This window comes from Piliocolobus tephrosceles, chromosome 8, assembly GCF_002776525.5.
Source record: "Piliocolobus tephrosceles isolate RC106 chromosome 8, ASM277652v3, whole genome shotgun sequence".
NCBI lineage: Eukaryota > Metazoa > Chordata > Mammalia > Primates > Cercopithecidae > Piliocolobus > Piliocolobus tephrosceles.
The window spans coordinates 101054253-101165372 of NC_045441.1; the positions used below are offsets into that span (position 1 = coordinate 101054253).

At 38.5% G+C, this 111120-nt stretch overlaps 1 protein-coding gene across 3 annotated transcripts; it reads right to left on the reverse strand.

The window, feature by feature from the left end:
• Positions 1–54322: 54322 nt before the first annotated feature.
• On the reverse strand, positions 54323–106616 carry PNPLA8 (patatin like phospholipase domain containing 8). 3 transcript variants are annotated; one of them, XM_023183043.3, is made up of 10 exons: positions 106349–106616; positions 94433–95569; positions 94141–94290; positions 85686–85837; positions 80861–80955; positions 79886–80057; positions 74684–74741; positions 71095–71289; positions 61889–62084; positions 54323–55358 (listed from the first exon to the last, which is right to left on the reverse strand). In XM_023183043.3, the coding sequence occupies exons 2-10, from the start codon at positions 95486–95488 to the stop codon at positions 55084–55086; spliced, it is 2349 nt and encodes a 782-aa protein (XP_023038811.2). In that variant the 5' UTR covers positions 95489–95569; positions 106349–106616; the 3' UTR covers positions 54323–55083. The 3 variants fall into 3 exon arrangements, with proteins under 3 accessions (XP_023038811.2, XP_023038813.2, XP_023038812.2); XM_023183045.2 differs by having other exon boundaries at positions 94433–95444; positions 106349–106483; XM_023183044.3 differs by having other exon boundaries at positions 54539–55358; positions 71281–71289.
• Between the last annotated feature and the right edge of the window lie 4504 nt (positions 106617–111120).

Here is a 111120-nt window from a genome sequence, read left to right on the forward strand (position 1 = left end):
AAAAAAAATTTATTTGACCATCAGTGTATATAAGCTTTTGAATATGACACAAGTAGCAAGTCTAATAACATCATGCCATGCAAATATTCTGGGGAAAAAATCTGCTCAAAATTTGAAAAATCAAGTTTTTCAGGAGTGACTCTTCCCTACCCATAACTTCCAAAAATATCCCCTAGTCCTTCTGATATTGAGAGGCACTAATAGGATATGTGTATACATAACTAGTTTCACACACACAAAAAAATCACCGAATGTCTGCTCTGGTTAGGGCTTATCATATGTATTTTCTTTCATCGCTGTGTGATTCATCGCTTCATCTTTTCTTTAAGTAAAAGGAGTGCCGTCATCCACATAACTGTTCTTAGAAGATAACGTTAGTCATTGTATTCCTACAATATGCTTCTCATCTGGCAGTTAATTTCCCCAGAGGGTACTACAGACGTTTTATTTTCAGATAATCTCCAATTAGCTGCTTCTCTTTATTACCCTGACCAGCTCACTTTCTTAATTTTCTCCTATACATCCTCCTCGTCTTAACATATTTCTTACATCGCAGGGAAGAATACAATTTATATTGCTTTTCATTTACCTCACTTCTTTCCTGTTTACCTACTTGCTACAGATTTTGCATTTTAATACCCAAAATCCAACATAAAATAAAGCTGCATATTTCATTAACTGTTACTCTTCCCATCTGAGCTACTTTAAATTCAGTCCTTTTCTTTATGAGTTTGGCAGGATATTTTGAGGTATATATTACATGGTACTCACAAACAGGCATGCTTAAGCCATACAAGAGTGGGAGCTCACCTAGGTGCTCTCATTTCAAAGGCACTTCTTGTCTCTCAGAAAGTTACATGTCTCCACTTTCATGTCCACACCCAAAATTCCTTTATCCAAGTTAAAAACTTTTAATGTCAAAACTAGAGATATAGTTTAAAGTAGAACAGGTAAATAAATAACTTAAATTTTCACTAATGGATTAAAGTTGGATTCTTTCTTGAGACCAGGTTTTGATGTCGGGGTGAGGGTGTCCAGTAGGCATTAAGGCTCTCCAGGTACACCTCAGAGAAGCGAAATGAGTGTATGTACAAAGGAGAAACTGAGACCACTGAATACACTTCACTTGGTTTTCCACTGTTCGTACCACACAGTCATCTTGTAGTTACTCAGTAGCAAACCAAGATTTTGCAAATTTAAGTACTTACAAATATTTTAGTTCCATCATTTGTGTGTGTGTGTTTATTTTTAATTTTCAAGTATTTGAATCTACAAAAGAATATCCTTTCCGAACATCTGTACCCAGTTAAGGAATCTGGGAAAGAGAACAGAAGTGGACTGAAATGTGTTGGTCTTATCTTTGGCCTCTATGAATATCTTGATCATCATGAAAAATACCTCTTTAGTAGATATTACTATAGAGATTCTGCTTTCCAGACACACATAAATCCTTGTAGACACCTGATGTCTGATGAGTGTCTCTTTTATGCATTTCGACTTCTGAGAAGATCTCTATCCCTAAACAGTGAGCAATACTTTGCTAAAAATAAACAGTCTGTGTGTTCTGAATAAATGGAACGGTCTTACCAATACATGAACTGCTGATCTTTAAAGTAAATAAATAAAGTAAATAAATAGGCAATTCTTTTTCTTCACATTCTTCACATTTCTTCTAGCCACAAATTTTAAGGAAATCCTGGAGTCCTTTATAAGAGAGGGAGTTTCTCAGCTAGATGGGAAGATATGATAACAATTTCCCCATTCACAAAACATTTCCTATCTCCAATAGTACCCACTGCCCAATTACTCATTTTATACTTATTCTGTGTGAATTTACATTGTGACTTGGCATTTTTAGGCATCCGTGGTTCCTACTGGTTTCCTTTGGTCCCCATTGGTTTCTTTTCTTAGGTTTTACTGAATCTCCCAAAAGCCAAAGTAGAAACCCAACTAATGCATGGGTAACCTAGATGTGTCATGCCCTTAGTTTTACACTCTTTCCATTGCATGACACTGTCTTGGAGCTCCTTAAGGAAGCATCTTTCAAAATCTTGTGTGTGTGAGAGAGAAAAGAGTCACGGAAGGAAATGTAGAATGGGAAGAAACTATTCATGACATACATCTTTTTAACATAGTAAGAGCACATGCTCTAAGAGCACATGGTAGAAAAATAAAGACTGCTTGATAACTAAAGGTTAATAAAAACCACAACTGTCGGAAAGCAAAGACATAACTTCATTCCCCTACATACGCCAAAATAGCCTACACAGAAAAGCAACTCTACATAGCCAGTTATGAAGGATTAATTATATGCCTCTACTGTGAGCTCAACATTATGGTAGGTGCTTAGGGAAAAAAGACTGTTAAGTGTATCTATGCATATATGTGTGTGTATAACATATGTGTAAAACAACATAAAAGAACAATAATCTTATGTTAGATGGAGTGGAATAGGCTGAAAACATTAGGAGAGAAATTAGTGTGAGCCAGATGTTAGTATATTTTAGCTAATTTACAAAAACTCATCTTTGACTAGTCATGCTAAAGTATTGTCTATAATATCACATGCCATTTTCAATGTTTACATGTCTCATGATCATATATTCGAATGTTTATAATTATTCAATAATATAGAACACTGCAAGACTAAGTGACCCCCAATGAGAAATGTAATTCAAATCTGTAAGCCTACTGAAGATGGACTGAAATAAAGAATGTGAAAGTATTTTGTAGAAGGAAAAGCATTACTCATGAAGTAGGTATTAGAATCATTATTACTATTGTCATGTTAGTCATAAGATTATTTGAAGAAAAAAACCCCACAAAGTTAAAATACAAAATGATGTCAATTCGTTTGTTTATGAAATAAAAGAGGCAGGTATTTTTTCCCTTATATTCCAGATAGGGAACTGAAGCTATTCAATCTACAACTTAAGAAAAATCAGGCCGGGCGCGGTGGCTCAAGCCTGTAATCCCAGCACTTTGGGAGGCCGAGACGGGCGGATCACGAGGTCAGGAGATCGAGACCATCCTGGCTAACACGGTGAAACCCCGTCTCTACTAAAAATACAAAAACTAGCCGGGCGAGGTGGCGGGCGCCTGTAGTCCCAGCTACTCGGGAGGCTGAGGCAGGAGAATGGCGTAAACCCAGGAGGCGGAGCTTGCAGTGAGCTGAGATCCGGTCACTGCACTCCAGTCCGGGCGACAGAGCGAGACTCCGCCTCAAAAAAAAAAAAAAAAAAAAAAAGAAAAAGAAAAATCAATTGGGTAGTAACCACTGACAGAGTAAATCATTTTGCTCTTCAATCATCTTGCATTTCTGACCAAACTGCACAGTTTATTTTGAGAACTCTGTGGTTTTAGTTCAGGATTTTAGGAGTCTAGAGAGATTTCTGACCTGCCCTGTGGAGATTAACGACATACTTAATTCTGCTTGTCTAGCAGCAGGCAAAAGATCTGACCAGTAAAATGGCAGCAACCTTTTCCATTAAAAGGAAGGTATGTTTATGGCATGCCACATACAGTGGAACAGTAGTCAAAATAGTCAAAACAGGAAATGGGGATTCCAACCTCCTCCACAGCAAAATACATTTCATTGATAATACCTCCTCCAAGAGCCACTTCACGAGTTCTTAGGTCAGAGTATGTTCCTCCCTTCTGTCTCTCTTTTCTAAGCTGCAATACCAGTTACACAGCCTTCAAGCTCTATGTTCCACTCTACAATGTTTCAAATAAATCCCATGATGACTTAATGTTCTAAGCTTAAAATGCCATGTTATAGTAGCTAACATTTATTTAGTGCTATATGCCAGGCAGTGCAGTAAACACTTTACAGGCATTGTCTCATTTCATCAACTGCTTTGGGAGGTGGGACTATTATTACCCCTATTTTCACACATTAAAAAATCAATGCCAAAGAAACTAAAAATCTTGCTTAAGGTCATCCAGCTTAGTCACTTACTGAATACTCACTCACTGTATCCCTTTGGCCCGAGCACTTTTGCGTACATGAAATCTTTCAAACGAACTGAGAAGCAGAGTATATAATATAAAATACATCACCCAGCTTTGACAAGTACACTTAAAGTAAAAGATACAGGTCATCCTTTACATAAAGATACATTTTAAAGTATAATGGGGTTTCTCAATTCAAAAGAAAAGGAAAATAGGAAGCTGAGGATTGAAGTGAATCTATACCCCCATAAAGAAAGTCTTACTAAGCACAGTGTCAGACATTGAGAAGGTGCTTAGTAAAAGTTCACTGAACATGTAACAGTATTTTCCTATCTAAATATGTAAAAGAGGCCAGAGAAGATCATCTGAATAAAAACATGACTCTCCGATGAGCACCAATTCAGCCATGTTCTGTAGTGAAAGAGTTACCCTTTCCCACCTGCCCTGACTCCCACCTTCCCTGGCTGCAGTAGGGTGGTCCTCTCATTTCAGCCCCCCCATCTTAGCCTCCAGCAGCCAAGAGAAGGGGCCACTGCACAGGCTGAGTGCAGGGGAAAGCATCCTGCCTCCTGCCCAGTGGAACCTAGGCAGGATGTGAAACAGAGTTAAAGACAGTGGTTACCTCTGGAGAGAAGGGAGAGGGATGCAGTTCAGGATGGGACTTAAGAGCTATTGGTGACTTTCTGGGTAAAGAGGACGGTGATGCTCATTATGTCCCTCTTTATCATTTTGCATATATGGAATAATGAAATATATACATAATACAAATATCAGAGATAGCTGAGGGGAGAAAGGATAGTGAGTCGGGAAAGGAAGTAAATGAAAGCATAAGAAAGATGAAAAGTAAGAAGGAAGGGAAAGTGAAGGAGAAACAAGTGGATTGGGTAGGAAGGGAGGACTGAGGCAAGAACACAGCCTTCAGCAAGGATCTCTTAAAAAAAGTGGGGGTGGGGGTGGAAATCACCTGATTCAGCGAGGAAAGGACGAGACACACATAAATGAGAAAATCGTGAGTGAGTGACGGGATAAAAATAAAAGGTAATTTCAAATATGACTATGTGCTTTGAGCTTGCATTAAAAGAGAACTTCAGCAGTGGGAACAGAAGAGGTTTGACTGATGAGGGAAGTTCCAAAATACAAAACCAAGAAGCACCTCAGTCATTGCATAAGTCTATATTCCAGATAACAGAGATTTACATTAATACTGTAAGCACTGAACTTTATTTTTGGTGGCAATCGTGCTATATTACACTTCATGACCTTATGAAACAGAATCTGACCTGTTCTCTACCACTCAGTGTCATCACCAAGAACCTGAGTGATACACTCAGGGGCTATTGCTTGCTGCGGGAGAGCTAAGGCCTCTACCTCCCAGGCTAGAAACACCTAGCTACAGAGAAGCCACATAATTGACATATACTGACATCAGAGAGTTGAAATCCTTTTTCTGGAAGTTGATCTTAAAGTTTGGCCCCACTGAACATAGGGACAAATCCCACATCTAAAGCTGTTAATACCACTGTCATCCCCTCTTCTCCATGTGCTTCTCCCTCTCTTCTAAAAGGAAAGCACATATTCCAAATGTGCCCCAGGGCAGTTGTTCTGATGATCAATCACACTCACCTCTTTGAGCCCAGTGACCTTGGATTATGCACTCACCTGAAAGAAAAGAAACATTATCCTTCACAGCCAGAAATCTTAGGGCCCCAATGTAGCCCAGTGCTGACTGACCAATTAGGGCTTATCAGGTTTCCTACCAGGAGTGGGGCATCAAAGAGAGCTGGTGAGAAGGAATTGAGCTAGAAACTGCCCCCTCAACCCCACGTGGTCTTCCTGGTGAAATAACTGAGAAGGTAGCCATTCTGTTTAGTAAGAAAGATGAGGTGCTGGAAAAACTGCCTGTGCGGTGGCTTCCTGGAAGCCCCGGAGAGAGGGAAGTCGATCAGAGATATGGCTGGTGTCTCAAACTGACAATTACAGTGCATCAACTAATCATCTGAATAAAGGGATGTGTTGCCCACCAGGCAAGAAAGCAAAGATGTGTGGAAGCGGAAAGGGGCCCTTTACACAGCATGTTAAAACACATCATTTTCAGACTTCATAGTTTTTGTCAGTGGGGTTTACACTATTGTTCTTGGTTTTTAAAACTGAATGTAGGTGAGTCCTATCTACACCTAGAGTGCAATGCTTCTCAAAGGTGCCCGTGTGAATAGTCATTTCAGTGAAATTGAATAATTTATTCCATCATGAAAATATCAGAGGGGAAAGAATGTACTGGAAACTGACCTGTCTTTAAAGCATGTATAATTATTAAATCCAAAATCTGCATGTTATTTTTGAGCAGCAATATGACTATAGCTGTATGAGTCCAATGTATAATAGAGTATAAATATACACTACATAAGTGTATTCGTTTTGTTTCATCTGCAGCCTCTCAAGCGGGATTCCACTTACTTCTGAGAGAATTAAGCTCTGGAGAAAATTATTTGCATGATTATTTTCTCAATTCTCTCAAGGATGGTACATAGCTAGTGCATAGATAAGAAGTTAATTCATTACATTCAATTAATGCCTTAGGACATTAGAGTTCAGTAAAGTCTACCCCTAACCCCTCGATTTCATGGAAATTTTTTGCAAGCATGTGCACATGAGCAATTTTCTGGCGTGAGACATCATAGCTTTCATCAGATTTTTTAAAAGATTATGACCCAAAAGGTTAAGAACCACTTTGCTAGAATATTAGCAAGATTATAAGAAAATAAGATGGTAATGGAAGAGAATAACTCAGAAGTGGAACATTAAAAAATAAAGCTTTATTTTCCCAACTTTTATTTCACAGATATTTCCAAATTCATTTTGATTATTTTCTCCCAATATACATGGAGATTGAGACCCCTGTACAATACTAAATCCCAAAGATTTATCTCCTATGACTCTGCAAAGTGGGAATCTGGCCCCAGAAGAGGTGATACATGTGCAGTGTTTTAAATCAGTGGGTTTTATTTGTGGTTATTTTGGAGGGCTTTCAGGTTCAAAATCATAGTGTGTCCATTTTCCTCACAATCTATTATGAGTCTGTCAAGATACAGAAATATATCCCAACAACTTTGCTGCCTCAAATAATTGTCCCTGACTTTATAGTTCTTACACATATTTAAAACATATTCTCATCCACCTAATAGATCCAAATTCAAGGTTATAAAGTAAATTACAAAATAGCAACCACCCAAACACAAAAAACTATCACACTGACCTGTCTGGCTCTGGAGACAATATTGGCAAACCATGTGTTGTTATTATTATCATGACAGATTAACTGTTGACACTGTACATTGTCTAGGTGCATCATGAACAGAAATGGCTGGAGAGTACATGGTTCACACATCAGACAGAAGTCCAATTACTAAGGAAAGCCTCAGAGACTTCCCCTCAAGATGGCTCTGCATTCTCTAACTGCCACTATTGCTCCTGGCTTTCTTTCGAGTCTAGAGCAACTGGCCTAAACTGCTGTTTTATTGATGAGAAAGGATTTTTTTAATGTATATCATACAAAGATGACACTAATGCATTAATCATTTTAAAAAAGGGTTTCAGATTTTTAAGAGAGTACAGTGAATGACTCCAGGCATGCCTGAAGCAGGACTGATTATGTCTGTGTGACTAAGAAAATAGCTACATCTCTGTCATCAGAACTAGACATGAAGCAGAATGTGATTACATGTCTAATTTTATGTTCATTTATGAGCTACAGCTATACAACTCTTTCACATATTATAGTCTCTTATAAATATATATATACCCCTCTCCCCCAAAACTCTAGATACTACATGGGGACAATAAAACATACCTTCTTCATTACTGTGCTCTAGGCACAAGGCTTAAACAGAGTGAGCACTTGATACTTCCCCTGTATTTTAATTGTCCAAAATAACTGGTTAACCAAATGCCTTCATATAAGTTCATAAAGCATCCAAATGCATAATGCCCATAGGGAAATCCATTTTACTCTGACCAGATGAAGTCTGCACCATTTTTCTTTCTCTGAGCAGAAGCCTCATTCAGGGTAAGGCTGAAGCCCACCCCCCTTATAAAACAGGAAGGTCTAAGATGGTGGTGAAAAGCCAGCTACATTGATCAGAGGAGGCCCTGACTGCTTTTCCTCATCAGCAGATTAAGACTACCTGTCATTTGGCCTGAACAGAGGGCATACAAGCACATTTTATTAAGCAAGCAAAACATGTAATTATCACCACAATCCAAAATAAATATTTTGGTATTATTCATTGTTTTTCAAAAAACCAGACTTCAAAAACCATAAATATTGATGGAAGTGGGTCGGCAACAATGTGTAAAACACTGGGATGTTCAGATGATACACGTCTCGTGTTTACAGCTGGCAATTTACTATTCCTTGAACAATGCTTTCATCATCTTAGTTATTTAATCAAAGTCTGTTACTGCTCCCTATTGTGCAGTGGGGTACCAACTTCTGACTAAGGAAGTTTATTACAATTTGATCCACTTTACTCATCCAATCAACTTCTCCATATTCTGGCACCAAAGCTCTGCTCTACTCAAGCCAGTATTCCTTACTGTTTCACAAGCATGCCTTTCCTCTAGAATGCTCACTCTCTAGGCTCCTCACTCCAAATCCTAGGGCACCTGAAAGCCCATCTCCATTCCTTTTTCTTCTAGGAAGGCTTCTTCACCCTTGCCACCTCCAGGGATTACCCCCTTCCCTGAAGACCCAGGGAATGCATAGTCTCTTCTCCAAAACCTAGGGCTTAATTAATGAACAATACAGGCAGATCGAATTGTTTCCAGTGTGCTAGTCCTCGCTCCTCAACTACATGAGTTCCTAGAAAGCAAACACTCCCTGTGCCTCCAACAAGGCTGCTGTAATTGAATAAATAATGGATAAATTGCCTCACCCATGTTTAAACTGACAAAAAAAAAAATGTATTCCTGAGTTTAGTGGTTCTCAAACTTGAGCTTGCATCAGAATTACCTGGAGGGCTTGCTTAAAACAAATTGCTGGGTGCCACCTCCAGAGTTTCTGATTCAGTAGGTCTGGGATGGGGCCTAAGAATTTGCAAGTCTACAAAGTTTCCAGATGATGCAGATGATGCTGGTTTGGGGACCACATTTGAGAACTAGTAGTATGACTTACTCACTTGAGCAGAAGATTCAGTGGCAGGAAAAATAATACAGCATAAAACACTGGGAAAAGCACAGGACAGGAAGACAGAAGAACTAACTTCTTGGCTTGTCCTCTTACTAGCCACTACCTGGCCTTGGCAAGTCATGGTTTTAGTTTACTTTCTCATGTGTAAAGTTAGAATAATATTGTCTATCACACTGCCTAAGACTGTTGCCAGAATCCAGTGGGATCAAATGAGATTAATAAGGAACAAATATATATGAAAGCAACTTGTAAAGCAAGTTACTTTATAAATGTGCCTGGCACATTACAGGTGTTTCATAAATATGTATTGAATTTAGTTATTGTTCGGCCCAATATTTCAACTTTAAGTCAAGTTTCTTGAGATGTAGATTTGTTCTTCAGTACAATTCCAATCGTTGCAGAGGTACTTTTATGAAGATTACCAACGACAAGTACCACCAATTTTACCTTTAAGAAAAAGAATTTATTTACGATTTTACCATGTTTACTTCACTAAAAATAGCTAAACTCTACCATATTCTCTGCTTATATATAAGTACTTCAAAAAAGAGATCAGAACCTTGAAATCCTTTGCTCAAAAGCAAGAGATGACCATTAATACAAAAATCTTGCCAATTCTTTGTCTAGAATTTATTGACTGGCAAATGAAAGTGATTGTTTTAAAAGTAAACAGCAAATCCAAGAAACCCTACCAAATACAGTTATTTCAATCTTGCTCTCGATTCATTGTCCTTAACTATTTTACTGCCATATCTTATTTTATTTGAGTGATTAATCATCAATCAAATTTCAAGGCTCCCCTGTGGCCTCATAACCTGCCAATTAGGAAAATGAAATGTCTCCTTTGCCAGAGCTAAGATCCATGACCTTCTAAAGTATGTATAATAAAAAGGGGTCATGGGTCATTAATGACAAATGGGCTTTGTGATGGATGACTAAAACCAGAGAAAGGATAAGATAAAGTAAAAGGAGAAATGTTTTAGAACTTCACAGAAAGAGAAAGGATACAAAAATCTAGAACTATCTTCACTGACATTAGTCACAATACCATGCTATCTATTATATTATATTATACATATAAAAACCATTCATAGTTTTTCTACACACTGTTGAGAAAAGAAAAAGTGGCCTTTAGGTATATTTTTGCCTAAAAAGAAGAAAAAAACCAGCTAGCATGGTGAAAAAAATTAATTGATTAAACAGCCTGTATCAGTTGTGCCTAAATCTATTAGTGAAAGTATACAGATGTTGGCATTTTTGCCCTCTTTTTTCCTCCATGATACATATTTTAACATTCTAATGAAGAGGAAAAGCATGTAGACCAACCCACTGCCCCAAGGAGTAGAGAGCGAGGGCTTTGCACAAGTGACCTTTCAGCTTGCGAGAAGACTATATGTTCCTGTGAATAAACCCACAGAGGCTGCAAATCAAACGATGCTGAGATCCTTGGACAAAAGGAAGGCATACGAGGAGAAAGGGCAAGAGAAATTGACAGGCCTAACAGAGCAGGGTCCCTTCTGTGGGCAAATCTGTAACATACCAAAAATAAAAGCTTTTACAGAAATTGTCCTTGGTATCAATGTAAGTAGCTTTATGAAGTTCAATAAGTATGTTTAATAAAAGATGGTGCTCCATTTCTTTCAGATTTTGAAATTTTTCATACTCTCTTTTTCTCCCATCTTACTTCGTTTGCACCTATTTTCAGTTCCTGTTTGGTTGGCAGAAGAGTGGAGACATTTATTGATTGGACGGCAAAATCCACAATACTCAGTAAAGACAAAAAAAAATGTTTGGAATTCTGACATGCCATTGTGACCTAAAATTTTCTTTTCTTTTTTTCTTTTTTTTTAAAAGGCTTCCAAGGATTGTCAAGGGTCCCATTTGTCCAGACCATAAAGAGGAAACTCAGTAACCCCAGACAAGCTCTGCTTTGTTCAGAGGGCATGGTGAAATATACTTTATGTTCTATGTATATCCTTAATTAACAACATTTAATTTTTAAAAATTTAAATTGCAAAACAAAACCAACAGTCAATGTGAAGGAATCTCCTCTTTAAACTAGATTAACTGAGTGTTTCTTTTTTTTTCTTTTTTTTGAGACAGAGTCTCACTCTATCACCCAGGCTGAAGTGCAGTGGCACAATCTTGGCTCACTGCAACCTCTGCCTCCTGAGTTCAAGTGATTCTCCTGACTCGGCCTCCTGAGTAGCTGGGATTACAGATGCCCACTACCACGCCCCACTAATTTTTGTTTTTTTAGTAGAGACAGGGTTTCACAATATTGGCCAGTCTGGTCTCAAATTCCTGACCTCAGGTAATCTACCCACCTTGGCCACCCAAACTGTTGAGATTACAGGCATGAGCCATTGTGCCCAGCCTGGATGTTTCTTTTAAAAATACACACTTTCCACACAAAACAAAGACTGGAGTTCATTTTTACTTCGCCAATTGCAAACTATTACATTGCAAACAATCCAAGATAATTGTTTCAGGGTGCCCATGGTGTTTCCTCACATAGGTAAGTTCCCCCAATGACTTGTATGGTGACTTTTTCGTTATTCATTCAACATATACTTACTAGGATCCTAAGGTGTACTGGGTACTATTTTATGTGTTGGGATGCAAAATCTCTGGCCTGTGCAGCTTAAATTTCTACTGGGGAGAGACAAGCTATATAAGAAAAGTATGCAGTATTTAAAAAGTGGTAAGTAGAACAGAAAATGAAAACACTACGGCAAGCTAAAGCGAATGAGGAGTAAGGGGTGAGGAGGTGAAATTTAAATAGGGTCAGCAGCTTAGATCTCATTAAAAGGTGACATCAGAGAAAAAACGTGAAAGAGGTCACAGAGAAATGGACAAATAGACCTAGGGGAAGAAGGGGACAGTCAGTGCAAAGGCTGATGGTGGAAGCAGTGCCTGGCGTGGTCGAGGCTGAGCGCAGGGGCCACAGAGCTGAGTTGCGGGGGATGCACAAGGAGAGATGAGGCCAGAGAGGCAGCAGGGGTCACATTCTATAGTATGTTATGGGTTTGGTTTGTTTTCTTTTTCGGTAAGAATCTTGCTTTTTCTAAGAGGAGTGGGTTGGTATTAAAGTTATTTACAGCGTCATGATCTTACTTTCATTTCTAAAGGATCATCTGTTTGCTATGTTGAGAAGATGTAGCACCAAGGATAAAAGTAGAGAGAACAGGCGGTTTTCACAATATCCAGGCATGAGACTATAGTGGCTTGATCCAGGATAGAACCAGTGGTGATGGAGGGAAGGAGTCCAATTCCAGATATATTTAGAAGGTAGAACAAACAGGGATCTCCCGATAGATTAGATTTGGGGTATGGAAAAAATGAAGGAGTCAGGCATAACTTCAAAAATTTTGACCCATGCAAGTGAAAGGACAGGGCTGCCAGAAACTGAAATGAAGCAAGTCTGGGCTGGGGAGAAGAGCAGGAAATCAGTTTGGAAAACACTAAATACAAAATACCTCTTTTAATATATCTAGTGGCTGGAGCCAAGTAAATACAGATAATCTCTCAATCATCCAAAATAGTTAGCTATGTACACATGCACACCTCTTTGCCTTTGAATATTCTGATTTCTCTGCCTAAGATGCCCTTTTACCCCCATCAGTCCGGCAAACTTCTAATTATTTTCCAAGAGCCGGGTCAAAAACCACTTCTTCTGTGATGATTTTAACAACTTTCCTAGGAAGAGGTAGCCATGGCTACCTCTGTTCTTCAATAGTGTTTGGTAGCTGCTGAAACTCCAGCACCCAACCCATACTGCACTGTAATGTTTTGCCTACAGGTTTCTCTTTCCTCTGAACTGAAAATCCATAAGCTCCAGGTGCACGGATCACTGAGGTGTCCCCTAGTGTATTAATTAGGATAATTCATGCCTTTCATGTATATGTTTGCTGAATGAATAAACAATACTAATATTTGCCACCATCTTTCACTCTTTCAAGGCATTCTGACTTATTACCTCATTTTATCTCCATAATAATCCTGAGAAGAAAGGGCAGCATTGTTTATGTCAGTAGGGAAGATGAAGCTCAGAGAGCTTGACTTGCCCAAGGTCATGTTATTTCATGGCAGACCGATCTCCAGCCAAAGCCTCCTCCTGTCTCTGTCCACTGCTTTTTCCACTAGACCGTGTGCCACTTCCACTGCCACAGGGTCCGGTCATGCTGCCAACATCAGCACCCTCCCTGCCATTACATACACCTTGTGTTTGGGAAATCTAGACCTTGTGTGGTACTGTGGCAAGGGCTTCAGCAACTCCTCAACAATTGGCTACTGTCTTTAGTTTTCGATCATGATTCATAATTCCTGTCAAAAGAGCAGAGTACAGCAATGGCATCAAATTCACAGGATTGGCTGGGTGTGGTGGCTCATGCCTATAATCCTAGCACTTTGGGAGGCCGAGGCAGGAGGATCACTTAAGCTCAGGAGTTCAAGACCAGCCTAGGCAACATAGTGAGACTTCGTCTCTACAAAAAAATACAAAAATTAGCCAAGCACAGTGACATGCACCTGTAGTCCCAGCTACTCAGGTGACTGAGGTGGGAAAGTCACTTGAGCATGGGAGGTCGTGGCTGCAGTGAGCTAGGATCACGCCACTGCACTCCAGTCTGAGAAACAGAGTGAGACGCTGTCTCAAACAAATAAACAAAAATACACAGGTTATATATTTTTAAAAGCATAACACAAAATGGGTCAAGGCAATATTTCCAAAAGTTAGTTTTAAAAGATTTATTCAGGGTTATACTAGCCAAACCGAAAGGTAGAGGCAAGGGTAACTTGGCTTTTGTCAGTCAAGCTGTTTTAAGTACCAGTTACTTCTCTGCCCAACCTGTCAAAGTTTTAAAATTACCGGATGGGTGCAAGTTCCAAAGGTTAGCAGGGGAGGGAAGAAGACAGGCACGAGGAAGTGCTGCTAAGAAAGGTATTCAGGATTTTAGTGGATAGACACTTGTGTCAGCAGTTGCTGGAATTGTTGGATCACTGTTTTGCATGGATTGTCCTCACAGAATGTTTACCGTCTCAACCACTAAATCTTTATCCTACGTCCACTATGTCAGCTATTCTACAAGCTTTAAAAGAGGATAAGGATAAAGAAAAGGTTAATGTCACTGATCCTTTAATATGGATTACTTAAAATGCAATTAATGGCAATTACTGGCTATTTCCACTGAATTTTCAGAGACAAAATTAGAATCCTGTAAATTATGCCAAATGATATGTTCTTCTTGTGCAAATAATTGGTATAGCAAGCCTACGGATTTCTACGAAACAGTAAGCATGAGCATAAGCATAAGCATCTTTGCTCCAACACTAAGTGGCTAGCTGGAACAATGGAGGATTCTCAAAGTTATCAAAAACCCAGTAAATGGACGTGTTGAAAATTTGTTGACATACTTTTGAGTATTTAGTGTGCACACTGAAGGGGAAATCGAAGTATTCTCTCATACTGCAATACAGACATGGGGAAAAAAAGAAGCAGAAAAACTGGAGTCTCGGCTGGGCACGGTGGCTCACATCTGTAATCCCAGCACTTTGGGAGGCCAAGGAGGGCAGATCACTTGAGGTCAAGAGTTTGAGACCAACCTGGCCAATATGTGAAATCCCATCTCTATTAAAAATATAAATATCAGCCAAGTGTGGTGGTACGCACCTGTAGTCCCAGCTACTAGGAAGGCTGAGGCAGGAGGATGGCTAGAACCTGGGAGGCAGAGGTTGCAGTGAGCACCACTGCACTCCAGCCTGGGTGACAGAGTGAGACTCTGAAAAAAAAAAAGAAAGAAAGGAAAGAAAAGAGAAAAGAAAAGAAAAAACTGGACTCTGTCCATTTCGTGTTTCGGCCCAAAGATAAAATAATTTCAACCAAACGTTTCCTGAAGTACCCATAAGCAGACCTAATCATACTTGGAGCAAGAGTGCAAATGGAGGCCCCTTCTGTTCCCGTCCATCTCAGTCCTGCACCATGAAGGGCCTTGTGCTTCTGTGTGTAGAATCCCAGCTTGAAGGTCCAAGATTTCCGAGCATTGTCTTCCATATCCCCCCAACTCCCAATACCTCGAGATTGCACCCCCATCCCCCAACCCAGCTACCTCCTAACTATCCCTCCAGCCTACGAGTGTACACGCTTGTAGCAGTCAGTCCTCTGAGACCCATTCAGGTCTTGGATATAGGCTCTGGCTCTAAGACAGGGAATCCCAGGGTCTCTAGTACCTGGATCAAGGTCTAGAAATTTGTTCCCCAAAGTGTGGTTTGGGAGACCAGCAGCACTGTTATCACCTGAGAGATTATTAGACATGAACCTCATGTTGAAATTTGATCCCCAATATGGGGGATTATTGACCCCAAATATTCAGGCCTAATGGAAGGTTTCTGGGTCATCACAGGCAGATCTCTAGTGAATTGGCTAATGCTCTCCCTTGGGATGAGTTTTCACTGTATTAGTTCCCTCAAGAGCTGGTTGTTAAAAAGAGCCTGTTGCCTTCCCCCCTCTCTCTTGCCTCCCTTCTCACCATGTGATCTCTCTCCACATGGCAGCTCCCTGTTGCCTCCCACCATGAGTGGAAGCCGTCAAGGCCCTCACCTGAAACTGAGCAGATGCCAGCACCATGCTTCTTGTATAGCCTGCAGAACCGTGAGTCAAATAAATCCCTTTACTTTATAAATTACCCAGCCTCAGGTATTCCTTTGTAGCAACACAAAATGGACTAAGACATCATGTCTGTGTCTCAAATTTATTCCTAGGCCCATCCATTCTGATGAATGAGCCTTCATAAACGCACACAGTGTTATGAAGAGAACTTCTGGCATAATGGAGTGAGGAAGCTGACAAATACTCTCCTAGATAGCCATCATACAACTGGACAAAACTGTCAAAAAAATCATTTGAGTGCCCTGGAAATTGACCAAAGGTGTTCAAAAATCTGAACAGCATTTATTTATGATAACTATTGAACTGAAGGTTGGAACAGTGAGTCTGTGGCAGTGATTTTGCCTGAATCTGCTTCCATCCCACAACCCTCATCCCCGGCTCTGTCATTAGGTAATTCACTCAACCAGGGCAGGACAGACTGTGAAAAACAGCAGCTTCACTGCACCTGCCAAAGGAGGCTCACTTGATTAGAGCATTCACAGTTCAAGTAAAAGTTTTTACTGGAAAGCAAACAGGAACACCAGCAGTTTGGATAGCCTGAGACTGCTGTCCTGTTTGGAGCAAACAAAAAACTAGTGGATCAATCAGAGATTTATTAGGAAGTTCCAGTAGGTAAACCAAACAGAGCTAGAAAAAGTGCTTCACATATACTAAGTCGACCAGGGCTATACAAATGTGTAGAAGAGACCTCAGGAGCCTAAGCCACCACGTATCCATGGCCAATGGAATGTGCGCACAAACACACACACACACACGCACACACACACGACACAAGAGAAGACAGCTGAACGTAAGAGCTGGGAGAAGACTTGAAAATGACATAAAGTTTGATTGTACTCTCCAGCCACACATAAAACCATGACCAGAGAGTAGAAGCCTTATTGGCTGGAGGTATTTGAGTCTAACTTCTGGTCAACTATTGACTGACTACTGAACTATGCAGACACAAGGGCAAACTTTAAGAAACCAGGCTAATTTTTTTTAATTACAAAAAGAAACTGAGTGGAGACATTAGCAGTTGCACATTGCAGGGGAGACATGCCACGGATTTACTACAAACCAGTTACTAAATAAACAATAACAACAGCTACAAATTTATTGGGGTAGAGAAAAGCAGAAACCATAGTTGCCACTACATATCTAAAATGTCAGTATTCAATAATAACTACAAAAATTACGAGACAAGTAAAGAAAAAGAAAGGGTGACTCATACATGGTAGGGAAAAAAAACTATCAATACCAAATGCCCCTGAGCAGTCCTAAACAGACTTAGTAGACAAAGACTTCTAATCAGCTATTATAAATATGTTCAGAAACTAAGAAAACCATGTTTAAAAATTAAAGGAAAATATGATGCCAATTTCTCAACTAATAGATAATCTCAATTAAAAAAAATAATTGAAAAAAATAATTTTGGAGTTGAAAAGATCAATACCTGAAATGAAAATTTCTCTACAGGCACTCATAGCAAATTTGAGAAGGCAGAAGAAGAAATTAGTGAACTAGAAAACAGATCAACAGAAATTATCTAATTTGAAAAAACACAGAGGAAAAAGTTTTAGAAAAATAAGCTGAGTCTCAGAAACCCGTGGGACAACATCAAGCACACCAAATAAGTACCATGGTAGTTCCAAAAGCAGAGGAGAGGGGGAGAAGAGGGGGTCGAAAAATATTTGACAAATAATAGCTGAAAATCTCCCGAATTTGATGAAGAAGCATAATAATATACAGATCTAAGAAGTTCAACAAACTCTAGTCAGGAACAATAGACACTAGGTCCTGGCTGAGGGAGGAAAGGAAAGGGAAGGAAAGGGAAGGAAAGGGAAGGGAAGGGAAGAAAAGGGAAGGAAAGGGAAGGAAAGGAAAGCAAAGGGAGAGAAAAAAAAGAAAAGGAAGGAAGGAAGGAAGGAAGGAAGGAAGGAAGGAAGGAAGGAAGGAAGGAATTCACACACTTATACCACCCTTCCTCTCTCCCAACCTTCAATTGCAAAATGGATGGGCTACAGAGATTAAAAGATTCTTCACAAGCAGACCAACCAGTTGCAAAGTGTGAGTTTTACAAAGACTCTGAATGAGATGTAATATAAAACCAAGAAACAAACAAAAGTAACATAAATGAGAGAATTTTAATATCGATTAGATATTCTAATATAGGAATAATATGTTTAATTTTATTTACGATAATGATGTGTTTATGTTCCAAAGAGCTGTGACCTTTAAGAGATACTAAAATATTTACAGATAAAGTGATATGCCTCCAGGAATCGGTTGTAGGTTAATTCCTTGGGAATGGATTCCAGATTCTTTATGAATTTGCATTTATTGAAGCAAGGTAATGAATACAGGGGAGCTGATTTTCTATTCCCTCTGTTTTTGCATTTAAAAAATTTTTTCATAACAAAATTTTAGTAAAGATAGTATATTCAGCTCACTATTGACATTACACTGTTAAAAAAATAAAACACTACAAATCTTTTTTAAAAAAAAGCAGCAGGAAAAAAAATGACACCACCTACAGTGAAACAACAATCCAAATAATTTATGACCTCTTATCAAAAACCTCTTATCAAATACACTGTTGGTGGAATGTAAATTAATACAACTGCTATGTAGAACAGTTTAGAGGTTCCTCACAAAGCTAAAAATAGAGTTACTATAAGATTCACCAATCCCACTGCTGGGTATATACCCGAAAGAAAGGAAATCAGTATATTGAAGAGATATCCACACTCCCATGTTTATTGCAGCGCTGTTCACTACAGCCAAGACTTGAAGGCAACCTAAGTGTCTATCAACAGATGAATGGATAAAAAAAAGTTGTACTCATACACAATGGAGTACTATTCAACCATAAAAAAGGATGAGATCCTGCCATTTGCAACAACATGGGTGGAACTGAAGGTCATTATGTTAAGTGAAATCAGCCAGGCACAGAAAGGCAGACATCACATACATGTTCTCACTTATATGTGGGATCTAAAAAATAAAAACAATTGAATTCATGGACATAGAAAGTAGAAGGATGGTTACCAGAGGCTAGGAAGGGTGGGAAGTAGGGGGAAATGGGTAGGGGTGAGGTGGAGATGGTTAATGGGTACAAAAAAAAAAAATAGAAAGAATAAGACCTATTATTTGATAGCACAATAGAGTGAATATATTCAATAATAATTTTATTGCATATCTTAAAATAACTAAAAGAGTATAATTAGATTGTTTGTAACACAAACGATAAATGCTTGAGGGGACAGATGTTCCATTTTGATGATAAGATTATTACACATTGCAGGCCTGAATCAAAACATCTCATGTACCTCACAACTATATACACCTATTATGTAGCCACAAAAATTAAAAATTTAAAAACAAAACAAAAAACAATGGAGGTCTGAAGGCAGTAGAATAAAATAATCAAACTACTGAAAGAAGGAAAAAATCTATCAAGACTATCCCACAGTGATCCTTCAAAAACAAAGCAAAAAACCCCACATTTCCATGTAAACAAAGATTTTATAAAGCAATACTTAGAGGGCTAAATGGAGTATTCACATGTGTAATATAAATGACAATAATAACATAAAAGAGTGGGGGAGGAAAAGGATATGTATTGAAGTAAAGCTTTTATATTTTTTTAGAATTAAATTAGTATTACTCTGAAGTAGAGTAAAATAAGATGCACATTATAATGACTAGAGCAACCATTCAAAAATGGTTCAAGAAAAAAAGAATAAAAACAAGTTACTAAAACCAACTCAAGGAGACATGGAAAATCTAAATAGGCCTATAAGAAGTAAAAAAAAATAAATTAAGATTTTAAAATATTCCCGAAAGAAAAATTCAGGCCCAGATTGCTTCACTGGTGAATTCTATTCTTCCACAAACTTTCAAAAAATAGATGAGAGAACACTTCCCAACACAATCTATAAGGCCAGTTTTACTCTGGTAACAAAATCAGACCAAGGCATTATAAGACCAGAAAACTACATATCAACAACCCTAAGGAACACAGAAGCAAATATCCTAAAATATTAACAATCTGAATTCGGCAGCACATAAAAAGGATGGTACAATATGACCAAGTGGGATGTATTGCAGAAGTTTGTTTTAACATCCAAAAATCAATTAATATAATATACTATATTAATAAACGACAAAAATCACATTATAGTTTTAACAGATGCAGGAAATGCATTTAAAAAAATTCCTTTCATGATAAAAAACAATTTCTCAACAAGCTAGAATAGAAGTAAATTTCTCAACTAAATAAAGGACTCCTATTAAAAAATCCACAGTTAACATACCTAATTCGAAAGGGTGAAAGCTTTCCCCCTAAGATTGGGAACAACACAAGGATGTCCACTCTTAACCAGTTCTATTCAACACTGTATTGGAGCTTCTAGTTAGTACAATAAGGAACATAAAAATCAATGGCATCAAAATAAGAAAGGAAGAGTCAAAACTGTCTTTATTCAGAGATGACGCAAATGTAGGAAATCCTAAGAAATCCATTTCTAAAAACTACTAGAATTAATAAACAAGTTTAGCAAGATATAGGATGTAAGGTCAATTTTCTTTCTACACATCACTAACAAATGATATAAAATGATATGAAGGAAATGATTCCATCACAATAGCACCACAAAAAATAAAATACTTTAAAATTAATTCAACAAAAAATGCAAGATTTGTACATCAAAAATTCAAAGCATTGTTAAGAGAACATGAAGAAAATCTAAATAAATAGACATTAAATGTTATGAATTGGAAGATTTGATATTAAGATGGCAATTCTTCCCAAGTTGATCTATTGCTTAATGTACTACCTTAAATCATAGCACTTTTTTCCATGAAATTAACAAGTTGATCTTAAAATGTATATGGAAAACTCTTAAGAGAAAACATGTGAGTAAATTTTTGTGAACTTGAGTGAGGAGATAAATTCTTAGATATATCACCAAAAGCACAAGCAACAGAAGAAAAGACAGTTACATTGAACTTAACAAAACAAAAAACTTTTTTGCCTCAAAGGGCATATCAAGAAAGTAAAAAGACAACCCACAAAATAGGAGAAAAATATTCGCAAGTCATATATATGACAAGGAACTTGTATCCAGAAAATATTTTTACAAAATAAACTCAATAATCAGAAGATAAATGATTCCGTTCTAAAAACCGGCAAAACATTTAGACATTTCACCAAAGATGATACACCAGTAGTTATGAGAATATGCTCCACGTTAATAGTCATTATCAAAGTGCAAGTAAAACTACCATGAAATACCACTCCACGGTCACTAGAATGGCCATAATAAAAAAGACAGGCAAGCCAGGCATGATGGCTCATGCCTGTAATCTCAGCACTTTGGGAGGCTGAAACGGGTGGATCACCTAAGGTCAGGAGTTTGAGACCAGCCTGGCCAACATGGTGAAACCCCATCTCTACTAAAAGTACAAAATTAGCTGGGTGTGGTGGTGCATGCATGCCTGTAATCCCAGCTACTAGGGAGACTGAGGCAGGAGAATCACTTGAACCCAGAGGCAGAGGTTGCAGTGAGCCGAGATTGCACCGTTGCACTCCAGCATGGGTGACAGAGCAAGACTCCATCTCAAAAAAAAAAAAAAAAAAAAAAAAAAAATGACAGGCAATACTACAGATTGGCAAGGATATCAAGAAACTGTAACCTTCATGCATTCCTGGTTGGGAAAGTAAAATGATACAGCCACTTTAAAAAACAGTTTGGCAGTATCTTAAATCATAAATATAACTATACCATACAAGCCAGCAATTCCACTAGTAAGTATCTATCAAAGACAAATGAAAACATAGGCACACATAAAGACTTGTATGCTAATATTCATAGCAGCATTATTAATAATAGTCTCAAATTGGAAACAGTCCATATGTCCATCCACTGGTGAATACATAAACTCAGTGTGGTATCTATATACCAGAGAATACCAATGATACATGTTACAACATGGAGAACCCTCAAAAACATTATGCTACCTGAAAGAAGCCAGACATAAAAGATTCTATAGTATATGATTCCATTAATTTGAAATGTCCAGAAAAGGCAACTTTGTAGAGAAAGGAAACAGGTCAGTGGTTCCCATGGGATGAGAGCACAGTTTGACTGCAAATAGGCTCAAGGAAATTTTGGGGGGCGATAAAAATTTCAAAATTGGATTGCAGTGATCATTGCTATGTTAGTTTTCTACTGATGCATAACAAACTACAACAAATCTTGAGACGTAAAGCAACACACATTTATTATCTCAGCTTCTCCTAGGTCAGAAGCCCAGGCATGGTCAAGGTGGTTCTCCTAAGTCTGCAATCAAGGTGTCATTTAGGCTGCTTTCTCATCTGGAGCTCAGAGTCCTTAGGTTGCTTACTTACTTAGTAAGGTTCCCTACTTACTTAGGTTGTTGGCAGAATTTCCCTGCTTACTTAGGTTGTTGGCAGAATTTAGTTCCCCACGAAGAACTGCAGTTGCCCTTCTTCATAAGCAATTCATAACATGGTTGTTAGCTTCTTCAAAGCCAGTAGGAGAGTGTCTCTTTCATAACAATCCTTTTTTTTCCCCTTTTTTTGTTTCTTGTACAATATTTATCTTAGGTCTCGTAACAGTCCCTTTTAAAGGATTTACACCTAATTCAGGCCCAACTAAGATATCTCCCTTTCCATTAACTCATAATCAACTGACATAAGACCTTAATTATATCTGCAAAATCCCTTTACCTTTGCCATATAATGTTACCTAGTTATGAAAGTGACATGCCAACATAGTCACAGGTCCCACACACACTCAAGGAGAAGGTATCACACTTGGGCATGCACACCAGTGAGAATCTTAGGGGTCATAATAGAATTCTGCTTACCATAGCTGCATAATTTATAAATTTATTAATAATTGTATACGGATGATTCATGACTTACAATGGTTCAACTTATGATTTTTTTGACTTTACAATGGACTTATTGGGCTGTAATCCCATTGGAAGTAAGTAGAGAAGCATCTGTACTTAATGTGGGTCATTTGATAATACGTAAAATATACCTTAATAAAGTTATAAAATATATTTTACAACAAAGTGTTGTCCATAATACCATAATTCCATTTTTTAATTTGGGTTACATTTTTTTTTTTCATTAAATGAATTAAGCCAAGGACTTAAGGAACTGATCCAATAGAAAAAAGTTTTCTACATTCATCAACCATACCCTTTATAATTTGTTACACCAATTAATTTACAGTAACCACTTCACATACAAGAGCACAGCAGTCAACTTTTCCACTAGTTGGGTTTTACTCCTCTGTCAGCTTTCTTAGTAATGAATGGAGGCTCACTTATATTCAAAGATTTCAGATTTCCAAAGATTTCTCTGCTAGGGAGTGGCTCCATTTTGAGCTTCCCTCAAAGTATGAGCAATAATGTTTAGTCACATGAAGCCCCCATTTTGCCAGCTGCACTCTTCCTAAAATTTCATTCACCCAAAGGTCAGAAGCTGTGAGTTCTGGAGTTCTTGATGGTGTCCTGGGAATGCCTTTCAGGTCTGGCTGCTCACAATATTTTTGTGTGTGCTGAACTGTTATCTAAAACTAAGTATTTCCTAATTTCAGCCTACTCTGAGAACCTTCAGCTTTTAAAGAGCTTGCTGTATAAAAAACACAACAGGCCTCTGTAATTCTACTTCAGGTGCGATCTGGACACCATGAAGCACTGCAAATTCCCTAAGGGGATGCCCATTCATGTCAACTAGATGGTTATCTTGTAGGTTTGTTGTTCTTAAGCCCAAACTTAACTGTTACCATGGAAATAAAACACAAAAGGAGTTGTCCATCCTGGAAAATAAAAGCCTTTAGAATTCTCGTTCAAGGAGTTAATGTTAAATATGGGAGAAACTCTTCTACATAATTTGTTTCTGTGAAAATAAAATTTTTTCCTTGAGAATATGCAAATGTTATCTTACTATGTAACACTTGGACCCCCAACGTATAAACAAAATTTTAAAACTAATAATTTACATATTTTTAAAAATTAGGGTCATTTGCTTTTTGCAATCCTATTGACTAAAACAGCTACAATATCAGATCGCTCAAAGAACTTTAGAAGCTTTTTTCAATTAGTCAAGGATGCAATTACATCATTTGAATGTGCTGTAGATTAGATTAGACTATCTACACTTGCCTAAATAGCATCTTCAGGACTCAGCTGTCTATACAACATTCCGCTTAAAAGTCTAGGTCATAACTATAACTCTCAACATGCAGAAACTAAAAGTCCATTTCCTTGTTATTTATCATAGTAGCATGACACAGTAACGTGCAGGAATTATGACTGAGGGATACGGGTCAAATTCCTTGGGTCAGAATCCTAGCTCTGCAACTTAGCAGCTATGTTATTTTAATCAACTAAACTCCCTCAGCCTCATTTTCCTCATATATAAAATGGGTATAATAGCATAAAGCAGAGGTTGGAAAACTTTTGACCATGGGCCAAATCTGGCCTGCCGGCAATTTTGAAATGAAAATTTTACATGGCCATGCCTGTTCATTTATATATTGTCTATGAGAATTTTTGGAGACATCAAATAGCCTACAATGCCTAAATATTTGTACTATCTCGCCCTTTATAGAAACAATTTGCTAGCTTCTGATATAAAGGGTTTTTGTGAAGATTAAATGCAATCATTCATTAAGGTGTTCCATTCAGTTAAGCAACCAATAAATGGCAGGGATTATTGTTATTTATTAATAGTAATGAGTTATAAAAATCATTGTGATCTCATTTCCTAAAATTCAGAGAGACAACTTTACATATAATACCTTGGGAGCAGGGTGCCCATACAGTAATACCTTGGAATCAGTATGCTCAGCCCCCTTTTTTTGATGAATTGGTCATGGAGGTGGCTGAGGTGGTGTGATCACAGGATGTGATGTGCAGCTGTCAGTGCAGGGCAGAGAGCCCGGTGGGTCACAGACAGCAGCTGCCACGAGTCATCCATTCCAAGTAATTGATACTCTGCCATTCCGTGATGGAGGATCTCTTGGTCACAGGTGTATAACATATGCATATTCCTGACTGGCCCCACTTCTAACTGTGCAGAGGAGACCAAAGAGGGACGGGGAAGGGCTGGAATTATGCTTAGACGATGACCAGAGTAGGTGCAGGTAGCCACAACATAGCCTATTTCCATTTTCCAGGCAGTAACTGGTTTCCCAAGATGTATTCTGTTGTCTAGAACAGGAAAAAAGATGGGGTGGTCTAGTACATAAAATTCTAAAACGTGAGTTTGATGCAAGAAAATATAGACTAACCATTCAAAGTAATAAAATGTATCTAAAGCTGGTGATTTACCACAGAACTGGCATTGCTGGTCCCATGTTAGTACATCTGCAAACAGACTTTGGTCAACCACTAAATACGACAGTGTTATCCATAAATCTTTCAAACTGTCCTTAGAACTTTGTCTTTCAGGACAAATATTTAAAAGATCTAAAGAGCTCATATTGAAACAGTGATATTCAGATACAAACTATTGCCTGTACTCTGCTCCTGTCTAGGGCCTTAAACATGTCAATCAATTTTCACCTCACTTCCTTGTGTGTTAAAAAGAAGCTGCGAGAATATCCATAATAAAAATAGCCATAATTCAAAATTATTTTCTGCTGGATGTTGGTAGATTCTCATTAGTCGCTCCTGTCAGGATCATAAATCAACTTATATCTGTAGCACGGAAAGAAAATATTCACCAGGAGGAAACCCCAAATTGGCAAATGGTCTATATATTAAAATGAGATCAGTGAATGACACAAACTCAGAATTGGAAAGTTCTCAGTGTTCATCCCAAGAATCTTCCTACCAAATAATCTCATTGCTATTATTTAAAACAATTAGACCCTTTTTTTTTGTATGTCACAGTTCATTTAACGCCATACACATGACATTAGTAGGTAAGGTCATTTTCCTGGAGGAGCTCACCATCCAAGACAGACAAGGCTGTCGCTGGCAGGAATGAAGAACAGCCATTCACACCAAGTGGGCAGATATCATAAAGGAGCAGCCGAAATGGTTTTAGAGTTCACAGTATATTCAAATTAATATTCAAGTTGAAGCAGAGCTCTTGACAATTCTGTTTCTCCAAACAGACAGTGGTGCTGCCTGACTATAGCTAGCTGGAAAATCCTCCACAATGCCATTTTTACCCTGCCCCACTGAAACAGCATTCAGGCTGACGTTGTCCAAGAGCTAGCTCATTTAAGGCTTTGCTTTCCTCAGCATGAGTAAATATCAGCAACTGTAACATTTTTCATGTTGAAAGAAACCTTATGACTACCAAGGCACAGCACGGGCACCTGTAGAGACTTAAACAAAATATGTACCTTTAAGTTATCAGGTGATGAAAATTTACACTTGATGGAGGCAGCAAAGTTGCAGCAGTGGATTATAATCAAAAAAGGTAATCAACTAATTAAACTACCAACTTCAAACATTTGTCCAGGTAATAAAATTAATACCCTCTTCACCACTCCCAGCATCTCTGTGCCTTAATTCAAGGAATAACTTTCTAAATAGCCAATTACTATATATGTATTCCTTTGGTATACAAAGTATACAGAGATAGATAGACAGATAGATAGAAAAATAGATACAGGTGTAGGTATAGATTCAGATATAGATATAGATGATGAGATAGAGATAGAAATACAGTTGGCCTTCTGTATCCCTGGGTTCTGCATCTGCAGATTCAACCAATCACTGATGGAAAATATCCTTAAATAAATAAATAAATAAAACACTGCAACAATTTAAAATAATATAAATTTAAAAACAATATAGTGTAAGAACTATTTACATAGCATTTACATTGTAATCTAGAGATGATTTTAAATATATGGAAGGATGTACATAGGTTATATACAAATACTAAACCATTTTATATCAGAGACTTGAATAGCCTCGGATTTTGATATCCTGGGGGTTGGGGGTGGTCTGAGAACCAATCTTCCTTGGATACTGAGGGAGGACTCTGTAGACATAGATATATGACACAGAGGTATGGGAAAGCTGTATTCTCTCTCTCCCTGTCTCTTTTTTTTTGGTAAGAATAGGTTTAGAAACAGATGAACTATTATTGTATTCTGTATTAGTTTGCTGGGGTTGCTGTAACAAAGTACCACAAAATGGAAGGCTTGCACAGTAGAAGTTTATTATTTCATAGTTCTGGAGACAGGAAGTCCAAGATCCAAGTGTCGGCAGGGTTGGTCCCTTCCAAGGGCTGTGAGAGAGAACCTGTTCCATCCATCTCTTCTGGCTTCTGGCGGTTTGCTGGCAACCTTTGGCCTTTTTTGGCTTGTAGATCTCTGCCTTCATTTCCACAGGCCTTCTTCAACTCTTCCTACCTCCAAATTGCCTCTTTTTATAAGGACACTAATCATATTGGATTGGGACCTAAACTAATTATCTCACTTTAACTGGAAAGACCCTATCTACAAATAAGGTCACATTCTCAGGCACTGGGGGTTGGGACTTCAACATATGAATTTTAAGGGACATAATTCAACACATAACACATTCCCATTTCTAAAACTCTGTGTCGACAGAGTCCAGGTCAATAATGATTACAATGTTTAATTTCCATCTCTTCACTGAGGTGCAGAGGAACGGAATTCATGCAAAATACCTCAACTGTATATAAAAATCCTGCTCACAAGCCACACTGCATGTATCTCCCATTATTTCAAACTTCTAAGTACATGCAGTTTGTAAACTAGATGAATTTAATATATTAAAATAGTTTCATCCTTTATTGGTTTATGGGGTTGCTAGTTAGTCATGCCTGACACACAACAAAATTATTGACTGTCCTTTCAAAAAATATGAATGGATTATGGCTTGAAATAAGATACAATTAGATTTATGGACATTGACTGCAACTGAAAAATAAAAAGTTCCTTCTCAGAAGAAACACTGCTGACACCTTTGCTGACTGTTATTTCATCATATTGACTCGACATGACTTTAACATATATATTATCATTTTTTTGGAGAGTAAGATTATAATTCGTGTTTTGAGAACAGTCCTATCCTACAGCATCAACAGGGGTATCAATCTCCCAGGCTGCAGCGTAAGACCACTTCATTTTTTCAAAATCAAGTAGACACATATATTGTTAAGAATATATGATACATACATATGCCTGAAGCAAGTTTTTGGTGCAAAAACTGTCAAGTGCATTCTACATAATAACACAGATTTATGTCATCTTTCTCTCTTAGCACTTTCATTTTATCATCATTTGTTACAGTCACATACCCTTGTGAGGTATGGTTGGGTGGTGACAAAGATTTTGTGTTTTATCTCTATTTTCTAAATAAAGAAAAGAAGTACTTAAGTAACTTTTCCAAAGCCATGCAGTGTACTGAGGTTTCTTAATCTATGTGGAGTAGCCTAGTACTTCTCAAACTTTATTTAACCAAAGATGTTACATAACTTTTTATTCTAGGTGTCTCTAATATGGCACCACTGCCCTGAATCCAACCCCTATAACCCACTAACTAGTTAGGAAAGGCCATGCTGTAATTCAACTCACATCTTAGGGGAGAAAGTTCCATTTTTAAAGCTACAGCATGAGAGCTTCTGATCTGTTCCACATACCAGTCTCTTCGCTTTTCATTTCAGTTCTGTATGCCTCACTTCTGATTTCTTCAAATTCAGAGGGTAGAAAGCAATCTCAGAAAGTGCTTAACTCAGTCAGTGTGCAGCCACCCAGAGACCTCCGGAGGAAAATGACAAGCACCAGTTTCAGACAGTGAAGGAAAAGGAAGGCCGCGTGCAAATCTGGAATCATCTGCCATTAGCAAAGGTAGAAAATTATAGAGGAACTCTTTTGGGTCACAAGGATGTCATTTAGATCTCCACAGCAGCAATTTTTAAAATGGTACCCTTCTGGATTGAATGATTTCACCTGCTTGCTCAAGTGCCTAATTTAGAACCAGCAAGCAAATTACAATCTACAGAGTCCAGGCATGAAATTATAAATGTTTGGTTTCTCATGGTCTAGACTTTATATATGTCTTCAAACCAGGGCAAAGAACAAAACCCCCCAATTTTCTCCAACAAAGATCCACCTGACATTCTGACATTTTGCAATATTCATGTATTCAGTCATTCACTTTTGCACTCACTCATTTATCAAATTTGGGGGCTGTCAGATACATACCACCATGCATAATGTGAAGAGCAGCTCAGGCTCTTCGCAGAACAGAGCAAGGATTGTTTCCGAAGTTAGAAGACATGGGGAAAGCTAAGATAAGCAAGGGCCCCAAATGCCTGGATGACTGTTTAGTTATCTGCTTTCCTTTATCATGCAGACTTGGCCCCTCAATGTTATTTAGAGCAAATATCAAATATTTTTATACAAACATATATTCTCTCTGCATTTACAACCTATTTTTTTTTGTGTTTTTTTTTTTTTTTTGAGATGAAGTCTCGTTCTGTTGCCCAGGCTGTAGTGCAAGTGCACGATCGCAGCTCACTGCAACCTTCGCCTCCTGGGTTTAGGCGATTCTCCTGCCTCAGCCTCCTGAGTAGCTGGGGCTACAGGCGCCCACCACCACACTCAGCTCATTTTTGTATTCTTTTAGTAGAGATGGGGTTTCACCATGTTGGCCAGGCTGGTCTCAAACTCCTGACCTCAAGTGATCTGCCCGCCTAGGCCTCCCAAAGTGCTGGGATTACAAGCGTGAGCCACCACACCCAGACCCACCTGTCTACCTCTTTACTAATTTTTATTTAGCCTTATTTGCTTAGGTTTCACTTGGTATCTATTTGCTCTTTCAAGAGACTATCTACTTAGATATTTCTGAAAATTTTTTCATGAATTGAACTTTGATACATTACAGGAGCTCACTCATCATATAATCCTTATACAAAGTGAAGAATCCTGTTTGATGTGAACAGTTACCCTATATGGGTTTGATAAGTTCACACTTTTTCTTTTTTCTTTTTTTTTTTTTGAGACAGCTTCTCGCTCATTCTATTGCCCAGGCCGGTGGCACAATCTTGGCTCACTGCAACCTCTGCCACCTGGGTTCCAGTGATTCTTCTGCCTCAGCCTCCCGAGTAGCTGGGATTACAGGTGCACACCACCATGCCCGGCTAATTTTTGTTTTTGTATTTGTAGCAGGGAGAGGTTTTAGCATGCTGGCCAGGCTAGTCTCACACTCCTGATCTCATGATCCACCCACCTTGGCCTCCCAAAGTGCTGGGATTACAGGCGTGAGCCATTGCGCCTGGCCAAAGTTCACATTTTCATATGCTAACTTTCTCAAGCTGGGGCCACCTGTACATAAAGGAACAAAACAGCTGGAAAATAGAGTGGACTTGGCTAGGAATTTAAGCTGAAATAATTTTAGCTTCAATTCTTACTAAATTCTTCTCAATACATTTCTTTTAAATGTAAATGTCTTATCATATTTCATTTTTGTAAGGTGACTTATGAGTTATTTCTATTTTATGATGTCAAGTTACTTCAATGACCCAAAGTACTACAGTAAAATATCTCTAAAGTATTTCATATTGAGTGATAATATGAAGTGGAGACTATTCTCCATTAGCCAGGCAATAGCCATAAAAACTTTTATCCTTTTCCCTTTCTCTTTCTTTCAAATTTTAAGCTATTACCTTTACAGCATTTTGTTCTTCACTTTCTCTTCACTGAAAATTTCTCTGGCTCCATCTGCCATAGGACACTTCTTGGGGATGTCATAATTCTTCCTATTCATCTGAGCCTCCTCTCCATCTGAATCCTTCACATTCCTTCACCTGCACTCTTCATTCTCAGTTCCAGCAAACAAGTCTGATCATGAACTCACTCCCTCTCTGCTGTTTAATAAACCTCCCCCCACCCCCGCTCATGGTTTTAGAACAGCAATGGACCCTTGACATCTACTTACCTTCCATTATAATTTCACATCACAGTAACCGTTACTAGAAACATATACATAACCATGGAGTTTTTTAAACCCCAGCACATCTATTAAAATGCAATTTACCTTAAAATTCATGAAACACACAAGGTATATGATTCATGTAAAACACAACATGCCGTGTAAGTTAATATAATCATTCTGAAGTAAATTAGGTATTGTTTACGTTATTTATTATGTCTGAATTTCCATGTTACTAACTGTTCAAATATTGCCATGTCAATGTTATTTCCCTAAAAGTAGAAATACTCATTTGAATGTACTAAATATACATTTACAAAAATGGCTTTTAGCCATCATGCTACTAATATCAGAAGAAAAGACTATGTCGAGTCATTTAAGTAGTCAAAAATGCCAAAGCAAAATTTGGTTAATGTTTCAACTCCGAATTTTTCAGTTTTCAAATACTACAATTTTTCCATTTCCAATTGTAGTTTTACAGAATACCAGGAAGAATTTCAAATTACCCAAAATTGCTTTTTATTTCACTTATTCTAATACATTATAGTACCCTCTACCTCCTAGTAGCTGCTTTTATTATTCTAGTGATGCACATACTAGAAAACATTTCCTACTGAAACGTTTTGAATCAGATGCTGCCTCACAAAATGAATGGAAAACCATGTGCCATAGGAAAAACTTCAAGAGCAAATACAAGAGTGATGGACTCCCACTGGGAGCAGAAAGCCAAAATCACACTTCATAAATATACTTATCTGGGGAAAAAATGCTGGTTAGACAATATTTAGGACAGATGTATCTTGTCACACATCAAAACAATCTGTGGACAACACCAAAACACTGCAATGCAATTTTACAAGGGAAGCTGGTTGGGCATTTCTGTATTTATTCAACTAGATAATAGAAGGGAAAGCTGCAGAACAGTCAGAAGAATATTTGCAATGCAATTAGATGGGACAAGTGCATCTGAGTGAGCGCCAGACACAAGGGCCTCCCTTTAATTCACACAGCCCAATGTCTTAACGCAGTGTACAGCAGCAAACTGCACTTCCTACAGTCTTAAAACTTTTGTCAGTTAACTAGATGTTTACCAAGTGCCTCGCTTGGGCACTCAACATTTCGGGTGTGCCATCCAGCTCTATGTAGGTTGTTCCAACACCATCTGTCACTTAAGCTTCCACAGATTCAAAAATTTCAATTCGAACTAATCTACTCGGCACTCAAACTGAAGCTATAATTCAAATTTCAACATGAAGCTTGAATTCCTTTTCAGTGTTCTTCAACTTTGACCCAGCTCCCCCCTCCCTTCACTGAAAAGGGCCAAGACAACAGCCCAGCAAGTGGGGCAGGCAAAACAGGCCTCCTTTGTTCACTTTTGTCCTTGCAGCTCTCTATTGAGGTAAGGGACTGAAAAGGAGCACCAGGTTTTGGAAGGCAGCAGGGGACTCACTCGCAAGCCATCCTTCCTCAGAGAACCAAAAAACTCCAGGAGGAAACTCTGGACAGGCCATTCTTACCTTGAGCCATAATTAATGGAAGATTAGTACTTCCTCTTTCTCTTGAGAGAATCTGTCAGTGGTGTTGAATATGAGTCTGTAAATGTTCGTCAAAAATGCATGCCATAAATCATGCCATTCAAATGCCAAGGACATCGAAAAGTGGCATGAAATTAGTTTTAAAGTTGAAATTTGGAGAAAAGATCACTACATGCTGAATACTCATACTGAATTTTTTGAATGCTCTCAGCCCACTTGAGAAAGATAAATCAAATTCATTGCATATTACCCAGTGGAAGACCTCCTACAGTTTTCCCTCAGATTGCCCTAGGAATAGATTTTTTTTCTTTCTGGTTACAGTGGGTTTTGAACCAACACACTATGCACATAATAAAATTTAAACATATATATATATTCAACATATATATATTCAATGTATATATGTTCAAAATATAGTTTCCAGCCCTTCCTACCATTATTTAATGAGAAGAATTTCAAAAGGATCACTTTTGCCTGACAGTACCTGTCATTTTCATTCTCATGTGAATTAAACAATGTTTTAGTCCAGAGCAATATGGAAGACATTCAGGAAGCACATAATACAATTAAGACTCGTCATTCCTGTGTTCAAACTGAATATGCCATTAGGACAGTATGTGCAGGACAGGACAGGACATCAGTGGTTGTAAATTTGTTCCCTTTACCACTGGCAATTTTTTTTTTTTTTTTTTTTTTTTTTTTTTTTTTATCTTCACTAGCTTCTTAGTCACTTCAGGGAAACCCTCCATCAGACTGTTAAAAATTACCTTTTTCTAATTTGAAATTCCAGTCTTGTAGGCCAGTAAAACAGGTCAATTAAGTTGACACCACATCTTTTTTATTAGCTCAGCTAAGCAATTATAATTGGGTGGTGAAGGTTTATGCTGTCATCTTTGAAGATTCAATGGTAGAGAGAAATATCCAACGTGGAACTATAATTTACAAAGCCAGTACATCCCTAAACATTCAGCATAAGAATATTTCTTTCTATTTTCAGATATGGGGCAAATTTGCTCTTGTTCTATATTAAAATAATAATGCTATTCTTCGGCAGAAAAAAAAAAAAAAAAAGCATATCTGTTTAACTTACCCTCATAGCAAAATCATTTAGCACAAGTGCATTACAGACAAAGGTACTCTAATTCAACATTTTAGCAAAATGACATGAATGTATGCCACTAATGGTGGCTTATCCTGGACTTGGACTACAACACATATGCTCCACAACATCAATTTCTTGCTCTGCACAAAGTATGTAATCAATTAATACTTTTGAAAACCATACACCTCCATATTAATAAATGTTAATCCAATAAATTAGAAATGCTGTGAATGACCTGTTCAGAATATATAGATATTAATTTACAGCTTTAAAAGGTAACAGTGGCTGGGCATGGTGGCTCACGCCTATAATCTCAGCACTTTGGGAGGCCGAGGCAGATGGATCACCTGAGGTCAGGAGTTCAAGACCAGCCTGGCCAACCTGGTGAAGCCCTGTCTCTACTAAAAATACAAAAATTAACTGGGCACAGTGGTGGGCACCTGTAATCTCAGCTAATCGGGAGGCTGAGGTAGGAGAATCACTTGAACCCAGGAGGCAGAGGTTGCAGTGAGCCAAGACTGCACCATTGCACTCTAGTCCAAGTGACAGGGCGAGACTCCATCTTCAAAAAAAAAAAAAAAGTAACAGTGACTGCACTTCATACCTATTAGGATGGCTATTATCAAGAAAACAGAAAATAACAAGTGTTGGAGAAAATGTGGACAAATTGGAACACTTGTGCATTGTTGGCAGAAATGTAAAACAGTACAGTTACTACGGAAAAGAGTATGACAATGTCTCAAAAAAAACATAGACCTACCATATGATCTAGCAATCTCATTTCTCGGTATATACCCCAAAGAATTGAAAGCAGTGACTCAGATATTTGTACAACCATGTTCATAGCAGGATCATTTGCAATTAACCAAAAGGTGGAAGTAACCCACGTATATATGACATACAAATGGATAAACAAAATGTGGCTTATACATACAATGAAATGTTATTCAGCATTACAAAGGAAGGAAATTCCCACACATGGATCAACCTTGAAGGCACTATGGTAAGCAAAATAAACCAGTTACAGAAAGACAAATATTGTCCACTCATACAATATTAGGGTCGTCAAATTCATAGACTGGAAGTAGGATGTTGGTTGCTAGGGGCTGGGGGCTGAGGGGTTATGAACTATTGTTTAATGTGTACAGAGTTACAATTTGGGAAGGCAAAAAATGTTCTGGAGAGGTACAGTGGTGATGGTTGCACACAATGTGAATGTACTTAATGCCACTGAAGTATACACTTGGAAATAGTTTAATGGCATATCCTATGTCATCTATATTTTACCACAATAAAAAACTAACTTAGCAAAAATGTATTTTAAATAAACATATTGCATTTGCTGCCCCATTTAAAGGCAATCTGATAATGAAGGATTTACAGTTGCTGAAGCTGAAGGCAGAGCCATTCTCCTATTTCCTTCCTCTCGTAGCTTTCAATTTTAAGAGAAAAAATAAAAATTTGTCAGTTCATTTCGGTACATCTTCCTATTCTTAGAAACTTCAGTCAAACTCACAGAAGCAGAGAGCTGAATGGTGATTGCTAGGGGGTAGGGGAATTGGGGAGATGTTCTCACCACACATACACAAATTAACTGTGTGAGGTGATAAATGTGTTTATTATTTTGATTGTGGTAATCATTTCACAATGTATATGTATATCAAAATATCATGTTGTACATATTAAATGTATACAACCCTTACCTGTCAATTATGTCTCATTAATGCTGTTGGGTGCGGGGGAAGAAACTTCAGCCTTTGATCCCAATAGAGTCTGTTTTAAACAGAAGGAGCTTTTCATCTGCCCATGCAGTAAAATGTTTAAATAAAATAAGTCACTGGATTTTTGCCCTTAGCATCCAGTTTTCTCCTCTGTCCTCACCTGCCAGAAAGGTTCCCGGAAGGGCTCCTTCAGTCAGGGAAGTATAAAATTTTAAGGGAAAAGAATATCTAAATGTATTTAATACTTTTCAAATCACTTCCTCTTAACCAATCATTGCAACAGTTGAAGACTGACCTAAAGCAGTCTTTTGATTCAAAGGCACAAAACTTCCTAGAGAATATGTTAGAAGTTCTACATTCCAGTTAAATTTGCTATGGGTTACCGAGCTTCTCAGATGGTACCGAGCTTCCCTTTGAAAATGAGGATGAGATTCCAATAGTTGCTGATCTATGGTGAGAATATAAGGAAAAAGTCTCAGTGCCTCAGTGGTTACCCTTTGGGGTGAGTAATGACTGGGAGGGGCCACAAGAGGGCTTTCTCATATGTGCATTACCCTGTTTCTTGATCTGAGTGCTAAGTTAAGTCAATGTGTTATAGTTTGTGCAAGTTCATCGGCTGTGCATTTGTGATATGTGAAAAAAAATCTGTGTGTGGCTAAGTATGTAGCTAGATAAAATTAAAATTAATCTTCCCAAGAACAGATATTCTGTTTGGCTCACCACTATATCCCCACTGCCTGAAACAGTAAGCCATGCTCTCAGTAAATATTTATTAAGGAATGAAAGGAATGAGTGAATGAATGAACGAAATCTTTTTACCAGAAAAGCTTCCTGTGGAGTTCCATTGAATAACTCCTTTGTACATACACAATATAATATCTGTAGAGTCTATTATATTCAATCTGTTACCCAGGGAAAATTATACCTGCATGAAAGCATTATTTGAAATGATTCTTGAAATTTTCTACGGCCCAGGTGAATACATTGTCAGGACCCCCTCACACTTCTGAAGCACTTACACCTAGCAATTATTGCCATCATTGTTGTATTGGCCTCACAGGAAGTATCATTTCCAACGATGCTTTGCTTTCCATTCACTGTTACTGTAGCGTTAACAAAAATGATGTGGTGCAAGGGCAATGGCCTTCAGTCCAAAGACGTCATCACTACCCTGCATTATAAGGCTGAGCCCTACTGCAGTTGTTTTGAAACTCGAAGGATTAGTTAGATACAATGTTGCCTGAGTCCTTTAATAGCTCTAAAATTCCTGGATTATGTGAAATGTTTAGTAACTTTCCTGTAATAAAGTAAAAAGAAGGTTGAAACAAGACTATGAGTCAGTAGGATTATGAATGCAAAATAAATCAATTTTTCCAATTGATCAGTTAATTATAATTCTAAAAGCTATTCCAGAAATAGCTGATTCCACTTTGGTTCAAATTCTCCTTTTCTACCAGTTAACATGGAGCATCTTCATAAATGTCCCCCACATGTTTCTATATATTTAGGAAATAGAATGATTTCCTAAGATTGGATACTAGGGTCCTATTCAAACTCAACATCCAATTTGAGGAGTAACTCATTTGCAGTCAAAACCGTATACAAAGGACATTCAGGGCTGGGGAACTTTTCCTTAAAGAAAAAAAAAAAGTTTTATGAAACTTTATGATGTGCCAGGAACATCTATATAATCACAGAGGTCCTGGTTACTAAGAACAGTTCAGTGACTGTAATGGGTTGGATTGTGGGTTTACAGCCACATATTCAAAGCTAACAGGAAGAAAGGAATATGTAAAGGAGTTATATGGGAATAAAAGGCTATTCCACAATACGATTCTCTGAATTACAATATTGCCCGCTACTGCGAGCTCTGCAGAACTCAGAATTAAATGGGCTTGTAATGTATTTCCCTGGTTTTGAACACTCAGCGGTTTAGGTTTCCCCTAAATTGATAAGCCTCCAAAAGGCCACATTCTCAGTCTTGGATTGTAAAGCACAAGGACAAAAGCAATCCCACTCCCCTACTTCCTAGCTGTGTGGCCTTGGGAAAGTTACCTGGCTTCTCTAAGCCTTCATTTCCTAATTTTTAAAATGGGGTTGCTGTGAGAATTAAATGAGATGATACACGTAACATATGCAGCGCCCAGCACATCTAAAGCTCTCAAAACCGGTTGGCTATCATTACCATTAAAGCAGAAAGTATCAGTTGCCTAACTCCATTTCAGTACTTCAGCAAGTACTGCCATTATTACAGTATTTTAACAGCAGGACATGGTTAGCATGATGCAGTTCCATATAGCAGCCCAGCCTGCGAGGTTTGTGTTCAGCGGTTACCGTATTCCTTTCCAGGACCACCCCAGGGGGAGCTCCTGGTGCAGAACCAATGCCTCCTGCCCCATTACACTTGGCTCCATCTCCTCCTGCAAAAGCCTGGGGCGAGGAAGGGCCCGGTCTCTTAGACCTGCACTTCTGAGCGTTAACCATCCGGGACTCGGAAAGGAAAAGAAAGCTTCCTTCTCAGGACAGTTCTGCGCTGGTGGTAGCCAAGGGCTGGAGCCCCTGGTGCGAAGACAAGGGCAGGAGAGAGGCGGGTTGCGAAAGAAACGCCATCGCTCGGCGCCCTCCCTCGGTGCCCTCGGCGCAGGGGCCACCCTCCAGCGTACAGGGGACGAAGATGTGGCCGCGGGCGCGGGAGGGAGGGGAGGCGATCCGGGGAAGGAAGCGGCCTGTTCGCCAGCCCCGGGGCTCGGGGAGCCCTCTGGCAGCGCTTGCTGCCCTGAGGACACCGCTTTGGCAGAAATGATGACTCCCAGGCTCACCGTACCGCGACACCCCGTCCCCCTCCGCACTCTAGCAGATGCGGGCCGGGAGTGGCTGAGCTGGCCAACCGCCGGGGACCAGGATGCGGCGGCGCCCACCCGCGCGGCGTGAAGGGGGCCGGGGGCGGCGCCCGGCGCAGATGGCGCTCGCAGCGAGATGGATGCTCCAGGGCGGGTAATCACTCCTGGCTCAACACAGCATCCCGGGCGGAGCGGATGCCAGATCCCACCGCTAAGAGCCTGGGCTGGGAAGGCAATCTTGCCAGGCAGCCCCCAGCCCGGCGCGCCAACCCGGACAAGTCCCAGCCCTCGGAGGTAGGGCGGGGCGCAGGGACGCCTGGGACCCGCACCTGTAAGACCGACAAAGCCCCCGCAAGCGCCCCATCCCTCTGTCCTCCGTGTCTCTCCCGTTCTGCCTCGATTCCCCGAGCCCTTTCCAGGCAGCGAGAGTGGAGAGGCGAAGTCGGCCTTGCCCCCTGAACTCGGCGGTCGGCACAGGTGTAGGCACTTCCGAACAAAGCCCACGCCCAGATGGGTCCGCAGGGGCCGGAACAGGCACACGCCCGTGCGCTCCTAGCCCGGCCCCCGCGCTCCTCGCCCCGCCGGCACTGTGGCGTGACGCCCAGCGCCTCAGTGCCCAAGCCCGGGAAGCCGCCGTGCCGGGCCCGCAGGCTCTCCATGCCCAACTGCCCACGAGCAAGAGCTCTGGGCAGGGCTTCCCGGAAAGCGTGGGGTGCGGGCGCGGAGCAGAAGTTGGCCACAGACCGGAGGGGTTGGTGGGTGCCGGCGCTGCTGGATTTCAGCTGTGCCCTCACCCGAGCGCAGGTCCCTCTGCTCCCTCTTGGCGCCCGCGGCAGTGTCGGGGGCCTGCATGGGAGAAAGGAGTTGGAGATCTGCTTCGCCCCTCCTGCAGCGCTGCCAGCCGGGTGAGCGCTCGGCTGAACCCCGCGCCGGTGTCCCAGTGACAACGCAGCAGCCTCGCGCGTCCTCCTCCGCTCCGGCCGTCACCCCCGAGCAGGACCCAGTGTCACTGCCAGACACGCAGAGAGCTACTTACGTTCTCGCGCCGCGCCCACCGCTCAGCTCTGGCGTGACTGCCCAGGACCCTGGACCGTCGGTGTCCTCCGTTCTCGAAGAAGCTGTCCCCTCTGGCTGCTCCAGCCAGGCGGCCCCTGCGCTGTCCCCCGCGCCCGCGCGTCTGAGGCTCGGACTGCGGCGCGCGTCAGCCAGCGACCCCGGCGAAGCGAGGCTGGCCCCGCGCCGGCGCGCGCCCCCGCCGCTCCCGCCCTCTCCGCTCCCCCTCCCCGCGCCGTACTCTTGCCACTCCCGGCTCTCCTTTGCGTCCTCCCGTCCCCCTCCCCCGCACTCCTCCCGGGCGTCCCCCGCCTCTTCCACTCCCGGCCAACCCCCTTTCGCCCTGCTGCTGCGACTGCAGCAAATAGGCTCCAGCCGCCGGCGCCTCGAGGGACTGGGTGGCCCCTCACCTGAGCGGCCGCGCCACCGCCAACCTCCGTCAGCCTGCGAGCGCGGGTGGGGGTGCGGGGACGGAGGGCGGGAGTGTTCCGGGGCTAGGGTGACTGGGATTTAGCTACAAAAGATGTTCCAGAAAATGGGTAGTTTTTGAATGCCACTCTCATGGGTTTAGCTTTCTGTGGGAGGTCTGTGGTCATCTAGTTTTTTCTTTTTTTAAAAGCACTTTCTTCGAAATTCATCGGTTGGGGTGGTTGAGATTGGGTGAGTGGTTTTTTGGCATTTTGTTTTGTTTTGTTTTTGCAACCGTTCTTTCCAAACACCCCCCTCCCCCAGAAAAAAGAGCCTTTAGCATAAGGCGGTTGCTGTCTAACCGCGGTAGAAATTGGGTCTTCTGGTCCCAGGGAATAGGGTTAGTTCGGATTAGCGTATTTCCAGATGTGAGAGAGTATTATGGACTTTTTTTTTTTTTTTGCAATGTAAATCGAGAATTAAGATTTTTCCAGCTGTGTAGTATTTGAGTAAACCCACTGCTTGCTGCATAGTTCAGGTGCCGGAGCCCGCCCTTCACTCTATCCTGGATGGTGTTCAGGATCCTTAGCCTGACCCTTGGGTCCTCTGTGACCTACTCCGGTCTGCACACCAAATTACTTGTCTGCTGGGTATCACCCGACTTGACCACTTACAGCAGGTTCCAGCTCTTAGTGGGCTTAGCGGAGCCTTGATTCCTTCAGTTCTCTATTTCAGGAAAACATTTTCTGAGCTCCTCACCACCCCACCCCACCTCGCCACCTCCTCCACCCCCAGCCTCCAGGGTGCTAGGGCAAGATTCAGGAATGAAAAAGGTCTTGACAACCCCAGTGCTCTGTTCTAACCTCAACTGGAACTTGCACCGTCAGCTCACAGCAGCTGCATGCAACTGAACAGCCTTCTTTCCTTCTTCTACTGCCATCCTCTCCTCCTCCTCCAGCCAGATGTGCTCTGGCCTCACAGAGCTTCCCTCAGTTCCTGAACCAGCATGGTCTCTGGCTGCTGGGTCATTGCAGAAGTTGTTTACTCAGTCCCATCAGTGCTTCTTCTCACTCCGGTCCTTACCCAACTACCATTCAGGTGGGTACCTTGCCCCTCTCAACGAATTGTCCAAATTTTCCTCTAAAATACCTTAAAAAAAAAAAAAAAAGATTCCACCAACCCCCTACTTGAAAGTCTGGGCTGGTGGGCTGGTTCACTATTGCCTACAAAGTAAATTCCACATCTCCTGGTGTGCCTCTTTACAATCTACTCCTAACTTATCTCTCCATTTTCCATAACCCTAAGCCTCTGCATGTGAGATTCCGCCTATGCAGGAGGAAGGAGAATGTTCGTTCATTTCCTTTTCATTTGGCAAACTCTTGTTCATCCTTCGGAGCCTTACCTGGTTGTTACCTCCTCTGTAAGGACTATTATAATAGTGCTGGTCACCTTTTAATGATCTGTTTGCATGTCTGACTCCACAAAATTTCACTTCTTTGACAATTTGTCTTATTTATTTTTGTGTAACCACATTTCTGGTTAATACAAATGAAGCCACAGATAACCATAATCAGTTCTCACTGCCCCATCATTTTCCCCTGTGTAAAGGACTTGGGGCCCCTCTGTTCCTTCCCCACTGCAGTAATTGCAGAGGTTGTCCTGCCTGTTCTTCCCATGTCCTTCTACCTCGTATTCTGGCTTTCCAAGATTGCCCCTCACCCCGGCCACTGTGAAACATTGATTTCTGGTCCACATTATTTTCCAGTGAATCCCATAGGGGAAACCTGTGAAGTGGGAAAATGACACCCTACTCTCTTCAGTTCTTGCCCTGGTTCTGTGTAATAATTTATCCCCTGGGTGCTGAAGCAACATTGCTTGTGTCTTCCTGTGTTACAATCTCATAAAGACCCTCCTTAAACAGCTCCTTGAACTTCTGCTTAGAATTGTTCTTTCTCTTCAGGCTCCAGTCCTGGTCCATGAAGCCAGGATGAGGCAGACAGTATTTGGTCCTGGTGAAGTCCGGGTTAGTCCTGATGCCTGGGAGACTACTTAGGCTATTGGGGGTTGCTGAAAGAATAAGGACATAAATGGAATCTCTCTCTCTCTCTCTCTCTCTCTTTTTTTTTTCATGCAAGTGATGATTTCTCTAGTTACAGTTTCACTTATCTTTACAGGTGGAATAACAATACTTAATACATAAGGTTATTGTAAGAAAGCACTGGACAGTATCTAGGACATAATAGGTGCTCAGCAAATTCTAGTTTAAACAGTATTTGATAAGATGTCTGTAATATAAATATATGCTTGAATAAAAAGTACAAAGCCAGAAGAGAGAAAGCTCTGGAGAAGATAGGAACCACAGTGATAGTACAAAACAAAAATTAAAATTAAGTAATTTGAGGCCTGGTGCGGTGGCTCATGCTTGTTATCTCAGCACTTTGGGAGGCTGAGGCGGGCGGATCACCTGAGGTCAGAGTTCAAAACCATCCTGGCCAACATGGTGAAACCTGGTCTCTACTAAAAATACAAAAATTAGCCACGTGTGATGGTGCATGCTTATAATCCCAGCCACTGGGAAGGCTGAGGCAGGAGAATCACTTGAACCCGGGAAGCAGAGGTTGCAGTGAACAGAGATCACGCCACTGCACTTCACCCTGGGAGACAGAGTGAGACTCCATCTCAAAAAACAAACAAACAAAAAAATTAAGTAATGTTGAGACTATGTAATAATTGTAATAATATAAAATTATTATATAGTTCTGATTTCCAGCTTATTACTTCAGCTGCACTGCAGCTCTACATTGCTGGGGATTCGTCTCCTGAGGGAATGAGCAACAGGAAGAACAAACTGAGGCTTCAAGAGGAGCTGAAATGAAGGGAGCATGGGAGGTGGGGATAGAAAAATGTTCCACAATTACAAGGATGGCGGTATGGGCAAATAGACTTTCTAATGCAGTCTGTTTGACCTGCTTGGTGATGCATGAGGCTGTCTGATTTGGCTGCACTTTCCTGGTGATATCCACAACTCACCTCCTTACCCTAACTGCTTGCTGCTGTCCCTTTCCCATCCCTAAGCCTTATTACCATGCCTCACTCCAACCTCAAACCCAGCTGAGGACTGGGAATAAGGTGTGTGTCCTCATCATATAATAATAGAATTTTCCATATGCCTGGTACTGTCATAAGCAATTTGCACTTATTAACTCATTTATTCTGACAAAAATCCCATTCAGTAGGCACTATTATCATCCCCCTTTTAGAAAATAAGGCAAAAAAAAAAAAAGGTTAAGTAACTTGCAGAGGTCACACAGCTATCTGCAGAGATGGGATTCAAGTCCCGCATTATGATTCCAAAGTTAAGTCTTAACCAATCACTGTGCCATGCTGCCTATCAATGACAACACACCAAAAGTTTCATTGTTTTGATAGACACATCAGAATGTCACTGTGTTAAAACAGCTACATCAGAAAGTCATGGAGCCCCCCAGTGGTGCCTGCAGTGAATATGTTTTAGCCTTTCTCTTTTCTTCTGCAGTCCTGTCTCTTTTTCTCAGAGTTCTCCCTCCCCTCTTTTCATCTTCCACCTTTTTTTGTTTGTTTGTTTTGTTTTAATGCCTTGCCTTATTTTCCATCTTTCTTAATCCACATCCAAGCTGCAGGCCTCCCAGGGGAGGTAGTACCATTGGTCCTGTCCTAAAACCTAATGTTAAATTCAGCAAAACCTAACATGGACCCAGCAATGCTAGTAATGAGCGTGTTGCCTTGCTGTAAAATGAAAGAATTGGGCTAAGTGAGCACAAAAATTCTTTTTCAGCTGTGTCATTTTTTGATTTTGGTGATAACCAAGAGCATTTTTTTTTTTTTTTTTTGGCTCCTCTAGTAAAACTCAGATAAAAACTGGCTGAATTCTAGTAAGAATGACTGAAGCACTAAAAAAAAAAAAAAAAAAAAAAAAAAATTCCTATCATAGTATAACAGGTTGTTTGCTAGAAGAGTGGCTTATACCAGTGTCATCATTATCTTAATATAATAGGTTATGGATAGGCAACATGCATTAGATTTCTGACAGGCATGTGGGAAACATAGGTATTTTTGTTTATTTGTTTGTTTTGTTTTTTGAGACAGCATCCTACTCTGTCCCCCAGGCTGAAGTGCAGTGGTGTGATCTTGGCTCACTGCAACCTCCGCCTTCTGGGTTTAAGTGATCCTCCTGTCTCAGCCTCCCGAGTAGCTGCAAATGTAGTAATTTTTAAAGCCCTTCTATTTGAAAGGGTATTATAACCCAATATTGTCCAAAAGCAGAGTTGTTATAATGGGAGGCTTTCTAAACTGGTTCCCAGTGACATTCTCCTCCTGGTATTCTTCCTTATGTGTAATCTCCTCCCCTTGAGACTAGACCTAGTGACTCCATTCTAACTATCAGAATATGGCAAATGTAGTGTGATGTCACTTCTTATATTGGGTTACAAATCACTCTGGTTTCTATCTTGCTGTCTTGCTCTTTTGCTTGCTTGCTTGCTTGCTTGCTTGGAGGGAAGCCCGCTACCATGTTGTAAGCTGCCAGATGGAGAGGAGAGGCTCTCATGGCAAGGAACTGAGGAGATCCTGTGGTCAACGGCCTGTGAGGAACTGAGGCTCTCAGTCCATCAGCCCAAAAGCATCTGAATCTTGCCACAGCTTTATGAATGAACTCAAAAGCAGATATGGTGCTGGATAAAGAAGCAATTGTCAGACAGATGAGACATCGGTATGACTTGACCAAAGTTAACCTCAGCAGCTCTTAGCGCCATACCCCAGGTCACACTGAGCTCCTAGAGCCAGGCCTGGGTTGACCGTTCACTGTACTCTACCCAGAGCTGGTCCTTTTTCTTCTTGGATGCCAGTGACAGTCTCAGCTGGCCCATACCTCTTGCAGCCTCACAGTGGGTGATTATTACTCACTATGGATTAGGATATGTGCCTATATATTTGTAATATATAAATAATAGGATATGCAGTTTCATACGTCACCTGACCAGTAAGCAATGGACAGTTTCCACAGATGCGAAACACCAATTGCTCTCCCATGCTTCTCCTCACCATCTGCCACACCGCCGCAGAATTCTATTTGCCACTCTGGTGCCATTTGGGCACGTGTCAAACAGAAACCAGAAATTTGAAACCCAATCATTGCCTGATGCTTAGCAACACAGCATCCCTACACCTATTGAAAAGATGTAATGGGCAAGCAATTGGAGGAAAATGTGATCTTAGTGGCGGCTATATGTGGATTTCTTCTCTGGGAGCTTATGAGTCACTAAGATCTTCTGCTTGGCTCAACCCACGTTGAGCCATGCTTGGGGAACCAAGTTGGAAAGAGGAGGAACATTTTCAGCGATAATGACCATGTTCCTGTAGCCAACTTCTCCATCTGTTCTTACAGTTTCTGTCTACAAGAATGTACAAAGGTTCTGCTGCATAGATTTAAGACTAGCCAAGGTCAGTGTGCAATCAGCCATTGCAGATGAGGTCATCAAGGACAGGGAATTGCAGCTCTGGAAAACAGAGATGCTGAGAAACACTCTGATATGTGCCCTTCATTTCTGGCTTAAGGGGGAACAGACAACAGGTACAATGAAGAGGAATTCACTGTGGAGGGAAGAAAGGAAGCGGCTTTAGAAATAATACTCTTGAGTATAAATGAATGGTCTACTCAAAAGCTTTCTTATTTGGCTGTTTTGTTGCATTTTAAAACAGAAAAGCGATCTTAGATTAATGCACACTGACATTGGACTTCTGTTTATGTTTTAAGCATCAATTTAAATTGTACTTTAAGTTTTTCAATATATTTTTGAAATTGTGGTAAAATACACATAACAAAAAATCTTCCATCTTGGCTCATGCCTGTAATACCAGCACTTTGGGAGGCTGAGGTGGGTGGATCACAAAGTCAAGTGTTTGAGACCAGCCTGACCAACATGGTGAAACCCCGTCTCTACTAAAAATACAAAAATTAGCTGGGCGTGGTGGCACATGCCTGTAATCCCAGCTACTCCAGAGGCTGAGACAGGAGAATCGCTTGAAGCCGGGAGGCAGAGGTTGCAGTGAGCCGAGATTGCGCCACTGCACTCCAGCCTGGGCGACAGAACAAGACTGTCTCCAAAAAAAAAAAAAACTTCCATCATCTTAACCATTTGTAAGTGTACAGTTTAGTTGTGTTGAGTATATTCACATTGTTATGCAATCATCACTACGTTTTATCTCCAGGATTCTTTTTATCTTGTGAAATTGAAACTCTATACCCACTAAACAACAAACTCCACATTCCCCTTTTCCTTTAGGCTCTAGTAACTACCAATCTACTTTCTCTATGGATTTGACTACGCTAAGTACCTCATATAAGTGGAATAATACTGTATTTGTCTTTTTGTGACAAGTTTATTTCACTTAGCATGATGTCCTCAAGGTTCATCCATGTTGCAGCATGTGTCAGAATTTCCTTTCGATTTAATAATACTCTATCATACATATATATCACACTTTGTTTATCCATTCTTCTGTTGATGGACACTTAATTGCTTTCACCTTTTGGCTCTCATGAATAATGCTGTTATGAACATGGGTTTATGAATATCTTTCTAAGATCTTGCTTTCAATTTTTGGGAATATATACTCGAGGTAAGACTGCTAGATCATATGGTTATTCTAATTTTTTTTTAGGAACCACCATATTGTTTTTCATAGTGGCTGCACCATTTTACATTGCACACCAACTGTGCACAAGGTTTCCAAATTCTCCACATCCTCGCCAACACTTAATATTTTGTTTTGTTTTTGGAGAGTAGCCATCCTAATAGATGCAAGGTATTGAAATATTTTTAAATGTCAAAAATTCACAAAATACAAGCAAATTCAGTATTTTAGAAAGCCCTGTTCTACCCTGGACCCTGTGCTTTAAGAAAGCCCTGTTCTGACCCTCCTAGAGGTAATGCTACCATCTCCTCCTTCTAGAACATATCTGGGTACCTAGGATCCAAGAATTCTGTAGGGACTTGGAAAAGCCCCTTCCCCACATAACAGACAGTGGGCTGCTCTGCTGGTATACACAACAGGAAGCCTCATAGACAGCTGATGCAAGGGTGTGGGGATGGTTTGCAGGATGTTGATATAACTTGCTTGTGGGTTGGAAAGTTCACCCAAGTTTGCTTGAAGCTTTTGAAAGTTCAGGACTAAGTCGGGTGGGCCATGGACTGGCTGTTTCCATGTCACCATATTCCAACACAGAATTCTGAAGAGTCTAAGAATTCTAAATTCAAACCTGGACTTCCAGGTCTTTATGATTATATGTTTGTCAAGATAAGACAAAAAATATACCTTTTAAATATTTAACACAAAACTTGTTACCTCCCATGGGCTCTGTTGAGGGACTTTAGAGAAACTAGATACAAAACTGGACAACAATGAAACCCATTTTTTTCCATTTGTGCCATGGTTTGAATGGTCCCCCAAACTTCATGTCTTGGAAATAATTCCCAATGAAATGGGAGAGGGGTGCAAATGAGGGGTATCTAGGTCATGAGGGCTCTGCCCTCATAAGGGAATGTAGTTATTGTGAGAGTAAGTTTGTTATAGCCCAATAAAAAGATTCAATCTGACAAAATGAAGATTCCAAATTAGACGGAATCCTATGCAGCCATAAAAAAAAAAAGATCATGTCTTTTGCGGGAAAATGGATGGAGCTGGAGGCTATTATCCTTAGCAAACTAATGCAGGAACAGAAAACGAAATACCACATGTTATCACTTTATATAAGTGGGAGCCGAATGATAAGAACTTACGAACACAAAGACAGAAACAACAGACACTGGGGTCTACTTGATGGGGGAGGGTGGGAGGAGGGAGAGGAGCAGAAAAGATAGTTATTGGGTACTGGGCTTAATACCTCGGTGATGAAATAATCTGTACGACAAACTCATCTGCTATAGAATTAGCAGATGTTGGTCAAAAAGATTATTCAAAGCTCATTCTCAGGCGAAAGAAACCTTTTATTCTGTGCCCAGAAGGCCCATACTGAGTCCGTGTATGACACCAAACAGTATGAATGAAATTTACCTTAGGCATTAGGTGAAAGGAAATGTGCGATTTCTATTGTTTAGAAGGTCTCCCAGCTCACACTCAGGAAAAAGGTCCCAGTTGTGATTCTACTTACCAACACAAGGAAAAAGCCCCATTTTGTATCTTAAAAATAAATTCTTTCAAAAAGTACATTTTAAAGCATTTTCATTTCTCCCATTTCCCTATAATTGTGTAAGGCAGATGATTCAGTTAAGCCTAACTTAAGAAAAATATTAAGGACTTATAATGTATCTATAATAGCAGCATGCTACAAGCTGTGAGGTATTTCTAAGCAGCATATGGCAAGTTGAGTTGGGAATGCATAATATAGTTAGATAAAACAAAGAAAACTATGCAATTTCAATTATTTACTGCCCAATGAGGACTTTCCCTCCTTCTGCTCTCAAACTTCAGAAAAAAGCAAATACAGTAGTTTCAGGTGTATGTTTTAATATTGAAATTGTGACTTTTGCAGGTGTTTTCAAATGATTGCAAGGCTTAACATTCTGGTGCATACAAGATACTTTTTTTTTTTAAGTAATTTTTTGGTTGAGAAAATTACTCAAAAGAGGGTTGGAGTTGAGCTCTTATTCTCACTTGAGCTTGATTACGCTTGTGATGAACCAGATGTCGCAGTTCTTTCCTGGGTACTATTGCAGACACATACCAGATTAGGACACAGCTACTTTCCCATGCTCAAAAAAAGAGAATGGTAAAAAACTGTATCACAGAATTCTATACTATCTAAACTTCATCAAGACCTTTGAAGTATGTATATTCTTGTAGCACTCTATATGCATATAAAAACCAGATATTTGCATTATATACTAACATCATCTAAAGTTCTACCACTTCTACAGTTTTTGAGTGTCAGCTTTGGGCATTTTTTTTCACATAATTCAACATAGGAAATGGAAGCATAAGGGCATGTTTAGATGTGTATGGATTAACTGCATCCTGATACCAAACGTGTTCATTGAAAACTAGCAAAATAACAGCACCTGCGATTTACAAGACTGGGGTTTCAATGATTAAAAAATAGAAAAAAAAATTGTAGTTGTAAATAACTCTTAATTCTACTGGCATTATTTTCAAAAACTTGTGTTCTCAAGACCATATCTGAAAGGCAGAGTGTGGTATAAATTACACTGACTTTGTTTACCTTTTTCAATTTGAAAAACTTTTGATTAAGAATTCCCTAGGGTGTTCATAATTACCATAAATACAAAAGCACAATGACTGTTCTCCTACAACATTTTCAAAAATGTGATCCAAATGTACAAAACAGAATGAAAGACACTTGCTTTTTCAAGACTCCTACAGGTGAATGTGTATTCATATAGATGACACAGAACTTGCCACAAAACGTTTGGTGGCTTCTTTTTTTCCTTTTTAGTATTATGTTGCTTGGTCAAGGTATGGACTATTTTTAATTGCATCCACGTTCTTTTAAAATTACTTTGATAGCCAATTTAATTAAAATACTACTTTTAATACTTTTCTAGACCAAGGTATGTTGGGCATACTGTGCAATATAAGATGATATAACCTTCTTTTCTTCTCAGATAATTGGACAGAATTTTGGATTGTTGTTAATCACTTTATGTTTTACAAACATAGTCAGTAGTAGTGTCTGCTATAAGAAAGAGTGCCACCCTACTCACAGGAGCAAAGACATGGAATCAACCTAAATGCCCACCAATGACAGACTGGATACATAAAATGTGGTACATACACACCATGGAATACTATGCAGCCTAAAAGAGAACGAGATCATGTCTTTTGTGGGAACATGGATGGAGCTGGAGGCTATTATCCTTAGCAAACTAATGCAGGAACAGAAAACCACATTATCACTTATAAGTGGGAGCTAAATGATGAGAACTTATGAACACAAAGAAGGAAACAACAGACACTTAGAGTCTACTTGATGGGGAAGGGTGGGAGGAGGGAGAGGAAGAGAAAAGATAAATTCTTGGGTACTGGCCTTAATACCAGGGTGATGAAATAATCTGTACAAGAAACCCACGTGACATGAGTTTAGCTATGTAACAAAGCCTTCAAATGTACCCCCGCACCTAAAAGTTAAAAAAAAAAAAGAGCACTACCAAGTAGCACTTGTTAACTATTTTATATTCTATTAGATGGGTACATTATCTTGGTTTGATCTTTGAAAATTGCCTAAGTAGTACACATCAATTATTTAAATGTGATGTAGATTACATTACAATATCTGAAAGGATATTAAAGTATTTGTAAGTCTGGAACATTTTTGAAAGATTGCTATATAGACATGTTAATGATATGGTTTATGATTTCCCATTGAGGAAGCAGTCAAGAAATATGATTTTTCTCACTATCATCTCAGTGCTACTATATAAAATAGGAATAATGATGATACCTGCCTCGTAAGGTTGTTGTGAAGATAAACGGCAATAAATGTTAGCTACAACTATTACTGGAACATTCAACCATTTTGGACCATATAACCTGTTGCTATTCAATCAGACTGAAGTCCTTAAAATACCATCTCAAAATTTATATTGTTCAGAGGCAAGGAATGAATCTATATTAAGAATGTTAAAGATTTTTATCATGAAGATAAGTTAACGTTATAGTCAATACTTTATTTTTATCAAAATAATTATCCAAGCTAATAGTGCATATCTGTGAAGTTTAATGAATTTCAATCCACTCGCATCAAGCTGAATAAAGGTTATAATAAACAAAGCAATCAGTGTGACTTCTGAGAGAGACATTTATCAAAGCCTTGGACCAACACAGCCAACAGTTTAGCCCAGGGACATCTGTACTCTATGAATCTTTTTTGGATGGTAGATAGCTCCTGCCAGGAACAGAACAAACTGTTTTTTTAAATGTGATCCCCTCCTTCCTATTTCCTAGTCAGGGAAGAGTAATTGCCATAGATTTGTTCCAAAAAAGTGAGATTAAGTGAACAGTTTGATTGTATTTAAACTTGGCAAAAAAAAAAAAAAAAAAAAAAAGGAAAAGGAGTAGCAATGAATGCAAAAATAATTCAGTTGGGATTGATCTGGAATGGAATTTTACAAATGGTTTATGCACCCTAACTGGGCAAAGTATACCTTCAATTTCTCATGGAAAAAATTCATTACTTGCATTTTATGGATGAGTAGCTCAGAGTTTCTAAAAGGGAGAAATGTTGGTATTTTGGGTGGAAGAATTATTCATTACGAGGGGCTGTCCAATGCCCACTGCATCCCATTTATTTATTATCTGTCTCCTGGAGTACTAAATGCTGGTGATTCCCCCAGACAATCTCCCTTCTCCCCACTCCCAGATTTGCAAACTTCCCAGGAGATGGGTAAGACCACTGTGTTATTAAATTAAGAGATAAAGAGGAGTATTCACATAATTTGATGTTGTAATAATTTTTTTCCAAAAAAAAAAAAAAAAACCCTCTGAAGTTATGAAGACTGAGAGGACATTTACTGAGACAAGTACATTTCTTCACTGATTAAACCCCAAATTTCACAGATTCAGTTTAGTAAACTGGATTTGAAGTCACTTCACAACATTCCAGGAAAGGACATTGCAGGAAAGAGATAGGAAAAGTTCTGGCTAAGACAATGGACTGGTCCTAGCTCTATCGCTCTCTAGCTGTAATTATCTTGGGCAACTTTTTCTAACAAAGGGATAATATTGCTATTCACCTTGTAGGCTTATTGTGACAATTTAATGTAACCTGCTGAGCTCAGTTCCTGGTACTCAGCAAGCACTCAAATGTTATCTATGTTCTAGTCACATTATTGGCACAGACGCTTGTGAAATATTCAAAAGTGTGACTAGGACCATTTCTAGGGCATAGCGGGTTATGTACAATTCTGAACTTCAAACTTCAGAGGTCCTAGCTACCCCGGTAATCAGCAGCTCAGCTGTTACTAGTTGCTGGGGGAAAAAAGCTCAAAGGGAGCCCCTCCCTTCTACCACCAAAACGAAGTTGTGAGATTCCCCTTTATGCCCTCAGACTGCACACTTTTGTGACTCCTTTTCCCCTCAGAAGATTCCTTTCAGGCCGGGCTCAGTGGCTCACGACTGTAATCACAGCACTTTCGGAGGGTGAGGCAGGCAGATCACCTGAGATCGGGAGTTCGAGACCAGCCTCACCAACATGGAGAAACCCCTTTTCTATTAAAAATACAGAAAAATTAGCCAGGCGTGGTGGCCCTAGGTACTCGGAATCCCAGCTACTCGGAAGGCTGAGGCAGGAGTATCGCTTGAACCTGGGAGGCGGAAGTTTCACTGAGCCGAGATCATGCCATTGCACTCCAGCCTGGGCAAGAAGAGCAAAACTCCATCTCAAAAAAAAAAGAAAAAAAAAAAAAAAAAATGTGGCTTAGGAGGAAGTAGTGCATAGTGTAATTATAACCCAGGCCCGGCTCTCTCCACCCTCTAGGGGAAATCCCATCTAGCCCAAATGCCTCTAGGGACAACTCTATCTGAAGTACTTTTTTTTTTTTTTTTTTTTTTTGAGACTGTGTCCCACTCTGTCGCCCAGGCTGGAGTGCAGTGGTGCTTGGTGTGATCTCCCATCACTGCAACCTCCGCCTCCCGGGTTCAAGCAATTATCCTGCATCAGCCTCCCGAGTTGCTGGGATTACAGAAGCATGCCCAACTAATTTTTTATTTTTTTATTTTTTTGAGACAGTTTCGCTCTTTTTGCCCAGGCTGCAGTGCAATAGCGTGATCTCGGCTCACTGCAATCTCTGCCTCCCAGGTTCAAGCGATTCTCCTGCCTCAGCATCCTGAGTAGTTGGGATTATAGGCACCCACCACCACACCCAGCTCATTTTTTTGTATTTTTAGTAGAGACGGAGTTTCACCATGTTGGTCAGGCTGGTCTCAAACTCCTTACCTCAGGTGATCCACCCACCTCAGCCTCCCAAAGTGCTGGGATTACAGGCGTGAGCCACCGTGCCTGGCCTAATTTTTGTATTTTTAGTAGAGATGAGATTTCATCATGTTGGTCAGGCTGGTCTCGAACTCCTGACCTCAAGTGATCCACCTGCCTGTGCCTCCAAAAGTGCTGGGATTACAGGTGTGAGCCACTGTCCCTGGCTGTGACGTACTCTTTTTAATAAAGAATAGTATCTGCAACAAGAATGGAACTGAAATATTACCAGTACACCATTTACTATAGAAATAAGACTTCTGAGACACTCAGGAAAACTTGAGCATTAAAACAATTTTTATTCTATATTTTGAAGATAGGAGTTGAGGAATTTTTTATATTTATAAAATAGATCATTCTTCCTCTTTGCCTTTTTGAAAAGGGCAAATATTCTACCTGTATAAGACTGAAAATTCTTTTTCACATCTCTTCCTATTGCCGTTCTGTATTATTTGCAGAATTTACTTTTTGGGTTCCTTTGGATAACGCAAGCACTGGCCTTGTTATAAAATGAGGGTTATCTCAGGTAAATTACAGTTCTTCAGATAACCAGTTTCAAGTACAAATGAGGACAAGAACGGCTGAAAACTGGTGCACCACACAACTGGGTTTGCCTTTTGTTTGAGAGTGAAAAGAGCTAAAGAAATAGGGATGGCAAGGCGCATATGTAGGTGCCATGCTACATGGCTTATATTAGGTGTCAGTACAAAAAGGACTGAGTTGTATACATGGGAAACTTAAAAAAAAAAAAAAAAAAAAAAAAAAAAAAAAGGAAGCCATGGCCAGAGTTCACTTGTGTAATGCATTATTTAAGAAAGAAATAAGTCAAGCACAAATAAGGGAAATAGTTAACTTCAGCTTTAAAACAGATGAACTACATCAGTTTAGGACTAGACTGACCTTATGATGAGGTGCAAATATGTAAATATGCATAAATATTACTTTACTGTGCTTGAAATTTGCTTTATTACGAAGAATTCCCAGAAATATTCTGATTTCCAATTATTTGTATTTTTCTTGCATTTATAAGTTCTTAGCTGCATAAAGTTTATATAACTCAGAAAATTTTACAGCTAACTTTCCTCAGTTTACAAATAGGATACGCAAAGTCTACAGACATTTGTCTTCCTCAAGGTCACAAACAGAATGGTTCTTGCAGCAAAGACAGGATTAGCATCCAGACTCTCAACTCCACTCCTTGAAACACATCTCACGGCCTCTGTGAACTGACATTGCAAAGAAGCAATATACTATCTGGGCAACCGGGTCTAGCTTTAGTTTATATGTCTAAAACAAGGGGCACTTACCTTTGTTTCATTTTTCTTGAGAAATCTAAATATTCCATGTAAGGATTTATGTGACAAATAGATACAACAAAGATGAATTTGTTTGGCATAAACAATGTTCCATGTAAATGCATCTTATCAACTTCTGTGAAATCCAGACAGTTCAAAGGAGTTAAAAGAAAGGTAACTTCTTTTTTTTTTCTGAGACAAGAGTCTTGCTCTGTTGCCCAGGCTGGAGCGCACTGGCGCTATCTCGGCTCACTGCAACCTCCGTCTCTTAGGTTCAAGCCATTCTCCTGCCTTAGCCTCCCGAGTAGCTGGGACTATAGTCGTGCACCACCATGCTTGGCTAATATTTGTATTTTTATTAGAGATGGGGTTTCACCGTGTTGGCCAGGCTGGTCTTCGACTCCTGACGTCAGGTGATCTGCCTGCCTCGGCCTCTCAAAGTGCTGGGATTACAGGTGTGAGCTACCACGCCACACCCTAACTTGTAATTTTTAAGCATACTGCTGCCAGGTGTATTCAAAGGCTAAAGGGGAGCTACATTATGAACAAAAATTAATTTTAAAATGACATTAGCCTTTTAACAGATTTAAATAGTTTATTTTTGTTAATGATAGGAATATTTTCTCAGTAAGTTCAAACCATTTTATAACAGGGAAGAATAAGCTAGTGTTAGATCTGGAAAAGTTAATACAGCATTATCTTGAAATTTTAGGGGTTAAAAAGTGGTTGACTGGAACTTCACTTTTTTTAACCAATGTTAAAATAAACATATTTGAATAGAAAACTGTATCTGGTTCTTTCATATTTCAAATGTAAAATACTTTAATAGAGAAAATTCCATTTTCTGCATCTATTTAGACGATATTACAATAAAGGCAGTGTGGATTGGAGAACGTAGCTAGTGAGATTAGGTAACGTAAATTTAAGAAGAAATTAGCTTTTCCATATGAAATAAAATCAATGATCACATAAATTTAACATGATTATGAGGACTAAAGTAAAAACACAAAGTACAATATAGCTTTCGGTTTCTTGTTCGGCATATATATTAATAAATTTTCAAACATCAAACAATGTAACACCCATATCTACTAAAACCAACTAGCACAGTAAGGTTACTAAAGCTTAGTTAATTATTAACATCTTAAAAGCCTAGTTCCCACATGAATTCTGTAACCAAGAATATTCTCTATGCTGTGCAAGCTGGTCGAAGCACCATCTTTTTCAGGATTCTCCAGAATTCATAAGTATTTCAAAGTTAACTCATGTCGAATCCCACAATTCCTTATTGAAAGTGGTGGATCTTCTGAACAGGGCTTTATTTATGAGACCATATGCAGATACTCATCACAATTTTGAAAAGAATGGAAGGCCTTCATACATATCAGTTTTTAATTTTATCCAATCATTAATTTTCTGCAGAGTTGTTTTTTCTTGACTTAATATTTTTGCAACTTTTTTCATTTTTTGTTCATTTCTCTCTATGTATTTCAACCCTTCCAACTGCAGCTGATCCAGCTTTTCATTTCGACTTTCATCTAGAGGTATGTTTTCACACATTACAGGATTGAATCTAAAATAGGTGTCAGGAGGTAACAGGCCATCAAGCATTATATGGACTTCTGTTAAAGCAAAAAAGAAAAGGATAGGGGGAGAAGAATAGAGGGGATAAAGTGAGCAATGAACTGTTAACTTATCTTTATTTAAAATTATCTTCTTTTTAGGCACATTACAAAGATTCACTAATTTCATTATTCAAACTAACAGTAGAAGTAATCCATAGTAATGGGTAAAACTACAAGATAAAATTCATCTTCCAAAACGCATTATTCTGTGAAATTAGTTTACTTGTTGTATTCTCTCTATGCTTTTGGTCATACTGTTCACCACTGCTGAAATGCCCTTTCCAATCTTCCTTTTTTTGTTGTTTTTAATTTTTTGGGATCATCTTCATTGACATATCATTTACATCCAGTGCAATTCACCAATTTTAACTGTACAGTTTGACAACTTTTGACAAATGTATACACTTGTGTAAGCACAATAATCATGACATAGCCATTTCCATCACTGTAAAATTTCCTTTAAGCCTCTTTATAGTTGGTGCCAGCTTTCCCTTTTCTAGAATTTCATACAAACGAAATCACAAGTATCTACCTTCTTTTACATGGCAAAATACTTCTGAGATTCATCCATGTTGTAGCATAAATCAGTAGTTCCTTTCTTTTCATTGCTAAATGGTGTTCCATTGTATAGATACAACACAATTTGTTCTCTGCAGTTCTGGTCTGGCTCTCTTCAGTTTTTAGCTACTAGAAATAACTCTATTATAAACATTTACACATAAGTCTTCATGTGCATATGATTGCATTTCCCTTGGGCAAAAACCCAGGAATAAAATTGCTGGTTCATATGGTAAACGGTATGCTTATTAAAAAAAAAAACCTTCCACACTGTCTTCCATTTTTGTATTTTAACCGCTAATATATTAGCGTTCTCACTGCTCTACATCTTTGCCCAAAGTTAGTATGTCAAGTCTTAAGTTTTGCATTGCAGAGGCAGTGTTATCTTGTGGTTTAATTTTCATTTCCCTAATGACTAATTATGTTGAGAAGGTTTTCATGTACTTATTAGTCATTTGTATATCTTCTTCAATGAAGTGTCTGTTCAAATCTTTTGCCCATTTTTTCACTGAGATCACTGTGTCCTATATATATGACAGTGGTGCAATCATGGCTCACCGCAACCTCCAACTCCTGGGCTCAAGTGATCCTCCTGCCTCGGCCTCCCAAGTAGCTGGGACTACAGGTGTGTGCCACCATGCCCAGATAGTTTTTTATTTTTCTGTAGCGATGGGATCTCACTATACTGACCAGGCTGCTCTCAAACTTCTGGGCTCAACTGATTCACCCAAAGTGCTGGGATTACAGGTGTGAACCACCATACCCGGCCATATTTTTTATATATACACACGTATATATATATATATACACATATATGAGAATTCTCTATATATTTTGAATCTGATTATAAATTTATACCTCATGATGGGTCAGATACATGTTTTACCAATATTTTCTCTTAGTATATGACTTGCCTTTTCATTTCATAAAAAGTATCTTTTAAAGAGCAGAATTTACAATTCAAAGTCTAATTTATCTCTTTCTTTCCTCTCTGGTTCATATTTTCTATGTCCTATCTAAAAAATCTGACCTACCCAAGGTCATTAAGATTTTCTCCAGCATATTCTTCTATAAGTTTTATAGTTTCACCTCTTAGATTCAGGTTTCCATCTAAGATCAGGAACAGGGTAAGATGTCTAGGCTCACAACTTCCAGTTAGCATTGTACTGGAAGGTCCTTTTCAGTGCCGTAAGACATTAAAAGGAAATGAAGGGCATGTAGATTAAAAAGGAAGAAGTAAAACTCTACAGACAACCTGGTTGCCTATGTTGACAATTTTAAGAAAGCTATAAAAAGCTACTAGAATAGGTGAGTTCAGCAAGTTTGAAGTTATATAAGGTCAATAGAAAAAAATCAATTGTATTTCTGCATAGTAGCCATGAACGACTGTGATGCATTCCAAGTTACTTTTGTGTATGGTGCAAAGGGTAAAGGTCAACGCTGTGGATATAGGTATCTAATCATCCTGGACCATTTGTTGAAAAGTCTATCCTTTCCCACTGAGTTACCTTAACACCTCTGTAAAAAGTCTTTTGAGTTTACATGTATAAATCAATTTCTGGACTATTACATACCATTGATTTATATGTCTATCTTTATTCAAACACCACAGTTCCTTGCTTAATGTAGTTTTACAGTCTTTAAATCAGCAGATGTAAGTCCTCCAACTTTTTTTTTTTTCCAAAATTGTGTCAGATATTCTAGGTCAGGGGTCCCCAGCACCTGGGCTGCACAGCAGGGGGTGAGTGGCAGGGCCAGTAAGCAAAGCTTCATCTGTATTTACAGTCACTCCCCATCGCTTGCATTACAGCCTCAGCTCCACCTCCTGTCAGATCAGTGGTGGCATGAGATTCTCATAGGAGTACAAACCCTATTGTGAACTGAGCATGCAAGGGATCTAGGTTGTGTGCTCCTTATGTGAATCTAATGCCTGATGATCTGCCACTGTCTCCCATCACCCCTAGATGAGACCATCTGGTTGCAGGAAAACAAGCTCGGGGCTCCCAATTCTACATTATGGTGAGCTGTATACTTATTTCATTATATATTACAATGCAATACTAGAAATAAAGCATACAATAAATGTAATGTGCTTGAATTATCCCAAAACGATCCCTCCCCTCCCCACCCCGATCCGTGGAAAAACTATCTTCCACGAAACCAGTCCTTGGGACCAAAGAGGTTGGAGACCACTATCCTGGGTCCTTTGCATATCCATATACATTTTACAGTCAGCTTGTTAATCTCTATCCCTCAAAAGCCTGCTTGGATTTTGACAGGAATTGTATTGAATCTATAGATCAATTTGTGATGTGATACCTTAACAATACTGAGATTTCCAATTCATGAACACAGTATATCTATTTATTTATTTAGGTCTTTAATTTATCTCAGTAATGTTTGGTAGTTTTCGCTGTTCAGATCTTGCACATAGCCCACAAATTTTAGTTTCCTTGACCTCCTTGAACTACAAACTTTGTTTCTCCAACTTTAAGAGACTGCCCTACTTTTCTGGTGCCCCCTCCCTATGCTATAGTATAGAAATTCTTTTCAGGCAACAAGCTGGACAATAGCAGTGATGACCTCATTCATTCTCCTTTCAGAGATCACTGTCTCATGTTACCTGTTATCTAATGTCTGAAAACCATTGTTCTGTCTACTTTTCTAGTTGTTTAAGGAAAGAGGAAATATCTGGTCCCTAATATTTTATAATGTCCAGAAGAGGAAGTCTTCACTCTCTTTTAAAATGTCCAAATCCTATATATCCTTTAAGACCCACATCAAGTCTACTTTACATCTTATAAACTGTCTACACCAATCAAGTTTTCTCATTCCTCTTCTTAATTCATAGTCTTAATCACTTACAATCATTCACCATTTATTTAGCAATTCACCACATACTAAACCCTATGAAATTGTTGTTTTTGTAGGCCAACAGCAATTTAGTATCAGTAAGTACATGTTTCAATATAATTCTTGTTATATCTTTTTCAAAGTTAACTGAGTTTATTAAATTTTTACTCATTTGTCTCTAACTAGAATGCAGGTACACTGAGGCAACATTTCATGTTTCTTGAAAATTCTAAATAAGCCCATTACATGGTTTGCAAAAAGTACAGACTTAACTCTTATGAGACTGCCCGACTAAAGTCACATGTCTCAGCAAATGGCTTATGGTAAGGATATTTTATTGAGCCGTCAGGGAAATGTGAATCAAAAACTACAATGAGATCACATCTTACACCTGTTAGGTTGGCTGTTATCAAAAAGACAAGAGATAATAGGTGTTGGCAAGGAAGTGGGGAAAAGGAAACCCTTGTAAACTGTTTATGGGAATGTAAATTGGTACAGCCACTACGGAAAACAGTATGGAGGTTCCTCAAAAAATTAAAAAGAGAACTACCATATGATCCAGCAATCCCACTCCAGGTATATATCTGAAGGAAATTAAATTGTTATCTTGAAGGGATAGCTGCACACCCATGTTCACTGCATTATTCATAATAGCCAAGATATGAAAACAACCTGTGTCCATGGATGAATGGATAAAGAAATGACAGTATATACACACACAAGAATCCTATTCTGCCATAAAAAAGAAGGAAATCCTGCCACTTGCGACAACATGGGTGAACCTGGAAGATATTCTGCTAAGGGAACTAAGCCAGACACAGGAAAACGAGTAGTGCATGGTAACACTTTTATGTGGAATCTAAAATAGTTGAAATAAAAAAAAGAGAGGAGAATGGTGGTTGCCAGACACTGGGGAGTGGGAGAAATGGGGAGATGTTGGTCAAAGGGTACAAATTTTCAGTTATGACGACTACCTATTAGAGATCTGACGTACAGCATGGTAACTATAGTTAATAACAATGTATTACGTATTGCTTACTTGAAATTTGCTAAGGGAGTAAATCTTAAGTGTTCTTACCAGGCACACACAAAATAGTAACTATGTCAGGTGACAGATAAGGTTATCAGCTGGATTATGGAAATCATTATACAAGGTATACTTATAATAAAACAATGTGTTGTACAACTTAAATATATACAATTTTTATGTCAGTCTGACCTCAATAAAGCTGGGGAAAAAAAGAGTATTTTACTGATCTGGCAACAAAATTTCAGATAGTGAAAAATCTAGCATATGAGCTTTTTTTGGGTTTTCATTCAATGAATAAAAGTCCTCAGCGGGGAGTTTAAGATTCTCACTCATGTTAATGACTTGGCCAATAATATGCTGATATGAAAAGAATGAGGTTCAAATACAAGAAGCTATTAAGTGTTAATTTTTTTTTAATAAAACGTTTCACCCAATAACTAAAAACGAAATAGTAAAATGAGGAAAGCTAAACCTCAAGGCAAGGCCCGGTGGCCCATGCTAGTAATCCTAGCACTTTGGAAGGCCAAGGCAGGAGGATCACTTAAAGCCAGGAGCTCAAGACCAGCCTGGGCAACAGAGGGAGACCCCATCTCTACAAAAAAAGGTCTAAAAAATTAGCTGGGTGCAGTGGTATGCACCTGTAGTCCCAGCTACTCAGGAGGCTAAGGTGGGAGGACTGTTTGAGCCCAGGAGTTTGAGGCTTCAGTGAGCTATGATTGTCACTGCATTCCAGCCTGGGCAACAAAGTGAGATCCTGTTTCTAAGAAAAACATACACACACACACACACACAAACACCTCAAGGCCAAAACCAGAAATTCAACATACGCTCACTGAATGCCTACTATATGCCAGGCACTGGAGTCAATAGCAAACTGGATAAGTCAAAGTAAACTGGATACATTCTTGCCTTGCATTCTTGTGGGACAGAAGGATGGTAAGTAAACAATCAAATATGTCATATATAATTATAATGAGATAAATGCTGTAAGAGAAAGAGAGAAAAAGAAGCAGGCTAAGAAATTAGATCGAGATGATAAGGAAGATGGAAAAGCAGTCAGGAAAGGTTTCTCTGAGGTCCCTCTGACATTTCAACAGAGACCTGAATGAAATAAGAGTCAAGTGCCTATCTGGGGAAATAGCCTTATAGACAGAGAGTACAGCAACTACAGAGGTCCTGAGGTAGGAGAGTTCTTAGCAAGTTTGGTGACCAGCAAGAATTAAAGCATGGTTAGACACACTTTAGAGAAGGTACACACTTGAAAGAGGGTTTTGAGAAGGAGACAGACATTTTGTTTTTTTTTTTTTTTTGAGACGGAGTCTTGCTTTGTAGCCCAGGCTGGAGTACAGTGGTGCGATCTTGGCTCACTGCAACCTCTGCCGCCAAGGCTCAAGTGATTCTGCTGCCTCAGCCTCCCAAGGAGCTAAGATTACAGATGTATATACCACCATGCCTGGCTAATTTTTTGTATTTTTAGTAGAGACGGGGTTTTACTACATTGATGAGGCTGGTCTCAAACTCCTGACCTCAAGTGATCCAACCGCCTCAGCCTCCCAAAGTGCTGGGATTACTGGTGTGAGCCATTGTGCCCAACCTAATTTGCATTTTAAAAGGATGACTTTGGCCTCTGTATGAAGACTAAACTATAGGGGCAGCAAGAGTAAAAGCAAGAGCACATTCTCATTCCAGTTTGCCTTCACAGTATTAAATAATCGAATGCCCTTTACTCTAAATCTTTGCTATCATGTATATGTTTAAACTAATCTGACTCGTTTTGTTGCTTTTCCCTTTCTTAACTGGCTTCAGAGTCTCCAACAAAATGTTGTGCTATCCAGCTTCAGGCACTTCTCCAACAGTAAGTGGGCAAAGGGAGCACTAGCTTTCAAATGGAAAACAGTCTCTGTTCTAGAGTCACCTAACAAGAAACAAGTGAGAAAGGAAAACAACAAAATGTTTGCTCCCATGTCCTTCCTAAACCCACAATACAGACATATCATATGCCTTTGCAGTTAGGACCAACATATGCCACCAAAAAACTGCTAGAATGCTAGAAGTTGAAGTATTTTAAACAGCAAACAAGACTAACCTTCTGTATCTGTAGCACTGTTGATAACATTAGAAAGTTTGGTTTTCAGGCTTGTGTGTGTTACCGTGTTTCTCACATCACTCTCATAACGTCCGGTGCCCAGGGATACTATGCACTCTAACGGGACATCTGGCCAAAGACATTTACACTCATGCATAGCTAAAGCCGAAGGGTTATTCAGAAGCAAACCTCCATCCTGCAAAATACAAGTTAAAAAAAGAAACTCTTAAAACTGACTCACAGGGAAAGCGGAACTATGTAATAAGTCAAATAAATTATTTAAAACTAAGAGTTTCCTTAAAAGTACATTTCTTTTATAGACTACAGCTGCAAAAAAATTCATGTGAAGACTCATTGGCCTCATAAAGAAACTTTTTATTAAGTTTTCATTTCCTATTATGAAAGTTCTTTGAACTTCTTAGTTGCTTTGCATATTTTGCTAAAAAATATTGAAATGAACTGAATTACTTTTCAAAGACACATTATCTTATTTAGTGGTTAATGCAGGTTCTAGTTAAAGCCTAACAGAAAGAACTGTGGTTCTACCAAACAATTAAAATTAGTTCTTCTCTCACAAGTCAAATATAACCAAATAATTCTAAGTTGGTTGAAATTCTATTAACAATACAATTTCAATGGATCACATTAATTATAATGCAGATATAATGTAAACATAGACAAAACTTTATATTTCTAAGTATTTATCAATAATCAATATTATTTTGAAGAATTCAAAAGGAAACAAAGGTATTAATAAAATATGCTGATAGAGCACTATAAAAATGTACTAGCATAAAAGTAGATAAAATTATGGTCAAACTATAATAAAATGTACTGCATAACTGTATGAAAATACATTACATCATCAACATTAGATTGTATTTAAAATCTAGAAAAATATGCTGAGCATGGTGGTTCATGCCTGTAATCTCAGCACTTTGGGAGGCCGAGGCAGGAGAATCACTTGAGTCCAGGAGTTCAAGACCAGCCTGAGCAACATAGGGAGACCTGGTCTCTACAAAAAAATAAAATTAGCCAGGCATGGTGTACAAGCCTGTAGTCACAGCTATTCAGGAGGCTGAGGTAGGAGAAGTGCCCAGGAGGTCGAGGCTGCAGTGAGCTGAGATCACACCACTGCACTCTAGCCTGGGCGACAGATCAAGACCTTGTCTCAAAAACAAACCAAACTAAACCAAATTAAATCAAGAAAAACATATCTGATTTAAAAAACGTATCTGGTTTAAGTGACCGCTCAGCCTCCTTCTCCTGTTCAGCTCCCATCTATGCCAGTTAACTGTCTGCTGAGTACAGGAAAAGGTATTTTTTCAGTGGTAAACAACCTGAATAAACTCGAATGATTTTTGATGTCACTGGTGCTTGGCATCTCCTTGGAATCAGCACTATCACTGCTGAGAATTCTAACAGACCTTGGAATTACCCTAGTTCAGTCTCCCACATATAGCCTTAAACAATTTTTGACAGAATTCTTAAACACTTTCAGTAATATGGTGCTTAAAACCTTGTAAAGCAGCTCGTTTCACTGTAAAATATTTTAATTTTTCAGATTATACAGTAAAATTAACTTTGGTATGCAGCTCTATGAACTTTAAAGCATATAGATTTGTGTAAATATTACCACAATCAAGATACAGAATAGTTTCATCACCCCCAAAAACTCTCTCATGTTATCTCTTTGTAGGCACCCCTCCTCCCACCCATAACCCTTGACAACCACTGATCTGTTTTCTACCTCTACAGCTTTAAGGATGTCATAGAAATGGAATAATACAATATGGGACTGCCTTAACCTGCCTTCTCTTTCTGAGCATGTCATTGAGACTAATCCAAGTAGTTGCATGTATCAATAGTTTACTCCTTTTTACTGCTGATTGTATGGAGGTACCACACAGTTCATTCATTCATCCATTGTAGGACCTCTGGGTTGTTTCCAGCATTTGACTGTCACGAATAAATAAGCTGCTATAAACATGTGAGTACAGGATTTTGCATGGATGTAAATTTTCATTTCTCTAGAGTGAATACTCACGAGTGAGATTGTTGGATCATATGGTAAGCATACGTTTAACTTTATAAGAAACTGCCAAAACATTTTCAAAGTGGTTGTCCATTTTGCATTCCCACCATCAATGTCTAAAAGTTCCAGTTGCTCTGCATCTTATTACAGTAATACTTGGTATTGTCCATATTATTTTAACCACTTTAACAGATATGTGGTGGCATTTCATCATTGTTTTAATTTGCAATTCCTCAATGCCTAATGATGCTGGATGTCTTTTCACACCCTCATCTGCCATCCCTTTATCCTGCGTTGAAGGGTCTGTTCAAGTCTTTAGCTCATATTGTTAAAGTCTGAGAGTTTCTTATATATTCTAGATATGACTCCTTTGTTGGACATGTGGATTTGAAAATATTTTCTTCCTGTATGTTGCCTGCCTCCTTATCTTCTTGGCAGTATATTTGTAGAACTAAATTTTTAATTTTGATGAAGTCCACTTTATCAATTTTTTAATTTCATGTATGATGATTTCAGTATAATTGTAAGAAGTCTTCACCTAACCCAGGTCACCAAGTTTTTCTTCTAAAAGTTTCACAGTTTTGTTTTACATTTAGAACTGTGATCCATTATGAATTATCTTTGTATAATGTGTGAGGTTTAGGTCACGGTTTCTGGGGTGTGTTTGTGTGTGTGGTGGGGGGTTAGGGGAAAAGAGAGGGAGAGAGAAAGATGACCAATTGTTTCGACACAATTTTTGCTGAAAAGACTATCCTTTCTCCATTGAATTGCTTTTGTATCTTTGTCAAAGATCAAATGGCCATATATGTATGACCTATTTCCGAACTCTCTATTTAATTCCATTTGTCTATATATCTATCTTTATGCAAATACCACACTGGTACAGTTGCCATGACTACTGTACCTCTAGAGTAAGTTTTTAAATTGAGTAGTGTGATTCCTTGAAACTTTTTATTCTTTTAAAATTGTTTAGGCCAGGTGCAGTGGCTCATGCCTGTAATCCTAGTACTTGGGGGAGCTGAGGCAGGCGGATTGCCTGAGCCCAGGAGTTCAAGACCAGCCTGGACAACATAGTGAAACCTTGTCTCTACTAAAAATACAAACAATCAGCTGGGCGTGGTGGTGCACACCTGTAGTCCCAGCTACTCCGGAGGCTGAGGCAAGAGAATCAATTGAACCTGGGAGGTGGAGGTTGCAGTGAGCTGAGATTGTGCCTGGGCGCCAGAGCGAGACTCTGTCTCTAAATAAATAAATAAATAAATAAATAAATAAATAAATAAATAAATAGTTTAAACTATTCTCATTCCTCTGCCCTTCCATATAAATTTTAGAATCTGACTGTATAATTTTTGAAAAGTCCTACTAGAGTTTTGATTGGCATTGTATTATACTTATAGATCACTTTAGGAATAACTCACATCTTTACCATGTAGCAACTTTCAATCACAGTATGCCTTTCCATTTCTTTAGGTCTTCTTTTATTTCTTTCATCTCCTGTTTTCAACATACAGATTTTCTCTGTTTTGTTAGATTTATACCTAAGTACTTAATTTTTTGGATCTACTGTAAACTATACTGCTTTTGTTACAATTTTGATTTCCAATTATTCTCTGCTTGTATATAGGAATATAATCAATTCTCCCAAGTAGTTTTCTTTGTGGAAAATCATCTACCCCACCATTAGTGCTCTGGCATGAAGGTCCCATTAAAAACATCATGTAGGATTTTGCCCTACTAATGAAGTATACTATTGTTACTAAAATTTCTCATGGAATGTGAAGAACACTCCTCATCTTTTCACAAATTTATGCTCAGTTATTTTAGGGGGAGTGGCAGTAGTTTGCAAACCACAGATTATGGTAAGTCTTCATTTATGGCATTACAAAACAACTTTCTCAAAAACCTGTATCTCAAATAATACTCTGGTTGGATCAATGAGATCACATTAGGAGGCAGCTATCAATATATAGAAATGTTCCTAAATACTAACAACACTTTCCAGAAAAAGTTAACTGGCTCTTTAGTTATAGAATAACCAGCCTGAGGCTAACGGACCTTCATTATGGCAAATGTCATTTATCACCATTTATCACCATTGTGTAGCTTTGTGATACCCTTGAGATAACTGGGATACACAAGGCTGTGTTGACGTTCAGAAAAGCAGTTTGCCACGTCTTTTTATTGCTTGCTCTATTCTCCATTTTAGCATGGGTCGTTTGTTGCCACATTTACTTCAAAAACCTATTCATCCAACTACTCTTCAAGGTCACACATTGAACTTTGTTATCAAAATGAATGGAATCATATAGCATAAGTTTTTTGGGTCTGGTTTCTTTCACTTAGCAGAATGCTTGTGAGATTCATCTATGTCTCTGTGAATGTCAGTAATTCATTCCTTTTTATTGCTGAGTAATATTTCATTATTTGAATATACCATAGTTTATCCATTCACCAGTTGAAAAGAACTAGTTTTAAATTTAGCTATCTTTATACATTTGTTGAAAGTAATAAATTGGATAGATATTTATATTTATATTGCTGAACTTTGTAAAAATCTAGATTCCTTCAATGCAGGTGGTAATAATTAAGCTATTTCCTAAAGGCTTTCTCATGTACAAATTTGAATTTAATCCTTTCAACTTTTTCTTTTGTTTTCAATTAACAGATTATTAGAATGATACCTATCCCGTGATAGAGGTAACATTTAAATTCTAATTTGGCACAAATCGTTATTTTTTTACTAAACCATTTAAATCTTAAGTTCTATACTTGTTATACCCTGTGTAACTTCTAATCAAGTAGGTATTTTAGATGAAACACATTTTCATTATATAAAAGCCTATATAAGGATGATCAGAAAAGACAAAAAAGGGAAAAGATGAAGAGGCAAACAAATTTTAGCAAGAAACAATAACTGCAAAATCAATCCCAAATAAAAAAACTGGCAGGTTTCCTGTAGTTTCGCTAACCATCTTTCAAAGTAAATTTCTGTTCCTTAAACTTTACTCACTTTTTATCAAAAAAGTGCAGTAGTTAAGGTTTCTGGGCTCACTCTAATCTAGTGGTGAGGCACACTAACTCTTAAGCTCTGCTTTATAGTTAGCCTCCTCTTTTCAGATGCCTACTCTATCAATAGGTCATTGGGCTAATGTTGGGTCCATGGTAGTTCCTGTAGCCTTTCCATTCATTCAAGTATTCATATTTACAGTTATTTTTTTATAGATGGCATGTGCCAGGCATACTGCTAACTGCCAAAGTAAAATCGACTTGATAAATGACTTGATTGAATAATTTACTTATCATCTCTTAGAGGAACACACAGATTGTGTTTGAACTGCAGTATACTGTACATGTGCTTAATAGCCTAAAATTTACAAATAGTTTTTATTGCTTTTAATGTATATTTAATCACTTCAAATCCAAAGTCAGAACACGTACCAGAAAGTAACCACTGGACAATGTCGATATGCCTTTTTATTATCTTAGCTTCTGACTTTTTTTCTTAGTTTCTTTTAAAATTTGCTTTTTATTGTGGTAAATTAAATATGACACAAAATTGGTCATTTAAATTATTTTTAAGGGTACAATTAAGTGGCATTAATTATATAATGTTTTGTGAACATCACCACTATCTACTTTTTTTTGAGGCAGGGTCTTGCTCTGTTGTCCTGGCTGGATAGCAGTGGCATGATCAATTCACTGTAACCTTTAACTCCTGGGCTTAAGGTGATCCTCACACCTCAGCCTCCAGAGTAGCTGGGACTACAGGTGTGGACTACCACATCCTGTTAATATTTTTTTCTTTTTTTGGTAGAGACAGGGTCTCACTATGTTGCAGCAGGCTAGTCTTAAACTCCTGAGCTCAAGCGATCCTCCAGCCTCGACCTCCCAAAGTGCTGGGATTACAGGTGTAAGCCACTGTATTTTGACACTACAATCTATTTCCAAAACATTTTTATCACCCATACTCTGTAACCATTGAGGAATCACTCCCCATTTTCCCTTCCTTATCCCATTTTCTATCCCTAATCAACGACCCATTTTTTTATACATCAAGTCAGATGACAACTTCTTTGTTAAGCTGACCCTGACAGAATAAATCACCTCTATAGTACTTCTTAATCCTGTACATATGTTGATGGTTACATTTTCACCTTATTCTATAACTGGGTTTACATTCTTTTGTCTAAACTATTTGAGGACAGGATCCAGGAAGCACAAACAATATGCCAACTATGGTTAAAAATCTTTATATCCTTCCCAGCTAGCACAGTGCCTGACACTGAGTAAGCACTCACTACATGTCTGTCCATTTATAATGAAAATTATTAATTGTGGTTTGGTATAGGCATAATTTAGCAGGTGTCAGTGAGGTTCTTTCTGCTAAAAACACTCTTTACCTGCAATGTTTAAACAAAAATTTCATAATTTATTTATGTTTATGTATCCTAAGCTCTGAACAAAAACTTTTAGGATATAAATAAAGCCTGGTAGGAATAATATGTATATCAGAATTGGTCATCAAAACCTCTAGTGAAAACTAATTTATTAGATTCTTTCTCCAAAGACAGGAATGAACAATTTAATTTTGAAGGTGGAGATGGAAAGAGAGATGGAATAATTTTGTGTAAAAAGTAGTACTTCCAATGTACATACTATGCTACTACTTGGGCAGATGGGGAGAGATTGGGAGCTACTCACAAAGAATTCTTCTCACTTGATAATTTTCTAGGACTTGTAATGAACCTTATAAATTTTGTAATAATCTTCTTCTTATAGTCAAAGGCAAATGAAATCTCCCCATTCACCTACTCATAACCCTTAATTATATCACTACTTTCAATAATTGCTCAAATAGAATATTAATTAACCTCTACTACAATGGATACAAAGTAACTACATTAAAACATACGTCAGATGTGACAGCTAAAAGGGATTTTCAAAATAAGACTGGTAATAATTAAATATAATTATTAAAAGAATTTAGGATGAGAAGGTTGTAGTAAGTACGATACTTTAAACTTGGCAAAACTTCTGAATGGTTAGAAAGAATTAGGACTTCACTTGAATATTTTCTTTGTTTAAGCAACCAAGATCATTCACACCTTAAAATATTCCCATCAATCTTCTGAGTTGTCATTTGAAGGGAAAAATACCCCATTTCTTCTTCAAGTCTTGGAAGAGAATATATAGTAAGAAAAATACTTCCTTAAGTAGGTTTCTTGGGCTCCAGATTCCATATGAATACTTTTATTAATTAAATGTGCCAATGTTTCTGGAGCTTATTTATTTATATGAAAGTATATTTTTTGCCCATGTGGCTATACGCTTTACATAAAAATTTATGTAAATTATAAATAACATTTATTTATTCAAATAACCTTAAAAAGTTATTTTAATCTGTGGCTCAAAATAAGGTGAAGGATTATGGTCGTCAATATAAAAATGTCTAACCATGAACAGAAATATCACTAATCTATCTGAAATGGAAAAGGAACCGCTGAATTACTTTGGTATATATATTCAACAGTACTGAGTTAAACTTTAGAACTACCTTCTCTTAGGTAAAGAATAAAGAGAAAATGAGATAACTTCTTTTGAAATGCGGAAAACACATGATCCCCAAATGTAATTATTTAGTATTTGAGACTTTCACTGATTGGCATAACTGAAAGTTTGTAGCACTATATTAAGGTTATAGCTTAGAAATCCTATTGTATTTTACATACACTGTCTAAATTATTTCTCAATTTATGACATGGTACATATGAATAGGGGGAAATCGTTGTTAAAAATAGTAAGCCACATATTAAAATAAAAATTTTATTTTGACCATTAAGTCCTGAAATCAGTATCAGAATCTCAGCAGCCAGTACTTTCTGCCCTGAGGGGGTGGAAGAAAGAGAAGAAAAGCAAGAAGGGGAAGTGCCTTACATAATTCAACAATGACTGATTCTGCAAAGTAAGAAATGGTTTGAACTGACTCCAAAGACAAAGGAATCCTATTTTAATCTCTTAGCTACAAATATTATATTACTTAAAGATTAAAAAGAAAATGGGGATAGCTGACCATAACATTTAAAAATATATATAAGCTATTGTATCAAAATGAGATAAAATTGATAAAAATGTTTTAGCTATAATATTGACATTTACATTTAAATGATCCATTTGAAAGTTTTGAAGTTTATATTGTTGACATGTTGTTTATATAGATCTATGTATGAGTTTTTGAATGCTATCTGAATATCCCTGTCAACAGTATAAGATTTTTTTCTCAACAGATATCTGACCAAATAAAGAGAGTAGATACACTTTAGGGACTAGAGAAAAACTTCACGATTCCTCTCATTCTACTCCTTTAAATGAGTGATAACATAAAAAATTAAGCATATATAAAAATACAAGCTTTCAAAGTATCAGCTCTAAAGCTTTATTAGCATTTAGTGTAAGCTATGAATTCAGATTTCCATAAAGAGTTGGAAAAACTTGACAGAGGAAAAGTGTAAATGAGTCTACATAACATAAAAAGAATTTCCAGAAATAATATTCAACTTTACAAATAATTTAAACATGAATTTAAAAGAGTATAATTACAGACAATATCCTAACCCTGTAACTTAACAGCTGTGATGCTAATCCAGTTACTTAACTTTTCCTAAGGCGCGAATTCCTTGTTTGTAAAATGGAAATAATTCTACCTCATAAGTAGCAAGGATTAAATGAGATAATGCATGCACAGCACTAAATAAGTGTCTGGCACACAGCTAACTTAATGAGTATTTATTATTATTTTACTGTATTCCTTTCTTCAAAATATGCCCACCCAAACTGTCAAACAGACTGGGTTCTGCATTTTCAGGGAGTGTATATCGGTTTTAATTTTTATCATGTTTGGAAAGCTAATCATACATACTCTCACTTTTCCATCAAAATTATCAAATCACACTATATAACACACAAAAATTTTCCCAAAATGTGTTTGCATGTCAGAGGCTTGTTAAGAAAAACAACAAATAAAAATATCCTGAATTGTTCCTCTTTCGACATATGAAGAGACAAAGAAGAAAGTCTCCTAGGTTGATCCTTCTGAAGATCAATGACATTTAATAAGTGCCGATTCTTTTAATCATGTAAAATTTTAAAACATAAGACATACAAGTCAACTTACTTGATGAAGATCATTTCCCAATGCATATTCTGCAAAGTAGCCTGGAGCAGCAGATGAGGCTCTAATGGCCTGCCACATTTTATACTGACAGCCTCCCAAATAATGAGAGTTGTTTCCAGGAAAATGACCATAGTTTCTGAACACAAAAGCTTTGGGTGTTATCCCTCTATTTACTATGGTACTTACAGCAGCTACCTAGTAAATGAAAAGGTGAACAATTCCATCGTTAACAGTAATATATTTGGGATCTGTAAAAATTAAATACTATTTAGTAGTATGAATGAACAATCTACAACTCAAATAAATATGTGTAACACAACTATAATGTTGAAAAAAGAGAATCAGATCTTTTAAACAGGCATTTCTTTGTGGGATAATAGATATAAAGGCTGAAGCAATTCTGAGAAATTTATTATAAAAGAATAATAATAAGAGATGTATCTGGGCCGGGCGCAGTGGCTCAAGCCTGTAATCCCAGCACTTTGGGAGGCCAAGACAGGCGGATCACGAGGTCAGGAGATCGAGACCATCCTGGCTAACACGGTGAAAACCCGGTCTCTACTAGAAAATACAAAAAAACTAGCCGGGCGAGGTGGTGGGCACCTGTAGTCCCAGCTACTCAGGAGGCTGAGGCAGGAGAATGGCGTGAACCCGGGAGGCAGAGCTTGCAGTGAGCTGAGATCCAGCCACTGTACTCCAGCCTGGGCGACAGAGCGAGACCCCGTCTCAAAAAAAAAAAAAAAAAAAAAGGCGGGGGGTGTATCTGACCACCATTCAATTTGATTTAAAAAATATTCAAAAAGGCAAACATTTCTAGACTTTTACTTAATAATTGACAAAACAGTAGTAATGAATAAAAACTGCTTAAAGGCTGGGCGCAGTGGCTCACGCCAGTAATCCCAGCACTTTGGGAGGCTGAGGAAGGTGGATCACTTTAGGTAAGCAGTTCAAGAGCAGCCTGCCCAAAATGGTGAAATTCCATCTCAACTAAAAAGACAAAATTAGCTGGACATCATGGCGGCGCCTTCCAGCTACTCGAGAAGCTGAGGCAGGAGAATTGCTTGCCCAGGAGGTGGAGGTTGTAGTGAGCCGAGATTGCATCACTGCACTCCAGCCTGGGTGACAGAGTGGGACTCTGTCTCAAAACAAACAAAAAAAAAACTGCTTCAAGATAAGTACACTATTTTCATAACGTCACTTACAAATTAGTCTTTGTTTCTGTGCTCTCTGAAAGTATTTTGACTTCAATAAAACTGAAATGTAATACTACACAATCAATGCTTTCAGGTCACAATTATTAAAACCTGGTAGCTGGGTAATGTTTATTAAAAAACTATAATGTCAACCATCTCAGGTCTCAAATTTTATCATTGTTGGTTAAATTTACATGAAATGTGCTGTTTTGTTAATGTTCTGTAATACAAACTTAAGAGGCTGACAGGTATTGATGAGGCAAAAGTTAGTGTCCTATGCCAAGTCCTGCCAATTGTTTTGATATTTAATAAACAAAGGTCATATGCCAAATTCCTGTGAGTAATCCAAGTCTGTCTCTAGGCCACTATGGATAGGCATTGGCCATACACTAAAATCCAGAGTCTTTCTATAATTGGAATATAAATATGGCTGGATTAAGAAAATATATGAGTGGCTCTCCATTTATCATGATGATTTATTTCTTAAGATGGCTAAAGTTCTCCATAACTTTTATTCAAAACTGACAACTTTCACGATTTAAACCAAGCAAACAAACAAGGAGCCTTGGAGATACAGGGGAACAAGCAAGACGCATAGAGTGCACCCTAGTGTCCTCTCCAAAAGAGCTAAGTCATCTCTTCATCACAGCCTCTGAGGCCCTGTGTCTGATTTAATTGGCCTACTGCTCCAGCCTCATCCCACGTGCAGCCCTCGGATTCTGAGGCACTAGTCTTCAAGAACTCTATCATTTAGTGGAATTCTCTATGACTCTTCCTGCACAGGCCATTCCCTTTGCCAGGAATGCTCCTACTCAATGGCCTTCACACTGACATCTCAAATCTCACTTCCTTAAAGTAGCTGTCCCTCACGTCCCTTTAAAAATATGCTTTCAGAGAACTGCTTTTATGCTCCATAGCACTTATGTATTTCAGGGAAACTACGACATGTCATCTTTGTGATTATTTCATTAATACCTTTGCTGCCCTACAGAGATATAAACCCCATGTCTGCATTTGCCCACAAATGAATCCAAAGTGCCTAGCAGTGGGTGCATAATTAATACTTGCAGAATGAATCAAAGTATGAGTATACCATAGTTAAAGAGCAATAGAAGGAGCTGCACTTGTTTGATTTTTCACGGTTACAGTTTGTTATCTGAGAATAAATACAAGCTGCATGAAATTTCTAGGCACATAAATTCTATTCTTTAAAAAAGTAAATTAAACAGAACTCAAGCAATACTCTGATCATCGGGTTTCAAACAAATACATAAATGAAGAGTCACACTGAGACACATCTAAGTGACATTAAAATTTTACTGGGGATTCAATTTGTTTAATAATATAATCTAATATAGTCATGTACTGCATATCAATGTTTTGGTCAATGAGGGACCGCATATACAACAGTGGTCCCATAAGACTATAAAGGGGCTTCTATGCTGTATTTTTTACTGTATCTTTCCTATAGATATTTTTTATTTAGATATTTGTATATCTGTAGATACGTAAGTATTCTTACCATTGTGCCACAATTGCCTACAGTCTTCAGTATAGTCACCTGCTGTACAGGTTTATAGCCTAGGAACTATAGGCAACACCATGTAGTCTACATGTATAATGGGCTATACCATCTAAGCATGTCTAGGTACACTCTATAATACTTGCACAATGACAAAATCACCTAATGACACACTTCTGAGAATGTATTCCCATTAAGTGATGCATGATTGTATTATATATATCTAAGAGGCATATAAAATTTCTCTTTAAAAATCTAGGGTAAGAAATGTCATAATGTTCCTTAAATGACTAAATTTGATTTTTTAAAATTATGATGAAATAATTCTTCCTTATTTTCAGTCTGACTTTCATGTTCTTCCATTTCTGTTATAGTCTTACTGGATTTAGAAAAAGTACAAGAATCATATCCTATCTCTTCATAGAATGACTCAATATATAAATAATTAATTAATCTATAATACCTTAATAAAAGGGCCCTCAGGGCCGGGCACAGTGGCTCATGCCTGTAATTCCAGCACTTTGGGAGGCCGAGGTGGGCAGATCACCTGAGATTGGGAGTTTGAGACCAGCCTGACCAACATGGAGAAACCCCGTCTCTACTAAAAATACAAAAAAATCAGCCAGGTGTGGTGGCACATTCCGGTAATCCCAGCTACTCGGGAGGCTGAGGCAGGAGACTCACTTGAACCTGGGAGACAGAGGTTGCGGTGAGCCAAGATTGCGCTATTGCACTCCAGCCAGGCAATAAGAGTGAAATTCCGTCTCAAAAAATTTAAAAAAAAACCAATAAAATAAAAGGGCCCTCAGGACAAGTGCTTTCACCAGACCTTCAGATGGAACTAGGTGTTATATTTAAGAGACTCTAAGCTTACCTTGGGACATGTGGGGTTTCTTGCTGTTTCAATCATCAGTGCAGATCCCATTCTATCCCTTTATTAAAGGAGAAAAAATAAGTTATATCAAAATGACTTTATCTCCTAACAACCAGGAAACATACAGTATGCAATTACTGTTTGTCCATGGCTTTGTCAAAGTGCTATGAGGCAAAAAATGTAAGACTCTCCTCTAGGAGGCTTATAATCCCATTAACACACATGAAACAATATGCAGTTATTTATCAACCTCTGATTCAAACTGCAAGTATCTATAGTTCTGAAGTGGAGCAACCAATAGAGGGACAGTAACTGGAAAAGATGCAGGAAATTAGCTTGAGGAAGACACTGAAAGACTTCAAGGCAACATATTTAAAGCTAGGACGTATACAGATTAAAGGCACAAAGGCAAAAGAAATCTGTTGTTTTCAGGGTCCTGCCAATAGGATAAAGGAGCTGTGTTCAGAAAAGACTGCAGAAGTATGCATGGGCTAGTTAGAGTAACCAGGTAAGGACAATTAAGCTTTAAGCTTGTTTTAGTTGGTAAGAGACTTTAAGCTTGTTTTAATTGGTAAGAGCCAATGTCATCAAGAAAACTGCTTTGAAAATCATCAGAGTTGGCATTTGAATTACTATGACATTACAGAAATTGTCCTTGGGCAGCAATTTTTGCAATTCCATAGTAAGAGAATTTTATTTCAATGCAGACTTTTCCAGACTTAAAAATTATATATTTTCCCTGTATTGAATACAAAGACTATGTATGGTTTCACCAACCTTCCTCATGAGTAAAACCATTTTCTAATGTGTTTTTCAAACAATACTCATGTTTCTCAACTAGAATATTAGTGAATTTCATAAAAAGAATATTTACAAACTGCTTAGTGATCTACCCTTTATAAGCTTTAATAAATATCAATGTACTTTCCAAAATCGATAAGATCTTTTGTCTTCCCAACCTTATCTATACATTTCTACCACATGAAGATCCATGCATTTTATCTTTTTAAGGTTCTTTGTCTTTTCATAGAATTCTCACTGTAAAATTACATGAGAAATCCTAGGAGCATGCTGCTTTCACACTTTTTGGCAAAGTTCATATTTATTTATTTTTATTTTTGTTTAAATCTTGATTTTATCAAAAGCTAAAATGCTTTCAGTGAATTAACTTATGAATATAAATTTGTAAAGAAAGTAATGGTAATTGTTTATTTCTGAGATGCCAAAATATGAAAAAAAAAAAAAAATCAACATGCCTAGATTCTACTGATGCCATAAAATAGTTCCCTTAAAATAACACAAAATTATCACAGGAAAAAAAAAAGTCCTCTCAATAAACAATGAGGGAAAAAAAATGCTATGACAAAAAAGGCCAGAAGGTAGGTAGAGAAGAATATTAACAATAATGGCACCCAGTGAATCACAGTTCTAGTATCCATGTCGTTGTACATAGTCTCTTCCTACAGACTCTTGGTTGGTGTGGCTTTCAGTCCATGTGACCTCAGCAAACATGCCATTAAACTGAGGCTTGATAAGTGCTTATGCACTGGGGCTTGCCCTCTGGGAACTCTGAAACCACAAAGATGAGACAAAGCTTGGGTGAGAATGACCAGGTGGAGAGAGAGACTTCCCAGGCCCATTAGCTGAGCCACCAAGTGAGCTCAGTCAAGAACAGAAGAAACACCCAGTCAAACCAGAGTCATGAGACTAAATAATCATTGCTTTAAGCCACTAAGTTTTGGAGTGGCTTATTCTGCAGCAAAGGCTGAATTTGAAAAAGCAGAGAAAGAAACAACTAACCACACTGATAAAATTTATCAATGTTATGATTAAAAATAAAGAAGTTTCTAGAAGAGTAAAAATGAGACAGCAATACACAAATATGCAAAGATACTCTCATAAGTAACAAAAGGAAAAAAATTTCATAGTAGAGAAACTGGTTTTAGAATAAATTTTAAAATTTTCATTAAATAATCTTAATAAAAAGTATTGATCAAATGAATCTGGGAATAGATATGAATTATATATATGTGTGTGTGTGTGTATATATATTTTTTTTTTCTTTTTTTTTTTTTTTTTGAGACGGAGTCTCACTCTGTTGCCCAGGCTGGAGTGCAGTCCTGTGATCTCGGCTCACTGCAAGCTCTACCTCCTGGGTTCATACCATTCTCCTGCCTCAGCCTCCCGAGTAGCTGGGACTACAGGTGCCCGCCCCCATGCCCGGCTAATTTTTTGTTTTTGTATTTTTAGTAGAGATGGGGTTTCATCCTGTCAGCCAGGATGGTGAACTATATTTTCTAATAGACACAAAAGATGTGAAAATAAGTAACATACAATGATAATGGATGGGAAGATTTCACGATTGGAAAGATGTCAATGTTCCACAAAATAAGTGATACATTTCATGTAATTTCCATCCAAATACCAGTGGAATATTTTTTTATGTGATAAAAGTAGCCTAAGATTAACTTTGAAGATTAAATGAAAATTGTGTAAAAGAAGAATAAGGAGAAAAGATTTGCTGTGCTATATCATTATAAAAATATTAATTATGCAAAGGTTCAACAACTAAATTTACAGAATTTGTACAAAAATAAATCCATAGAGAAACCAAAAACTTGAACATAGATTCTAATAAAGATAAGAATTTCAAATATGATAAAGATGATGTTTCAAATCAGTTAAAAAAAAAACACTTGGTAAAGGGAGCTGGGACATTTGGATTAACATTTGATTAAAAAAATAAAGCTTGATTACCTTACAACATATATCACAATAAGTTTTAGGTAACTTCAGAATTACATACAAACTGAAAACTTTAGAACTAGGAAATAATACAAATATTTACCTACCTTCAGGGTAGAAAAGACTTATTTTTTTTTTTTTTAATTTAAACTTTTAGTATAAAGAGTATGCATGCAGGTTTGTTAATGGGTAAACTGTGTGTCACTGAGGCTTGGGGTCCCAACAATCCTATCACCTAGGCAGTAAGCATGATACCCAACAAGTGGTTCTTCAGCTCACACTCCCACTTTCCCTCCGTCTAATGGTCCCCAGCGTCAACTGTTCCCATCTTTATGTTCATGTATATTCAACGTTTAGCTCTCACTTGTAGGAAAGAACATGTGGTATTTGGCTTTATGTTTTCACGTTAGGTTGCTTATTACAATGGCCTCCGGTGCCAACCATGTTGCTGCAAAGGACATGATTTTTTTTTTATAGCTGCATAGTATTCCACAATGTATATGTACCACATTTTCTTTATCCAATCCACTGTTGATGGGCACCTAGGTTGATTCCTTGTATCTGCCACTGTGAACAGTGCTATGAGGAACACATGAGTGCATACGTCTTTTTGACGGAATGAATTATTTTCCTTTGGGTATATACCCAGTAGTAGGATTGTATGTTTTACAAACATAAAAGTTAAAAATCTTTAAAGGAAAAGATTTGGCTAAATGAAGATGTTTCAATCCTCTACATTAAAAAATTATTAATTAGAAAGCACTTTTTCAATATATGGTTAATATATTTACAACACATTGAGGAACATCCCATGAGAACATAGGCAAAAATTATGCCCTCAAAATTCACAAAAAAATAAAAAGTCATCAAAAACCAAAACTAAGTTCAAACTCATCAATAATGAAAGTGATACAAATTGAAACATGAGTTTCAAAATCTCTCAAACTGATGTCATTTTAAACATTAAGTGTCTGGCATTCAGGAGTATTTCATGAAACAGAAATACATGTTGATGTTGGTGGATGAGTAAGCTAAAACCACTGTATTGAAGAACAAATTCAGCTATGTATGTATCAAGATTGTTAAAATACGCATATCCTCTGACCCACAGTTTTACTTCTAGAAAATGACCTTATCTTTTTCTAAAAGAGGATTTGTTAAATAAAAAATAGTACATCCATAAAATGGTGAAGAACCATTAATATATGTTTCAAAACATATTAACTGACATAGGAAATCATCTGTGATAAAATGCTAAGTGAAAATGCAGGACCCAAAACTACATGTGCATTATCTGAATTTTGTAAAGAGGATGGATACATTCACACTCACAACTACACACATATACACTTGTCTATCTGTAAGAAATTACAGGAAAAAATACATCACCATGTTAATAGTGCTTTTGTTCTTAGTGGGATTATATTTTTATTGTTTTCTTGATATATTTTCTATTTCCTATATAATAATTATTTTAAGAAGACATCAACATTGGACCCAATAAATATGCTTCTTATATAGTGACCTACTGATATATTCTGAAATGTGAGAAGAAATTTAAAGTTTTCTATGACAGCATCATTCATAATCCCAAAAACTTAGGAACATAAATGTCCTAAATGTCCATAAAAATCCTAAATGGAAATGATTAAGAAAATGTAACATCTCACTCTGGAGTATAGTGTAGTCTTTAAAAATATGTCAGGAGATTTTAAGAATGTTTGGAAAAAGGAAAAGGATACAAATTTACAACTACAATCTAATCTCAGCTATACAAAATGTTTACGGTCTAATAAAAAACTAAAAGGAAATATATTAAAGTCTACAGCTCTGAATAATAGGATTGTGGATGACTTTATGCTTATATTGTATGCTTATATATACTTTGGGAGGCAGGCAGATCACTTGAGGTTAGGAGCCTGAGCAACATGGTGAAATCTTGTTTCTACTAAAAATAGAAAAAATTAGCTGGGCATGGTGGTGCACACATGTGGTCCCAGCTACTTGGGAGGCTGAGGTGGGAGGATCACTTGAGCCTGGGAAGTTGAGGCTGTAGTGAGCCAAGACAGTGCCACTGTACTCCACCCTGGGCAACGGGAGTGACAGTGTGTGTCAAAAAATAAATAAAAATAAAAATAATTGAATATTTTAGAATGACTTGAGACACATTTAATATGTTGAGTAAAAACAACAGGATGCAAATATCTCATATTTTTAAAAGAGGCAATTGTAACTTTTACATGCAAATCTCACACACACGAATCCCCCAAAACAATTATTAAACTGTGATTCACCAAAAAAATACTAACAGTGGTTATCTGTAATTAGTAGAATTTAATATTCTTGATATTTTTCAAATTATGCAAGAATATAATTTAATATTCTTATTTTTGAAATCATAATATGCACATACTACCTATATAATCAGAACATTTAAGAAGAGTAATTGTAACTTACCTAAGAATGTTTTCCCATGTTTGACTGTCATAAAATGCATGGCTCCAACTCATTTTGACTGTTCCAACAATGACATTTTGTGAAAATACATCTGATCCTAATTTTCGATAAAGTTCCTCACATTCATCCAAGGGCATATGAAACAACCCCAACATGAAAGCTAATATGGCACCTGGAAAAAATAATTCTTAGTTTTTATCAGTGTTAAGTTATAGCCCTTATGATGGTAAGATCTCCTGAATCACAGTTTTGGCTTAAATTTAGCTTAATTTTGGCTTAAATCTAGCTATGTCACCTGGGACAAATGACTTTCCTTCTTTAAGGAAAGTCATTTAAGCCAGTTTTGGCTTAAATCTAGCTATGTCACCTGGGACAAATGACTTTCCTTCTCAGAGCCCCATTTTTTTCAGGTGTAAAATGGAAATAATAAGAAAAACTAAAATTCATGTCTCTTGTACTGGGTTAACAAATGTAAAGGGATTTACTAGGTCTCAAAAAGGATTAAATAAATGCTCAAAAAGGATTAAATAATGAAAATAATAATAATTTAGAAATACAAATGTGTTGCTTTACATTAAATTATATATAAGATATGGTAGATAACTCACGTTCTTTCTAACATCAATAAATTACTTAGTTTTAGTCATAAAATATGGTATATTTGACAACTCACCAAGTCACTAAGCAATTCTCCTTCAAGTTAGTCCTAGGAACCAATGTAATTAAAGATACTAGGTACTCCTGGATGTCCTTTTGAACAGCTGATTCCATATCTAGCTATAATTGGTAGGACACACTGCCACCTAGTGTGCCTAAATGGCATAACCATGAACAAAAGAGAACGGGAGGAGAAAATTTTGGGGTATGGAGAGAGGGCTGGAGGAGGCAAAGGACTATGATCTTAAACATAAGTGCTTAATGTTAGCTTCCTTAATGAACTGCCAGAATGCACCACTTCCATATAATAATAATTACCTGTGCTTACACCACAAATGTAATCAAAGAGCTGATGAACTGGCTTCTGAGTAAGTTCAACTAATTTTCGTAGGGTCTGGAGAGCAACCACGCCCCTAAAGAAAAGATTAAAGGCAAAATGACAATTCCTGTTTAAAGAAAAAATAATTTAAGCCGTTGAATAAAACAATCTAAGAATTGCTTTTGTAGTTTATATGCTAACATGAAAATTAATAATATAAATCAGAATCAGTAAAAATTGCCTGTCCAAATTTTCAGGATTACTTTTGAAAATCTAATATCTAAATGATACAAAACCTACACTATGGCAGCACATTTTAAAATTTATACTAGTATCTCTCTCCTGTTTTTTCACTGAAGCCATCCTTCTGCAGAACAGTATCTCTTTAAATAAGAATAAATCTGGTCAGGCAGTGGCTATTTCCTGTAATCCCAGAGCTTTGGGAGGCTGAGGTAAGAGGATCACTTGAGGCCAGGAGTTCAAGACCAGCTGAACAATACAGCGAGACCCCATTTCTACAGAAAAAAAAAGTAAAAATAAGAAGAAATCTGCCCAAATACACTTCTTAAGAATGCCAAAAACCAACAAACAACTAAATAAGGATACAAAGACATGCCAATATAAAATTAAAAAAAAAAAAACAACTCTGGAAAACACTTAAAAACTCACTCACTGGTTTTGGAATGCCATACCTTGGTTTCTTCTCTTACTAATATAGTTGGTCACCTATGACTCTATACATTTTTATCTTACATATTTCACCAGTCAGATTTTTTATTTTTTTTTGAGACTGCCCAGGCTGGAGTGCAGTGGCTCACTGGACTCCCTGCAAGCGCCACCTCCTGGGTTCACGCCATTCTCCTGCCTCAGCCTCCCGAGTAGCTGGGACTACAGGCGCCCGCCACCACGCCTGGCTAATTTTCTTTCTTTCTTCTTTTTTTTTTTTGTATTTTTAGTAGAGACAGGGTTTCACCGTGTTAGCCAGGATGGTCTCAATCTCCTGACCTCATGATCCGCTCACCTTGGCATCCCAAAGTGCTAGGATTACAGGCGCAAGCCACTGCGCCTGGCCACCAGTCAGATTTTTAAGCTCCCTTTTCTTTATTCATTTTTAAAAACTTTCAATAACTTTAGGATAACCCTCTACATTAATGGTATATTAATTAATGTTGCTGAGTTTGCTCATTTCTGAATCCTTGCCAACAGCAGTTAATAGCTTCATGAAGGAATGCGAAACGATGAAAAAGCTTAGGAGATATAGACCAATTGAAGGTGTACGTACCATGCAAACTCTCATGTGTGTATCATGACAATTTTTAACAGTGGGAGAATACAAAAAAACGATGAAAAGCTCTATTCCCAACACAAGGTAGGGAGTAGGTAAGTCCTGGAACACAAAGGTAGTTAGGCACCAAAAAATTTAGAATGTCAAATTGTGCCTTGATAATGTTAACAGGAAGTAAATAGAAAATTCTGTAAGATTAAAGTAGAAAACCAAAGATGCTGATTTTTTAAATACAACAAATTATGTGGATTTGAGGAGAGTTAAGAAGATGTCTTATGAAAGAGATATATTATTAATTCAAGGCAAGACGATGAATTAAATGTAATGGATACAATATATTTAACAATGTGACCTCTATTACCACAAAAAGGAAATAAAATAGGCACATATATGTTCACAAAGAAAAATATTAGAAGAAAATTAATCAAAATACTAAAATAATCTTAAGAGTTGTGAGCTATGGTTTTAGGGATTTTTTTCTCTCTCAGGTTTTTCTAACTACTCGTATAATCGGTAAAATTAACTATTTAAAATGTTGTGTTCATAAATTCTGAATGAATTTAAATACATATATATTTGCCAAGTTGCCACAGCTGTCTATGCCTACCACTGTAGGTTCTCTTATACCAAAGAAGTAAAAGATAGGGTTTTTATTTTTTTCTCTCACGCCCTCATACATTACTGCTTTCCACACAAACCTCCCATTCAGGCTGCTTTCCCATATTCCCCTAAACCAAGTTTTCTCAACAGCAGCACTGCTGACATTCTGGGTTGGATAACCTTTGTTTTGTGGGGCTGTCCTGTGCACTATATCATGTTTAGTCACAACTGTCCTCTTCAAACTAGATGAAAAGTGGCAGTGCCCTAGTTATGACAACCAAAAATGTCTCCAGACACTGCCAAATGTCCTTCAGGGGGCAAAATCACCTCCAGTGGAGAATTACAAATCTAAACCTAACTTCATCCTAACCCAGCCCTAGATTTTCCCAAATTACCTCACACTGATTTCCTCCTTATATGACTAATACAACTCTTATTCTACAAGATAAACTATTCATTGGATACAAACTTCTTTTTCATCATGCTTGTCTGACCTTAAACAGACATCTGAATGTTCTTTAATTTTCTTCCTTCCTATCTCTACATAAATATAACTTCTTTAAAAAGAAGTCTTGGTCCTGAGCATTCTTTAAAATAGTACTCTTCCTCTCTATCCCTTTACTTTGCTTTCTTTTTCTCCATAGCACCCAGAAAAACATACTTTTGTTTTTCTATTTGTTGTCTTTTTCCTCCTCTACAATGCAAACACTGTATTGTTTTGTTTGCTCACCGTCGCCAGGATCTAAATCAGTGCTTACAACATAGTAGGCACCCAATATTTGTTAGCTGACTCAATGAATGACACTGCCTGTCCCAACTCCCCTGAACTTAATGGCAGAGAGGATTCCTTCTGCTCCTTAGTGAAATGCTTCTACTCATTTAACTGCCATTTTCTTTATTTCTCACCATTTGGAACCAATTCTATGAACTAATCTCTCCAGTTATCACTGTATCTATATCACATGAATGACATACACCTTCTTAACATTATTCACTTTCCTAAGAAACATCCTCTAAGATCTTTTAAGATTGTTCTCTCTTCAGTGGGCTTTTGACAACTGAGCACTTCTGTATGGATATAATCTTATATTAAATATTTCAAGAAAAAACTGTCTTTCCTCAACACCAATCTGTTGAGATTCCCTGCAATTCTGTACCAGTCACACACAGGTTTACACTTAGAGTGATCCTGACCTATGTCTACCATATCCTGTCTCCATGTTTATTAAAAGTTACTGGTATTGGCTGGGTGTGGTAGCTCATACCTGTCATCCCAGCACTTTGTGAGGCTGAGGTGGGTGGATCACCTGAGGTCAGGTGCTGGAGACCAGAAATGCCAACATGGTGAAACCCCATCTCTACTAAAAAATACAAAAGTAGCCGGGTGTGGTAGTGCATGCCTATAATCCCAGCTACTTGGGAGGCTGCAGCGGGGGAACTGATCACTTGAACCTGGGAGGTGGAGGTTGCAGTGAGCCGAGATCATGTCACTGCACTCCAGCCTGGGCAACAAGAGCAAAACTCCATCTCAAAAAAAGTTACTGGTAGTAACCTGAATATACAGAAGAGTGGTTGGCAAGTTGGGTATACCAAAAAGCAAAATCAGGGAGGTAAGTTAAAGCTAAGAACAATAGGCAGGGCAAGTACTATGAATTATGAGGTAGCAGTAGGGATGGCAGGGAACTAGAGAATGAGCTAGAAGGTTTTGGGGAAAAGGTTTGAAAAACCAAGCCAAAAAATCTAACCAACAAGTTGGAAGGAACTAGATAAACAAAGACTTGAGCAGGAAGCATGGATGGACTGCCAGTAGTAAAAATAGAGCTTAATAGTGAAATTATCTCCTTCTGAACAAAGAATGAATTTATTTCTTATATAGCACCAGAACTGGCATCTCCAAGTGAAGACATCAGAAGTCAAGAAGTTAATATAGCCTCATTTTGCAACCATCACTTTATCAAGTGACTAGTGGATATATATGGGTAAGATAAGTATAATAAAAGAAAGCTGGCTGGGTGCAGTGGCTCACGCCTGTAATCCCAGCATTTTAGGGGGCTGAGGCAGGTGGTTTATCTGAGGTCAGGAGTTCAAGACCAGCCTAGACAACATGGTGAAACCACATCTCTACTAACAATACAAAAAATTAGCCAGGCATGGTGGCGGATACCTATAATCACAGCTACTTTGGAGGCTGAGACAGGAGAATTGCTTGAACTTGGGAGGCAGAGGTGGCAGTGATGTGAGATCACGCCACTGCACTCCAGCCTGGGCGACAGAGCAAGACTCTGTCTCCAAAAAAATAAAATAAAATAATAAAAGAAAGCTAAAATTATAAAACACTGTCAAGATTTTATGAGAATAATGGTTGATAAGCTTCTAAACTACCAAAAAGGTCTAAAAAGGCCAAATATAAAAATAGAAATAATAAAATAAAATAAAATATGAAAATATAAATACTAAATCAAACCAAAGTAAGAACTGAAGTATATGTCAGAGTAGCACTTAGATTAATTAAAACAATTTCATGTTTTATTTAAAAAATTTGATTTTATAATGACATATCAAATCATGTTTTTTAATTCCTAAAGCTGAATTGAATCTGTAGTTTTTAAGAACCATGTTCCAGCTGTGCGCGGTGGCTCACGCCTATAATCCTAGCACTTTGGGAGGCCAAGGAAGGCAGATCACCTGATGTCAGGAGTTCGAGACCAGCCTGGCCAACATGGTGAAACCCAGTCTCTACTAAAACTACAAAAATTACCTGGGTGTGGTGGTGGGAGCCTGTAATCACAGCTACTTGAGGGGGTGAGGCAGGAGAATCACTTGAACCTGGGAGGCAGAGGTTGCAATGAGCTGAGATTGTGCCACTGCACTCCAGCCTGGGCAACAGAGGGAAACTCCATCTCAAAAAAAAAAAAAAAAAATCATGTTCCTAGCCTTACCTTGTTCCTCCACCATCAATTGAGAGAATTCGGATTCCTCTCCCTTTCACTGGATCCACGTAGCCAATTAGGGCCAAAATTTCTCTAACTGCAGCCTGAAGAGTTTCATCCTTAGTTTGTCTCAGTCGTAATAAATATGGAATAATTCTTTCCTATATTAGAGAAAATATACTTTGTTGCTTTTGTCAAATCGAGACTGAAAATGTATGATTATTATTAACCAATACATGCAGTTCATCACATGACAATCAAGGTGACAGTGTTCATTACTTTCTCAGTAATCTTATAAGACAGATTAGTTTTTGATATATTAATGTCAATTATCTAGATTATATTTGTTTTAATATTGGGACAAAAATTAACCTCTATTCAAATATTTTCATTAAAAGGTGTAATACTTAACTAGAGAAAATACAATTTACTTAATTATAGAAATTCACAAAGTATTACAACAAAAGGTTAACATTATAAATTTTGTATAATATTTTGTCCAAATCCTGAGATTGAGTCTAAAACTGATTCACAGTAACTACCAGAAGTTAAACTGTTATTAAAAAGAAATAATGAACCATCTTGTATACATTGCATATGGGATTCAAGGGTGCCTCATAAAGAAATAGGAACAAATGTTAACAAGACTGAGATAAGAAGGTAAAAGTAGGCTACTACAATTAAATAATCAGTTTAAATAAACCTGAGACTTCAAGATTCTAAGCACTCAACATCATATTGTTGATCACAGACAAGAGCTTAAATAAATCCTAGAGTTCTATGTTGCTTACCAAAGATTCTCTAGCTTCCGTACACAGAAGCATTTTACATAGTCAGTACCCCAGGTTTAAGGGAATGGCTGAGTGGCAGCTATAATTTTGCTGTGTAACCTTCTGTAAATCAAATAATTTTCCTAGGTGTCACTCATTTTGTTTCCTTTTTATGATCAATCAATCTGAAATACTCTAAATTCTTTCTCAATATTTTTTCCCCAATGTTGAGCTGGGAGGCCCCACTAGAGGAACTTGAGCAATGGTGGAGAATAATGCAAATTTCCAGTTCCGGTTAAGATGAAACACTGTGTTAGAGATCAATGCTCACATCAAGAACAAGAAAATCTTGATGAAATACAAGAAAAGCACCATCTGTTTAAAGGCATCAGACAGAGAGCTGCTGAAGCAACAAGAACAGATGGAGCCAAGAATCTGGAGAAGGAGTAATTGCTAAGAAGTGAGCTGGAAAACTATAGCTTTTATTCCCTTGAGGCATTTGCTGATTCCAGGAAAGAGTAAAGGACGAAAAAATTGAGTCTGAATCAGACAGAGGGCCCCAAATAAACAACAGAGAAACCAGCTGATCACTTAGCATCTAAGGGGTTTGGAGTGAAAAAAATAGAAGACCTGAAGGGCTTCAAACACATGGCTGGCTTTACCTCAAGACATCTGCTGAATTCTAAAATCGGGAGGTGTGAAAGGCGAAAGGTAAGCTGAAGACCTCTGAAAATCAGAGTGGAAGGCTTTGTATTCTTGAGATTTTAGGACCCAATGAGGTGGTGGTGAAGCAAACACACCAGGCTCTCAACTGAAAGCCCTGGAAGAATATACCCTAAAATCAGGGCAAAAGAGAGGTCTTACCCAAACTATAATACAGCCTTGATCCAGATTTGACCCTAACTCAATTAAGGCTATCTGTGCTCCACTCAAATGCCAACAGAAGAACAAATAAACCCTGCAAAAATATATATTTGATATAATCTACAGCCTATGCAATTTTTTAAATTTACAATGTCCAGCGTCCAGAAAAACTATAAAGCATGTGAATCCAGTACCGAATGACAGAAACCAAGAATTGATGTTCATATTAGAATAACCACAAAAAGATGTCATGGCTTGGAAACTCAACAAAGACCCAATTCACCCTAAATTGTTCCATATATTCACTGCAATCCCACCATGTTTTTCTCTTTTAAAATTTTTTTTTGTAGATAAGCTGATTCTAAAATTCTTATAGAAATATAACATGTCAAGAATAGTCAAGCCAACAATATTAAGAAGAACAAGGTTGGAGGATTTATACTACCTAATATTAAGTTTATAAGCTGCAAAAATTTAGCCAGTGCACTATTAGAGCAACAACAGACAAACATACCAGTGGAACAAAATACTGTATCTGGTCAGGCATGGTGACTCCCACCTGTAATCCCAGCACTTTAGGAAGCCGAGGTGGGTGCATCACCTGAGGTCGGGAGTTCAAGACCAGCCTGACCAACATGGAGAAAACCGTCTCTACTAAAAATACAAAATTAGCTGGGCATAGTGGCGCATGCCTGTAATCCCAGGTACTAGGGAGGCTGAGGCAACAGAATCGTTTGAACCTGGGAGGCGGAGGTTGTGGTGAGCCGAGATCGTGCCACTGCACTCCAGCCTGGGCAACAAGAGCGAAACTCCATTTCAAAAAATAAATAAATAAAAAATACTGTGTCTAGAACCAGATCCATATATACATCTCATTTATGATAAAGGTCTTTTCAATAAATGGTGCTGAGTCAACTGGATAAGTGCATTTTTTAAAAGTCAGGACTTCTGCCACACACCACACAACCAAATCTATTCTAGATGAATAGTAGATATAAGAGTAAAAGGCAAAGCAAGGTTTCAGAAGAAAACACAGGAAAATTTATATATATGTATTTTTTTTTTTGAGACAGAATCTTGCTCTGTCTGTCACCAGGCTGGAGTGCAGTGGCGCAATCTCGGCTCACTGCAACCTTCACCTCCCGGGTTCAAGCCATTCTCCTGCCTCAGCCTCCCAAGCAGCTGGGACTACAGGTGCACACCACCAAGCCCAGCTAATTTTTGTATTTTTAGTAGAGATGAGGTTTCACCATGTTGGCCAGGATGGTCTTGATCTCTTGACCTCGTGATCTGCCCACATCAGCCGCCTACCTCAGCCTCCCACAGTGCTAGGATTACAGGGCTGAGCCACGGCGCCTGGCCAAAAATACTTTAATGACTTTAGGATAGGCAAAGATTTCTTAAACAGGACACAAAATACTAACCATAAAGAAAAGTATTGGCTGGGCGCGGTGGTTCACGCCTCTAAATCCAGCACTTTGGGAGGCTGATGTGGGCAGATCACGAGGTCAGGAGATCAAGACCATCCTGGCTAACACGGTGAAACCCGTCGCTACTAAAAAAATGCAAAAAAATTAGCCGGGCGTGGTGGTGGGCGCCTGTAGTCCCAGCTACCGGGAGGCTGAGGCAGGAGAATGGTGTGAACCTGGGAGGCGGAGCTTGCAGTGAGCCCAGATTGCGCCATTGCACTCTAGCCTGGGCGACAGGGCGAGACTCCGTCTCAAAAAAAAAAAAAAAAAAAAATTATAAATTAGAAAAAATTAAGAATATCTGTTTATCAAAAAACACAAGAGTGAAAAGGTCAGCCACAGAATAGGAGAACATATTTGTAAGACATACATATACACACCACACATGACAAGTGAGTTACAACCATAATATACTTTTTAAATTCTACAAATAATGAAGAAAAAGTTGGTCAACCCAATGGAAGAATAGGCAAGATCTGGAATAGGTACTTCACAAGGAAGTATAAACATGGCCAATAAACCATGGAAAAGATGCTGAATGTCATAGCTATCAATGAAATAAAAAATTAAAACCACAATTTAATATCACTTAACACCCAAAAAACCTGCTCAAATTGAAAAGATTTAAAAAGGTTGGGTGTGGTGGCTCATGGCTGTAATCCCAACACTTTGGGAGGCCAAGGCGGGCAGATTACTTGACGTCAGGTGTTCAAGACCAGCCTGACCAACATATGAAACCTCATCTCTACTAAAAAACCAAAAATTAGCCGGGTATGGTGGCGGGTGCCTGTAATCCCAGCTACTCGGGAGGCTGAGGCAGGAGAATTGCTTCAACCCAGGAGGTGGAGGTTGCAGCAAGCCGAGATCGCACCACTGCACTCCAGCCTGGACGACAGAGCAACACCTCAGTCTCAAAAAAAGATTACAAAATAAAGTGTTGGAGAGAAAGTAGAACACAGAGGCCTCATATAATTCTGGTGAAAGAATAAATTGGCACCAGCACTATGCAAAACCATTTGGCAGTATCTACTAATGATACAAATATGCTCACTCTGTGAGCAGCAATAGTACTCTTAGGTATATACCCCAAAGAAACGAAGACCCTATGTTTTCCAAAACATATAACCCAGAGGTACTACTCCTAATAATATTCCCAAACTGCAAACCATCCAAATGTCTAGCAGTAGAGGGAAAAATGAAAAGTATACCCAACAATATAGAAGGTTCTCACAAACATAATATGGAGTGAAAAAAAAACCAGACATGTAAGAACACATGCTTATCATTCATATAACATGCAAAAAGAGGCACAACTAAATTACGCTGCTAGAATTCTGAAAAACTGATCAACCTTTTTGGGGACAGTGTTTGGAGTGTTCGTAAGATTGTTTCTCATTCAGGGTAGTGGTTATATAGATGTATTTCATGTGTGAAAAATCATGAAGCTGTAAACTTATGATTTGTGTTGTTTTCTATATATAACATTTTTATAAAAAGCTTTTTAATAAACCCAAAGGATGTATGAATCCTTGTGACAAATTCAGCATTTCAAAACAGAGAGGGGGAGAAAATAGATCATAGAAACAGGCTGGGCGAGGCCGGGAGCAGTGGCTCACACCTGTAAACTCAGCACTTTGGGAGACCGAGGCAGGTGGATCATCTGAGGTCAGGAGATCGAGACCAGCCTGGCCAACATGGTGAAACCCTGTCTCTACTAAAAATACAAAAATTAGCCAAGCATGGTGGCGGACACTTGTAGTCCCAGCTACTTGGGAGGTTGAGGCAGGAGAATCCCTTGAACCCAGGAGGCGGAGGTTGCAGTGAGCCGAGATCACACCACTGCACTCCAGCCTGGCGACAGAGCGAGACTCCATCTCAAAGAAAGAAAGAAAGAAAGAGAAAGAAAAATAAGCTGGGTGAGATGGCTTATACCTATAATCTCAGTACTGTGGGCAAAGCGGGCAGATTGCCTAAGCCCAAGAATTCGAGGCCAACCTGGGCAACATGGTGAGACCCTCTGTCTACAAAAAATACAAAAATTAGTTGGGTGTAGTGGCGCATGCCTGTGGTCCCAGCTACTCAGGAGGCTGAGCTGGGCTGAACCTGGGAGGCAGAAGTTGCAGTGAGTGAAGACTGTGGCACTGCATTCCAGCCTGGGTGACAGAGACTGTCTCCCCAAAAAAGAAAAAGAAACACATTTAACTTAGAAAAATAAGGAGTCCATAATATTATTTTAGAGGTGCAAAAAAAATTCATTTAATCACTGAGGCAGCTATTAAAGCAGCACCTTATTTTGAAAACTGGTAACTACATACAAGGAAATTAAGCATTTATCTTTCCTTTCCTGTAAAATTTGCCTTTGAGAATACCCAAATAGCTTCAGTTGATGAAGGAAGGCTGTACTTTACAGAAGAATGTCAATTATAATGTAGGAGTAACAGAATTAGACATTGGTCATTTTGCAACTCTAATGAAATTATTAGTTCTGGAAGTGATTAGGTTAATGGTTGATGAGATAATACTACTAGCACAACTGTCCAATGGGAAGCAGATTGTCATCACCTTAACCCGGTGGTCATCCTTAGCATTACTAATGGTTGTTCAACTAATTGTCATGTGTGTCTTGATGTGATACATTATGAGGCACATGACACTACCTACAATGTGCTCTAATAACAAAATGTTTAACTCAATCAAGCCATTATATTTAAATTCCAATGTTCAGGAAATGAAAAGGAAAGAGTAACACTTCAAGTAACATTGAGAAAGAAGGCAAGTACATCCAGAAAGTGAGTCATTCTGCTTGTTAACCAGCCTGATGTCTTGAATTAAGTCAGTTTTAAAGGTGCAGGTGAAGAAGGTGTGGCTGAAGGACTGCATTATATTTTAAGTGACTTGGAGAAATAGTCAGATGCAATGTGTGATCTAGACTGGGCCCTCATTTGGATCTAATCAGTTACGTAAAGAACATTTTCAACTGGGTATAGGATAAAGGAATATTTACTGATATAGAAAGGTATACATTATATGCTAAAAAACCAGATTATAAAACAACATATACAGAATGGGTTTATTTTGGTATATATATGCATAGAATAAATTCTGAAGGAATACTGTGGCAGACATTACTAATGTTCACCAACACCCAGTTTGCTTCCCCTTCCAAGCATACAGAAGGTTGTACTTTTCAGGCCCATGCAATCAGAAAGGATAAACAGACTGTGAGTAGAAGAAACCTGTGGCAACTTCTGCTGAAATATTCTTTCCTTGCCATAGAAATCATAGAGGAAGACTCAATAAAAATACAGACAACAGGACAGGATCTAAGTAACCACCACACAGAGGTTCACTGTGCCAAAGAGTCACCCAAATTCACAGTTGACTTTGCATGAGCCAGAAATAAAACTGTTTTGTTAAGTCACTGAGATTTTGGTGTTGTTTGCTATTACAGCTTAAGACAGCTTAATCCAATGAACACAAATAAACTCTAATACATTACAGTGGCAATCTGAGGGTAGTAAAAATATATTATTTTTATTTTCTTTTCTTTCTTCTAATTCCCTACGATGCTTTGTGCTGCCTTCTTTCTAAATAGTCAAAGTTCTTCTTTTTAATTAAAAAACATAATGAAAGGAGACCACCTTCATCACAAACAGTGAAAAAAATTATCACAGACAATTCCCTAAATTTAACTGCCATAAATGTAGCATACAAAATAAGTAACTCATTTTTTTTAGAGCATTACATATCAGACATAATTCACTGTATTTAGCTACCATAAGTATGGTAGACACATAAAAAAGTGAAATTCATACAGATGTTTTATAAAAATTCTATCACTTTTAAAAAGCTCAACTCTTGATAATAACAAAAAGTTTAGCTGGAAAAGTTCACACTAGAGCGTACATGCCAACATGTTTTATGCAATTTGTCCAGTTCACTGTTTTTCAGATGATTATTTAAGGGGAGGGTGACGAGTTTTTTCAGACTATCTAGACTTTAATTCATAATTGATCTGGATATACATTCCTATCACATTTGTTCATAGTATTGAAAGGTCCTTAGATTTGGGATTAGTTATGCAAGATAAAAGAACGCTCAGAGTTTCAATTAGCAAGACGATTTAATAATAAACTACAAATGAAAACTACTCAGAAATCCATCAGTATTACAACTGGCCTTGTAAAAGAGGCCAAAGTGAGCCCCCTTGCCCTTCTGCTATGTAAGTAGGCCATGAGAAGCTGCTGTTTAGGAGGAAAGGGACTCTCATCAAATTGTTGGTGCCTTGATTTTGGACTGCTCAGTTCTCATTTTGAACTATGAGAAATAAATTTCTGTTGTTTATAAATTACCCAGGCTAAGGTATTTTATTATGACAGCCCAAATGGACTAAGCCAGTATGTAATTCTATTTAAAAACCTTTGCTTTCAGTATATCACTGAAACGTGAAATATACTTAAAAGCATATGTATATTTGAGAATCTTATCTTTTATGTAAAAGATTATATAAATATAAAATATAATCCTAAATTGTAGGACCATAAAATACTGAAGCTACCTATAATAATGTATGTGTTATACAATACACAATTAAGGATGGGTACATTATTCAAAGACAATTCTTCAGCAAGATAATTGTTAAAAAGTCAAATAAATATGATCTAAATTAAAACAATTTTCTGAATGGCAAGCTGAAAATAAGCACTAAGAGATTTCTAATGAAATTTAAGCAATATCTATCATTATATTTTCAAATTTTTCATGAAACATTACAAATAATCTTAATAATATAGATGTAAAGAGACTCAATCACATTGGTCATATTTTACAGTACTTCTTTGAAAACAGTCCATATAAATGGGTCTAAATTATCCTCATTATTTTATAATTGAAAAAACTGAGGCAAAGAAAATTCATTGTTTTACTTAATATAATTACTAATTCAATTATGAGTAAGGTCATTAAAATTTTTAGACTTTCAAATATGAAAGGACCATGAAATAAAAACAGCCTTACATATGAATTATGTCTCCTAGCGTAAAAGAATAGTTACATAGTATAAATATTTACATTGCTCTGAAGAAAAATCTGGCAGCTGTTAGGCAATTCAACTAATACACTGATTATTTTCTATTTTATAAATGTTAATTTCATGTACACATATTGGTGCTAACAAAATAAAATGATTAGCATAATGTACGTCACAAAATAAATAGGCTAATTACTGAATATACATCACATGTATAATAAAAACCAAAAAATTCAAATAGAAAAATGAATGGCTTTGCCTTTTCCATTTTAGAAGAATTTTTTAGTATTTTTATTCCAAGACAAAACCAGATTAAATAAATTAGAAATTACCTTGACAGCCACTCCTTTTCCTTCAGGAAATTCTAGAAGATGAAAAGTCAGTTCTTCAACCCTAGTAATGCAGAGTTTTGGGTCAGTTGTTCTTCTTAATGCCTGAACTAATGCCCGGGTCCTGTTATCAATACTCACCCTTGCGATAATCTACAAAGACATATTCAATATATATGATTAGAATACAAAACTGCTCTAAAGAACAATTCAAGTTTCTTAGTTCTCATTAGGAAATAAAACTTATATATTTGACAAAAAGTAATAGAACCAAAAAGCACACTGAACAACTTGCCTTTTCTCGCTGAAGAGATAAACGCTTTTTCTCCTCTGCATTTCTGTCTCTGCTCACAGCCTGATCAGTTTTAGCAGGCTCTTCCTGTTCTTCTGACTGACTCTTAGAATCATACTTTAATTTGGGGACAAGTCCACCAATATAACCACCTACTAAAGCTTGTACACCTTCCGTGGGACGAGAAAGTAAGTTAGCAATACTTTGTTTAGTTGAAATTGGAAGAACATCAGGTATTGTAGAAGGACTTGTAGGCTTGTCCACAGTATCTAAAGATTCTGAGCCTGGCTTGTAAGCCAGGATGCTAGGATCTGGAGAACTTAATTTCCCTTCTTCTACCTTTTTATCTTCAAGTTTTGATTTGTCCTGGAAATGTTCATTTTCCTTTTCTTGAGACATTTTTTCCTTATGTTTGAAGTATGAGTTAATATGATTTGATAAAAAGTAGAATGACTCTCCAAATTTTGTGGTTATAATATTTGTGTAATGAAAAAGACTGCGTTTACCTCTATTTTCTTCTTTGTCTATAATGTGACTTTTGTCTTCTGGAAAAGCACTCTTTTCTGCTGATTTGTCACTATATTTTTTCAGAGATTTGATGGCTTGTTTAATGTTTTTCTGTTCTAACCAGCCACTATCTGATACTTTTCTTAATATTTGGGAACTTGGCTTAAATTGAGCTAAACGTGCAATCATTTCATTTCGATTGCCAAAAATAGCCTTTGAAACAGAGTTCAAAGTACTTTTAATACGGGACATACAAATGTTCACTTTTGTAAGTCCCTTGGGAGCAGAAGTGCTAAGTTTCAAAATTCCAATATGTAAACCATGGTTGCTTGGAGAGTAACAGTGCTTACTGCAAGAATGTGCTTCACTTTTGGTCCATTTACATCTTATTATGTTTGTCTGAAAACCTCTTTGTAGACTGATGTGGCTTATCCTCCAGCAATGCTTAGGTGAGAACAAGAAATGTAGTTGCTTGCTTCTCTGCTTCCCACAAACACTTCTTGCATTACTAAGGAGGTAAATATATATATCTACAGTCAGATTAATAGACATAACTTAAAAATCATTTGTTTTCTATGACATTCTCTCACTTCTTGAGTGCTTCATTTAAGAAATGCCAATTCATGGTCTTACCTGAAATGGCAAGAAAAACAAAATTAGAATTCACGTGAAAAATTGAAATTGGGTATAATAGAAAATACAAGACTATTTGGACTAAACTCAGCAAGCTGTATCAAAAAAAGCAGATAAAATGTTGCCATTATAGCTGATAGAAAATTCATCTTTAAGCTAATATAAAATAATTCACTTTCAGTATACAGGTAGATAAAAAAAGAAAATGAGGAATAGAATGTTTAGGGAAAAGAACTAATTTAGAGAAGTTTCCCAATAGGTAAGTTTTCCTACAACACATAATTTAATATGCAATTTAGATACTCCGCTTTTTTTTTTTTTTTTCCCTTCCTCACTGTTAAATTCTGGACTACTTTATGTGACACCAGACTTGAAGACACTATTCCTTGAAGAAAAAGGTCAGGTCTCATACATTATTCATTGCAAACGATTTATAGGATACTTAATCTATACCAGACATGGTGCTAGATGTTGAAGTCACACAGTTACAGGATATGAAAGAACTTCCAGTCTAGAGCTGCTAATAGCCATGTGAAAAATATTTCACTACCTAAGTAATAAGTGCTCATTAAATCAAGTAAGTCAGACTAGAAGAAACTACAGCATCTAACATAGAAGGGGTTCTTAACCACTATATAAAAAGAATACATACAAATAAGAGAAGAATAATCCAATTTAAAAATGTGGTATTGGTAAAAGAAAAGACAAATAGATCAACGGAATAGAATAAAAAATCCAGAAACAGACCCAATTAAATACAGTTAATTGATCTTTCACAAAAAAGTAAAGGTAATACAACGGAGCAAAAATAGTCTTCTTAACAAATGACAACTGGACATCCACATGCAAATTAATCTAGACACAGACTTTATACCTATCAAAAAAATTAACTCAAAACAGATCACAGATCTAAATGTAAAATGCAAATGTCTAAAACTAGAATGTAACATAGGAGAAAACTTAGATGACCTTAGGAATGGCAATGACTTTGAGACAATATCAAATGCATGATCCATGAAAGAAAAAATTGATAAGGTGGACTTCATTAATATTAAAAACTTCTGGCCAGGCGTGGTGGCTCACACCTGTAATCCCAGCACTTTGGGAGGCTGAGGCAGGCAGATCACGAGGTCAGGAGTTCAAGACCAGTCTGGTCAGCGTGGTGAAACCCCGTCTCTACTAAAAATACAAAAAATAAGCTGGGCATGGTGGTGCACGTCTGTAATCTCAGCTACTCGGGAGGCTGAGGCAGGAGAATCACGTGAATCCAGGAGGCAGAGGTTGCAGCGAGCCAAGATCGTGCCACTGCACTCCAGCCTGGGCAATAAGAGCCAGGCTTTGTCTCAAAATAAAACAAAAAAACCAAACCTTCTGTTCTGTGAAGGTCAATATCAAGAGAATAAGACAACGAGGCAGAGATTGGGAAAAAATATTTTCAACAGACATATCTGATAAAGAACTGTCATCCATAATATTTAAAGAACTCTTAAAGCTCAACAATAAGAAAACAAACTCAATTACAAATGTGCCAAAGGCCGTAACAGACACCTCATCAAAGGAGATATATAGAAACAAATAAACATATGAGAAGTTGTACCACATCATATGTCATCAGGAAAATGCAAACTAAAATAACCATGATACTACGACATACCTATTAGACTGGCCAGAATACAGAACACTGAGAACACTAAATGCTGGTGAGGAGCAAAAGGAACTCTTACTCATTGCTGAAGAAACACAAAATGGTACAGTCACTCTGAAAGATAGTTCAGTAGTTTCTTGCAAAATTAAACATACTCTTAACATATGACCCAGCAATGGTACTCCTTGATATCTACCCAAAGGAGCTGAGACTATGTCCATAATAAAATCTGCACATGGATGTTTATAGAAGCCTTATTCATAATTGCCAAAATTTCAAAACAACAAGATGTATTTTAGTAAGTGAATGGATAACCTGTGGCATATCAATATATGGTATGTGTAGACAATGGAAAATTGTTCAGTGCTACAAAGACATGAGCTATCAAGCCATAAAAAGACTGCGAGAAACCTGAAATGCATATTACTAAGTGAAAACATCCAATCTGAAAAAGGCTACACACTGTGTCTTAGTCTGTTCAGGCTCCTGCAATGAAATCCCATAAACTGGGGAGCTTACATATGGGAGATACCCCATATATAAAATGGGGTATCTGTGTGTGTTTTATAGAGACAGGGTCTCACTCTGTCACCCAGGCTGCAGTGCAGTGGCATGCATGATCATAGCTCACTACCTCCTTGAACTCCTGGACTCATGCAAGCCACCTGCCTCAGCCTCCCAAGTAGTGGAGACTATAGGTACACATGTCTGGCTTAGGTAGCTTATAAACAATAGAAATTTATTTCTCACAAAATTTCCCACAGTTCTGGAGACTGGGAAGTCCAAGATCAGTATTAGCAGATTTGGTATCTGCTGAAGGCCCACTTACTGGTTCACAGATGGCTGTTTTCTTACTGTGTCCTCACATGGTAGAAGGTACTAACTAGCTCTATGGGTTGTCTTTTAGAAGGGCACTAATCCCATTCCTAAGGACTACACTCTCCTGACCTAATCACCTCCCAAAGACCTACCTCTTAATACTGTCACCTTAGCAGTTATGATTTCCACATGAATTTTGAGAGGCACAAACATTCAGACCATAGAAGTATGATTCCAGCTGTATAACACTCTAGAAAGGCAAAACTATGAAGACAGTAAAAAGATCAGTGGTTGCCAAAAGCAGAGTATAGAAGGAATAAATAGGTAGGGGACAGAGGACAGTATTTTTACTGCCGTAAAAATCCTCTGTATAGTATCATAATAATGGATAAATATAATTAAACATTTGTTTAAACCCACAGAATGTACACCACCAGAAATGAACCTAAATGTACCCTATGAACTTGGGGGACTGTGTGTGAATGCAGGCTCATCAATTATAATACCTGTACCACTCTAGTGGGTGATGCCAATAATGGAGGTGGCTATGTGTGTACTGGGGCAAGGGGTTTATGGAAATGTCTGTACCTTCCTTTCAATTTTCCTGTGAACCTAAAAACTGTTCTAAAAAAAGTCTTTTTTTAAAAAAAGCAACCTGCAGTTCTATATATGCTATACACACATGAATACACACACACACACACATATATTAAAAATTAAAAAATGAAAATCTACATATGTAGTTGAAATCTTATGGGCACACATATACATACACAAATTGATTCTGAAAGGATAAGCATCTGTTTATTCTTATGACCTAAGGCATGGGGCCAAAAGGGAATGAGAACAGTTTTTACTTTTTACTTTTCTACTGTCTGAATTATTTATAATGAGGTTTCATTTTGTAATTAGAAAAAGCAAAATATTTAAAGCACTGTAACAGAAGGCACCATGTGAATGAAAGACAAAGTGAGATAAAATCGAGGGAAGTTTTAAAGAAAAAAAGAGGTTAAAAACTGGCCAAAGTGAAAAAGGAATTCATCATGTGTAAAGATGAGAAGGAAAGGAGAGAATTCTAAATAATGGTAAACAAAACAAACACAGCCAGGAGTTTGAGACCAGCCCAGGTAAATGGTGAAACCTTGTCTCAAAAAAAAAAAAAATAATAAAACAAATTAGCTGGGCATGGTGGCACACACCTGTAGTCCTAGCTACTCAGGAGGCTGAGGTGGGAGGATTACTTGAGCCCAGGAGTCTGAGGCTGCAGTGAGCCACAGAGACCCCATCTCTAAAACAAACAAAACTACACACAGAGGCAAACAGAAGAAAGCATGGAAGAAAGCACATATAGTATGTGCAGAGATTACATGTAGTCTAGTTTTACTGCAGGACCTAGAGAGATTGAGAGAGAGGTAGATGACGCTGAGAAAGATGGAACTGAGAACCTATTCCAATTGTTCAGAAGATAACAGCCTGAAGTAAAATCCTTCCTTCTAAATTGCATGTGTGCCATTTAGAATTTTATATGGAAGAGAGAGAAAAAAAGCAAAGCCTGTCTTGTCTTCCAGGCTGAAGGAGCCCAGGGAATTCTACCACAAAATATGGCTGCCTGGTATAAGTATTTTGAATTAAAGCCACATCAGAGATCAACAGATGCTAGAAGAGACTTTTCCCCTATCTACAAAAAGACCAGACAGATTCCCCAAGGAGAATAATTGTTTTCCCCTCTCCTCCTCAGGGACAGGGGAAAACAATTTTATTATCTGCTGCAGAAAAGAAGACTGGAAGACTGAAGAATATAACCACACCCAAATGACACTTTCACAAGATAAAGTCTGTCTCTTAGGCTCATTCAGTTTTCAAAGAGAATACAAGTTCATCTCTGTCCTTCCAACCCCCCGTCCATTCCTTCGCCCTAGTGGTCAGTTACTGCTGCTCAACAGAATTACCTCTATTCCCCATCTTTCCTTCCCCTCTGAAAACAGCTATGTAAGTACGCAGGCCCCACTGGGATATTTAAGTAATCATTGCGATTCTCAGCTGTGCACATTAATAAATTTGTATGCCATTTCTCTTAGTAATCTGTTTCTGTCAGCTGATTTTCAGCAAACTGGCAGAGGTGGAAGGGGACATTTTCCCTTGATTCCCACAAGACTCTTCCAAACTCCTTGGGACTTGCAGTCAATAAGATAAGTCAAGTTAACATAAAAGCTCTGCAGCCCCAATGACACAAAAACACTTAAGGTAAAATACTTGTGGATAAAAAGCCATGCTCTGTTTTCACTTATATGTAGGAGCCAAAAAAATTGGATCTCGTGGAGATAGAGAGTAGAATGATAGTTACCAGAGGCTAGGAACTGCGTGTGTGAGGGAGAGTTGGGGGCTGGAAAGGAGGGGATAAGAGAGGATGGTTAATAGGTACAAACATACAGTTAGAAGTAATGCGTTATAGGCCGTGCACGGTGGCTCACGCCTGTAATCCCAGTACTTTGGGAGGCCGAGGCGGGCGGATCATGATGTCAGGAGATCGAGTCCATCCTGGCTAATACCCCATCTCTACTAAATATGCAAAAAATGAGCCCGACAAGGTGGCGGATGCTCGTAGTCCCAGCTACTTGGGAGACTGAGGCAGGAGAATGGCGTCAACCTGGGAGGTGGAGCTTGCAGTGAGCCAAGATCACAGTCACTGCACTCCAGCTTGGGCGACAGAGCGAGACTCCATCTCAAAAAAAAAAAAAAAAAGAAGTAATGAGTTACACTATTTGGATAGTAAAGTAGGGGGACTATAGTTAACAATAACACATTGTGTTATTTCAAAGTAGCTAGAAAATTTGAAATATTCCCAAGAAAAAATAAATGTTCAAGGTGATGCATATCCTAAATACCCTGATTTGATCCTTACACATTGTACGCATGTATCAAAATATCACATCTACCCTATAAACATATAGAAATATTATACTTTTTTTAAAAAAAATCCATGCTCAACTTGAAGAATACCAAGAAACTGTAAAATTAAGCCAGAAAAATAACTGTGTGAGGTAATGCATATGTTAGATTTAGTTAGTCCACAATGAAAATAATACTTAAAAAATCATGTTGCACACCGTAAATACATACACCTTTATCTGGCAATTTAAAAAATAAAAAATAATTTTATAAAATAATAAAGCCATGCTCAAAGTCAATAGTAAATATCTCCAGGTTTAAGAGGACCCACGGGTGTGGAACTGCAGTCATACTATCCTCAAGGTGCAGATACCCTATGGGCAATGGGATCCCACACCAAGCAACCACCACAGAAAATGAACTCACTGAAGTTACAAAACATGCAAAGAAATGCACCATCACCTGCAGAGAGGATCAGCAAATATAGCCAGAAAACAAATGTGTAACTAAGATTCAGAAATATAAAAAAATTAAGGTCTAAAATGTTCAAAGGCGAAACAGAAGGAACAAAAATAAAGACTCAAAGAGAACTGTACCCAGAATAAAAAAGGAGAGCAAAATCTCAGAAATGAAAACTCCAGCTATGTGCTAGCTACAAACATACCTGTAACAGAAGGCTGAAAATACAGGACTGGGAAAAATGTTATACCGGACCGAAACTACCCGTCAGAAAGTGAAAAGCCTTTGAAGGTAAACATAAGGGAAAGGCATTAATTATGGATAAAAAGGAGACACTGCATAATAATAAAGGAATGATCTATGTACTTATTAAACCTCAGGTAATCATGTAGACCTTGGAGGAGAAGACAATCTACTGAGAAATAAAACAAATAATGAACGGAATGTATAGTCAGGCTGAGAAGTGCCATGAATTAAAATAAAGCAGGGGGGAGGAGAAGAAGGGCACAGAGCGCTATTTTATGGTGTGATCAGAACTGAGTTGACATTTTAGTGGAAACCTGAATGAAGCAAGGAAGAAAATTATTAAGAAAATCTGGGAAAAGAGCATTCTAGTCAGAGAAAAAACAACCAACAATTTGGAGACAAATATGAGCTTTGGAACAGCAAGAACTACAAGGTGATTAAAGGCAAGTAAGGGGAAAAAAAGAATGATAAAGATGAACCAAACCAAAAATAAAATTCTACGGCTCTCCTAAACATCTGAATGGACCCCTCCTCTTGGCCAAGGGCATTCCAGAGTTAACCTGAAAATCTAGTTCAGCCATGATGGAAAGGGGGTTGGACGTGCCTCATTATACCCCTCCAGCATTCACATCAACACAGATCTTAAGTCTGAAAAGAAACATTTATAGGCCGGGTGCAGTGGCTCACGCCTGTACTCTCAGCACTTTGGGAGGCCGAGGTGGGTGGATGACGAGGTCAGGAGCTCAAGACCAGCCTGGCCAATATGGTGAAACCCCGTCTCTACTAATAATACAAAAATTAGCCAGGCGTAGTGGCACATGCCTGTAGTCCCAGCTCCTCGGGAGGCTGAGGCAGAAGAATCACTTGAACCTGGGAGACGAAGGTTGCAGTGAGCTGAGATAGTGCCACTGCACTCCAGCCTGGGCGACACAGCGAGACTCCCTCTCAAAACAAAAAAAAAAAAAAAAGAAAAAAGAAAAAAACATTTACAATCTATTCTCTCTGAAGCCTGCTACTTGGAGGCTTCATCCACATCATAAAACCTTGGTCTCCACACCTACTTATGGTAACCCAGACATTCCTTTCCACTGATAGCAACTCATTCAACCAACTGCCAATCAGAAAATTTTTATATGACCTGGAAGCCCCATCCCCTTTGAGTTGTGCTGCCCTTCCAAATCAAACCAATGTGACTGATTGATGCATTATGTCTCACTAAAATGTATAGAGGCAAGTGGCATTTGACCACCTTGGGCACATGTCAGTGGGACCTCCTGAGGCTGTGTCACGGGTGCGTCCTTAAACTGGACAAAATTTTCTAGATTGATTGAGACCTGTCTCAGATATTTTGGGGTCACAGACCCCAAAATTCAGGCAGGAAATGGAGACAAGACTATGGTAGAATTTTGCATTGTTTCTTTCCAATATGACGAATTTATGAAACCACCTATCAACTTGGCATTAAAATATAGTACAAAAGGCCAAAATATGGGAACCATTACAAGATTAGACAACTTCATAATCATAATGAGAGATTTAATACACCTTTCTCAGAAACGACAACTACCAAGCAAAAATTACAAAACAAAGATGACCAACAAAATCAATAAGTTTAATTTAATTGTCCCCAAATCACAACATTAGTAAATGCAAGATACGTGTTTTGAGAGTACATTCAGCCAGAAGTTAGATCGCAAAAACATAGGAAGAAGAATGTAAAGTGAGATGCTACCATCAACTGAAAAAAGAGCAAGGAAGAATAGACGTACTATAAATACAAGGGAGGTACGAATAAAACCGAGAGGCTTGGACCAACCACTAGAGAAGGGAATGGAGTTTTAACTAGAGGAATTAAGGGAATTATTAGGTGGAGGACCAGCTAAGGATGGAAAGAATGAATTTACAGAGGATGTCACTTAATTATTAATATAACACCGGCAAAAGGGTGACAACAGTCTGAAGGTAACAGTACTGAGGAGAGCAAAGATCCCCTGGTGGCCATTGAGCAGACCATCCAGAGGCACAACTCCTTATCTGAGGAATTTAGAAATAATTAGACTTCTCTGTTGGCTAAAGCTGGCATGTGGTACCAGGATTCTTTCCCAGAAACGTATAAGTAACTAGAATTTCTATACATGTCCAGAATGTATGCTTGTCAAAACTCATTGTGCAACCTTTGCTGATATCAAAGCACCAAAATGTCTACAAATGTAATCACTGATCATGACCTACGTGGCTAATATGGTCCAAGTTACCCTTCAGCTTCTGCTGTAAAGTCCATAAATACCCCTAAGAAGAAAATCCACTGCAGTGAGCTGTCCTCTCTTGCTGAGGCACCTCACTGCACTCTTCTGCAGCACTCTTTCTATCTAATAAAACTTTCCTTTTCAAACCTATATTGTTGTTGGTAAATTTTTCTTACTACCCTACTATCCCAAGCTGACCACTTTCCAGTGCTGGGGCTCTGACACCTCACCCAGCAAGAACTAGTGTGGGGAAGACAGCCACTCTGAACACTTTGAAAGTGAAGGAAAAAAGAGAAAACAACCAAACACAGGACTTGACAGTCAAGAATGGGGTAAAGAGAGGGAAGTGTTAAGAGAGCTCTAAGGTTTTAAATCTGAAAAATATGAAGAGTGCCATTTGCGAATATGAGAAAACTGTGAAGGGGCCAATTTAATACGAGAGAAAAACACATTTTCTTTTGGATTCACAGGATGAAGTAACAGTGGGCCATTCAAATGGAAATGTACACAGACTGTGGATTTATGTGTGGAATTACCAGCATTGTGGCAGCAGAAACCACAACATTAGATGGATTTATCAGATGATAGTTTACAGTAATAATACATGACTATTTTGGGATCAGAGAACATGAGAAGAGCTCTTTTTCCTTGAAAAATATGTATTTGCAATACAAACTATATTTTCCATAACATTTCAGTATATTCACATGCCTATTTAAGTATACCTGGGTTTCAAATATGAAACTCTAGTTTAGAGAGAGCGACAGGGGTAGAGGCTTGAGTGCCACCCAAGAGCTAAGAAGAGGAAGAAAAGACTCTAAAGAAAACAAAACAGGAGAAAAGTCACCCTGAAAAAATCAGGACACTGGAAACCAAGACAGGACGAATTTTTTTCAAGTAATGGATAAGGAACAGAATAAAATATGCGAGCACTGCAGAAAAAAATAAGAACTAAGAAATGACTGACCAGGCGCGGTGGCTCACACCTGTAATCCCAGCACTTTGGGAGGCCGAGGCGGGTGGATCACTTGAGGCCAGGAGTTTGAGACCAGCCTGGTCAACATGGCGAAACCTGTCTCTACTTAAAAAAATTAGCCGGGTGTGGTTGTGCACGCCTGTAAATCCCAGCTGCTCGGGAGGCTGAAGCAAGAGAATCCTTTGAATCTTGCAGTAAGTCGAGATCGCGCCAGGGCACTCCAGCCTGGGTGACAGAGGCTCCCAACAACAACAACAAAAAATGGCAGGACAGGAAGGTGTCTATGGCTCAGCGTTCTAACTCTGACCTTCTTACAGATATATATTCCACGAGTAAGCAATATGCAGCTTCAGCACAACCCCTCTAACTGGGGTAAAAAAACAACTCAAAGTACAGGCTGTTCTTGTAACAACTTTGCATGTGAAACAAGTGAATATCTAAACTAGTGAAACTGATCCCTTCCTTCAACATCACTCATTAAAAGGGCGTTTACAAGATTTTAATTTAGGCCTGATACAGAATTAAAAACGAGATCAACATTAAGAAAAAGTTGATTATAATAACGAAATAAAAACATGTTCTTATATTGAAAGTACAACTAATTGGCATAAGCAATTTAACAAAAGAGCTACAATGGGCTTGATACAACTGCCTCATAAGCCTTAAGCTCTCAGTTCTTAATGTTTCACTGTTTAACAGCATTTTCTTAATACACTGAAACATGTGTCATTTTTGAACTCTCGGCAATTAGGACTGCAGAACCAGGATACAACTGTTACTGGAAATGAACGCAGTATTTTAAACAGGATTATATGACAGTCCCTTATGTCACAACTCTCTTAAGTTTTTCCTATGAATCACTATTTTAAAGTTATCATTGTATTAGGCGTGGAAAGCAGGTTCCTTCCAGCATAATGACAGAAATGACACAGGGATAGGAAGCACTGCAACAGTGATTCATACACCTTCACCTTTTAAAAAGTACACACCTGAATCTACTTAAGCAGCAGTGGTCAGGGATGGAATCAAATGCGGATGGGGTTAGAAAGAAATCGCTGACAAAAAATATCAGGCAGTAGAATCACCAGGTGCACAATGACAGTCGAGAATGATGTAGAGTAGGGAACCCCTCCTGAGAGTGACCAGCTAACTACGGGAGAGCACTAAAGTCCAGGGGAAGGCAGACAGACTCTGGGAAATTGGGGAGGGAGTCCTGGGGATGGGACAGGAGGAGCAGGGCGGGACCGGCGAAACCAAAAACAGTTTGCGCTTCTGAGGCAGCAAAGTCCACGGGGGCGGAGGGCGCGGAGCACCAATGAGCTCCAGGAGCCGCGGGCTCCTTCCAGTGCCAGGTCCTCCCCAAAGCCTGGCGTCTCCCCACCCTCTCGCTAGGGAAGTGCCCTTCAAAGAAAAAGAAAGACCCGGAGAGACGGACAAGGGTCTAGAACGATCAACCAGCCTCCTATCGTCCCGCCCCTTATCCCCTTGCGGCCACTTACCGGGATGCAGGCCGCAGTCACAAGGGCTGCAGCGGCGACTCACTCGTTCCCCGCATTGACGTCCACTCCTACCGGCCTGCATCGGCTGAGCTTCCAACACAAACAGTAGCGCAGCAGCTGGGTCACCACCCACTCAACCCCGCCCCGCCCCCAGCGGAAGTGACGCACTAGCCGTTTGGGTCTACCCCCTAGCCCGGGTGAGGTTTTTCCGCCTCGCTCAGGCCTCTGCGTCCCTGTCAATCTGCGTTCCTACCCGTCCCCGAGGTATGCGCAGTAGAGCATGACGGAGCGCAAGGCGGGAAGCAACGACAGACGTGTATGCGTGCGTGCGTGATGCGCGAGGCGTGGCTTGCGGGTGGGGCGTGCTGTGCTCTTGTGTTTCACGGGTGTGTGAGCGGTGGGACTTCGTTTTGTCTTCGTGGGCGGGACCTCGGAGCAGTGTCCTGGCTTGCTTGTTTGCGGGCCGCTATCCCCTTTAGACAGAGATAAGCCTCCCTCTCCGCGTCCCTGAAGCCCCTGCCCAAGCTGTCTCAGTTCCTAGGAGCTGCGGGCTGCGATACCAGTCTCCTAGAGGGTGGTGCGCGGCACCGCTGCGCCCCTTTCTCTGTATCCATTCCTGGGCATGGCCACCCAGACTAAATGGCACTCAAAAGCGATTTGACATATATTACTGTATTGGAGGTTAGCATGAACCGCCCCACAAATGGTCGCACACTTAACACATCTTTTTAAAATTCTGGCATTTCATGCGTACCACAGGGGCAAACTACAACCCTCAGGGCAAATCCGGCCCATCGCAGGTTCTGCTGTATATAGCTGGGAGCTAAAAATGGGTTTCACATTTTTCAAAGGTTAAAAAAAAAGTGTTTTGCGACACATGACAATTATATGACATTCATATTTGTGTCTGCTTTTTAAAGTTTCATTAGAACATAGCCTTTCATTCCTATACATGCTGTCAATTAAAGCTTTTATGCTACAATAGCGAATTTGGGTAGTTGCAATAGCCCCTTACCCTCTTGAAGTGACCTTGCAATTACATTGAGAGTCCGGAAAACAGATCAGTGTCTACTAGTTCTCTACCTCAAAATGTTATCAAGACTTAACACTGTGCTCTCAAGGCTTACCCACTACCCACGGGTATGTATGCTTTAGCCCCCTGTAAGGTTATTGTAAAGTCCTTAAGGAAGGGAGTTCTTTGACCTGTCAAATGTAGTGGACGTTACACTGATAGTTTTGTTGTTGTTATTTTTTTAAATCAAGGAGGGAAAGCCAGCTTGCTATGTTCTTGGGACACAGTGTCTGGATTATGTACATCATAATGCCTGGTAAAGCACAGCAGTGGATAAGCCAGACATGTTATTTAGCTACAGGAGAGTTAAAAGATGTATGCACCAATTAAGCCTTACAGGCGTGTGGAAGGAGATTTATAGTGTTTGAAAGAGATTCCTCCTTGATGCTAAAGAAAAATTATTCTGACACTTGTTAAAATGGCAAGGAAGACATTTAGAACTACTGCAATAGGTGCCATGACTATCACCGTGGGGGAGAGAGATCGGTCTCAAGTTTTAATACAACAACAGCTAGGAACTATAGCCAGCAAGCAGACTGAGGGGTCAGTGCATGGAAAATTACTAAGAGGTGACATCAAGGGTAGGGGAAATTCTTGCTAAACTGACTTTCAAGATTCTTGCTGAAGGCAGGGTGGGGATGATCAATTATCAAGGCTAGGGGATACTCTGTAAACTGACTTAGCAAGATTCTTGCTAAAACTGGACTCAGCAGGCCTAAAATAGTGGTCCAAGGATGAGGCCTAGTTGGGAAGAGGGCTCAGAGGAGCAGAACTAAAGTATGGTCAAGGAGAGATCATCACCATTCCCTCTCCACTTATGCTCTTTCATCTCCTAATTTAGTCAGGTGTTATGAAATATCCAGATTTTCCTTCCATGTCAGAAATTTTCAAATAACTCCCAATTCCTGCTTCTCCATTCTTACCCTTCCTCTCCCTCCCTTGTCTACCACCATACCTTTAATCAATCATGAAGTCTGATGAGTTTTACCGCAGAATTTCTTGAATCGTTCCTCTGCTCCACATTCGCATTTCCACTGCTTTAGTTTAGGCTTTCATCCTTGCTCTTCAGTATCGTCTAAACTGGTTTTCCAGCCTGTAACTAACCTCTGACCCAATCAGTCTCTTCTGTGCAACCATGGTAATCTTTTGAAAGTGCAAGTCCTATCATGTTTTCCCAAATTAAAAAGCTTTTGCTGGCACTACATCTTCACAGAATAAACCGAATGGAATGATAGGTTCTGACCCTGCTGACCTTCCAGCCTTTACTTTCACCACTTGCCCCTCACTCTCTGTCTTCCAGCTACACCTGTACTTCCCCAGAATCTCTGTTTCTTTTCATACTTAGTGCCTTGGTCATGCTGTTGGCTTAGCTCTCCTTCCACCTTGACCTCCTAAAGATTTTTTGTCTTTCAGCCAGGAAAATCTTACCTCACTACTCATAGAATAAAGCATTCCTTCCACCCGTGCTCACTTCTCTTATTGCCCTTGCTGCACAGTATTATAATTTATTTGTTTATATGCCTACCAGTTTCCTACAGTCAAGGAGTGTAAGGTAAACTGTATTGTCCAGATCTAGCATAACATCCAACAAATAGTAGACTTTCTATAAATTCTGTGTTATTGAATTGATTTTTAGTTTCATTTAGGTTACTAGTTTGATAAGTTAAAAATGGAAAATAAAACCCATTTATGATTCTTTTGATGTTGGGCAGTTTTGAGAGAAAATAGAATTACATTTAATTTCAAACAAACTCAGTAGTATGCAAAATTGGAGATTGTCTTGTGTATAATAGCAGACTAATGCATTCGGGAAATAATCTATACTTGAAATAATGCTAAATACAGTAATTGTTCAACCCTATATTCTTTGGAAGCTGGGTAAAAGAGACATCACATTGCCCCTATATCAGTTACTTGCTATGCTCATTCTATTTATAAGGTTTATTATTGATTTCTTTATCTATTTTAGCTCTTCTACATCCATAGTGATTCCTTTCTGGTCTGGTTCATAGCTTTTTAAAAGAACTGCCAATATCTTTATTGTTCAAATAAAACCTAATGTTATAACCAAAATAAATTAAGCCATATTGGTGCAAGATATTTCTCCAGATCACCTAAGGGAGGGACATGCCAGAAAATAATTCTGGAAGAATAATCACCATGGTAGGCTGAAGAATTGCCTTCTAAAAAATGCCCATGCCCAAATCATAGAACCTGTGAATATGCTACATTACATGGCAAAAGGGACTTTTTGCAGATGTAATTAAGGTTACAGATTTTAAGAAAGGAAAATAATCCTGGATTATCTCTATGGGCCCAATCTAATCACATAAATCCTTAAAAGCAGTACAGATGTGGCAAAGCAAAAGTCAGAGAGATTCAAGATAATGAGAGGAACAATTTGACAAGGAATGCAGGTGGCCATAGGGAACCAAGAGAGGCTCCTGGCTGACAGCCAGTAAGGAAATGGAGACCTCAGCCACAGAGCCACAAGGAATTGAATTCTGTCAACAACCTAAATAAAACTGAAAGCCCACTCTTCCCCAGAGGTACCAGACAAAAGCTCAGGTCAGCTGATACCTTGATTTCACCCTTAAGAGACCAGGAAGAGAGGAACCAGCCAACTCTTGCTGAACTTCTGACCTACATAACTGTGACATAATAAACTTGAGTTGTTTTAAGCTACTAAATTTAAAGTGTTTTGTTTTAGTAGCAATAGGAAATTAATATAATTACCTTTATATAGTTTGAAAACATGAAAGCAAGGATTTTCTGTTTTGATCCTTAGCACCAAGGCACAGCAATTATTAATAAAGTGTGGCCTGGTGCACTGGTTCACAAGTGTAATCCCAGCACTTTGGGAGGCAGAGGTGGGTGGACCACCTGAGGTCAGGAGTTTGAGACCAGTCTGGCCAACACGGTGAAATCCCTTCTCTGCTAAAAATACAAAAATTAGCAGGGCGTGGTGGCAGGCTCCTATAATCCCAGCTACTCGGGCAGCTGAGGCAGGAGAATGGTTTGAACCCAGGAGGAGGAGGTTGCAGTGAGCCGAGATCTGGCCATTGCACTCCAGCCTGGGTGACAGGGCCAGGCTCCATTTTTCTCTGTTGTTTTGTTTTGTTTTTTAAAAAGTTAACTGTTCAGTAACTATTTGGTGAGTGCATATTGATTTTTTGTATTTTTAGTAGAGATGGGGTTTCACCATGTTAGCCAGGATGGTCTCGATCCCCTGACCTCGTGATCCACCTGCCTCGGCCTCCCAAAGTGCTGGGTTTATAGGCATGAGCCACCATGCCCGGCCTGGGCTCCTCCTACCTTTTAGTCAACAGGCTAAGAAGGGAGTTACAGTGTTGGCTGGGATGATTGACCTGGACTATCAACATGAAATCTGTCTACTACTCCCCAACAGAGGTGAGGAAGAGTACACATAGAATACAGGAGATCCATTAGGGCATCTGTTAGTATTACCATGTCCCGTGATTAAGGTTAATGGGAAACTACAACAGTCCAATCCAGGCAGGACTACAAATGGCCCAGACCCTTCAGGAATGAAGGTTTGGGTCGCTCCACCAGGAAAAAAACCATGACCTGCTGAGGTGCTTGCTGAAAGCAAAGGGAATACAGAATGGTGGTAGAAGAAGGTAGTCATCAATTGTTGCGGGAAGTCAGGGATCCCGAACAGAGGGACCAGCTGAAGCCA

Bases quoted from the DNA above. Each gene is read 5' to 3' on its own strand.
- PNPLA8 (XM_023183043.3), bottom strand. From the start codon at position 95,488: ATGTCTATTAATCTGACTGTAGATATATATATTTACCTCCTTAGTAAT. The intron at 85,838-94,140 runs GTAATTTCTAAT...TCTCTAATATAG, and splicing joins GAAAAGGAGTGGCTGTCAAG to GAAAGAATTATTCCATATTT. The intron at 71,290-74,683 runs GTAAGCTTAGAG...TTCATTTACTAG, and splicing joins GAAACCCCACATGTCCCAAG to GTAGCTGCTGTAAGTACCAT.